The sequence below is a fragment of the Scleropages formosus genome, chromosome 18, assembly GCF_900964775.1.
Source record: "Scleropages formosus chromosome 18, fSclFor1.1, whole genome shotgun sequence".
Classification (NCBI taxonomy): Eukaryota; Metazoa; Chordata; class Actinopteri; order Osteoglossiformes; family Osteoglossidae; genus Scleropages; species Scleropages formosus.
In genome coordinates, this window is record NC_041823.1 from 1,008,061 (window position 1) to 1,150,232 (window position 142,172).

At 51.3% G+C, this 142,172-nt stretch overlaps 5 protein-coding genes across 11 annotated transcripts; 1 reads left to right on the plus strand and 4 right to left on the minus strand.

Moving 5' to 3' along the window:
- Positions 1-35,449: 35,449 nt before the first annotated feature.
- Positions 35,450-71,592, minus strand: nek11 (NIMA-related kinase 11). Its single transcript, XM_018734552.2, has 17 exons — positions 71,424-71,592; positions 70,188-70,408; positions 58,406-58,571; positions 53,250-53,368; positions 52,558-52,622; positions 52,244-52,370; positions 50,785-50,934; positions 49,528-49,606; positions 49,069-49,143; positions 48,356-48,471; positions 47,833-47,926; positions 47,427-47,556; positions 45,254-45,295; positions 45,120-45,187; positions 42,327-42,387; positions 41,844-41,940; positions 35,450-36,309 (listed from the first exon to the last, which is right to left on the minus strand). The coding sequence occupies exons 2-17, from the start codon at positions 70,343-70,345 to the stop codon at positions 36,108-36,110; spliced, it is 1,749 nt and encodes a 582-aa protein (XP_018590068.1). The 5' UTR covers positions 70,346-70,408; positions 71,424-71,592; the 3' UTR covers positions 35,450-36,107.
- A 357-nt stretch (positions 71,593-71,949) lies between these two features.
- On the plus strand, positions 71,950-88,181 carry ptpn23a (protein tyrosine phosphatase, non-receptor type 23, a). The gene is given in 26 exon segments (XM_029260013.1): positions 71,950-72,261; positions 75,181-75,255; positions 75,346-75,473; positions 76,331-76,407; positions 76,511-76,560; positions 76,648-76,779; positions 76,872-76,952; positions 77,301-77,432; positions 78,119-78,166; positions 78,274-78,330; positions 78,755-78,813; positions 79,023-79,102; positions 79,192-79,306; positions 79,529-79,594; positions 79,683-79,828; positions 79,960-80,259; positions 80,415-80,569; positions 80,676-80,827; positions 81,383-81,562; positions 81,743-83,969; positions 84,054-84,235; positions 85,800-85,904; positions 86,618-86,756; positions 86,825-86,938; positions 87,049-87,263; positions 87,265-88,181. Coding segments are annotated over 26 exon segments (5,427 nt in total). The 5' UTR covers positions 71,950-72,177; the 3' UTR covers positions 87,593-88,181.
- A 2,109-nt stretch (positions 88,182-90,290) lies between these two features.
- On the minus strand, positions 90,291-106,670 carry scap (SREBF chaperone). The gene is given in 24 exon segments (XM_029245906.1): positions 90,291-90,798; positions 90,885-91,091; positions 91,207-91,287; positions 91,372-91,538; positions 91,653-91,735; positions 92,090-92,175; positions 92,329-92,785; positions 93,414-93,529; positions 93,667-93,868; positions 97,273-97,443; positions 97,547-97,666; positions 97,668-97,912; positions 98,004-98,216; positions 98,362-98,460; positions 98,559-98,653; positions 98,748-98,860; positions 99,691-99,817; positions 100,070-100,242; positions 100,885-100,990; positions 101,109-101,329; positions 101,476-101,633; positions 101,750-101,870; positions 102,483-102,676; positions 106,517-106,670. Coding segments are annotated over 23 exon segments (3,729 nt in total). The 5' UTR covers positions 102,605-102,676; positions 106,517-106,670; the 3' UTR covers positions 90,291-90,552.
- A 418-nt stretch (positions 106,671-107,088) lies between these two features.
- Positions 107,089-110,101, minus strand: elp6 (elongator acetyltransferase complex subunit 6). Its single transcript, XM_018734568.2, has 7 exons — positions 109,603-110,101; positions 109,441-109,519; positions 109,248-109,318; positions 108,796-108,920; positions 108,499-108,685; positions 107,906-108,055; positions 107,089-107,775 (listed from the first exon to the last, which is right to left on the minus strand). The coding sequence occupies exons 1-7, from the start codon at positions 109,654-109,656 to the stop codon at positions 107,644-107,646; spliced, it is 798 nt and encodes a 265-aa protein (XP_018590084.1). The 5' UTR covers positions 109,657-110,101; the 3' UTR covers positions 107,089-107,643.
- Positions 110,102-120,500: 10,399 nt separating this feature from the next.
- Positions 120,501-137,950, minus strand: LOC108923638 (chondroitin sulfate proteoglycan 5-like). Of its 7 annotated transcripts, none has more exons than XM_029246052.1 (6): positions 137,492-137,950; positions 130,331-131,255; positions 127,330-127,518; positions 125,644-125,725; positions 123,296-123,352; positions 120,501-121,243 (listed from the first exon to the last, which is right to left on the minus strand). In XM_029246052.1, exons 1-6 carry the CDS (start codon positions 137,592-137,594, stop codon positions 121,073-121,075), a joined length of 1,527 nt encoding a protein of 508 aa, XP_029101885.1. In that variant the 5' UTR covers positions 137,595-137,950; the 3' UTR covers positions 120,501-121,072. The 7 variants fall into 7 exon arrangements, with proteins under 7 accessions (XP_029101885.1, XP_018590048.2, XP_029101887.1 ...); XM_018734532.2 differs by having other exon boundaries at positions 125,644-125,728; XM_029246054.1 differs by lacking the exon at positions 123,296-123,352.
- Between the last annotated feature and the right edge of the window lie 4,222 nt (positions 137,951-142,172).

A 142,172-nucleotide genomic window follows, 5' to 3' on the forward strand; every position in this document is an offset into this window, starting at 1 on the left:
ATCATTTATTGTTTAGATGTTAAGACATTGGGATGACACTCTGGTGACCTGGTATGTGAAAAACCAATATTTGGTTGTGAATTGAATGAATTGTCGACCGTGTTTTCATTTCAGATTCAAACCAGCTCTCAGTTTCTCTGTGGTCTGGTTTTGTCGAAATTCGACCACGGAGTTGGATAGATTTCACAAAGGAATCCACCCAGCTGAGATACTTCATCTCATTTGAGAATCACCACGTGGAGGGAATGTCTATATCATTTACCTCTTTAAGATCCTCAGAACTGCCTCATAGAAACTTATTTCATTTTTAATGCATTTTCATGGATTTTACTAAAAGCACCAAGGAATGTAGCTTTCAGTCTTAAGGACAGACCCGCACACCTCGGTAATTCGATCATTTGGCAATTAATTTACTAGTTACCTAAAGAGTCAGTCAGTTGCTTAGTTAACTGGTTAATTAATCAGCAAATGATTTAATATGTCAAATATAATTAATTTGAGGTCCTGGTCCCTTAAGCACTCTCCTGGCCAGTACCAGCTTCTGCTGCAGAACCTGTTCCTTCCAGCCAAACTCCATTTACACATGTGGCTCAGGCTCTGGGGTGTGCGTTTCCCGCAGCCTGTGCTGAGCTGGCAGCGTGGGCGGATGGTGAGGAAGGCAGACAGAGGGGCAGGGAAGAGCGGAGAAAATAATGCAGCTTACCGCGGCGCTCGGCAACAGAGCACGGCGGCCGCTCGGCCGAGCTCCTCGTTCTCCATCGGATGCCTTTTGACAGCTGGACACTCAGGGTTGGACGCATCTGGCAGACCGGTGGGGATAACAGCCCAACAACATGCAAACGTCTTTCCAGCAGAATTGTGCAGTTCTGCATTTACTTTATGAGGTGACAGTTTGCTTACGATTATGCTGATGGCGCATTAAAGAAATAATGTAGTGCTGTCTGAAAATTTCCAGCTAAGTATGAGGCATGGCAATAAATTATGGGATGGCAAGTGATGCAGTGTGCAGCCACTACCTTTTGGTTCCAATCCCACCGAGTTCTGTAGTACTCTTGAGCAAAGCACTTACCCTGGATTTATACCTAAATTATCCACCTGTGTAAATGGGTAAATCGGTATAATTACCATAGCACTTAGTTCCTCTGAAAAGTGTCAGATAATAGATGTAAAACATAAATGGTTTAACTCTCTACATTACGCACTTACAAACTCTCCATCAGATGCACAGTCTTAACTGCCAAGGCACCTGCTGTTGAACCATGACATTAGTTATTCCTTTAGCTGACGTCAAAGCGACTGACATGTAGACGTACTCATCTGCAGACGCTTTACTTTAATGCGATGTACATCTTGCAGAAGAAGACAACGTGTGCTTTACATCTACAGGGAGAGAGACATGGATGCAGATGCATGATTCTAAGCACAGTCAGTTCTCTGCATTCTACAATGTGAGGTTTGTTCAATTGGCTACATTACTTACACAGTTTTACCCATTTGAACAGCTTTTCACTCTATAAATTCAACTCAGGCACCTTGAAGAAGGTTGGGACAGCAGGGATTCAAACCTGAACGCACCTCACTGCATAGGAGCCTGGAGCCAAACTCCTGAGTGGAGCTTTATGTTCTACCATGATGAGCAGGTGGAACTTGTCGCAAACCCAACCCAGGAGAGTCGTCTGCCACTGGGGGGAACCTGTCGGGGTGCTTCGGAACAAGGGAGTCTTTCTTGACAGGGCTACACTTTTCCAATGAAATGCTGCAGCTCCTTCTCCACAATCTGGTGTGTAAGTCCTCGAGGGCCACATAACATGCTGCTTGCAGGTGATTCCCTGTCCAAATAATGACTGAATGGAATTGTAAATTAGATCGCTCAAGGCAGGGTGGGACGGGGGTCCCGCTGCTCTCTCGGCCGGGGGCTCCCAGCTGTTGGCTTTACTCATAAGAAGCTCCGCCCACGTGAGCCGTCGGGGTTTATGCGCTCGACTCCGTTTCGGGAGGTCTTCATTCGGGGAGATCCCGTTTGCGTTCGTCTCCTATATCACAGGGAACGGGATGTTACCGACCCAGTGGAGGTGAAGCACACGGCTCGTTGATGTCATTTCCCAAAGCGTCCTTGTATGAGTAACCGCCGGGGCGGCAGTTGGTGTCCTGGTCATGTCCTTGTGTGCGTCAAAGGTTGTCGGCTCAGATCCCAAGGAACGCTCCGCTGTTTCACTCTTGAGGAAAGCAAGGGATCAGCAAAAACTCCTTCGGTAAAAATATCCAGCAACTACACTCCTTGTGTTACATACAACTTTTTTTGAAGATATGAATAATTACACATTATTTATTTACCGTTATCTTCACTCATTTTTTTTTTCTTAGAACTTCTGTCTAGTGGTGTGATGCCTGGACTCGGCTTGTTAAAGGGGTAACGAGCACCAGGTGAGGCCAACCAGCTAATGAAAGGCCATAAAGGAGTGGACCTCACACTCATCTGTGTTTAGGGTAGCTGCTTCAGAAAAGTTTATGGAGAGTTTGGATTTGCGAACGGAGAAATTTGAATTGGTGTCAAGTGTTTGAGGGCGAAGAGCACAATAGACTGGAGTCACTGCGCACTGGTGGGCCTCGCTCTTAAGTACTTATTTATTTATTTTTTTTCTCCTCCTCCCTTCCCTTGTGGGTCTGAAAAACCAATTCCCTTCTGTTCTGGTTCAGTTGGTTGGTTTTCTTTTTGGGTTTTGTAAATAAGGATAAGATGAGTGCAGTTTATGGGGGGTAAAGCTGATGCCCGGACACCCCGATTTCTTACTCTGCGCTATTAAACAGGGTCTTTGTGTTTGCTGATGCAGTGATGTGAGGCTGAGCTGGAACGGGACGGTTTGGTTCGGTTCTCCTCCTAGTCTTTGTATTGGCCGGATCTCGTGGACCGCGGCACTGAGATGTTTCCCACTTCCTGCCACACGTCTAGGGTTCGAAGTTCAGCTGCAGCTGTTTTAATTGCTCTCCCCTTTATTTTGTCTACACGTGTTACTGGTGTTCCGCTTTCAGTCGTCATCCTCTTTGTGGGACAGACAGACGGAGACACGTTTGCTGACATGTCCCTCTCCCAGTGGTCCAAACGTTCGCCGATGGACTAATAGCGTGGTGGTGGAGCAGCAGCGAGTTGTTTGATTTGTGCTCCTGCACTCTCTGTGGGCCTCGCTGTTGCTCCCTGAGGCCTTTCAGAACAATGTAAATGGGGTTAGAATCACTCTCCAAAGTCCATGGTCCAACAGAAGATGCTGATTAAGCTCAGGGATGGAAGGACACGTAAAGATCACACTGCTGGCTGTGCTCTCGCATGTCTGCTACCATGTGGGGTGGGGTGGGGGCTCCCCTAGCAGTGCTCAGTGCTCCAGCGTCAGTGCCGGGCTTCAGTGGGATCATCCAGGGTTCCGAAGCGCTCATTAAAATGACGACCGGCTCAGCTTCACACTTGACGTGGCTCATTCATCACTAGCTTGCATTCTTAAAAATATCAAACTGTCTTCTTCCTTTAAACCTTTTCCCTAATTTGGTTTGGAATATTCAAGAAAACCCCATGGGGTATTTAAATAAATTTGCATTTTTTTTAGGCTAGCGAGACCAAAATTCCCATAAACGAGGTCTTTGTTGTCATTAGCAGCTGCTGTCGGCATGGCAACGGCACTGTTGCTCATTAAGAATCGGTAACTGGGCATCCTCTGGTGGACCTTTGAAGTTCCTCTTTTACCGCGGTCTTGGGACACACTGGAAGTGGTGCTGGAATGACGATGGGATTCGGGCGTGTAGAGTTTACACAGGATAAAAGATAAATATCACAGCGGGACGAAGTGCGTCGGTGCTCATTAAATGAAACTATGCACAAGTTAATGAATTAGACACAGAAAATATGCATATTTGTTCGTGTCACAGTATAATTTCTCTTCTTTCATCCCACAAGAAATTCACTGGACAGCATCACAGGAGGCTTTGCTTAACTCAGATTTCTGTTATTATTTCACTGTTTGGCTGGTGCCCCTGACTCCTTTAAGAACGAAGTTTACACCGCTGTTAAACGCTGCGCTCCCACCGCCGTCCTTTCAATGTGCTCCGACTGCAAGTTGGCAGGTCAGAAAGCATGAAGCCCCAGTCCTCTGGGACCCGATGCGTTTCTGTTCGGAAGTTCTCAACCTTCTCGTGAGGACAATGTGGAGGGGGGGAACATAAGCGATCGAGTATTTAGCAGTTGGCGCTGGGTTGGCTTACGGTAAACGTGGTAAACTCAACTCGGACAAACCAGCAGGTCTAAGAGCGCTCCTGTCTTTACACCAGGAGCCACTGACCACATAGAAGCCTGCAGATCTGACAACTTGTGGGCTCCAGAGCTCCAGCAGGGTGTGTGTGGTGTGTTTCAGCCAATTTACTGTCAGCTGGAAGTACATTGATACAAAATATTTGATATATTGAGTGATATGTTTTTATTCATAAATTTGTGACACTTTCTCCAGAGAAACTTCAGATGTCAAGTTACTTATTTACCCATTTATACAGCTGGTTGACTTTTACTGGAGCAGTTTAGGATAAGTACCTTGCTCAAGGGTACAGCTGCTGTTTTGTACTGCAACAGTAGTAAGAGTTTGAACTGAGGCCCTGCACACTGCAAGGTGATGCTCCAACCGCTACACCACCTACGAGGGTTGTTCTGGTCTCGTTCTTTCTTCTCCTTGGACCGGCACCGTTGAGTTCAACAGCTGTTCCCCTGCTAAGGCTCCACTCTCGCCATCGCACGACCCGCCCTGTTCGATGACATGCTGATCCTCTACTCGGCTCCTGCCTGTGGTCTGTGCCGTATGTACTGCGGTATGGGGTTGGACACGCTGGCTCTCGCTGCCATGCTGTCAGAGGGACTTTGAACCTCTTCCTGGATTTTTGAGGTTTCCCTGTCCGTTCAGCTTTCGGCTGCTCTGTTGGCGCAGGTGGTTCTGCTCTTGGTAAGGAGTGCAGGTGAGCAGCCTGAAGCCTGTGGGCTTAAGTTCCCTGGTGAAACTGCTCTAAGGGATTGAATCTAGTAAAAATGGATCCAGTCCCTTAGTTTTTATTTATTATTAGTGTCCTTTTTTCGCATAAGGATGCGAGAGATGTCATGGCAACATATGGGATTGTGTGGTTTGGAAACACCTCAATTCTCTGGGCCTTTTCCACATAAGAGGAACAGGAAGCACAGCTCGCTGAACCCTGGAGCTCTGGGGATTCAATACATTTTTCTTCCTAAGTCACGTAGGCAAGAACTTATGATGAATGCTCCTTTTTGTGATGCTTCGCCCCAGAGGAGCTGTGTGATTCCGCCTCTGGACTTCACCCGACACCCGTGAGCTTGTCTGCCTTTGGCTTTCAGTGTGGAAAAGGTTCAGGAGAGATGTGAACCCACAGGCATCTGATATATTTACCTCTGAGCAAATGTCAAACCTTGACACCCTTGCTGTTTTCTACACCTCTCTCTCTCTTTGCCCTTGTTCTGAAGTTGGACCTGTGGAGCCGCCACACTTCCTTTCCTGCTCCTAGTCTCCGGTTTTAAACTCTATATTTCGGAATAAATTCTGAAGTATTTAAACTGAATGCCTGACAAAGGTTATTTTTAATGTGCTAAAGTGTTCCCATGTATCTTCTCTCTCTCTCTCTCTCTCTCTCTCTCTCTCTCTCTCTCTCTCTCTCTCTCTCTCTCTCTCTCTCTCTCTCTCTCTCTCTCTCTCTCTCCCCATTAGCTGCCGGTATCAAGTTCAACGCTCTGCTTACAGGGTCGTCAAAGGATCTGTACCCTGATACCTACAGGCGCTGATCGCTTCCTATAGCCCAGCAGTAGCACTGGGCTCCTCCACCTCTGGGTGCATGATGGTCCCACTGTCAGAGGTTCAAAAGCCATAGTCTGACGGTGTTTAATTTTGATTCTCATATGGCAGAATGAGCTCCCTGTGTCCCTCAGAGCTGCTGAATCCCTTCCATACTGAAGAAGGCTCTCCAACCCATCTCTTTAAGAGCCCCTTCTTTCCTGCCCTCATCACAGCTACACAAATGAGTCCAACACAATCTGCAACGATTATGTATTTGTTATTTGAAAGTCACTTCTATAGGAGCTATTGGAGAGATGTGAACCAGCAACATGGTGATGTCTCTCACACACACAAGTGGTCTCCATGGTCCTGTGCGTGTGGTAAGCTCCTTGTCTCCTTTTTTGTTTCCTCATCTGACGAACGCAATTGAGATCACCTCTACTTATTCACGTCAGCAGTTCAACTCGTTAGAGCTCAGAACTGAGTAGTTGTGGAGCAGCGGCTCCGGTGGCCACTGTGGAGAAGGAATGAGGTGAACACCAGGAACTAAATACATCCTGGTAACCTGACATGGGTAACATGAGGGACTTGCTGCTGATGCTACATTATGTGGCATGGTGTTCTTGGTGTGTGTCTACTTTCTGGGAGTTACCTGCACCGTGTCTGTCCCCACAGCTGGTTGGACAGGAGAGAGAACTTGTCCACCGATAATGTTCTTTGTTCGGAAGACCCTGTTGGGCTCCGGTCCAATTCCCAGACAAGGGCAGGAGTCTGGGGCTCGGGGGGGGGGGGGGGGGGATTTAGCTCAGAGAAGATTCTGCCTTTGTTTGGTTGTCGGTTGTGCCTTTGTTCTGTCCTCCCAGCAGTCTCTCTCTGCTATTTGTGGCTCTGTTTTGCATTTAAAAAAAAAAAAAAAAAAACCCTCTATGAGGCAGGAGAGCAGCTCCTCTATGCCACTGAGCCCTCGGAGGCTTTTCATCAGCAGAGAGGACAAGCAGAGCAGCAACTGCAAAAGGGTTTGAACTTCTCCAACCACGGAGCCGTCCAGCACGTGCCACCCCGGCGCCAACGTGGACATGAGGTGGCTAAATGGCTAAGGAACCAGCCTTAGTATTCAGATGGCGCTGAGCTCAAATGGGAGGTGAACTTCTGCTGTATCCCAGCAATAAGGAGAGAATCGCATCTTCTCAGGCCGTATCCAAAGTACAACAAGCTGTCTTGTCATTCTCATTTGAGTTGGTCCACATCCATCTGTTTCCCTACCAGTCCATAGTGTCCTCAAAGTGTCCCCCAGCACCACAGTGTAAAGTCCATGTCTCTCCTGTTCTCCTCCTTCAACGTCCGGCTTTCACATTGATGCAGTGCTCCAGAAAATGCTGTGGAGAGAACAGTTCAAGAGGATCATTTTGAGACCTTTCTGTGAGGCTCTAGCGAAGTGCCAGGCTTCAGCGTTTCTCCTGACTGCCTTTTGATTTGTGTCTCCAAGAGACAGGAGGTGTCAACGGCGTCTCCTCCTTCACCATCACCAGGGTGGTTGAGGAAGTAGCCGGACCATCCAGATGGGTGTGAGCTCAAACGGGATGCAAACTTCTGTTGTATGTCAATGTGAGGAAGAAATGATAAAACACAATGACATTTGATTCTTTTAAACTTGAGCTCATTTTAAAAAATAAATAAAAATACACCACCATAATTGGTGCGTGGCTCTGCTAGGGACAGGCGCTAACAATGCGAGGCAAGCGGCTCCGGACCCAGGAGGTGGCCCATCTTTACATGGCTTGTCTTTTGAAAACCCCCCACCCCGATTCAGCCTGCTTCTACACAGGTGCCCACATGCTTGGATCTCTCCTCCTTTAAGCGCAGGGATGGAAATTAGTGATGAGAAATCGCTTTTCCTGCACTGTGCGACACCACCAGCAGTGTGTGGAGTGAGAGCGGCGCATCTCGGCGGACGAGGACGTCACACAGGCTTATTTCACCCATTTTGCCGTGTTAGCAGATGAGGGCAGTTAGCTTCACAGCTTCTTTCCTTTCACCTTCTCTCTAACACCCTGGTGATTTTCCCACCTCCGTCCAGGAGGACTGAGAAGAGCTCTGGTTTGGTCATGCTGATCCCAGGAAAGTGCAAAGCACCTTTACTAAGACGTTCAGTGTTAATTGTGTTTCTTCCTAATGGCAGTAAGGAGTGTCGCGGTACTGTACCGTACAACACCCGTTACATCTCTTCATTAAGGTCCTTAGCAGACACCTTTCTTTCAACCTCTTGCCACACTTTTGACTTTTGCACCTTGATCCATTTGTACAGCTGGGGCAAAATTTTCTTTGTGCTACAGGTGTGACCTCAGTCAGGCGTCCACTTTCTTAACTGCTGCTCCACCTACTGGCTGTTTGGAAGACAGGGAACTTGAACCCATATGAACTTGACATCTTGCAGTCTCAGCTCCTCAAAGCTGTGTTAGGAAAAAGGAATATTGTAACACAATCAACCACTCGAGTTGCAGAAGACTTCATTTATTCATGCGCGTACGGGTGAGCCTCATGGGGAGGGTCACACCGAGGCAGGCAAGCAGGCAGATGTTTATACACGCAGGGGTGGGGTTGTTACGTCCACCCCAAGCTTGTCTCATAGGCGTAGACACAAAAAACGTTCTTGATCACAACATACCAGTTACGTTCAGTTGCGTACGTCGGTCCTCATCTCAGACACTCTAACCCTATTTTAAGCACACGTGCCCTTAACCAAAAACCGTTGCGATCTCACCGTTAGGGTGTGCTCGTACAACCACATGCTTCCTTATCTTAGGGGAACAGACTTCATACACACAACGGTTCAAACCATGTACAAAGTTCACATGATTACTGCACAACAACTTTATGTATTATAGAATAGAATAAGCAAACAAAATTTCATTCCACAACCACTAGCTGGTTCTTAAGTACAGACTCTTGTTAATATACATAGTCCTTCCAGAAAGTGCTGTCCTCCACTTGTCTCCTTAGTGCTAAAAGGGCTGTGTCCTCTGTTACTGTGATAGAGTCCATCCATCATCGTCTTAATCTGCATCCTTCAGCTTTCCCACAAATTAAACTTTTTCAAGGGACTCCAATCTTCTCATGATGTGTCCGAAGCGTGATAACTTCAGTCTCATTATAGGTGCTTCTAATGGGAGTTTGGACTGGACTTGACCCAGCATCCATCCTTTTGTTTCCCAAAGAAGTCCATGCTTTTCCTGCCCTGGTTTAAGTCCAACTTTCACATCAGTACCAGTGACTCAAGAAGTGATCTTTGTTCTCGTGGAAACATCAACACATCTGAGGACCTTCTCCAGAACTTTCACTAGAGCATTACCAAGTGCTTGATTTGGCATATCTCCTGACTGCTAGTCCATTCTTGATTCCAAGAGATGGTCAATGACTTGGTCCTTCCAAGTCCTCACTGTCAACATTACAGTTGCCAGCTGTTCTGGGGTTTATCACTGTAGTTTTTTTTTCTACAAGGACCTCTAGCACATTAGGCACCACAGAGTGCCACTGTTACTGGATGGTGACCAGGCTCCTGGGGACGTTTACTGAGGGTTTGCTTTTCAGTGCACATGTCTCGTATGTTGGGCGGCAAGATAGTACAGCTCTATAATTTGAGGAAAAGGCCTCCTGTAGAAAATCACTGTACTGTTCCTTGTTTACCTCGCTTGTCAGAAGCACCTTTATTGAACGTTTGCTGTTTGTCCCAGAAGCTGAGTGCCCCTTGGCCCTCGGCTGCCATCACGACCGTTAAAGGGGGGGATGCTCTGTCGGGATGCGTGGCAGATAGGAGATTGCTGTCAGACAAGGTGTCCGTCAGAGAAATTGTGTTTCTGCTCACCTGAGAGACAGAAATCCTCTTTTATCAGGAGAGCAGTGTACAAAGTGCCGAAATACCACTGCTGTCATGAGGAACTACCAGGAGGGGAGCGCTGTGTTTAGCTTTATTTACATTAACAATGTGATTAAAACTCACCAGAGGGATCCATGTCCCCCCGGGGGGCCCGTGAAGCCTAGGGTAAGTGGTTTTACTGGAGTACCGTATTTTTGGGCCCCTGTGGAGGAAAATGAGCACTGGGAGAGAACGAGGCGTCTCCTGTTGACCCTGTTGACCCCACCGGCCCCAGGAACGAGACTGTAGCCTCTTAACTGGGCTCTTCAAAACGCTCCGACCTTCGCTGGGTCGTCGATGGACAATTAACATACAGGTTCAATAGAAACGTCCACAATGACCACTCTCCCTGTGCAGCTGGGCAGGACGGTGGAGTCTGGGAAGAATAGCCGCCACTCTGTCCCCCCGTCCCCCGGAGCGGCAAAGAAAAGAGGTTTTGTGCGTGACCCGACTCTCGCTCCCCCTGCTCCTTCGGACGCCTCCGCGCCTCCAGGTGGCCTCGCTGCACTCCCCGGCGCTCAGAGGTCAGGCAATTAGAGGTGCGCTCCAGCGGCTGCACAAGAACCCCAGGCAGACCGGAGTAGGTCAGCTCTCAGGGGGCGCGGGTGTCTCCGCCGTGCCATTTTAAAGAGCCTGAACAGAAAGGAGCGCTTTGTGCACAGACAATTATTATTTCATAAGTGCTGAGGATCGCCGCTCGGCCGCTCTCTCTGCGCGTTTACCGAGCGAAAAAGCAGGGCTCCGCATCACCTCTGAGCAGCCAGAACAGCGAAGCATGATGGGAAGGGCCGAGCTCAGCTACGCCCTACCTGTGTGTTCCCACCAGGCCTCGAGGTGCACCTGAAAGGCGTATGACCTCCATCAGTGTGAGCGGAAAGGGAGGGAGAGAGGAACAGGAGTGCTCAGCGCTCCCAGGGGCCATTAACAGAGACTGGCTCTTTGTGTTACAAATGGCTGAGTTACGTGTTTTAAAGTTACATTTTATTGTCTTTATTTACTTCCAACTGCATTTTCGAAAATTTCTGCCCTTTGAGGAGTGAACGTGTGCCGTGTTTGTACTCCGAGCCGACAGCTGGCAGTAAAGAGCAACGACGAAGAGCAAGAGCACAAAACCACATTAGTTTAATTCGTTCCCACAGTGTTTACAGGTTGTGTCTGGTGTTCCTGAGCATCGGCGATCAGTGGTAATACGAGAAGACCGTGAACCAGTCAATAAGTGGAATCAAATAAAAGTGTGGAGATGATACTTTCTGGTCGTTTTAAGGTAGTTTTAATTTTACCTGCGGAAGTGCAGCGGTTAGGACTCCTGCTGCTGCAGCTCATAACTTTGACTTCCACCTCCTGCTGCAGAGCCCTTCGGAAGGTACTAACCTGCAGTTGCACTAAAATGAAATTTTTGTTGCTTCTCCTTCCCGACACCTACCCACAGAGCATGACACCATATGTCGCCCCAAAATTCCAGATCGTCTTCCCAGTCTGGGCTAGCTGTGTGTGTGTGTGTGTGTGTGTGTGTGTGTGTGTGTGTGTGTGTGCGCGCGCGCGCACGTGCACGCACCTTTCTGCGACCTGAGGCATTACACTGGTCTCCATCAAGATGAGATTATCCTTATACATGAGACCTTAGGCCTGAGGGAACTCACGAGTGCCAGATTCCATCTCAGACAAGAGGGCTGTTCCCATGACAACGGCTTCTGCTACCGGCTCCTCGCTCACCTTCTCCACGACTTTTTTGAAACTTTGTGTGTCTGCAGATGCTGCTTAAACCACAGTCACACAAACTATTAACATTTCTAGTTCTTCATGTGTTTTTTCTCATTAAAAAAAAAAACTTTGCCACTGGACTGAGATGAAGAGCGATCTGCTCTTTACCCTTTGTTTTTTCCCAGACCTCGAACCCTGTTCCCAGGCCAAGCAGAAGCTGTTTTCCTGATGAACGTCACCTTTTTTAACTCACTTTACCTTTTTTACTTCTGTCCTTGTCCAAGGCAACAATTCCTTGAGCTCCTGGCTGTGAACCTGCACTTCTCCCAGGGTTTATTTTATCTGAGAGCTGGAAGATCCTTGAGTGTTTGTTATGTGAAAAGCACACGTGTCCAGCAACATATCAACAGCAGCTCCGCTCCAGAAAGGCTGTCAGTTGTCATTGTCTGTCTCCTGGGAGCTGCGTCTTAAGGTCAGCTTTGTTCAGGGCTAAACCCCGTGTTCCCACTAACTTGGGCTCGAATCACACTGGACTGTGAGCACCTTCACTAATGTACTAAGTGGCATCACTTGGAGTAGTTAAGGAACTGAAGGCACAGTTCCTCTGGTGCTCCATGGGTAATCAGGGTGGTTAGGGAACTGAAGGATACCTCAGGTGTTCACGTCCTTTGAAAGAGTGTGAGTTATAAGAGTAGTTAATGAACTGGGATGGGCATTGATGTCTGTGAGGTATCTCAGTAGTCAAAGAATTAAGGAATTGGTTTCTGTGGAGGTACCTGTGCTATGGGGGGAGTTAACAGGCAGCACGGTGGCACAGCGAGTAGCGCTGCTGTCTCACAGCGCTGGGAAGGTGTGAGAGCATGTGGGTTCAATCCCTGCTAAGTTTCTATAGAGTTATGTTCCCCCAGGTGCTCTGGTTTCCTCCCACACTCCAAAGACATGCTGTTCAAGTTCACCCATAGTGTGTGAGTGATAGAGAGAGCATGTGTGTTCCACTGATGTATGGGTGAGTGACCCAGTGTAAATAGTGTATCTAGCAGTGTAAGTCACCGCAGTGAATAAGGTGTGTGGGCTCATAACACTACACAGAGTTCATTGGAAATTGCTTTGGAGAAAAGCGTCTAAAAAATAACTGTGAATGTAGTGGGTCAGGGAACCATTTCTCTTCTGAGTCCAGTCAGTGTGCACATTGTTCTGCTCATCATCACACCCTGCTAACTGAGCCTCCTGGGAAAAGAACTCATTCTTAAAGCACCAGATGCCATTTGACCTGAGCTCATCAAGTGTGGTTAAAAAGACACTGCAGAGCTGTGTGGTCGCGGTGGTCTGGCTGTGGGGAAATGGAGAAGAGAGACGTCTGATGGGAAAGGAGCCTCTGTCATATGCAGCTGGGAAACAGATTAAATTACAGCGGCCATGAAATCAACAGTTCATGGTGTGCAATTAATTAAAGTATTTTCCATGTTGGTGTGTGTGTGCTGTGTGTAGGCATGTTTGGGCACACGGTAGCGCTCATCTGTCCTCATTAAACACCTTCTTCGGGTGAGTTCCCCACGGAGGACCTAGGTCACTGTAGGTGTCAGAAGAACGGGGGTCAGATCAGACTCCCCCTTCGCTCCACCTCTTGAATTGGGGATCTCTAGATGCCCCAAACGGGTTCAGTGGGATGGGACCCAATCACATGGTGGTACACACAGCTGTCTCCTTTCTTATCTCCCGACCTCAAACATCTACAAAGCTCCAATGGTGCTGGGGGGGAATGCAAATAAGAGTGAGTTTGGGGTGGGATGGACACACAGGGAGGGAGGCTGTGTGTGAGTATGAAAATATGTGTGTGTGCACTGCGACCCGGTGATGGTGCTCATGCTACAAAACATACATGTTATTATCTTCCATGACCAACTAATGCAATGACAGTTCATTTTTACAGGACCAGACTAGTGGGGGAAGGTGGTCTGGTCATGTTACAATTAATCATGTACTTGATTCTTTTAAGAATGAATATATACGTATAATATTGTAGCGCTCAGGGTTCGGATGGGTCGAAGAGTAAGACACAGACAGCGTTCATTATGAACGTTTATTGGAACGGCGGCACTGGTGGAAATGAGGCTCTCGGGCCGAAAAGAAGAGCTCTTTTCCTCCAGGCTACACTTTGATCTTAGCCGACAGGCCGAGAAGCAACAGAGTCTTAGTTCTTTTTCTCAAGGCTGCGTAGCTCTTCTCAAGATCTTCTCTTTCTGTGCCCCTCCAGCTCTGTCCAACAGACACTCACCCCCCTCATAATCCCTATGAGTGCGCACAGCGGTTGAACAACTATTTCACGTTTTACCCACAATTCTCAACTATTTACCTTAAACATCCTTTTCTGCTCAAACATGACGTCCTTTGGTCACGTGGGTTGCTACAAATAAATAAAATAGAAAATCTCATGTTTTATTATATACAAGTATTATATACCGATTTTTGTATCAGTTTGTCTTTTGTTTCTTCTTAGTTTTGCAGATTAACGAATCACTCCAGAGAAATTCCTTCTGTCCACAGCGTAGCATTCAGGACCCTTTCATAAAATTGCATTCAATAAAACATTAATGTTACAATGAAAACATTTTCTGCAAGTAAATGCCTGAGCATTTTAAAAAAAAATGATTTTTTTTTACCCTTTTTTTCCCCCACTTTATTTTTTTCATTCTGGAAAACATATTCAAATGTTTAATTGTTTTGCCGCTGCACTGGACGGCGCGGTTGTTCCGGCCTGCGGTCAGCAGAGCTCCGGTCGCGCAACATGAGGGGTGACATCAGCAGAGCTGCTGCGAAGTTGCCGAAATGACTCCTTTCCCCAATTAAACACAATTGAGAAATGAGGGATATGAAAATGACATTTACTTTGGAGCGAAAGATCAAACACTCGTCACGCACGACACGAGCCCGTAGCGCGGCTCACATGAAAGGAGCCGCTGGCGATACACCGGCGCAGGGGATGCTGGGAAACGACCGACTCGAGCACCGTGCAGTTTCTCTTTCCCAGAGAGAAAAGAGCTCATTAAGGCTCCTCTCCTCTCCTCTCATGTCGATCCGTGTCGCTGGACTTGACGCATCTCTCTGGAAGCAGAGCCCTGCGTGCATACATCGGGGGGGAGTCCCCATGGCACCTCCCCCCATTGGGTGAATCCTCATGGGCATCCAGATGTGACAGCAGGGGAGGATGAAGGTAAAGAGGCAGGCCGGTGGCCGCACATTACTGCGGGTCCTGTAGAGACAGCCACTGAGAAAGGAGCTCAGGGTTCATGACACTGGAACCCAAGACCTTCCTGTGGAGCTCATTATGAAAGGCGATGGAATTCATGTGGAACGTGGCGCTTTAACAAATCAGCAGGTGCCCTTCATGTTCATCGCAGTCCCTCCTCAAGCAGCTCCTCCAAGGCGCCTCACACGCCAGTCACGGGCTGCTGGAGAAGCTCTGTCCCTGAAGCGGAGGAGAGGAGGTGGAGAGAAGCCGAACCATGATGTTCACTCATCTGCTCCCAGTTTTGACAGGAGCCTCATAAATGGAACACAGGGAGGTAAAAAGAGGGAAATTACTCGAGTTCCTTGTGTCCCGCGACTGCTGTGTGTTCGGCTCTTCCTTGCTGGCCGTCATGAGCAAAGGGTACGAGGGGGGCCCTCCGAGAAGATCAGAGACAGAATAGTTTATTTGTCATTTACACAGGTACACTGGGTACACTGGGCATTAAAATGTTTGTGATGAGGCTCAGAGGCTCAGATTCAGGCACTGAGATGCTGATGTGCTGGTGTCAGGCTATTCTCTATCAGGTGAACTGGGGGTCTGCCACTCTCCAAGTATCTTTGAAAGGACACCTTTGGGCTCTCAGGTGAAAGCAGGACAAATGATTAAGAGTGGGTTAAATATGCAGAAATGGCCACGTAATTACATCATTTAAAGCCATAAATGGGTTTACCACAGGTGAGGATTTTGTTACAGTTAGAGTTGGACTTAGGGTTAGGATTTTTTCTTTTTGTTTTTTGTTTCAAAGATAAAAAAAGCAGAGGTCAAACTATAAAGGATAAAAACATGTCTTCTGGCAAAGTGGTGATCAACAAAGAAGTTGACAGTGATTCCAGTCTGACTGCCCCAGTGGTTCTAGTCCGATTCCCTCAGTGATTCCGGTCCGATTGCCCCAGTGATTCCAGTCCAATTGCCCCAGTGATTCCAGTCCGATTCTCCCAGTGATTCCGGTTTGATTCTCTCAGTGATTCCACTCAAATTGCCCCAGTGATTCCGGTCCGATTGCCCCACTGCTTCCAGTCCGATTCCCTCAGTGATTCCGGTCCGATTACCCAAGTGATTCCGGTACGATTCTTCTAGTGATTCCGGTCCAATTGCCCCAGTGATTCCGGTCTGATTGCCCCAGTGATTCCGGTCCGATTCTCCCAGTGATTCCGATCGGATTCCCTCAGTGATTCCACTCCGATTGCCCCAGTGATTCTGGTCCAATTGCCCCAGTGGTTCCCGTCCGATTGCCCCAGTGATTCCAGTCCGATTCTCCCAGTGATTCCGGTTTGATTCTCTCAGTGATTCCACTCCAATTGCCCCAGTGATTCCGGTCCGATTGCTCCACTGGTCCCAGTCCAATTCCCTCAGTGATTCCGGTCCGATTACCCAAGTGATTCCGGTACGATTCTCCTAGTGATTCCGGTCCGATTCTACCAGTGATTCCACTCCGATTCCCTCAGTGATTCCGGTCCGATTGCCCCAGTGATTCCGATCGGATTCCCTCAGTGATTCCACTCCGATTGCCCCAGTGATTCTGGTCCAATTGCCCCAGTGGTTCCGGTCCAATTGCCCCAGTGATTCCGGTCTGATTTTCCCAGTGATTCTGGTCCAATTCCCCAAGTGATTCCAGTCTGATTCTCCCAGTGATTGCAATCTGATTGCCCCAGTTCTGCAAGTTCTGCACCAGATTCCATGTTTTTTTTACACAAAATTGGTCTTTTTTATTTATGATATTTTTCGGTTCCTTGCATTTATATGTGACGCATGATATGGTAAAACCATGTTGTGGAGCCTGCGATGGAGTGGCATCCCGTCCACAGTGTAACCCCCCAGTGATTGCAGGACAGAGTCCTGGTCGCTGTGATCCTCACCAGGATAAGCAATTGGGTAAATTTAATGAGTGAAGTGTTCTGGGTAATGGTTTCGAACCCTTCGTTGTATTTGGTGATTACTTGTCTTTGCTGCTGGGATTTCAATAAAGTTCTTTGCAGCGATAAGAGAGTATTTAATTTGTTTGCATTTCATTAATTTTTTTTTTTTTTTACTTTTTTCTATTCATCAAGCACCTTGCTATGAACTATACTGAATAATTTAGTGACATTTTATGCAGACTTGAAAGTGCTCTGTAATTTATTCAGAATTGAAGTTCGTTGTTAATAAAGTTGGGCTGGGGGACTCTTTAAGACCTGCAATCCCGGCCGGCCTGCAGCCCGCTTCTGAATAATCTATCGCTTGAGTTCCAGCTTGAACCCCATGTGAGGTCACCTCATGATTCAACGTGGATGTTGTGTAAGAACCGAGATGCCCTGCACTAGACGGTCCAAAATGGTCAAGGTTTATTCTAACCTGGGATTTGTCTTCTTGGGTACTTTGGTCATGTTATTCCGTGGAATTTCACACCAGTGGTAAATGTCACCAACTACAGTGGCTCCATGTCTCCTGCACACCTATCAGCAATTGTGCAGTCAGGGATGCCTTTAGAGGGAAGTGGCTCCCTGCTGAACCTCATCTGCTGCTGCTTGTCAAGTCCAGGGGATCTGTTCTCCGTGTGATTGTCTCACTGGTGACCTGCAGACCTGGTGCTGCGTTGCATTTTTCTGAGGAATTCACCTTTTGGAAGCTGGCACCTGTTTGTAAGTAAAAACTCCACACTTGAGTTCACCTCACCTGACCGCATCATTAGAGGAGGTTACAGCAGGGGTCCAGCAGGGTGGCGGCAGGTTGGAAATCGAAATAAAAGAAGAGATGAGCAAATGCATGAAGAAATGTGTATGATCTCTTCCTAACCATATCATGTTAATGTGGAGGAACCTCTAAAAATGCAATATTTCAGCATAAGGTTCGGTACTGAAGATTCATCCTATGCATCAGGCTTGAGACAAATGGTTGGAGTTGTGCCTTTGCACATGATGGACCTGGGTTTGAATCCCATCTCCTGCTGCACTGCCTGTGATCAAGGGAGTTACCCTGAACTGATGGAGCAAAAATGGGTAAATCTCTATAAGCAGCTCAGTGTATAGATCTAACTGTAAGTGGCCTTTCTCAAAAGCAGTGCATAAACAGCGATATTCCTGTGATGTTGCTGCAAAGAGAGGGACCCCGTTCCACTGTACCTGTGATAAAGGACCCTTGCAGGACTATCGATTTCTCCTCTGAGTCGCGCTGCTCTCACAGTTTCACGGCACTAACTACTGCACCTTTGCTGCATCATCAGTTTAGCATGCAAAGAGATACGTGGTCCTGTTTAATGCTGCTGCCAGGAAGTGGTTTCTTTTGTGAACACTTTTCATTGCCTGCAGCCAGAGGTTCCCCACACAGGGACTCAATGCTTCCTTCTTTACTGGGATGTGCTGCTGAAGGAAGAGCATGATCATCAAGCTCCATTCAGACTAAGAAGAAGCCAGATTTGCTCCAGTCCAGCAGTTCTGTGCTTCTGTGAATCTCACGGTGTTACTGTGGTGATCCTAGCCCCCCACCCCCACCCCAATGAATGAAGAAGGAATGCAGGAGTGATGTTAACACTGGTTTTGCTGGCTTTTTGATATACCTTTTTTTAATAAGATTTGACCTGATAGTCATTTTCTCTTTTGTGAAATTCTTCTTTGAATAAATATGGGAAAGAAATGAAGTAACATACATAACTCTCCACCTCCCCTCCCCATTGCTGCTTCACACCTGGTCACTTCCCCTGTGTACCACACTTATGAAGACAGAAGCTAAAGTAGTCTGATAAATGTGTGGTGTTGTGCTGACTCTGCCATGTCTGCAGCTGGAAGCAAGGTCCCCTGGTACTCCTCAAGGTCACTCCTTAGTTCTTTACATATCATGTTAAAGTAACTGCAGACAAATTCTATCAGACTCTTCCAACTTTCCAGTCTGCTGTAGTCATACAGCTGGACCCTCCACCAAATGAACTTTGGGTCATGACCTGACTTGAAAGTGCAGCAAAAGGTTCCTCTGCTGCAACTGAGTCCAGTACCTTGGCCACAGTTCCGCCTGGCACCTGCAGTGATGTTCACACCCACCCTGCTGTCTGGCCATGTGGAGTAGAGGGCAGAGGTCAGGAATGGCTGTGGGTCCCAAGTTCGGGTACCTGAGACAGGTGTGTCCACTTTGAGGTTGATCGACATTCATATAAACCAGTGTCCGGTGAAAAACGTGCCAAAAACACACTGGATGGGCCTGAACCCCCCCCCCCAAAGGAGCATCTCTTGAGCCCCCAGCCCAATGTGAAAACTGCACAGCAAACTGCTGCTTAAGGCAAAATGTATCTCTGCACTTTATTTTCTCCTCTATTAAATTCCCAGAGATTTTCAGGGTCATGGGTTTCCTGGGCTTTTCCAATTTTCTGCTCCTGGATCCTGGTTTATTTCTGTCCATTCAGAGCCGTTCAGCAGCGTTATTAGAAAGGCGCTCTAACAAATGGAGTGTGATTGAAAGAGAAGGACACCTTTACTTGGACTGAGCGTGTCCAGGCAGGTGAGAACATCTGGTGGAATCGTGGTGCAAAGAACGATTAGAAAGCCCCCCATCGGTGTTTCAGTATCGCCTTCTTGCTCCTCGCCCGCTGACCCGATGGTGTTGATGTCAAGACTGAAACACCAGGGTTGAGTCCTTGGACCATGTTCAACATGGGAAGTATCAGCCAAGGCAATGAATAAATCACACACTACTGTGATGTGTGGAAGTCAGATCAGGGGCCCAGTAGGTGGCACACTGCGGTTCTGGTGAAACGCCAAACAAAAGCTCTCCCCACCCCCCACACTGCGCCCATGAATACTTACTTTCTTTCTTCTTCTTGGAAGCGGAGTGGGGGACTCAGTCAGCACAGAACAGCTGGACAGTGTGGAACACCAGGAACCTGCAGCCTGGGCCATTTGAACAGGCCACCGAGCTTCTCTTTCTCTCCCCCATGGGTGAGTGGAGGGAATTCATCACTGTCATCCTTCCAAAGTCCTCATGACTTTGGTCACAAGCACATTCGCACTACTTATCGGCACATCTCCATTACTGTCGATCGCCGGTGTTTTCGGCGCCGCTGTCTGAAGGTACGTTAATGTTGCCATCGGTTGTGAGCGGTTATCAGCCCACACCTGTCATCACCTGGGGCGAGTTTGTAGGAGGCTGTGCGGTGGGCTGCCGAGTGTTGTGTGGGTCTGGTTCCGCCCGTCTCAGGCAGCCAGTGGGGGAAGAACGCCATCTGTGGTGAACAGGAGGAAGGCAAGCGATGAACATAGGGGCTGAGCAAGGGGCTTCGGCAGATGAGAGGATCTCTGCCAGCAGCGTCTCAAAGGTTCCTATCAAAGACGTCATCAGAATAAGAAAAATAAAAACTTGGCACGATAAACCGTTTCCATCTCAGTTCAGTTTCAATTAAGAATCTGCTGAGTGAAGTTTATGTTGACGACCATGAAGTTCATTATCAAAGGCCTTGTGAACTGAGAACATGTGTGATGGTTCAACGGAAGCTTCTACAAGTTAATTGGTCTGCTGAGACATGTGTGTTTACACCAGTCAAGGTTCTTGCGGGAAACATTATGAGCTCAAGGCCTCGCTGCTAATAAGACTGAACTCGATTGCTTTGTAACTCAGTTAAAGGGTCATATTTGCTCGCTTTAGGAAGTACAAATTTCCCTGGTCTTGGCGGAGGCAACAAGACCGATCGCCTGCTCCCTTCTAATGTTGTTGTCATGTTAATTTAATGTTCCCCTAATACATTTATTTTGCCCGTCTCAGATGGATTGCCGTCTTTGCCGGGTTACGCGACGGTGAAGATGTTAGGGAAATATTGCGGTGTTCTCGCCAGTTTCTTCGCTTCCTTAGACGAGATGCACGCGTTGGCCGCGCTGAAGCCGAAATGTTATTAGGACTTTATTGAAATATCGTTCCTGCAATTCTTCACTCGTGTGGCAAAGGCTTCTAATCTCATTACGCCGTTATTGTATTGTATCGTGTTCTGCCGTTTCCATGGCTCCCAGATGGGCGTGGAACAGAGTCTTCCCAAGAGACCCTGGGAATGAAGACGTGCTCCTTGTTGCAACAGTGAGATGGATCACCTGTCTCGAGTTTTCCTGAAGGTTCCACTACTGGACACAGGCTTAGTTTCCTTCTTGGTCACCATGGTAACCCTGTACGGTGAGCTCCCAGGTTTGTCCGAAGGACTCCGACCTCTTCGGGGAGGAATGTCCCTCTTCGCATCCACCTCATTCTCACGTTCGAGAACAGGGGAGAACATACAAACCGTGATGTAGGTAGTGCACCACAGAAGAAACCCTGCTGTACATGTGGGTTACTCTCTACAGTGAGAGTACAGTGACACGGGCCATGGCTCTCGAGTTTGCCGGAAGGTTCCAGTTATGAAAAGGCGGATGGGGTGTCCTTTATCTACCTCTTCTGGTCCTTGAGGTGGGCTGAAGAATGGCGGTTGTAGGGTACGCATGTTGGGGTGGAAGCTGGTGTTTGGGGACAACTGTCTCTTGGGTTAGCAAAGGTTATCAAGACGTCTCCAAGGATGGAGTCCAAAGCACCGTGAATCCCGCTCTGGCCTCTGACCTTTCACCTCAGCTCAGATGTGAACTCGGCGAGACTTATTTAGCATCTTGCTGTCTGCTGCTCGATTTATCCCATCAGATAAGCTGATCGCAGTCATTTGCACCCGAGCTTCTTTTACGCAAATGTGTCAACGTGGAGAATCATGCTTCCGCTTCGGCGATGAGTCACAGGGCTCACTGACTGCTGACAGCTGCGAGAAGGACTGATGGTTTAAAAAAAGCCTTTTACATCAAGTGGCTCTCAGATCTGCAACACAGTGATGTTTCCAGTGCTCCCAGCAAGAAAGCAGTTAATGTTGGACACGTCCTCCTGCTGGGACACTCGGCAGCACCGCAAAAGGTCAAATGTACACATAAAGGAGCAGCGGACCTTTTTCACAGCTGGAGCAGTTAAAGTGGGGTATTGTCATATTTCTACATGAAAGATGTTTTTTTTTGTTTTTTAATTTATCCTCATTTTCCCTTTGCATTCTTAAATCAGCCTTGTCACACAATGACTCCAGTTTCAGTCACTGATGGGTTTCTCACAGTTATTTGTCTACTTGGGGCTCCTTTACTGGTCTAGATTTCACACGTGTGACCCATAAGTAAAAAATACACGTTTTGTAAATGACCAAATCATGACTTGCATCCTCACATAAGAAAACATAATTATTAAAATCTGGGGGGTTTGTCTGTGCGACATTAACGGATTCAAAAAATAAAACCCATTGCAGCTGGACGATGACTTTGCATTGTGGTCCTGTGTCACAAAAAGTGCGGACCCACTCTGACCCATATTGACGTTCTGGTGTGTCGCTTTTACGCGGCAAAAGGCGAAACAGACTCACTGGAGCCGTTTGTGTCTATTTTACATCGTCCCTGTGGTACGAACTGCACTTGGACACAGTCGGCAGGAGGAGCGGCGGTCGGCGCTGGGTTTCCGAGTCCAAGCGAGCTGTAAGTCTCCTCTCGCCACGATTTACCCTCAGCTGCCACTTGACCCACCACTGATCGCGAAACACTCATGGCTACGGAAAGAACCCCGCACTTTCCTCGTAGCGCGGCCCTGCGGTCACTCTGTAACCGTGTTTTACCCTCCCGGCTCCTCTGTTGCTGCGACCACTAATCCTCCCTGAAACGCAGCCAGTCTAGCGCACGGCGCTTCATTCTGCTTTCGGCAAAAACCCTCATTCTGCTCCGCACCGTCATGGGGCTGATTACATAAGAGTCACGGGTGGAAGTCGCTTTTTAACTTTTGTCTTTTTGTCTGTGCTGAGTTAGCAGCTCACAGACAGCTTTTGTGTTTCTGAAGTTTGGGTTTCGTGCCGTGTGCCGTGCGGCACAGTACAGAATGCACCGCGTACGGGGCCGACCGAAACCCAGGGGGCGCTGAAGAGAACAAAATATAGTTCTGTCACACCAGAGCTGGAAAATAGCTGTGAACGGACTGGAACAGCACTCTGTTCTCAATCGATGTGAGAAAAAACCTGGTTTTGTCCACACAAACAAGGTAGGGACACGTAGAGTCATCCTTGACTAGACGGAAACCTTAACCCCGCCTCAATAAAATGAGATTTGCAGTAACCTGCGATGAACTGGTGTCCTGTCCAGGTGTACCCCCCCCCCCCCCCCCCCAGCCTTGCACCCAGCGCTTCCAGGAGAGGCTCTGGACCACCGTGACCCCGCTGCGGACCAGCAGTTATTGAAACTGGATAGACAGATTAGCAATGAAACTCCTATGAAAGGTCAGAGAGAAACAATAGTAAGAGGAGTTGCGCAAGTCTGACCTTGAGATCAGCGTAGCCTCGGTCTGGGAGCGGGCAGCTTGTGGGACGAACGGCTCCTTTTGGCGGAGGAACAAAGAGAGCAGTGAAAATGGGAAACGTAATGAGCGAAATTGTGTAATTGTCTTTATGACACACGCCATTAGTGTCCACCTACCAATTTGAGCAGGAGGAATTTAATCAGGGCCTCCGTTCAGCAGAGAAGCGCCTCATCCAGCGCAGGGCGCCGTCTCAGAAAGGCCCGTTATTGGATGTGACGTAAGGAGGGGTCATACGCTTCCTGCAGGAATTTCAATATTCGCACTCTTGGCGGATCCAGGTGTGAGCGTAAGTGTGAAGCGCGGTGTCAGGGCCCTGAAAACTGGATCCAGGTAAAGGGGGATTGTTGGAAGTCACTGGAAAGGAACTGTTTCGTTGATGAAACTCATGCTGAACTCCTAATCATGAACCGGAGGCAGTGTTTCGGACAGCAGGTGGCGTGGTGGTTAGAGCCGCCGCCTTTATGTTCAGGGTCCCAGCTTTGCACTCCGTCTTTCCGCAGTGCTCTTGGTCAGGGTACTCAGCCTAAACTGATACAGTAAAAATTACCCTGCTGCATGAAGGGGTAAATCAGTGTAAGTAGCTTAACACCATAAATTGCTTTGGAGAAGAGTGTCAGATAAATGTGGAATGTCTGTCGCTGGGGTTTGATTTGTTCTCGTTTTCTCCTTAGATGTGACAGAGATCTATTCTGTTTTGTTTTTTGTTGGTGTATATTTCATCCCATTATTTTGTTTATGCACAGGACAGCAGCTTTATAATCCTCGGGATTATATACTAATCCGATTGGCACAAGGGGGCTGTTGCTAATTCCCTTAAGCCTGACTCAGAGCGAGTATATCAGCATAAAATAATGGACGCCGGGGGAAAAAGTGCCAGAAGTCAGCAGAAAGAGGACAGCACTGAGGGACGGGACCCTCTGGGTGCAGCAGCACTCAAATTGTCTACGTTGAGCCACTTACTTCAGTGGAGTCGTTCACTTTCTGTCATCGCTCTGTTTAACGGTGCCGATGGAACAACCTGGTGGGCTGCGCTCCTTTCACACGTTACCCTGGTTTTCCCATGTTTTACATATTGCCATCATGTGATACTGGAACATTGATTCTGGGATACAGAGTGACCCACACAAGCTGTGCAAATGGAAGTGCGTGTGTGTGTGTGTGTGTCTATGTAACACAGTTCTGCTGAGAGTCTCAGCGATGCGCAGTTGTGCTCCTGAGGGTAAAGGTGAGGTTTACCTGCCTCACAGGATTGATAATGCGTTTACGCTGTGGTGTGTTTTGCATTCAGCAAAATGTCCTGCTCACATTTACTAAAAACGCTGTGGGGGGTCTTCATCAGCTCTCTGATCGCTCACATAAATACATCCGTTGTGTGGCAACGGATATAGGGAAAATTACCCTGCTATACAAATGGGTAAATCACTGTAAGTCATTAGTGTGAAACCTCACTTGCGTGAAAAATGCCAGAGAGAAGTAAGTGTATGCTGGGAGTGCGTATCTCCAGGGCCAACGGGGCCGACGCTCTCCTTCCTCACACTCCTCACCTGAAGGGGCCAGGGGACCTTCCTGCACGCTTCGGTGCGCTGCCTGTCTAACGCTCGGTCGCCTCGGCGACGGACAGCAAACAAGTCCCTCCTGCACAGTGGAGGTCACGGCTCTGGTTCGTCCGGTACGTGAGCAGGGTCCGCTCAGGCTGCCATCCCTGCCCATCAAACACTCACGGAAGCGGCGCTCTCGAAAGGGATCACACATCCATAGCGAAATCCTGAGTGCTGCTTTCAATCGACGTTTTCATGTTTGGATAGCGAGTGCGGTAATCAGCAGATGGCTGTGTGTTTTATGGGGATGTGTGGGGTGGGGGGTGTAAACAGGGGGGACGTGTCTGAGTTCCTCACATCGTAATGAGTCTTGGAGGATTGCGTTTCTCAGCCACCCACGCTGTCAGCGAGGCGCCCAGCACGGCTCCCCTGGGCTGCAGCGCAGGCCGGGCTGGAATCGCTGGCAGCGAGAGACACGGACGCCGCTGAGAGGGAGGGGAGATGCCATCTGCACCCTTGCAGACACCTCCGAGAGCGAGACTGCTATCTATCGCCCTGAGCCCTAAGCGCTGTCTGCACAGAAACTACACGGTGACATTTATTTAGCTGGTGCTTTTCTGCAGAGCAGCTTACAGCGATTTACCCATTTGTACCGCAGGGCACGTTTTACTGGAGAAATTCAGGGTAAGCACTTTGATAAAGGGAACCACTTCAGAAGGTGTGATTTGAACTGGGGTCCTTCGAGGGCAAGGTGGCAGCTCCAACCACTACGCCACCTGCTGGCCCGGATTTACAGCAATCCGGGTGAAAACTGTTCCGTCCCTCTTGTAGCGCTTGTGTGTCTTTCATTTCCCTCCGTATGTCACATTACATTCATTTTTATTGTCTCCTCATCTGGTGCTTTAGAGTAAAACAAGCAGCGCTCATCAGCACAGGTGCCATACAGTAAAGCATCATACATCTGACACTATTAATGCCCAGATACAGGAACACATTTACTGAGCAGTGGAGAAAAGCAGCTCAACTGATCAAAAACTTTATTTGCACCACAAGTAGCGTAGTGACTAAAGACACATACTCGGCAGTTGAATTTCTCCACAGCAGGGCCTCCTGTTACTATTTTAATACTCGTCGCTGTGTTGGGCTGTTGGCTGGAAAGCAAGTCTGTGTTTAAAAAAAACTCCATAATGTATCATTATTGTTTGTATCTTTATTTATGAGCTATTCACATTGGACTTTTTGTTTAACTGGGACTGTGCTTCGCTCTTAGGCACATCTCCATATTATGTACATATAGATTTCATTTGTCAGTACAGCTTTTTGAAAGCATATATCCACATCTGGAATTTGTTCCTCTACCTTTATGTGTACTGACCTTTTTTTTTTCAAAAAGAAAATGATAGCAATCAAGTGATTCTCATTAATCTTCGGTCTCACTGACGGGCTGAAGGCCTCGGCGAAGGCAATTATGTTCTCACCGAAAATGACCTTTCTCTGAGCTCAGCAAGAGCACACTGTGTAAGTACATCTCACTTTTCCTCTTTCAGCCTCATCTCTATTAAGACTTCATGTATTTGGGTAATGAAGAGGTGTATTTCGACTTCTGACGCAACGTCTCCCGTGAGTGTTATGGCTCATTTTCCCAGAAAGCAGTGGGGCCGTGTGTTTACTAGCCCTGTTGATTGTGCCGTTGCTGTCATGCATGATCCATCAGAAGGGCAAAAACTGAGCTTATTTCTAAAACCCATTGAGTGCGGCCTTGGAGAATAACGCCTGATATGTTATGCACCCGCAGCCAGTGAGTCTTTTTCATCCCCGTACCCAACTGACCTCACGACTCAGTGAGAACATTCCGGAATGTCAGAGCTGCAGACGATCTTCTTGGTGATTAATCGGAGGGAAACCCAGTCAGATGCGACTCCTTGATAGGGCCACACCTGTTCATATTCATGCTGGAATCGCATTAAGAACTCAGCGGAGTTCGTTGCCCGGACACAGTTTTCTGGCTTCCCGCACCTTAGAGATGTTTGTTAATTCCAGCTCCTGCCTGGTGAAACATCTGGGTCTCGAAAGGGGTCGTCTGTCACTTCATGTGTTACAGAGATGGATTTAAGGTATCAGCAGGCCACACCTGCAGGGGTCATGAGTCACTCTCATTGCAGAACATCCGTGAGACCCACCTTCAGCTGAAGAACCTGGAAAGGGAGAGTGGGGATGGTCCTTGTGTGATGTTCCTTGTCCTTGGCAGCACAGCTGATGCCGAGTCCCCTGGGTTTTTCATCGTCCTCTCTCCAGCACATTGTGCCAAAATGTGTTTGAAAGCTTCTTTCTTGTTTAATAATCATCATCCGCTGTTGACGTCTGAAGGCGTGCATCAGATATTCACAAGGAGTTGAGCAGTAAATCCCCAGAGCCCAGAATTCCCAGGGATCCCTAGGAAAATGCAAGGAGAAAGAGCTGAGTAGAAAGTTTAATGCTGTTGCTGTTCCTCTTGGCAGAAGCTCTTCACACAAGCAGCCCAAATACAGTGAAGGTCGGATGATGGGAAGTCAAATCGATGCCCTGTCCATTCTGTCAATGTGTGGATTCTCCAGGGAGATCCCTGGAAAAACCCCCAGTAAAAAATAATGGGCCAAATACAATCTGGAGGAGATTAATGAGCGAATCATCTTGTCTTTGCCGCTGCTTTCTGAGGGACGTGTCCTCGATGATTTCGAGCGTGCCCTGGACTTGCATCTATTCCGGAGAATTATGGAAAGTAATTGTGCAGGTTGAGCACAGATGGCGAAGGAAATTGCATCCACTGGCCACTGACACCGTCCTTGTATCGCGCACAATGGAGAATGTGGGTCGACGTATCGGGCGCGCATTACGTAACCACAGTTAAATATTACATTAGCATATTTGAATTTGACTAAACATTCATTAATGATAATGTGTTTTGTTCTGCCCTCAGCACTTACAGGGGAAAATAATGGAAATGCTGAACGAAAAAGGACTCAAACTGTCAACGATGTAAAACACAATTACAATAGCAGCCACACAGTTGACTCATTAAGTTCAACTAAAGATCTCATGAATTTTCCTTTACAGTTTTCCTAAGTTACATGAGTATGTATTTGTCAAGTGCCCAACTGTCCGGCTGTGAAGCACAGGGGAGGATCTGTGATGGGGTGGATATCCACCCCATGGACAACATTGGATTCGGTAATTTTAAGTGAGAAGGTGAACCCTATGGCGTAAACTGTGCTCCGTCATAATTTTGATGTTCCAGCAATAATAACCTCCCCATGAATACTGCTAAACGAGTTCCAGAGATGCTTTCATAAACACCAAGATGAAGTAAAGACCCTTCCTTAGCCTCTCCAGTTACCAGATCTAAATGCTATTGAATCTTCATGGGATGTTCTGCAGATTTGAACAGTCATCCATCAAGAAACTGGAGGCTGTTGTTATGGAAGAACAGTCCAGTGTATCACACAGTACAGAAGGCGATGTGTCCCATTATTTGTTTCAGCTATCCTGCGGCATTCGCCGTCCGGTGGATCCTTTGTCTTTTGCTCTGTATGCCGGTGACATGAGGCTATAGACCAGTGGGGGGGTCACTCCCAGAGTTCATGCTTTTCACTGTGTTTCTCACATCACTTCCTCTCTGTGCTGCTCTTTTATTTGTATGTGGAAGTCACCGTCACGGTTTTACTTTGAAACGTATCGCATCTCAGGACCAAGTCAGCGAACTGAAAAGTGGGCCAACCCGTGTGGGAGTTCTCCCAACCTCTTATCCTTCTAATGCCGATGAGCTCAGCGGTGCGGCCGCTCCGGCCCCGGGTTCAACTGGCGGCGTTTGGCTGCCGGTGCCGTTCCCGGGGGCTCAGTGCAGAGAGTCTGCAGGTACTGGGATCACGGGCCAAGACTTGTTACCCAAACCTGATTGATTTAGCTACGGTGTTTGCGTCTGACAGATGTTATCCTCCAGAAAGACTCAGTTCTACTGTGTCTTTGCGTCAGTGGTGGATTTGATAAAAAGGGAGGGAAACGATTCCAGTGCTTGTTCTTTGATCCAGTGAAGATCTGCTCACTTTGCCGTCATTTCGCTCCTGTTCTTTTTTTCCTCGAGTGTCTCGAGTGCACATTGCTAGTTCCGTCTTCGTATGTAAAACACACCACTGGCAAAACAAGTAGTGCAAATACAACGCAGAATTTCTGAACGAACAACAACACAAGTGTTCCGCCTATGAGGAGCTGTGAAAAGAAAGTCGAAAAACAAATACAGCAAATTCACAAAAGCACTTGAGCGTCTCTCCAGGTTTCACAGCTTTGCGTTTCCGGGAACAGAAGCTACTCCCTTCATGAAAGCAAAATCGGCGGCTCCGGTCCGGTGTCAGTGAAGGCGCCTCTTTACCGGTAATGTCTGCTCACATTTGGAAACGCACGTATGTTCCCGTTTTCCAGTAATTTACTCAAATCGCTCATTTGTTCCGTCTCGCAGCACGGAGCCTCTTCTGTATCCTGTCGCCACCACTGTTCTCTGAGTTCTGTGAAACTTTCCATTGGAAACTTCTGGAAATTCACCATGTATCACAATTCACACTTGTTTTAGCGACCACACATCGGGAGAAGATAATTTAGCCAGTTATTTTCTGAAATCCTTTCATTTACTACTCTCTCCATCACAACAACTTCAGTTCTACTTTACGATCCAGTGTTGTTCCTCTTAACAGCTTCTTTACATTTTCTTCTGTTTTTGCTTAGTTCTCGTCATGACTGCAACTCTTGGCTATTCAGGTTTACTTCATTAATTCATTACTGAGAAGCCCTTCGTAAGTCGAATTAGTGTAGCTTTAGTTTCGCTGGTAAACATTTGTATGTTGCCTTCATCACTGAAACATTAAGACAAAGGGAAGAAAAAGAGGAGGAAATGAAACGTTTTCCATCATCATTGTATCGTGTAGCTTTACGCAGGATTCTCACCAGTGCTCATCTTCAGTGAATATTGTTATTGTGTGTAATATTTCTCACACGGTGTGGGACAAACAAAAGGAAAAGGAGTAAAGCAGTGCAATTATTGTCAGCGCTGCAGGCTGGATCAATAATGAGGTGCTGCTGTAATACATCATGTCTCGGACCGCGGTCCCCTAGGAGCCGCCTTCTCTAATTCGCCAACCCCTGTGCATTTCCTCCAAACCGCTCCCCGCTGCTACCCTCCCCATCACACTCTTTTCGCACCGTGGCTCGGAGGAGCACGGCGAAGCGCCAAGGCCGATAGTTATCGGAGTCTGTAATTATGTCGCACGCGTCCAGGGGGCGACGCCGTGTCATGTGGCTTCGCGGAGCGTTGACTGCGCTGATTACAGTAATTGGGCCGTCCAGCAGCCGCCGACGCTGCTATTATCCCACAGAGCTCTGGGCGAGAGCGTCGCGCGGCCCTCTCTGCTCGGGGTCGGGAGGTCACCCGCACCCCGGAGATCAGAGTGCGGCAACTCCGGGAAGATGTTCCAGAATGTTCTGAAATGATTCGCAAACCTTCCACAAAGTTTCAGTCTGTTTCCGTGTCCCGAGTTCCTCGTAGTCCTGTTTTCTGGGACTCACGATGCTCCTGCTGAGAGATCTCACTCTGACATGTAGGAAGAAACATGCAGAAGGTTGTTTGTGTTAAACTCTCGTCTCGGCAGTGGAACGCAAACTGAACCGGGGTGACGGGAGGAATGGAATCGGTGCCCAGAACGCAGAACGTGAGAGAGATAAATCAGACTGTGAGCTTTCTTCACATTTCATTGAGGGTTTCTACTTTGCATTTTCGATTTTGCATTTGCAGCCTCACGGTGTAATAGGTACTACGGTACTACTTACCGTATTTATTGGACATTTTCGTGAGGCCGGGTTTATCCGCAAAGCTTCTTATTTTACAAACTTATACAGCTGGGTAACTTTTACTGTGCCATTTCAGAGTGAGTACCGTGTTCAAGGCTACTACAGCAGGAGCAGAGGTTTGAATTCCAGCCCTTTGTTTAGGAATGCATGACTGACTGCTGCGCCACCTACTGCCCCAGTACAGTAAATTTATAATTCAGACGCTGAGTCTGAAGCTGTGATTCATGGACACCTGTATTTCACTGGTCCTGTTACCAGCCTCTCTGTGAAGTTTCACTTAAAGCAAAAACACCGGAACCCTAACCCTCTGTCCGATTTCGCGACCTTTAGACGTTGAGCGGACGACAGAAACAGGAGCCCTTTTCTCAAATATTGATTCTCTGAAACTGCAGAGCCAGTTAACTTATGATCAAATCCTTTTTCATTTTATCACACAGCATTATGTGTTTCCAGCTTTTTATTATAGCAAAGCGCAACAAATAATCTTCTAATATGTGGCCAATATACACTTTAATTAAAGTCACGATGCTCCGGCAGCATCAATATTTCATGACAATATGCTTGGCATTTTGCCGCACATAATATGGCTGTGGGTCTCCTTCACTGGAGCATTTAAATGAGGAGGCAAATTTAATCAGGTCTGGTGCTGAGCAGGAATTTCATTTATACACTTTACTAGCAAAATACTTCTCTGGGTCTTGACCTCTAAGCTTCTTCTTTTGAATGTGTTCAGACGCACCGGTGCTCAGCAGGACCAGTAGGGATCCGTTGTGTTTCCTCACGTTTGTTAATGCTGTCAGGTGTTTCGTAAAGGGCACATTGGAGGAATGATTTTCCCAGCAGATACAGTGCTGGTAAAAAGTATTCATCCCCTTGGACTTTCTCATGTTTACTAAACACTGATATGAAGGGGTGAATACTTATGCACTCGGTTATTTTGTGTTTTATAATTAATTCAGAACTGATTTGTGGAAATCTGTTTTCATTTTGAAATTGAAGAGTATTCTTCTTTGGATCAGTGTCAAGAAGGTCTAATTTACATTTATCTGAAGCTTTTCTCCAACATGACTTGCAGCGTTAAGCTACTGACCCATCTCCACAAATGGGTAAATAATAGTAATTTTACTGAGTAATTTAAGGTAAGTACCTTGCTCCGAGGTCAACACCTCTAACCACTGCACTACTTGTTTGATCCATTGTGATTCATTGTTGCAAAAGAGTAAAACATGAACCGGGGGGTGAATACTTTTGCAGGGTTGTACAAAAGAGCCTTCATTTCTACATAAATCTGCTCTCATTTCTCATTCTGAGAGATGGCAAACATCTTCAAAGCAGTGCAGCAGCACCGCCGTATTTTCCCAGAAAGCCAGGCCATCCTTGGCTCAGAGCCCAGCGGAAGGTTCGCATGGAGCCTGTTGCTCAGCAGCCCGGGTTCCAGCCCCCGAACCCTGAACCGCAACTTCCATCTTCCTTTTAGCGATGGGCGCCACGGCAACGAGAATCGTCTTCTGTCTCCAGTGAGGTGTTTTTCACACGGCATGTGATGAATATGAAAGCCCGGAGTCTGCTTGTTATTATTGCTTACTTCACACACACACACACAAACACACACACACACACACACACACACACACACACACACACACACACACACACACCCCTCTGCTGCTGATGGGAGCCTTCATTCAGCAGCTCTGCGTCTTGCAGCCCCATATGTGTGGATTCATTCTTCCGCCAGCAAACAATAACTTGTGCTGGGCCCACGGTACGAAAGAGACACTCAGCGAGACAAAAGATGCGATATTAGTGCTGCTGTAATTGTGGGCATCATGCAGCACTCCATGGCAGCAGAGTCCAGCCGCTGTGTGGGAGAGAGCATCTCCAACTGGAGTGTGCTGTCCAGTGACCTCCTCTCTCTTTCTGGCTTCCTCATGAACACACACGGTGCGCACGGTGTGTACTGAGGAGCCCATAACAACACAAGGTTTGGGCTACCATGACCCAGTACCACACAGGTGTGGTCCATCAAAGGTATCAGTGGTCTCCTCATCTTCTCACTGGTTCCCTCAGTGATCTTCTCACCACTCACTTGGAGATCATGCGTCCACAGTCGTCAGGTGTCATGGAGCCGATGTTGACTCTTGTTGACCCCATACGCCGAGTTCCTCCAGAAGGTCCTCTTCTCTACTTGTGTCCTTTCTGTTGAACCCGGTGTGTCCAGCGTCTTTGTGACAGAGTCCATCCATGTGGCTGCTGCTCATCCTCTTCTTCTCCACCCAGAACAGTCTTTTAGAGGAACACCAGTCTTCTCATGATGTGTCCAAGCATGGCGACCTGATATGGTGAAGTATTTGGCGCATTCTTACTGTGACAAGAAGAAACTTCCACTTCTCTCTGAGGCTATTTACACTGATTTACCCATTCATAAAGCAAGGGGTGTACCCTACCTCAGATGCTAATAAGCTCCATACCACTGTAAGCCTGCATTGGACATAATGGATGATGGATGTTCAGCTGTACTAATACAGGTAACTGCTGAGTGGGTTAAGTGTAAATCCACCCCCCCAACACATGACTCGTCAAAGCATCACATGGTCACACAGCTACTACTTTTATTTCTCAGATGATTTCTGGAATTCAAACAGAGAAAAGCTGAGCAAAGTACTTCCTGCAGCGTGCGGCAATGTGTGTGTATTTGCTGGAGCCTTCGGCGGGTGGCACTTCTCAGCCCCCTGAGCTATTTCTGTGACTTTGCCGCAAATTGACTCGAAGGAAACAAATTCACGTGGTTTAAAAACAAACAAAAACAATGTATCTCAAATATTAGGAGGCTCTCGGTACATTTTGTAGAGAAGTAAGCCGGAGGGGTCGTGCTGGGGGGTGGGGTTCGTGCTGGGAGGGGCACCACAGCTCATTCCTCCAATCAGGGAGCAGAGATGAACCTGGACAAACCTGGTGTCCTTCTCGTTTACCTTCCCTCACGCTGCTTTTACCCTTTATCTGACACTTTACTCCATGGCAACTTTCACCGTTAAGCTCTTTACAAAGATTTACCTATTCATACGGTCGTGTAATTTTTCTCTATTAGTTCAGGGTAAAAAGCTTCATTGAGGAAGCAACAGCAGCACGTGGGAACTGAACCCACGTCCATCAAGTGCCAGGAGACAGCGTTAACCACTGCTCCACCTGCTGACCGTTTCTGCCTGTCCGCCAGGTGTGTGTTGGTTCTCTTTCGCCATGCAGTGGGACGCCAAGCCTGGAGGGACCCTGCAGTCCTACGGCCTCTCAGAGACATGAAATAATGAACCCCGCGGGGCTTCAGGTTCGCACTTCAGCAGGTGTGACGAGTTGAATCGATACCAGTTTATTAAAACCATCATTTGGGAAAAGAAAACAGAACGGAAGAGAGAGCAGCACTGCGGTCACTCCAACTGGTCTCTCTCTCTCCCTGCATCTATTTGTTCAGCTCACGCTTTTCTCCAAAGTCACTTACACTTATTTACCCTTTTATACAGTCTGGTAAATTTACTGGAGCAATGTAGGGTAAGTACCTTGTTCAGGGGTACTGCAGCTGGAGATGGGATTCGAACCTGTAACCTTTGGGTCCAAAAGGAGAAGATCTACACTACCAGCTATCCCTGATTTCTGTCTTGGTGTCTCTATGTCTCTCTATCATGCCTGACTTCCCACAATGCACTTCAGGGGTGGGGGGTGTTTTCCCTGTAACTCCTACAAACACTGTTTGTTTACAGTTCACCCCGGAGACATGAGACGCTCAGCGGCCCCGCTGCGCTCCTGCGTCGCTAATGCTCGGGTTCGACTGAGCGCCCGTGTCGCTGACCTGTGATTAAGTGGGCGGAGACAGAGGGACGACTGGGGACATTCGCTGCGGGAGACGCCCCCCCAACGGCAGCAGCCCCCGCGCTCTCTAAGTACATGTGTGTAATTGTGCAGTTCCACGTGTGAGGAGGAGGAGGAAGATGATCATGCTGAGGAGAAGGAGGAGGATGAGGAGGATGATGATGGTGATGAGGAGGAGAAGGAGGAAGATGATCACGCTGAGGACGAGTCCCTGCAGAGTCTCTCATCCCGGGGTTCGAGGGCTCAACTCTTCTTCTCTCGTCTCCAGGGCTCCGTTCCACTCGTGGTCCTTCACCCAGGTGGCTCTCGCAACACGTGTGAAACACTGTAAAAACAGCCACTCTGAGTGTGTGAATTGCAGTGTGTGTCACAGGTCCTGGGTGTGTGTCACTGCGGTCCGTCGCCTGCTGTGGTGAAGCACACTCTTTCCTACCGTGTTTTACCACTGCAGTTTGGACAACTCAGCTAAACTGCACACAACGTCGTCCCCACAAGCAGTGTCCCATCATGCAGTGCGTCTGATCGCCCCAAGCAGCTCCACCACTTTGTATTACTGCTACAAGCAGCACATGGGGAGCGGAACCAGTGACTGAAAGCAGAGGGATGTCGAAACGGTACTTTTTCTGTTTCCGTGAAGAGGACCAAAGAGGAAGGCCATCGATGGCTCCTGACATCTCGTCCACCTGGAGCTCAGTGAGGAACATCTTAGCAACACCTGAGTCGCCCTGCAGCGTCACCAGATCCTCGTCGCACGACGTCATCGGTCTGTGTTCCTTCTCGCCATGATGTTATTGATGAGGTTCTTCTTTCTCACCACAGGACCGCAGAGAACCAGAGGGCCGTGGGTCTCCCCGACAGGTCAGTACTGCACGCGTGCACGCGCACACACACGCGCACACACACACACAGACACACTGTATGTACTGTACACACATACAGTATCATCAGATTCAGATGTAGTGGTTGATAAACAGGGGTAGTTGAGAAAAGCAAAGTGACCTCCCCCCCACCAAAAAGAAAAGGCCATTTCAATCACAGCTGTTACAGCGGTTCTGACTTTATTGAACTGCTCCATGATACACCCCACCCCACCCCACCCCACCCCACCCCACACTTTGGGCATTTCTAACTGTACTGAGAGGTACAGTTACTGCAGTGAGGAGGGTACAGTGGGGTTTGAACCGTGGATCAACACACTACATTTACATTCATTTATTTATCAGACGCTTTTTTCCAAAGCGACTTCCAACGAACTCTACGTAGTGTTACCAGCCCACACACCTCATTCACTGCGGTGACTTACACTGCTAGATACACTACTTACACTGGGTCACTCATCCATACATCAGTGGAACACACACACTGTCTCTCTCTGTCACTCACACGCTATAATTACCAGTACTACCAGTGTTACCGCATGAAGAGTCTGTGTCTGTTGTGCTCATCAAGTTATTCATGAAGGAAAAATCTACATCCATGAGTGCTGCTTTCCTACATTCTGTTACTTTACTGTTACTTTACTACATTACTTTACTATATCACTACGTTACTTTATTACGTTGCTTTACTATGTTGCTAATGGCTTTTAGCAGTGGAGGTGGGGTGGCTGTAGGGAGTCTGTTCACCGCGGTAATCGCATCAGTCGGCATCAGTGCTCCCCGCTCTTCCACAGCTGTGTGCGTGCGTGTGCGTGTGATTGTGCGCATAAATACAGGCGTGTATCGCCGTGTTTGCGTGCGACTCGCCATGTACACGTTACACACGTGTGCCCACGTCTGCCGTCACGCGTGTGGGCCGCACGCCCCCCCCAGCTGCTCCTCGTAGTACAGCAGCTGGTCCACGTGGAAGCAGTCGCCGGGTCTCTCCACCAGGCCGCCCAGGACGACCCACACCTGCGCCTCGCTCTCCTGCCGCCTCCTGGCTTCCTTCAGGTAGTCGTAGGCCCTCTGGAAGACCTCGGCTCCCAGCTTCTCCCGCACAAACCTCAGAGGGGGAGAGAGGAGGCGCCGTCAGCGTGTCCGGGGGCGCCGCGCTCCGCCTTGGGCACCTCTCTCCTTGGGGTCAAAGCCGGTACCAGAAGGACACGCGTCACGTGTCTCTGCAGGATAAACAGGGCTCCGAATGCACGCGTGTGAGATTTTGTCAAGGCAACTCAACGAATATTAATTACTTTTTGATTAATGCGCATATTAAGTAGGTGCAGCGAGAGTGTCGATGAAGCAAAGTGTGGTCTGAGCGCTCGGGGATTTCAGCACTTCCACTAAATATCCATGAACTTAATTTTGAGACCAGAGACGGTCGTTATTTTTTAAAATGCTGTAAATAAAACCCCGTTTTTAACTGTTGGATGGGGAAAGGCGTCGCCCACACGTGCTATTTAAAGGTGGTGTGTCCGTGTGGCCGTGTAAAGCGTGTGGAGGTGTGTGGACTCATGACATGTGTACAGCGCGAACACAGAGGCCCCTGGGAGTCGGGCAGCACGTTGTCCTAGAGACGGACGGCGAAATACCCGTGACGGGTGTCGAGTTCGTGAGAGACGCCAGCCGCTCAAACCCCCCATCCGGAGTTACAGAGGCATCTTGGCAGCCGCGACTTCTCAGCCGTTTCTGCAGAGAAGCAGCTGTCAAGGTGACGGTTCCACCATAACCAGGTCATGAGGCTCCGCACAGGAGGGCGGTTAAGGGACGCTGCTCTCCTCTTAGGTGCCACTTTGCCGGACTCAGTGGAGCTCATCCACCTGCCGCCATCTAAGCATCTCGTCAAATGTCAGTGTTTGGAGTTGTTGCTTTGGCCTCGAAAGGCCTGGGTTCAAAATCCCACCTCCTGCTGCAGTAACCTTCATCAGGGCACTTACCTTGAACTGTTGCAGTTATCTTGCTGTACGAAATGCTAAACGTAGTGTAAATGTATACATTTGCACCCCCTGTGTGCTGGACGGACCCTGGGGTCATCACCTGCCGATGGACGAGATGCTCTGACACATCTCACACTCCAGCCTCCAGAATGGGATCTCTGCTCTCTATCAGGGTATAAATGCAGTAAAAAGCTGATTTGGCAGTGAAATTTCTACCGGTTATTGTAGATTACTGTAAATCAAGAGAAAAAGTTGCAGTTTTAAATAGTGGTTTAGCAAACAGCCACACAGAGTCCTGCAGTCTGGGGCCAATAAACTGCCCTCCTTGTGTTTGTGTGTGTGTGTGTGTGTGTGTGTGTGTGTGCGTGTGCGTGTGTTTGTTTTGGGGGCTGCAAAGCACCGGAAACAAGTCAGGGACACACCCCTTGAATGGATATATGATGCATGCACATATAGTTGTGTTTATTGTGTGTGTGTGTGTTGCTTGGATACCAAAGCCATGCTCCGTATGTCATCTATCCCAATTTTTAGTGCCGACTTTTTCACTTTCCACCAAATTCTTTGTTTTCTTGCAAACGCGACCGTGTCACGTATCGCTATGGGACTTGCCCTGGCCATCCAGTCATTTGCCGAGGCACTATAAAGATTTATGGCTCTAATTTTGTAAGGTTGCTGAAAATGGACATTTCGGATATAAAAAGAACGCTTCTCCACAAAGTGAATCATTTCAGAATGTGAGATTGGTTTCGCCAAAGAGCCACAGCTTCTGAAACATTCATGGAAGAGACGCAATAACTTGAGAGCTGATTATTTCTGCACCGATGTTTTAGAAATTGGTTTCTGGGTCGGAGTTCTGGTCAATGACAGTGGACACCTGGGACCAGGAGGCCTTGAGACGCTACCTGTCTTTTGAGAACTAACAAATATGTGAGGACCAGCCATTTACCAATACGAGGTCTCCAGTCGCTCAGCTCCCTGATTTTAGGACTCATCTTGCGGTTTCCAAGTTCTCCTCACCTTAGGATTCAACTTGTGGGCTCTACAAGTTCACCTTCTTGATCTTAGGTCTCAACGTGTGGTCTGCAGTCGCTTACCTTCTGTCTGGACCCAACTTGTGGTCTTCAGTTACTCACCTGCACATGTGCAAACCATCACCTTCTTGAACTCAGGACAAAACTTGTGGTTTCCAAACGCCACTTTCCAAATCTTAGGAGCAAACTTCTGCTCTTCGGACCTCTCACATTCCTGAACTGAGGACCCATCTTGTGCTTTCCAGGTGCTCACTATAGTGACCGTAAGGCCTAATTTGTAGTCTATAAATGTTCCTGATCTTACGTGTCCACTTGTGGTCTTCAGCTGCTGACCTTCCTGACTTTAGGACCCAACTCGTGGTCTCCAAGTTCTCACCTTCTTGAGCTCGGGAATCAGCACCAGAACTTGAACCTCTAACCTTCCTTGTTGAGGTCCCCAACAATTACAGTTCCAAATCAGTGCCTCTGAATGCAGGAACATTTCTCTCTGACCCTTGAAAGTACTTCTCCACATCCTCAAGTCAAGTGTGGAGAGAAGTGCTCGGATCTGCAGATGGAGTTCCACTCCGGCAGTCTGGAGCGCTGCAATATTTTACCGTTTTGTCATTCGTTGAAAGTGGCCTTAAACATTCCAGTCTGGTCAGTGGTTCCCATGCTCTACCCACGATGCCTCTGTCCTGTCTTCGCTTAATGAAGCGTTCAGGCAGCTCGACAGCCTCCTCAAGACAGCTCCAGTGAACCGGCCAATGGGAGCCTGGTGACATTCCAGTGTACCGTACCATTGACATACCAGTGTATCGTACCACTGACATTACAGTGTACCGTACCACTGAAATTCCAGTGTACCACACCACATCCCTGCTCACTTACATGACTTCTTACTACATCCCTGTTCAGTCTGATTATTGTTTCCTCTTGCACCACAATTGCACAGCTATTGCAGCACTGCTCTCTGGGGTGGGTTGGGGGGTGGGGTGGTGGGGGCTCCATCACTCACTGGCACGGTAATGGTGATGAATTGGACCCAGTCAGTGAAGCAGCGCAGAGGGAAAGCGTCTCGGGAAAAGGGTTGGCGAATGGCCCCCATCGCAGTGCGGCTCCCTGGAAAACAGCTCCCAGACGTGTCGGATTCCGCCTGCCACAACGGGGAGAGACGGCGCGATGTCTGGATGGGTCATTAGTGCGGTACTGATGGTACTGGTACCGTTGCTGCAGCCTTGCATGTATTTACTGTGTTACGGTGTAAATTGATTAAGCATCTCATCTAGGTGTAGACTGATAAAAAGAAGTGATGACGTGGTGTTTAACTGCCCCCCATGTGTTCACAGTGGAGCCACAGGGCCACACCTGGAACTTTGAGCTGCAGCGTCTCAGCAGCCTGTTGCAGAAGCTCAGGCTCGGCGGAGGCTCATTACCGTGTTGAGTGTTGCATGGGCTCCCGGAGCGTGTGACGGGCTTATCACTGAGCCGCTGCGGGAATAAGAATCGTACGCAAAGGCAGCGATGAGATCGAAGCCCAATCCCCCCGCCCCCCCGCTGAGGCGCCGACTCGAGGCACATAATCAGGCTTGTGCAATCAGTGGGCTTTTTCACGCTGCCCCGCACTCGACCCCCAATCAGCCAAGGCTCCTCGTTGGCCTCCCCACCCCCCCCGCCAAGGGGACACTCCGAAATAATTGGAAGGCCGCGTCCCCCAGGCTCTCATGTGTCTCCCGCTCCTCTCCAGAAGCTCCCCATCACCGCATCTAATGATACACCAGGCAGGAGCTCCTCTGATGGACGGGGAGGGGGGTCGAACATTGCCCACGGGACCCGAGAGCGACTTTCTCCGAGTTAGCGCCCGATTTACGCCTCGTACACCTTTCTGAGCGAGAACTGGCACAGCCTGCAGGTGGCTAACAGCGTCCAGAAGGCCACAGGTCACAGAGCAGAGCAGAGGGAGGGGACAGTAGGTGGCTTAGTGGTTAGAATTGTCAGGAGCTACTGTATCTGTCTGTCTGTCCATCTGTCTGTCCTTCTGCCTGTCCATCTAGCCATAAATCGATATGCATTTCTCTAAAACATTCACAGTATTAATCGATAATCACGAGATGACGGGGCACCGTATGTCCTCACAGCTGTCCTCCACTGCGCTGTGAGTGCTGACAGGCAAAAATCTCTCCTCTGTCTCCCATTTCCTCTCCAGGGCCCATCCTGCTGGTCCTCGTCCTCCTCGTCCTGCGGCTGTACAGCATGGATCCTCCCCCTGTCCAGGTTGCGCTGGGTCCACGCGACAGCGAAAGGCGATCCAGGAGCGTCCGCTGGGGACACTGTTGCGTGGCAACAAACACGTGTGGACACTGCATGTCCACTGCAGCTCCCAGTCACAGGGAGAACCCCGAAAGGAGACCCGCAGGGAGACCAGAACGCAGAAGGAGGAGCCAAGGACTCGGGGGCATGTCCGCTGACTGCAGGTCCGCATTAAAGAGGTGGGGGATAAAATAGTTAAAACTCAGAACCTGGGCGAAGCAACACGGAGCATGACACTGCAGACACTTTGGTTATCTCCTCCACGATGGATCACACGCACTCGACCGTAATGCGAGCAAAATGATCTCATTTCCCCCTGTGAAACTGAGTGTGGGGGGGGGGGGGGGGTTGCGGGTAGAGCAGTCGAGGTCCCGCAGCCCCAGGCCTCAAGGGCCACGTTGCTGTGGATTTATGTAATGGAGTGGGTGTTGGGTGGCGATGCCCTCACAGACACACCAAGTCAATTAGTGCGATCATCTGCCCCCCGGGTCTGGCACCGCTGGGGGACACGGTGACTCGCCTCTCAAACCATCGGGCCAATTGGCTCTGGGTCAGGGGGCTCCAGAGGTGGGGGGGCAAGCTTTACTGAGAGCATGTCTGCTGAGCTCCCCACACCTGAACCCTCCAGCAGGCCAGGCTGGACGGTGCTCTTGGGTTCGGTCCGCTAAGAGGACATCCTGGGGCGTCGTGATCCAACCTCAAAACCAAAAGTGACACTCGGCACTGTGTTTACACAGCCATTTCTCTGACACTTTTCTCCAAAGCAATATACACTGATCTTACACTGATTTTACCCATTTATACAGCAGGGTTATTTTTACTGTATCAGTTCAGGGCAAGTACCTTGATCAAAGGCACTACAGCAGGCGGTGGGATTTGAACCTGCAGCCTGGGGGTACAAAGGCTGGAGGCAGAATCCCCGTGCTATCTTTTCCCCAGCTACTTGAAATTCTTTGCTCTCAATTTCTCAGCTCCGACACCTGGACCAAAGGTGGGTGTGGGGGGGGTGTCCAAGGGGAGTGTGGGTGGGGGGGTGTGTTTCCCGGGGCAACCAGCCCTCAGCTTTGACATTCCTGCGGAGACTCGCTGATGGGATGGGAGCGCTGTGTGCCTGACACCAGCTGACAGAGAGCGAACCCAACCCCCCCCCCCCCCCCCCCGCTCATAGACAACACACAGCCGGGACACACACCGTTTCCTTCACGCACACAGCAGCACAGTGTGATTTTCCACGTCCGTTTCACAGGTGTTGCTGAGACAGTGAGGTACACTTCCAGAGGCGAGATGCCATAAGGGTCCTGGATGTCAGAGCGCAAGGGTCAAGGTGGAGGAGCCATACTCACTGCCTCATGCGCTCCACTCTGGTCTCCACCATGGTGTAGTTCACTGTTGGGGGCCCAAGTGGCCCTTGGAGGTTTGATTCCAGCACCATCCTGCATCCTGGATCAAACATGTAACACAGAACATAGAGGTGATGTGGACGGTGTTGTGGACAGTGATGTGGACCCATGTTCTGTCTCCTCACTGACCTTCTTCACACTTCAGAGCAGCTGGAACAGCACAGAGACATGTCTACAAGTTGTCCACCACCCTGGGGGCTTTTGACATAGCGCTCCAGCTCCAACTCCCAACTGGCCTAGCTCTGTGTGTGTGTGTGTGTGTGTGTGTGTGTGTGTGTGTGTGTGTGTGTGTGTGTGTGTGTGAGAGAGAGAGAAAGAGAGAGAGAGTACAGGTGTGTACACACATTTATGTATAACAACTGTAACTGTGCTTCACATGAAGCTCCACCTGGACTCACCACCTCCCATCATGGATGTAATACTCACCACTGCTGGTGTTCTCTAGAATGTTCTCCATGTACTTCATCATGGCCTCCACATCACTGTCCTGAGGGAGACAAGGGTACAGGAGGGTCATAGAGCACAGGATCTCTTGAGCCACAGGGGATGCTGTGCAATGCATTGTGGGAGCGCCTTGGGTACAGTTTCACTTTGCGAACACAAACAGAACAGTTTTTAGTGAAAAAGAGCCTTTTCTGTAACCTGTACGGTTCTGTAACGGTTCAGCACGACAGGCAGCGCGGACAAGAAGACTACGAACGCTTGCAGCACCTCAAGAGACAGTGCAACCGAGAGTCGCGTGGAGGAGAAGCCCGTCGAACCGACAGCTGCCATCTGGTTCCCTGAGCTGCTGCATCTCCACTCCTACAGCAGGTGTCCGGTCCGCTCCGTCACAGGCTGACGTTGGCTTGGCCACGCCCACATCGACCATCCCTCCCGTACTTCCTGCCTCCCCCGCCTCCAGCCATACTGCTGAGCCTCGCAGAATCGCAACACAGGAGGACTTGGATGCCACAGGCCACCAGAACCCCTTGAGGTCCCTCAGTAAAACGTTTCTTCCTTAAATGCGATTCAGAAAGCATCCTTTGATCACCGAGAATGCACTGGGGCACCTCCCCCAACCCCAAACCCCAGCTCAAACTGGGGTGTATTATCACATACAAGGTGGGGCATAATGTTGGAAATGGGCCAGAGCAAAGGATATCTTTACAAATGGGAAAGGGTCTACTATTGGAAATGGGGGCCTCAGCAGCCGACCATCTAGGGGACGGACCCAAACGAGTCCTCCTGTCGCGTTCAACCAAGCAAGGAAACTGCGCCTAAACGAAATGAGCTCTATTCCTGCCCGAGTTCTAACCTCGAGCTCCTTCTTCCAACAGCAGCAAGGACCGTCTGACATATGAACAACCAGACATATGAACAGCGAGACGTATGAACAGCTCCACTGTAAACCTGCAATCCCAGTCAGCTGAACTGGATAGATGTGTCTGTGAAGATACTCAATAATCTGAATAAAAATAACGTTTTCAATAAATGTCAACGTGAGCCGGTGCTTCAACCCCCCCGGTATACACACAGCACACCAGATTAACAGGACGGGGGAAATTAATTTAAAGCGCTGCGCTCCGAAAGCCAGTTATCTCGTGCGGTCCAAATGGGAAGGAGCCCCAGCGCCAAAGCCCTCCTGGCAGGTCGCTCCCTCCACCGTATCTTTGGCTTCCACACCGTTTCTTTTTGTCCGTTTTTTTACATTTTAATATGTTCTGCTTGCCTGACTTGAGTGCCATTCTACAGGAGTCCTGGCAAGGAAGCGGAGCCTCGCAGAGCCGCCAATCACTCTTCCCGGGAAACGATTATTCACAACGCAGAGGACAAAGCGGCGAGTGTGAGGGAGCGTCACACAGCGGAGCAGATGATATGCAATTGAGGTGAGACGACGAAGACGATGAAGATGATGAAGACGGCGGCATGTGTCACACACAAAGTTGCTTCTTTTTTCTTCCTGCCACATTCTTCATTTAGCTCCGTTGACTTTGGCCAATTATCCCCTTGGCTCGTTTCCAGCGCCGAGCAGATTCTCCACTTTGGTTAGTGGTTCTGGAGAACTGGTGCTCCAAGAGAGCTGACAAGTGCACATTCCATGACTTGTAACTTTTAACTTCAGATGTGTCTCAAGCAGCCCTTCTTCCCTGAGCCTATCGAACCCCTTCAGCCTCTCCGATTCCCTCCATCCCGCTCCTCCTCCCTGTGCCGGTTCAACCCGGTCATCTGCTCTCATCCCATCTATCCTGTTCTTCTCTGAGGCTATCAAACCAGTTTGCCCCTTCGTTCCCAAAGAAACATTCCATCTTCTCCCAAAGTGGACCGGCTTTTTTACTCAATCCATACGAAGACGCAGAGGGAAGAACGATCGAGGTCCACAAACATAATTCCGACAAAAATAAATTCAACTGTTTTAAGACTCAATGAGTAACATGTTATGGCAAAGCTCTAGAAATGGATGTCAGACCATCGTGAGAAAACTCTTACAAGTCGGTCCTCTTCTTCCCTCGTGTTGGTGTCTTTGGCTTTGTTCAAACTTGGTCGTCCATTAAAATTCCATTTTTACTATAATTTTGAGATTTAAGCTGAAATTAACCGACTGATCGCAGCAAAACCACTTCACTCACGACCGTGCGCCATGTTGAAAACACCAATACACCAATCACTGGATTCTTACCCTCCGGACTCTCATCGTTCTTTCATCCTGGGCTGTGTTTACACTGCTTGCTCAGTGCACAGACATTCTACTTTCCTGTAAAAGGCGCCAATTTCAACATTTTTCCAAAAAGTGGACACTGATCGTTTCTCCCTCTGCGTCTTCACATCTAGCGAAGTAAGAAGAGGCCAGACTGGCAGGAGGACCTTCTGCTCTGCTCGCCAGCTGCTTATCCAGCACACACATTGACCAGTGGTGTAACGACACAGCTCCAGTGAGCCTGAGAGGGTCGGGTCTGCTGCACCTGGGGCTTCTGATGCTGATGGGGGTTGGGGGGTGGGGGGCTTAGGAACCGTGATGTTGAGACACATGGAGGAAGTCGGGCCACTCGGGGTGGTTAAGAGAGATTCGCCCATTTTGCTAACAGCTTCAGCCAAGAATTCTTACATTATTTACTGTCTTAACAGAAGGTTTTGAAGCTGCGAAGCTGCAGAAGCAACATTTTCACCTTAATTCCAGTCGTCCGGCTGAAGATTCCGGAAAGAACACATCCTTAACCCTTACAGATCCTGTGGACCCACCTGTCCACTGGCACCACAGAGGGTGTCTGAGGGCTCCTCATCTGCAAGGCTTCCCTCCTCCTCCTCCTCTTCCTCCTCCTCCTCCTCCTCCTCCTCCGTTTGTTCCTCATCGGAGCAGGACTCGAACCCCTCACCGTTGTAATAGGCCTCAGCCGTCTGGGCATCCTCTGGAATCCCTGTTTAGCAGAATTGAAGTAGGATCAGCTCTGGCACTGCGCGCCATTTCGAGGCTCCGGTCACCGTGTGTAAAAGGAAAGAAAGAAACTAACTGTACTTAGGAGTCACATGTCTGCATCTAAGTGTCTCTTTCTCCTGCTGTAATGAACACATTGTATTTTCTATGAGATGTTCGTCACTTTGGAGAAAAGCGTCTGATAATGAATAAATGTAAATGTAAATGTAATGTATGAGGTCAAGAATTGTTATTGGTGGTACAAAGAATACTGTACAACACCGTTGACACAATTTACCAACTGCAGTCCGGCAGCAGTGGAAACGGAAGTGTAACGCTAACCCTAACGGACAGAAAGCAAATCCATGGAGGTCCTCGGAGGAATGGTCTTCGTGACGATTCTCATCGCCGCTCGTCTCTGTGACACCATGAGGCCAGACCGTTCAATACCACAGTACACGCTGTCGGTCCAGCTCAGCGCGGGGCACAGACGCTGTAGCTCCTGCGTGTCCTGTGGGTGTGTGTCTGTCACTGTGCGCCTGAGTGTGTGTCTCCAAGTGTGTAAGTGTGTGTGTCTGATTTCCAGGACAACCCCCCCCTCACCCAGGAGGAAATTGGAAAGCCCCCCCACCCATCAGGAAAGAGTGCCCGTCAGTGCGGAGACAATCAGGAATAAACAAACACCATCAACAACCACAGAAAGTCCTTCCGGTGACTCCGTCAACAGTCCACTTTCAATGAGCGGCGCATGAAAAATGCATCGTCTCCGTGCATCATTTATTATCATATCGCACACAATGAAATATGCATTTCTAAACAACCTGAGAGCCCAAGACTGGAAAATTGATTTTCGGCAAGGAAACGGGGGATTATAATATTGGGAATATGAGTTGATCCTGAGAGCACAGGATTATTTATATGTTAATGTATCATTGTGATGTAAGATTTTGATATTATGGAGCTGCTGCGCTTCCTGCGCCCAAGACGACTCACGGAGGGACCCCACCAAGGGCCAACAATGTGGACGTGACCCGTTGGCTTTGGCGGCGAAGACCCTGAAACGGCTTTGTCTCCTACGACTGCCTGGCCGTTTCTTGTTAGATCTCGAACAGACCCTGGTGTGTCGGTGTCCATCTGCACCCACCGAAGCAAAACCGCATGTGCAGCACCAGGAGAAGGAGCTCGGAGACTGTTTCTCAAGATCGATAACCAAGAGCGAGGGATGTAGCAGTTCGGAGACGTCCGGCTGCGATGACACATCTGGGAAAGAGCATCAACAGTGCCAATGAGTCCTCAACCAGGAAGACAAGAACTGTCCTTCAGCGGCATCCTCTATGACACCATATGGATGTGGAAGGTGGACACTGAAGAAGCAGGACAGGAGAAACGTGGACTCCTTTGATCTGTGGTTTTAAGGACTTTTAAGGGGAACATGAACAGGCAGGAAAACAAACACATGGATACTGATCAACTGTGGGACATCATCAGACTTGGGACACATCACGAGAAGATCAGATTCCCTTGAAAAAGATGGTGATGGTTGGAAAAGTTGGATAAAAGAGATGAAGAAGGGGGCAAACCCTAACCCTAAACCCTATCAAGATGGATGGACTCAGCCGTAATGACGGTGGACACGGTCCCTGCAACACTAAGGACGCCAGTGGGGGACAGAACTCTCTGGAAGGACTTTGTCTGTACATGTGGTCGACAATCAACTGAAAGGCGCCAAACAACATCGACATGGAAATGAAGCTGATTCCAGAAGGAGTGAGAAACCGGGTCCTGGTCCATTTGTGTGAAAACTCATATTTCACTTTATTAACTTTACTAAGTACGACTGCAAATCTTTCCAAGAGGCGATGACATCATCTCTTAGGACCATATTCATATTAAATCACACTTGTCGTTTCCAGCGTTTCCGCAGCTCTCAGTTATCAATATACAGATTTTTACAGTCCCACACACAGATGGGTCCACTTGTCTTACATGACTTCCATGTCCTCAAGATCATTTTGTGTGATCTGGCCAACCTTGTGAAGACCACGATTTGCGTGGGCCACTTTGGCCCTCTTTGGCCCACTTCGGCCCTCTTCTGACCATTCCGAACATGTTTCTGCAGCAGCGGCACCACTTACTGCTGTCTGTGAGCTCGGACACACTCGGCCGCTCCGGTTCCTGTCCGTCGAGCAACTCCGGTCGTCCCAGAGACGGGCTGTCCTGCGCTGCGATTGGCCGAGTCCGGGGAGCCGCCGTCTCGGCATTTCCCTGAGAGGGAGCAAGCAAAACGTGAACCTCACGTGAGCCCAAAACAACGTTTTTCCAGCAGGTGCCCCAGCACAAGGTGAGTGACGTGTCGGAAATGAGTTCACTGACGCCGTGATACATTTACCAACAGGCCGGGGAATATTTCCCTTTAACTCTTTAACTTGTTATTCCACGGCCGTCAGTCGTGGTTTTGCGTTCTTACACAATCGGTCACATTGCGTATGAATGCATTTCTGTGTGTGTGTGTGTGCGCGCATGTGTGTCTGTGTGTCTTACGCTGAGCAAATCCACACTGAGCCTCTGGAAGTGCTGCCACCTGAGCTCCCGCGTTCGCCGGCAGTTTTCCGCGTATTTCTCTTCGGCGAGACATCTGTTGAGTTGCGGAAAGAAACACAAACATAATATTTGTTTAGAACGAAAATCAATGACGCTGCCAGCGCGGTTAACGATTCCTGCCTCCCGTCTGCAGATAAACAAATCCTGTTAGAGCCGTTTCAATAATCTCCACGATGGAGGGGAATGTTTAACCGCTGCGTTCGAACCCCTAAAGAGTGGGTGCGCGTTCAGGATGGTTGAGTTTGTCCATCAGCCTCGAGCGACTCCACAGCTCAGAGCTCAGTCATCAACCATCACTCTCTATTTTATGCTCATTTTTGACTGAGGAAGATGAGTAAAAACGCCGTGGTCTTTGGGATCTCGACCCACTGAAATATGACTACAGACAAGCCGATGGGGCTCCAGTACTGTGTACATTTTTGCATATGTTGCCTAGCAACCTTAGCAACACCCCGGGCCATACTTGAGCTCGCGGGCATTGTCGTCAGCGGCCTGCAGCTTCCTCAGCCTCATGCGCTCCCTGGGACTCATCTTCTGGACCTCGGACCTCTGGCGGAGGGTCTCCAGGTGGACCTTCTTCTGTTCGATGGGTTTGGCACGAGGAATCAGAGGAACGATATGAAAGCATCCTAACCCTAACCCCTAACCCCTAACCACTAACCCCTAACCTAACCCTAACCCTAACCCTAATCCCTAACCCTTAACTCAAACCACTAAACCCTAATCCCAAACACTAACCACTAACCCTTAACTCTAACCACTAACCCCTAACTGTAACCCCTGACCCCTGACATCACTCAGCAGCTGTGCAGAACTAACACAGATCCCAGTTTGCTGTAACAATTTCATGTTTATTTTTTCCATCAGGCAGCACTTTAATTCATGTGACAGCAGTGCGGCTGTGTGTGAGACTTTGTCTACAGATCAGAGAGTGTGTGTGTGTGTATATGTGTGTGGCTGTCGTGGAGTGATGGCAAGTGCGTGATGCGTTAATTAGTAACCGGCGAGTGTTAGCTGCTGTCTGATTAACACATTCTTGAAGCGGCGCTCAAGCATATGGCCCCGCCGTCGCGTGACGTGCCAGATGATAGCAGAGGTTGTTTATGTGTGTGTGTGTGTGTGTGTGTGTGTGTGTGTGTGTGTGTGTGTGTTGAGGGGGGCATACAGGACACTCACGATCTGGGCTGCATGCCTCTCGCTCATCACTGTCTCCTCTTTCACTGCACCATCACACAACTTGAGCCTCATGTCCTGCAGCGAAGACACAAAAAGAGAGAGACAGAGAGAGAGAGAGAGAGAGAGAGAGAGACCACAGGGAAGAGGAGCCAAAGTAAGACCTCAGCACAGAGTAAAGGCGAGACCAGTTGGAGGCCGGCCTGCTATTCAAAGTCGTCTTACAGGGAGACAAAATGCCTCAAACGGCAGGAAGTGCCGACCGACATAATTGCTGAAATATGACTGCGACTGCAGGGGAGACCCTCACCGAGGACCACCCTGCTGGTGGGGGAAGGAAACAGAAGGAAACAGGAGCGCCCTCATTAGCATACAGTGCTTGGGGAGGCACTGGTGGTTACATCAGGCTGTGAGATGCAGGTGTGGAGACGGCAAGGGAAACATCACACACAAGGGACGCACCTGCATCTTGTCCTGTAGGAAGCGCACCTTGAGCAGCTCCTCAGCGGACGGTCGACTCGTTGGGTCCTTGCTGAGCATCCTGGGTGCAAACGGGGGTTGTGGGGGAGGTCAGTGTCAGTCACCCTGCAGCCCACAGTTCTCCTTTGATGTCTCACGGTATAAATCATGTATCACACACTTCCACACATACACTGTGTTTTACTTGTGTTTCCTTTCTTTTCCCCTCATTGTTTGTTCTGTTATTATCTGTATCAAACTCTCTGTTTTACTTTCTTGTTTAATTTTGCTGATGTTTTATTGGTGTAATTTTTGCAATCCAGTTAGGACATGGTAGGATACCACACACATACACACACACACACACACACACACACTGTCTGAACTGCTTGCCCCATATGGGGTCAGGGGGAGCCGGAGCCTAACCCGGCAACACAGAGCATAAGGCTGGAGGGGGGAGGGGACACACCCAGGACGGGACACCAGTCCATCACAAGGCATCCCAAGCGGGACTCAAACCCCAGACCAACCAGAGAGCAGGACCTGGGCCAACCCACTGCGCCACTGCGCCACTGTGCCACCGCACCCCCCGGTAGACTACCACGGTACTTTAGTACTTCATTAATCCCTGCATGGGAATTCACAGTGGCAGAAGTTCAACAGAAGAGGTGTAACCACAAGGTGCACAGTTATAGCCCCAAAATAAGCAAATAACAAATAATAAATACTAACAAATAAGTAAAAAATGTTTTAATTCTTTTTTCCTACAGATCAGAATGGATTAGCAGCCCACCAAAAGTGTCTGGTTTCACACACTGCAACTCGACAGGCAAAAATTTCTCCACTCATCATTTCTGATGATTAAAATATTTATTAAATAGATAAATCCTAAAAACGGTCCTGCCAATGATAAAATCAAAAATAAAACAAATAAAATCAATAAAACCTGCTAATATGAAAACTGCATGACAGGAACTGAAGGCTGAAAGCTGGAAGGGTGAAAACCATAAATAATTAAAATGAACTTAAATAAGTAACAAAATAAATTAAAAAATCAACATTAACCAGTTGCTGTTTCGCTGGAGAATAAAACAAGCGCGACGGTTCTAAGGTCAAAGGCATTTCCCTCCTTCTCTGCGCAGAACTCATTGCATTGGCTCGAAAACTCATTACATTTCATACTGAATGAGTTATTTTGTCCAGCAGGATCTGTCCAATCAGAGAAGACCCTGACGCCTGCTAATGAGCTCGAGTTCTTACCGCTGCACAACGGAGCAGAGCTCCTGGGCGAACGGCTGTGGCAGCGACGGGGTCGGGCCCTCTACGATGCTCGTCACCACCGACAGGAAGCTGCGTCCACCGAAGGCGCGCTCCAGGCAGCACATCTCGTACAGGATGCAGCCCAGGGACCTGCGGCGGGGGGGGAGGGTTGCGTCGCTGAGCCTGAGAGGCGCGAGCCGAGAGCGCCCCCTGTGCGCCACGTGCGACGTCGGCCTGCGTCTCCGAGCTCACGCACTCATCACACCTGTTTCATTCGCTGGGGCGACATCCACACGCTCTTTGGCCTTTTGGGCCAGCAGGTGGCGTAGTGGTTAAACCAGTGGACGTGGGATCGAATCCCCACTCCTGGACAGGTACGGTACGCATCCTGAACTCGGAACTGACATGGATCTGAACAACCTGTAAATCAGTGTAAGTAGCTTAGTTTACAAATCTAACACAGCACGTTGCTTTGGACAAAGGCATCGCATAACCGGGGCAAACGGTGGTGTAGCATCTACAGCGTCTGTCTTTAGAGCCACAGGTTGCAGGTTTGAATCCCACCTCCATCTGAAGAATCCTTGAGCAAGGTACTTACCCTAAATTGCTCCAATAAAATTACCTGGCTGTGTAAAAGGGTCAGTAACTGTAAGTCACTTTGGTGAAAAGTCCACTAGTCCACAATAGTTGAGGTCCACATCAGAAGTCCTCCGGTGGACATGTTTACTGTCCAGCTGTAGTACAGGACACACTGGCACTGTGTATGTTGCTTTGCGTAAAACCTTCTAATAAAAGTGTGTGTGTGTGTGTGTGTGTTGGGGGGGGAAAGGTTCCCCAAGCAAAGCTGGTCCTCAGAGCCTTGAGGAGGGGTTCGAACCCGATCCCCAGCTCATAGCTGTATCACAGCACACCTTTTTGTTGCCGTGATACCAAAAGGACAGACAGGTGCTGGCAGTACAGATGAGGGTCATGAGACGGATGAGTCTGACGGCTGAGCGATGAGGCTGAAAGAGGACGTCCCGTTTACCGAACGCGTCCTCATCGCCTATGTGCTCCTGTCTCCTGTCCCTACGTGCGGACATCGGTCTGAAAAGGCTGAGCGTGGAAGGAGCCGGGATGTGAAGAGAGGAGCACGTGTGGACACACGCACGCACGCACGTCTGAGAGTCTCCTTTTTACAGAATCGGTACCGAATGCCGAACCCGAGTTCACCTTGAGTTTGTCGGGTCATCAGGCGTTAAGACAACAGTGACAGCGACACTCGACACATATCGGGGACGGTTCATATCAGGGTGAAAACCTCTTATCCTCGGCCTTTTCTGTACTGCTCTCGCACACACTAAGCCCCTACCCCACACACTCTTGGAAGCGTTCGGTCACGTGTCCAACGCGAGCAAAGGCCTGAAGCAGCAGTTTACGGGCGCTGGGTGGTGAAGCCACATCTCACAGCGTCACTCACCAGATGTCGCACTTGGTGTCGTAGCCCTGTTGGGTGAGCACCTCCGGGCTCATGTAGTGCGGCGTCCCGATGAAGGTGGTGGCCAGGTCACACGACCCCACGAGGAGACGGGACACGCCGAAGTCCCCTGAGCAGGACGGGGGGTGGGGGTCAGAGATTCACTCTGCATCTCATAGCGAGCTCGTGTAGTCAGGACTGCGATCAGCGCGCAGCGAGTGTCAGTGCGGTATTTGATGTGAAAACAAAGTAAATTAATAAATAGGTCCGGGTGGGGCCACGTGGGGGAGCGAAGGGCGACGGAGGCGACACCTCACCTATTTTCAGAACGCTCTTCTTCACGAAAACGTTTTTGGCCTTCAGGTCCCTGTGGAGGATCCTCCTGGAAGAGTGGCAGGTCGGCGGTGAGCTCACGAGCGCCGTTTCGTTGTTTCTACTCTGCCAAATACGCTTCTTTAAAATTCACGGATGAAAAAAACAGCAGCTTTAAAAATAACCCCCCCACCCCCGAAAAGCCGGGTTGTTATTCATTTTTTAAAAAGCGTCGTTTACAAAATGGGTCATTTGTTTAAAGCTGTAGCTCTTTCATGGGGGCCCTGCGTTCAGGCCGCGTTCAGGCTGCGTTTAGGCCACGTTCGGACCGCGTTCGGGCTTTGTCGGAGCCTCTGCTTTCGTTACCGGGGGTGGGGGGGCAGCGTATAACGCGGTAATTACATCACAAATCGCACGCGTCCATCGGCGAGGCCCAGATGCTCTCTCCTAATTGGTTTCGCCCGTACAGTGTGAGTCCGACACAGTTTGTTTGCGGCCCGTGCTTCCTGGACCCCCCTGTGGAGGCGGGACAAAGGAAATAGGAGCAGCAGCTTGCAGGTCCCTCTAGGACATGCAGCGCAAAGTGCGGCACTTACAAACCCAGCCTGGCATTGCTGTTGGCCCCACTGTAAACTCCACCAGCAGAAACCTGGTTGAGGTATTGATGGGCGGAGCCCCACCTATTAGCCCCGCCCACCTCTCATGCATGTAGTGCACGCCCAGCAGCAGCTGGATGAACCACTCGACGACCTGGCTCTCCGGTAGTGTTCTCCCTGCTTGGCGCAGCTCCTCTATCTTACAGTCCAGGTCCCCATCCTGCAGCACACAGAAAGACACACCACAAGATTGTGTACTCATTAATTATTATTATTACTATTATTATTATTATTGTGCTAGTTCAGCCGCTGGAAACTACATACAAAGAACAGTGGGGTGCCAGTGCCCGAGCGACTTCTGGGCTGCCCTCTACACTCGTTTGAAACAGTTTAACGAGTGAGAAAAACCTTAAAAATTGTGGGCAATAAAAATGATTATTAAAAGAAAGCCAGTTATTGCATGATTTCAATGAGCCTCTAGTGAAAACAAGTCACTCTGAGGGCAGCGCAGTCGCTGTGCAGCTTTCAAGCTGTCAGGCAAAAGAAGCTGGATAAAAGCACAGTTAGCACAGTAAAAGTATTTAAAAGTAGGTAAAAGTATCTCTCAGTACTTCTGTGTAATGGGGTCTGTGCAGTGCTGTTGTTTATGGCTGCAGTAACACGGACCCCCCGGTTTAAAATGAGTGACAGGGTTTAGGGTTTAAAACCCAGACAAAACACACACTGCGGCGTCAGGTGGCTTTGTAGTCGAAACAGAGACTCAGCGCTGAAGCACTTGTTCGGATGAGAACCGCACAGTTTAAAACACATGTTGTCCAGGAACAGGGTAAAATAACACCTGCAACCAAAGTGCAATAACATGTAAATATGACAGAAAAGAGACGTGAAAAAGCATCGCTTTCCTCTGCTGTCAGTACAGCGTTTCCCTCACTGGCATTCAAACCATATTGAAAAATCATACATTCCACACACATACAGTATATAAGGTACGAACATAATATTGACAGATGAGCCAGAAATATTTTCTCTTTTGCCATTTCGAGTAATTTCAGACCTTCGGAACCACTGTGCAAGTTGCCCCGGTCACAGCACTGGACTCTCCCAAGTGGGCAGGTGGGCGCTGCTCCGGGGTTGTGCCTGGACCGCACGCTGTACCGAGGGGAAGGGCCTGGACCACACACTGTACCCAGGCGGTGGCGCCGGTGGTCCGGGTTCACTGACCATCGTGGCCAGAACGGCCATGGAGCAGAGCAGGCCACCCGAGGACACCTGTCAGACCATTATGCAGAGACGGTGAACTAATTAGCACTGCAGGCCGGCGCATGTGCCCCCTGTGTATTCACTCCTCTGTTTACCGCAGTATTTTCGCAGTAAGAGCTGTTAGAGCCTGAGCTGGTCCTGCACTGCGGCCCTTTAACATGGATTTTCTCATCAGCTCCAGCTCATTAATGGACTCCACTGCGATGCTGTCGGTTCCCATAAGGAGGGACATGGCCATCGCTGAGGTTCCGCAGCAGCAGCAGCCACTGGCTAATGCGATAGAAAGAACAAACGGTGCATCTGTGGCGCGGCACTACTGCAGCGCGAGGCGTGTCCTTGCGCTGAGGGAGGAGCCGGACGGACGAGGGACGGCCCGGTCCGAGTGAAATCACACGGCCGCCCGCGCAGGGCTGGTCTTCCACCCGGTGCTGGCAGTAAGGGGACATCGATGCACTTTTTGAGCTGTTGTTCCCGCAATCACTGTTTCTCACTATGGACTGTAGCTTCACGCCGATTTAAAACGCTGCAAAGCTGCTCGTAATTACTGACACAAGGTAATTTTTATTGTGTCCACACAGGGTAAGTACCTTCCTCAGGAGTAGTACAGCAGGGGGTGGGATTCAAACCCGGGTCCTTTAAGTAGATGCTGGCAGCTCTAACCTCTAACCACTTCGCCCCCTGGTGCCCCAGCAATGAGCAGCGTTCAAACCTCTGCTGGTTGTCCAGATAAAAGTGTGATTGTAAATTCTTTTGAAGACAGATTCTTTTTGAAGAAAAGCAACGAGAATTCAGCATAAATAAATATTTCATGACAATAAGTATCACGCTGACACAGAAACACATGAGGCTGTAGCTCAATAAAATTTAATTGCTCTAATGAAACCCCAGTGTAACTGTCAGCCCAACTCAAATGTTGGAACTAATCATTACAACTTCAATAAATCATGGCTGCTGCAAAGTTTCCCGAATAAACGGCAATTTATGATTAAGGGATGGGGGGGGTAGATCACCTGTAACTTTAATTTTATTAGAGGATTGATTGGCAAATAAAGCATGGAAAAGGGAAGGTCCAATAAAACAAACAGTACGACTCGGTGCGAAGAAACGAGAGACGGAGTCGGGTACGAGTGAAGCCGCTGACTCCACCCCAGCTGCACGGTCGGCCACTTTATCGAGTTTCCCTCAACCATCAGCGCCAGGTGACAGGAACTGCTGACCCAACAGGGTCCCAGAGGGAATGCAGTTCCTCGCACCCGAGCCCCAGCGGGTGGCGTTGGGCCTTCGGGCGACTCAGCTGCGGTCAGTAAACTGACCAAACAGAGTTAACGTGTCGCTGCAGTGAAGGTCCAACTGCATGCCCCTTTTCATTATTTACTCAAATATTCAACTTAGTGAAGTTTCCACACAGTAACTTACACGCATTTACCCAGTTTTACTGCAGGGTGGTTTTTACCATATCACTTCAGGGTACTCTGCTCAAGGGTACTGCAGCCAGGATTCAAACCCAACTTCTTCCAGCACAGAGCGATGACTCACACCACCATGCCACACGCCAGCACTAACAGTCCATCTTGTGAGGGTCTAATGAAGACTGCAAAGGGTGGTGGAGGAGCAGCGTTCCGGAAGGTTCCAGAATTTCCACAGCAGCACGAGCAGAATCCGCCGCGTCTGGTGGTGCGACATACCGGTAACTCCTTCATTGAGGTCCTCCTCATGGTCCCGGGGGGGTTGGAGCGTCTCAGCAAGGTACTTTACCTGAGCTGCACGGCCCCCCTGGGTGCTCATTATGTATGAATGTGAGCTTGTTTATGGACCACAGGCTCAATTAAGAGTGAAGATGTTATAAAAAAAAAAAAAAAAAGTTCCAACAACAAGTATTTCCAAAAATAATTACCGGAAAACTAAAGTCGAACGGAATGTATCAGCAGGGGGCATAGTGTTTAGCGCTTCCATCTTTGCACCCGAAGGTTCAAATCCCACCTCCTGCTGTAGGAACCTGGGTCTAGGTACTGTACTTAGCTGCACTGATAAAGTAAAAATTACTATGAAATGAAAATATGACAATAAGTACATGGTGAGCAGGACGTGTACACAGGCCTTCAGACGTCACCACATAGCTCCCGCTGAAAAGTCCCGATCGGCGGAAACGGACCTTCGCGTGACCGGCCGGCTCCGCCGCCGTGAAGCAAGGAGCCCTGCGAGGCGCTCGGCCCCGAGGCCGACCGCTACATCACTGTCGTTTAAATCATTAGCGAAGGGCCACGTAGCGGCAGAGCGCAGCGAGGTTATGGGATGCGGGGCATCGGAGTCCCTCCCTAAAGTGCGTCACTGAAAGATGACTCCGGGGACGCTGATGAATGTCCTCCGATCCATATTGCCTTGCGGGCTAAGTGCCATCGAAAGGCCTGAGCGCTCGCCATCGGTCGCTGCGCTCGGCGCAAAGCGGCACAACGCAACGCTCAGACGGCTCTACGGCAGCTCCTCGTCTTATTAATGGCCGAGTCACACTTTCTTTCGAAAACAGTCATGTTTTGATGTATTTCTTTATTTTTTTCACTTACATCATTTTCTGAAATGTCGCTCCTAAAGTTCCAGACCCTCTTCTCACTCCTTCCTCACCACCAGCGCTACGGCATTCAGAGGCGCCAACGCCATAGCCCGTGCTCCACGGTGACATACAACTCGGAGTAAGCAAAGGGCATCATCAGCCGACAAAGAGCTTTACACACAAACACAGGATTATGGACACACAACTTGTGTGTCTGACACCACCATGTTGTCGGCTCACATCCCACCAGCAGATCCTATAGAAGTGACATTCAAATAGCAAATACATAAATAATCATAGCAGATGGTGTTGGACTCATTGATGGAGCTGTCAGGAGATGGGAGAGAAGTTGCTCTCAAAAAGATGGGTTCAAGACCCTTCTTCAATGTGGGAGGGATTCAGCAGCTCTGAGGGACACAGGGAGCTCATTCAATCAGGGACAAGATGTGGTGAGAGAAGATCCTTAAGAGAAGCACCTCAGAATTCCAGAGCCTGTAATGTTCAAAGTGATCCAGAGCCTATCCCAGATAGATAGAGTATGAGGCAGGGTACCACACACGTACGCACGCACACACACACACACACACACACACACACACCAAAAGCCATTTAGTAAGTCAGCCCTAATTAAGAACGTCCAGCTACATAAATGATGTAGAAACTGCTTTGTGGATTCGGTAAGAATGAGGACTGGTGAGATCAGAGCAACTCGGGGGTCGAAAAGAAGAACCTGCAGAACCTCCTTGCAACAAGACCAAGTTCTGACACAGGGGGCAGCACGGTGGCACAGCAAGTAGCGCTGCTGTCTCACAGCACCCGGGTGGTGCGAGCGGACATGGGTTTGATCCCCACTCAGTCTGTGTGGAGTTTGCATGTTCTCCCCAAGTCTGTGTGGGTTTCCTCCCACAGTCAAAAGACATGCTGTTCAGGTTCACCTGTAGTGTGTGAGTAACAGAGAGTGTGCATGTTCTACTGATGTATGGATTAGTGACCCAGTGTAAGTAGTGTATCCAGCAGCGTAAGTCACTGCGGTGAATAAGGTGTGTGGGCTGGTAACACTACACAGAGTTCGTTGGAAGCTGCTTTGGAGAAAAGTGTCTGATAAATAAATGTAAATTACCCTCAGTAAAAAGGCGCTGTGAGCTCAGTCATCCGGTGTCACCGTGGATGAACACAATCAAGGACGTTCCCCTTCTGCAGCAGCCATCCCCAGTTAGAGGAACCAAAGTGTCACCTCGACTCCAGGGGGGGCGGAGCTTATGCTGCCTTCACTGCACCCCCACAGCTTAGAAATGAACCCATTGACAGAGGTGGATGTTTTACCAAAGCCTTCCTGCTTATGCAACTTCCTTAAAGGACGACACACCAGCAGCTCGGTTATCTCCTCCAGCCATGTGGGATTACCTCTCAGGTGCAGCACGCTGACCGCGGAGGGACCCTGCGTCTCACCTCGCAGTACTCGGTGATGATGCAAAAGGCGTCCCTCTCCAAGAAGCTCGTGTGAAACCTGAGGATCGCAGGGTGCCGGAGCTGCGCCAGCAGCTGGGCCTCCACGGTGGCCGGAACCGTCTCGTCGGGCTTCAGGTCGCCCACCGGGATCTCCTTGAGCACCTTCCTGCCGGGAAGGGGGGGGTCATAGGGCAGGGTCAGAACCATCACTTTGTACCAGGGTAAAAAAACCAAGAGGTCCTGAGAGCCCTCAGGGGTAAAGCAAAGAGAGGTTCATTCCTGCGAGCAGCTCAGGACGTTCAGCAGTCAGTCGTCATTTATTCAGTTTTGCAGAAATCAAGATTGTTGTTTATTAATTTATCTGGAGCTTCTGCTCGAAGCAACTTGCAGCGTGAAGCCGCTTACTCTGATTTACCCACTTACACAGCAGGGTCCTTTTTACTCTATCCATTCAGGGTAAGTACCTTGATCAAGAAAACTGCAGCAGGAGGAGGGATTCGAACCCAACTCCTTCAAGTGCAGCAGGGAGGAGATTCTAACCACTGCGCCACTTGCTGCCCTAAGAAAGTTTCCGTTTCTGTCCATTTTGCTGATTTGCATAAAAAGCTCAATTTGAGTTGTTTCACAAATGAATCCATTCACTGGAGTTCTTAAAGAAAGGTGTGTGTGCGTGCGTGCGTGCGTGCATGTGAGGTTCTTCATCAAGCGTTTCGGGAATGGCTGCATGTCTGCTGTTCTCCTCCGTCACCATTAATGATGATAAAACACTTGCTGTGTTTCTCTCCTGTCGACTCGTCCAATCGTGTCCCGTTTCTCGCGACGTGTCTCACTACGGTACGGACGCCCATTGCAGTCAGGAAGCGCAATCAATAATTCAATCACTTACAGAAAAAAACCTTCTCATGAATCTCGAAAGAGCCAGAAAAGCAGTCAGAGACTCTACAGGTTTACACCGTGGTGTGTTCAGCAAACCAGAGAGCTTCAGGTTCCAAACCCAAATGGACACGTGGTGTGACATCATTTATAAGTGATATTAATGTTCTCTTACTAATGGGGGAGTATGATAACATGGATTTCCTAAAAGTGTGTGTGTGTGTGTGTGTGTGTGTGTGTGTGTGTGTGTGTGTAGCTCAGCTAATCATTTGGCCGTGACAGGCGAGTGCGCTGCGCCTGGGTCTCATTTACGGAGCACGGGGCACAAATTGCTTTTTCTGACCTTTCCATCAGGTGGGGTGGGTGGGGACTGCCGGGGGGTGGGGTGGTCAGCAGCAGGACCCTCCCCCACGTGCAGTCTGGCGTCGCTGCTCTAAAGCTGCTCCACTTGTAACAATTAGAGTGACTGAGCAGATGATGAAGGAAGGACGGAGACCAGGATTTATGGACATTTTTGGACGGAGACACATTTCCAGACAAAATTCCCTGGAATGAAGAGACGAGGAAGAAACGCGAGAGAATCCAGAAGTGTCTGCGGGAGACCGTGTCACTGCGTGGCGCCTCGGAGCGTATTCCACACGGCTGTTTCACTGTGCGGGGGGGCACGGGGGGACGGGGGGGGCCTGGCACGTATTCCAGTGGTCAAGAGTCCCAGAGGGTGAATTACCGCAGTACCGTAATCGGCTCTTTGGACGGTAAAATGGAAGAAAATGGAAAGGAATCATAAATGGAAAATCATAGAGACAAGTTCAGTTTCTTCTCTGTCAAAATGCACATATAGAAACACACATGTAAATTAGGAACACTTTTAAGTCCAAGAGAAAGACATTTTATCTCACTTCAATTAACTCGCGTACTTTTGATTTTGAATTACACACATACATTTTCTGAAGCGCTTGTCCCAAATGGGGTCGCGGGGAGCCGGAACCTACCCGGCAACACAGGGCGTAAGGCCGGAGAGGGAGGGGACACACCCAGGACGGGACGCCAGTCCGTCACAAGGCACCCCAAGCGGGACTCGAACCCCAGACCCACTGGAGAGCAAGACCTGGTCCAACCCACTGCGCCACCGCACCCCCTGATTTTGCATTACAATTAAAACTAATTTAAAATGTTTGAAAGAAGTAAAAATGCATCGTCTCCACAAAGTGCTGTTCAGCGATGACTCTCGTTCATCCCTAAACGTGCAGCGCTGAGCGTCTCTTTACTGAGGAGCGAACAGCAGCTATGAACACTAGGGGAGCGAGTTGGACGAAGTGGCCCCACACACACACACACACACACACACACACACGCACCTCCCACGTTTCTGCCACTTGCCCTGTTTTGAGCCTCTTTAGCGCCCCCTACAGGTGGGGCAGGTGAACACAGGTCACATTTCATCCACTTCATACAGCAATTAATAGACACGCGGCGTCAGAGCTGCAGTGTTTGCGCCGCTGGAAACAGACGAATAGTGAATAGAGCGTAGTTAAAAATAAGTTAAAAACCGGAAGAGGCTTTTTTCCCAGCCGTGGGATCAGCGTCCTGTTCTCTCGCGCTGTGTGTCAGCGGCCGCCCTCAACACACCCACCGCTAAAGGGATACGACACACACGGCTGCGCTGCTAATGGGCTCTTTTCTGCACCGAGACACATGCTGATACGGGCTTTGCACAAATTCCCGTCCAAATCCACGGTTTTCGTTGTCGCACGCCGAGCTGTTTTGGCTCTGCGGGAGAAAGGAAACAGAAACGAATGAATCGCAGAACACAAAGGCAATTTAAAAAAACCAAACGGGTCTCGGTTCCGTTCTTCTCGGCTTCGGGGAGCTCATCGGGGCCTAATGACGGAAATGAGCTCCTTCTCGCCGTATTTAGGGCTCTGCTCAGATTTATAATTGGTCTCCGGGGTAACGAGTGAAGCTGAACACTTATTAGGGCTTTACCGTCCCCCCGTGGAGCCCAGCCGCGTCTCACCATGCAGCCCCCTCCCCCACCCCCCCCGCGCCGACGCCACGATGGATGTCGAGAGCGGCTCTGCTCCTCTTAGCAACGGCGCTCGGTTACACGAGTGAAGGTGATGGCTGAAACTCCTTTCACCAATTCACATTCGGGTGGAAAAACCATCTTCGACCAACTGGCGACGCCGAGTCCCGACTCGCTGCCGTGTTCCTTGTGGGTCCGGCACCGTGGCCGGAATCGCCGGCCTGTACCACGCTGCTCCTGGAGAAAGGGCTGCCGAGGAGCAGCAGAGGAAGCTGCAGGACACACTGTCCCTCTCGGCGTCCCCCCCCGGCTGCTCCTCTGCGTGCGCTCGCTATTAGGGGGGAGCTGTGGTCATCGCGGATGCGGTCAAGGTCAGAGCTGAAGAGCGGCGAGGGTCGGGTTTTCGGTCGGCTCGGCAAACCCAGCACAACCCCAGCGTGATTCTGCATTTTATCGGCTCGTTAGAGAAACTCAGAAGCATCCAGAAGGACAAAGGAGACAGAACGACACCAGCACGCATCCCTTACGCTGTTTAGTGTTCGCGTCCCACTACATCGCAGACACCGGTGTGTCTCAGCGTCTTTGAGCGGAACCCTCTTACCGCCCAATAAGAGCGCATAGCAGTCCCACTCTTATGGGTCCAAGTACAAAAAGTTCACAGCTTGTCCCCACTGTGGTGGAATGAGCTCCCTGTGTCCCTCAGAGCTGCTGAATCCCTCCCACTTGGAAGAAGGGTCTTGAACCCATGTCTTTGAGAGCCACTTCTTTCCTGATCTCCATACAGCTCCAGAAATGAGTTCAGCAGCTTGTGTCCCCATCACCTCCGTACTTCCCGTCAGTTGTACAGGCAGCTCCTGCGTGACATGCTGTTGGACACAGCGACTGAACTCGGACTGTCCTGCGTCTCTGTCCAAACGTCTCTGTGTGCTGTCGCTGCGCTTCTGTCTAAGGAGCGTGTTTCTTTGAGCAACACCTCTGCTAAAAGAATGAATGAATGAATGAATGAATGTGGACAGCAGCGTTTCACCCCTGGAGGGTACATTCTGTCCCGCAGTACTTGTGTTTCACTGGAGCTCCATTTTGTCCACTTCGTCAAACATGTGATTAGGCGACGGACTGGAAATCAGACCAAGTTCCAGTGGCCAGACGTCTCTCCTGTTTGCTTTGCTTTCTTTTGGCAGAAAAAAAAAACGCGGCTTCGGACCAGCAGCCTTCCGATTAGACACGTCAACGTCTACACTGCTAGACCACAAACTCCTCGTGTGTCCAACGATTGACGACACAGTCTGGCAGACAGGTCTTTGTCCAAGTGTCCAGGTGCGATGAGTCCAGCGGGACCCCTCTCCCCCCATCAGCGTGTGTGAGACGCCGGCCTGCCGCACTTGCCAATTACAGCCAGGAAGCTACATGGCGCTTCGGTCGCGTCCCGGAGCCGAACGGGACCCTCCTGCCTGACGCAACCTGTGCTCGACGTGAGGACACGGTGAGTGGACACAGCCAGCGCAGGAACAGCACAGATGGGCGGAGACACTCAGAGGTTCCCAGCCATCGATGTCAACATGATGCCCTGACACACTCCTTTCTGTCTCTCTGTACATCTGTCTCTCTGTGTATGTTTCCATTGGTCCATCTATTTCTCCATCTGTCTGTCCATCTGTCTCCCTGTCTATCTGTATTTCTGTCTCTGTCCATCTGTTTATGTGGCCACCTGTCTGTCTGTCTTTCTGTAGTGAAAGAATTACTCTGCTGTTCGTGTTTTTTGTACATTGCTGCTAGAAGAGGCAGGTAGAATTAGCACAAATGTAAAGTAAAACAAAGTAAAGTAAGTAACGTGGAGATGCTTCAGTTTGGCATTAGTTTCTCCACCAGTTTCTCACAAAGGAGAAGGGAGGCAGAGCTCCTGCAGCTTGGGCACCAGGTGCTTCTATACCGCGTTAAATCACTTTAAATGTCCGATGGGGAGGGGGCCATTAGTACACAGCAGTGTGCGGCTCCACCTAACTTCTCGCATTCGGAAAAGATCTTTCTGGATCACTGCGCAAGGTGTCTATTGTTCTGTGAGGACAAAAAAAAGAAAAGAAAAAAGGAAGGAAGAAAGAAGGAAAAAAGTATTTGGATCATAATTGTTTGATATTCGAAACACATCTCATCCAACTTCCCTGAGTCTCACTGGCAGAATTAAAGAAGCGCCGGTTTTTTCCATTATCTGGTGTGATCTTCAAAGTCGGGGGGCAGAGAGACACAAAACGTAATGTCCAGCAAATTGCTGTGTCCCTTTTCATTTTCCCCCTGGAGAGAAACCAAGCCGCTCTTGTGGGGAGAAAGGAGGGCCGAGGACTTTGTTCACGCAGCAACAATCAGCTCGAGTCGTAAGCAAAAAAATCTCATCAATCACGCAAAGATCCACGGCATCAATAATTGACCGGGAACGGCCACAGTCCACAACCATAATGGTACCATCCGGGAATAGCTGCACCAAGAGCTGGCGCTACATGGGGCCCACGTGCTGGACCAGAGCTACCAGAGCCTGTGGGCCCCGGTGTGCCACCCAGCATGCACCTCTCCACACAGGTGAATTAGCATACATGAATATTAATGTTTTGTGCAACCGTGAGTGACCTCACCAGGAACCTGGATCTGCACTTACAGCCTGACTCTCAGGGCTATGTAAGCCATTCGTCCAGCTTTTCTTGCTGTTACTGCAATCGAGATCTGAACCCCCTCCAGTCAAGATCTTCTCACACCACCGCAGCGCCAATTCCACGTTTCCTCATTTGTTGGGAAACACCACAGCACCGCTCCAGCTGTGCAACATCCTACCGGTTGCCCCCTAAAGCCAACCCTGGTCTTCCCCCAAACCCCAGTCGACAAATCGAAGGCTCCAGAGGCGGAAAGCCGTCCTCGTGGCTTCCGACTTCGTGTCGACTTTCTGCTGGAGGCAGCAGAGGCAGCAATTAGCAGCAAGGAGGAAAGTCCCAGATATGTTAGAATCGAGGACGCGAGGAGCCCAGGGGAGCGCCAGGGGGTTGAGGGGTGAGAGGAGCGTGATGGAGGAGGGGTAAAAATAACCTCTGCGGGCTCCGTTCCGGTGCACAGGAGGGAGGAGCAGGTTGGTGGGGGGTCAGCGTTAATAGTCAAAGGGGGTTAGGAGCTGCGGCGACGCAGGTAAGACGGATGATGGACGGCACCGAGGCTGAAAGGGCCCGATTACAGTTCACTGTTAGTCCTGTGAGTTAAGGATCCATCTGTTATCCAGGGTGGCAGCACCGCGGTGAAGCTCTTCTTTCCACTTTTTGGCTCCTTACTGTTTCCAGGCGTCTTCCCTCTACCCGTTTAACACGAGTCTGGTCATTCTGGAGAGAGAATGTGCAGGTTCCCTCTCTCCTGTCCTGCAGAACTGCCCTAGGACAGAGTTCTTGCACCGCGTCGCAGAGCTTCTCCTCGGCGCTCGCTGCGCTCTCATGCGGGACGACAGGGGGCGCTCTCGCGCTCGGGGGCAGCCCACCACTGCTCTCATTGACCGCATTTTTGGGGAACTTGGGTTCCCATCTTTCAAAATTTGTACGAGCGTACAGGAGCGCCTCTCGAGTGCAAGGAGGACATCTGAAGGCTCGGTGCCGTCGCCGCCGCCACGTGCATAGTAATGTCCCCATGAAGTGCCGTAAATACACTGCAAGCTGTTTGTGTCGCCAGACGTGAGGAGTCAGTCGGTATCTCCATCACCAGCCGGGCTCCAAGATGATGACCTCATACGGGTAATGGACCAAACCACTTCTTTTACCATAACAACGGATCTTCTGCTACGTATATTGCGTGACCCTTACACACTGGGAACTCCTACAGAGGCTAAGCAGCTGGTTGTTGGTTCAAGTCCCATACAGAGAACTTAGAGCTTAAAGAAAACTGGTGGCTCAGATTGTTTGACAGTCAGTCTTGGTATTTTGGCTAAAAAAGTTTTGTTACCATTTGAGGTAAAACGGCATGAGGGTGTTTGACCCTGATCTGCAGACGGTCATAGTTGGTTGGTCGGTTCACGATTAGCCTCGACCCTTCGCTGCTATATTCAGCCCAAGCAGCCGAGGCCCCGCTTGTGGCGAGAGCTTCCGGACGAGTGACTGGCGGGCTCTCTCTCTCTCTCTCTCTCACACACACCGCGGTGCACTAATAGTAATATTGAAATAACAGCCTGTCCCTGTGCGGACGGCAGGACCAGAGACATTTTTCAGTCCACTTCTGCACGCCGGTGGCTGCCTTTGATGCGGGACGCCGGTGCCTCCATCAAAACTGAAAACGGTAATGGCCTCCTCATTAGCAGGTGATTGCTTCCCCCGTTGCCGCGCCAACGCCTCCCCCCTGTTTACCGGCACTGGGATCTGAAGTGGTTCTGAACTCCAGAGGACAATTTGTGGGACATTACGGTGCGCGCGTGCGATCCGACGGGTCTGGGGAAAATTCCCGACACTAAACAACACGCGGCGTCTGACCGCCGACTACCAAGAAGCGGTTCCCGAGTGGGACGTTATTGTTACCCAGAATGCCAAGCACACCCTGCCCCGTCGAGTTGCACTTACATCTCGTTCACAGTGATCTATACGGCGAGTCGTTTTCCAGTCACTTTCGGCGGTGAGGGCAGCGTTTCAACACAGTGACCGACGCGAATCTCTGTTTCGTCATTGTCTGCGTTTCGGCCCCTTTGGGTTCGTATCCCAGCCGTGGCGGCGCAGGGCTGCGTCCCACCGCTCAGCTCTTCACTTATACCTCTGCAGTATCTGCTACTTATTTATCTGCTTACACCGATTTCCCCATTTGTACAGCGTGGTCATTTTTACTGCACTTCAGGGTAATTACCGTGATCAGGTGCCCTGCAGTCAAGGCGATGGCTTTCATTGCGGCGCCACCTGCTGTCCTGCTGTCCAGCTGTCCAGCTGCTGGGGATATTTAAGAGCTACGACTCAACGTGGGAATGCAGGACTGTGAACTCAGCGTTCAGGGTCACTCCCTTTCACTTCCGTTATGGTGTGACTGCATAAGCCCACCCCCCACCCCACCGTGGACCGCTGCGGTAGCAGTGAGCACCCGGGCGTTCGATGTCCTGCTCCACACACACACACACACACACACACACACACACATACACACACACACACACAGCGCGCCAGGTGCTCCGACACCCTGCAGACACACACCGAGGCCCGAAGCAGAGCTCCAAACTGCCCTCGACCGGGACGCAGAGTCATAGGAACCTTTGTGGACCGCAGCTGCACTGTCTCAGGAGCTCAGAGAAGCTACCGGTGTCTCCCGTTCCTCCTTCAGCCCCGAAGCCCCGGAGCAGCTGCCGCGTCTCTCTCCGGACCAGTGCAAGAACAGAGGGGTTGGGGATGAGTGGGCACGAGGGCGAGAGTGGACGGTCAGCGGACGAGTGGCGGAGGAACTGGACAGTAAGCACATGGCTCCCACCCCCTGAGCACTGGGACCCCCACGCCCTCGAACCCCTCGGCCCTCCCTGGGCTTCAGGGTGCGGTCTCTGCGTCTGCGTGCACCACGTGAGGTGGCGTTCAGGGCCGTCTGTGGTCGGTCACAAGCATGAGGACGAGTGCTGCCTGGGGTGGGGGGGGGGCTCTGCTCCCGAGCTCCTGCCGCCCCCTGCATCCACGCTCGCCGCGGAGGTCTCATGCGCCACGGCTCACGCCAGTCTTTCAGCCCCCCCGGCTGAGGCTGCACCGAGAATGTTAACGGGGGCCGAGCGGCACCGACGTCCCTCCGGTGAACGGCGCTGATTCTCACTGCGCTGCGACAGCCTCTCCTCACACACTCCTTACACCCATTTCACCAGTTTCACTCTGGCACCGTGTGTGTCCTCTCTGGGAAACGGCTCACTGGAGAGGAGGCAGCTTTCCTCCAATACAACTTCCTGATAATAATAATAATAATAAGAAGGAGAAGAAGAAGAAGAAGAATCTGTCCAAGCTTTCCAAAATTCCACTTTACACAAATAACAGGGTATTAAAATTCCAACTACGCATCATAGAGCTCCGCTGCCATCTAGTGGTCGATATTATTTAATTTATTTCAGTTATTAATTATTAATTCAGTAATTATTCGTTTTACTTTATTTATTAATTCAGTTTATTTCAGGCTGATATTAAGGCCAGCGTGTCTCTCACTCAGTGATACACTTTTGCCCAAACACCTCCAGTCTTTTGTACATTTCAGATCAGCACCAGGGATCACTATGTTACCTGGCAAAAGTAAGAAAACACAGTAACAGGCTTTACGTGTATCAGTAATATGGGTGTGTGTGTGTGTGTGTGTGTGTGTGTGTGTGTGTATGTTTGTGTGTGTGTGTGTGTGTCCGAGTGCTGACCTTTCACCCGTAATGCAGGTCCGGTGCCGTGACTCTCGCATCCTTTAATTGTCACACTGGTCACTACGCAGGCAAAAGTACTGTGCAGGGCGACCATGTAGAAGTACACAGTTATTACCGCAGTCCATGGGACGTCTCCCTTTCCTGTCGCTTGATCCACAGGAACACGTTGTGTTTTGAGCACCCGGAAAAAATTACCGCGCCGGACGGGGCAGCATCTTCAAGAGCCGGATGCAGCAGGGCATCGTGGGCCGCGCTCTCGAACCCTTGCGCTGTCGGACGAGTGACACGGCGAAGAAACTAATCCAGTCGCTCCTCCAGATGACTCTGCGAATATCTAATGAGTGAGGCGGTAACCATGGAAACCGGGCCACCGGACTGACCCCCGCTGGCTCCCCATTCTCGCACCCTCGATGAGGGGAACTGCACGATGTCACTGTTACCCCACTTACACCCCCTCCCCCTGTCGTCCAACTCAGTCCTCCGGAGGGATGAGTGTGATGATGAAGATCTTCATTCCAAACTTCCCTTGACTCGATCGGCCCAAATTAGCAGCTCATTATCCGTGCCCCTGATAAGGAGAGTCTCCCAGGCGGAGTTCACACTGTTTTTCCCGCTTCACCATTAAAATGTGTCAAACAATAATAAGGTAATGACATAGTAAACAAAGTAGGCTGGCAAACTCAGCTCTGAGTGCTGCAGCTTTGTAGGTGAGCTGGTGCAGGTGGGTGTGGTCAAGAAGGGTGATTTGTGTGGGTGTGGCTTTCATTACAAGTGGCACCGGGTGGGTGTGGTCTGCTGTGGGCGTGGCTTTCCCCGTGTGCTCGGCTGTGTGGGCTGCAGGTGGGCGTAACTGGTGCGAAATGTGGTTTGCGGTGGGCGTGGGCGTGGCCATGTGAGCTGCGGTGGGGGATGTGGGTGTGGCAAGATGAGCGTTTTCTTTGCATGGCCCCGCCCCCAAGCCCACCAACCCCAGTACAGTAGTCAAAGCCCTTATGTGCCTCACGTGCTCCATGTTTAATGTTTCACTGCAGAGCACGAGGCACTGAACAAGGTAACTAAGCTAAACAAGGTAAGGTACCTCTGGGTGACCGCTCAGCAGAGGGCGGTCCGCAGGTTCGAGCCACCCCACCCCCAGGGTCCAAGAAGGGACGAGGACGTGCTGAACTCCTCAGCAGTGCTCTTCATCGCTGAAATGACCATCACGCGGTACAGCCAATGCTGCGACGCCGCATCATTTGCATACGAAGCGGGATGTCGTCGCCCAACGGGCCGTTTGCACGGTGACCTCCCAGCTGGGCTGCTGCTTGTGTCCCGTTGACAGCGCTGCGCCCCGCTGAAGGCGAGCGGCGCTAATTGGGTCGCGCTGCACACACCCCCGCTCCCCCATCCCCCCTGCCATCAATGCCGAGGTTGACGGCCGCGTGACATTTGAAGGGAGCCGCAGCGTACCGGGGAGGGGGTGCATCCTCGCACCGCCCTTTTAGAGAGAGGAGGGAGGGGTCACTGGACAGGAGCCTCCCGGCGAGTAAATAACACATCGGTAATGAGAACAAACACTGCAACAGGCGTCGCGTCTCTCAGTATTCATCACTGTCTCAGGGAGGCCAAGCGCAGCTCCCAGTTCACGCCAAACTGCAGGACAACTCGATACGAATTTCCAGACGCAAACATTTTCCCTTTTGCTCACTTTTTACTGATTACTGCCTGCCTTTCATTGCATTTTTCCCACCCGTCCAGCGCGGACGAGCGCGACCTGCAGTAAAGAGAAGTGCGGTGTTGGGCCGCCTGCATTCACCTCACTCCCACAGTGTTTACAGCTCATGTTCTGAGCTCCTGAGCGTCACTGATGAGTGACAAAGACGAGGAGCGACGCTCATGTTCATGGGAGGAATCGGGGCTGAACAGGAGTCTGCGGAGACGATGTATTTTAAATTAGTTTTCATGTGGCTCAAATTTAATGCAAATGTTAAAAGTCTATTTCTTTTTTGCAGACTTTTGCAGAACCCACCAAGCGAAGAAACTGAGGTGCATCTCTCACGTGAGCCGTTTATCGAGCGCACAGTTAATACAACAGACTGAAAGCGGCTGGATTCTGACAAATGTCGAGCGGGTCGGTCAACGTCATCAAAGATAAGTCATAAAAGTCCCGCAACGGACTGTCGCCCCATCCTCTGTGTGCCGAGTCTCACGCCCCGAGTGTCCAGGATAGGCTCTGGGACACAGTGACCCTCTTTAGGATGAGCGGTTCAGGAAAACAGAATAAACTGATTATTTATTAGGGTAATTTAAATAACAGGTTAATAAATACCTGTCAATGAAATGAGTGGCGTCTGTATCATTAAGCTTTTACTGATTTTAACACAGTGGTTTAATTTATGAACAACAGGATCAGATTTCCGCTCCCAGTTATGTTCATGAGCTGAGGACCCCCGGCGGCTGTGTGTGCACATAAAATCAAAGGGACGCAGACAGGGTGCCGTCGCCGAGGGCGTCCAGCACAACGCCGTCTTACTCACAGGGGCTCCCCGTCCCTGGCTTTGGTGTCCCGCACCAGGAACACGGTGCCGAAACCGCCCCGACCGAGCTTCCGCCGCAAGATGTAGCGCTTGGCTAGGAGGCGGCCGGGGTCAGAGGTCACACGAGGGGCTGCTGCCAGCTCCTCGAACCTGGGCATCTCCTCCTAGATCAGGCTGGAGTGGAGGATCTCGGTCTGGCGAGACAGCAACAGAGACGACGGCTGCAGAAGACACAGAAATGCCTTTCGGTGTCATTTAAAGCCTCTCTAGATGTATTCTTAGTAATATCGGTCTTCTTCTTCTCCTTATTATTATTATTTTTATTATAACAGGGGGGCGCGGTGGCGCAGTGGGTTGGACCACGGTCCTGCTCTCTGGGGTTCGAGTCCCGCTTGGGGTGCCTTGCGACAGACTGGCGTCCCGTCCTGGGTGTGTCCCCTCCCCCTTCGGCCTTACGCCCTGTGTTAGCGGGTAGGCTCCGGTTCCCCGTGACCCCGTATGGGACAAGCGGTTCTGAAAATGTGTGTGTGTGTGTGTGTGTGTGTGTGTATTATTATTATTATTAGTACTATTATCACTATTATTGGTCTGACTCACAATGAACAGGAAGTCATGAGCACGAACTCAGGCCGTGTCCCGACAGGTCCCGTCTCACAGTAGTGTGTGTAATGCGATTACAGCTATGTGGGATGAGTCACAGGATGATGCTTCCAGCAGAAATAATGAACATTTACATTATGATGTACGCAGTTATGGAACGGGGTACAGAGCGGAGGCCACAGAGCAACCGAGGAGCCGCAGAATCTCAGGAGTCAGGAGTACAATTCTTCTTTAAGATCAGCAACCTGGCATTTCACTCTTAACTTTATTGCAGGCGCGCACACACACACACACACACACACACACACACACACACACACACACACACACACACAGCTGCTGTCATATTTAGTGTGAAGTTGCTGTACCAGCAGTAACTTCTGCCACAGGAATAACCACTGTGACGTATGTGTGCAGGTCCACAAAGATAATCGGGGGGAAAAACCGTTCATATCAGCAAATGAATGATAAATTAGCATCAGTTTTGGGAAAAACCTCCCCAGGAGGAATGAGACGCGGTCAAAATCCACGGATCCACCGAATCGAGTTATTTTATAACAACTCTTTTAAAGTGTACAGCTGAACGAATGAAATATCTACATTTTAAAAAAATACACGAATATAAGCGCCACTGACCTGTGATGTTTGTTTACTTCACTCCCGCACGTGACGCTGACTCCATGTGTACGCTTGTTGCCATGGATACCGACAGGGCCCATTCACGTGAACACGATAAATCCTTCGGTGTCCCGAATGTGACAGCGGTGCGCAGAGCAGATTCCACTCCACACATATAGAGCACACATGGTCGTATGAAGTGAGTTCATTTTCACTGGTAAACTTATATAAATGTTATTAAACTCCTCTCCGTTCCGTGTAAAATCGCTGTTGGCGTGAAATTCCGTAAACGGCCGCCAGAGGGCGCCACATTTCTGTAGTGTCGCTGGGTGTGTGCGGGCCAGCCGTTCTCCGGGCATGATCTTATAGAGCGATATCCAGTGATGCGGATATTAATTTGATATCGATTATGCACATAAACTTCACTTCAGGTACAACTTCATCTTTTTTTCTATTTTCGATGTAATTTAATGTAGGTAAGGAACGCCCGAGTGTAATAGGACTACGAATCCCATGAGACACAGCCAACAGGAAGTTTATATACGTCATCACGCCCATCCCGTGATTTCCGGAAAGAGCGCGACTGGGATATGACACAGGGCGAATGGAAGACTGACGAAAACAACCGGAACTGTTGAGGAAAAATCTGGACGGGCTGCGAGGAGCGACACGAATAGTTTCAACATTTTGCACAGCGAACAAGTGCAAAAGTTACAGTGAAAACATCGCGGCGTAGATTCACTGGACACGGAGGAAGCGAAGAAGAGGCGCCATGGAAGCGGTGCCGCGGATGCCCATGATCTGGCTGGATCTGAAAGAGGCCGGAGAGTTCCAGTTCGGGGCCTCGGTGAGGCAGGTGGGGCACAGAAACGCGCGCGCACACACACACAGGCTGCGCGCGGTTTTGTTTCTACTTGAGCAGTTGAGCCCTGTAACATCTCTCTTTTTTTTTTTTTTTTTTTTTACTTTTTTCATGTACACGTATTTATTTTTTATAACAAACTTGTTCTTCAGCCATTCATTGCTTGTGCAGTCCAAGTGCAGTCTGTCTGTCTGTCTGTCTGTCTGTCTGTGTGTGTGTGTGTGTGTGTGTGTGTGTGTGTGCGCGCGCGCGCGTGAGGCCAGAAGAGCACTAACTAGAGAGACACTGAACAGGTGACGGGAGAGAGGAGGGATGGAGACTGAGACACACACACACACACAGGTCACACTGGGTGGACAGAGACACTCCACAGATCATGGACAGAGAGACGGGGGGGGGGGGGGTCAGATGGTCCTTGTCAGCAGTGTGGACTTTATTATCGTTTGTGTAAGTTGCGACAACGTGAGCAGACTAAAAGGGGCGGTCCCTCCCTGGTGGGCGTGGCCAGCTCCTTCGCCACTGCGGCGCGGCTCATCGTGACCCCTCCACCTCCCGCATTGAGCAGTCTGCGCACTCCTCAAACGACTGGTCTCTTCCCTTCACATGACCTCCTTCACAACAGCGAGGCCGTGACGCCGGCACCGGGACGGGCCCTGCTCTCGTACCTGAGTGTGGAAGGAAGATTCATCTCACAGCATCACCTGAGTGGCAAGCAGTGACCTAATCGTATGTGTGGACCTGTTTCGGTCGAGAACGGACTGTATTCCGCACTGTAGGAGAGACCAGACAGGCACTTGGGGGGAGGTTAAAGACCACACAGTCTGTCCAGTCTGCTCACGGTCAGTGACGTTTCCAGACATGTGCTGTGTGTGGTGCCCTTTGACTCAGGGATGTGTGTGTGTGTGTGTGTGTGTGTGTGTGTGTGTGTGTGTGTGTGTGGGGTCAATGGCAGCACAGGAGGGGCCCCATCATTCAATGGGCAGAGTCATTGTCTCTTAGGAGACAGGACCAGTGAGGGGGATGCAGGCAGCTAACCCTGGTTTCCTGTTTGTTTACTAAACACTACGAGTGTTTACATGAAGTCCATAGTTGTGTATGATATCTGTAAGCAGTCAGTTCTCCTGTTTCTTGATTTTGTGTGTGTGTGTGTGTGTGTGAGAGAGAGAGAGAGAGATGTACTCGTTCCAGTCAGACCAGGTGAGCAGCATGCTAGTGCCCTGAGAGGTCTTCAAAACTCTTCTGGAATGTTCTGTTTCTTGGTTTCTGACACTGCCAGCTGGTAGTGTAGTGATTAGAGCTGCTGCTGTTGCCCTCAGAGGTTCCAGGTTCGAGTTTTGCTTCCAGGCACAGTGCTCCCGAGCAAGTACTTACCCTGAATTGCTCCAGTAAAAAGTTATGCAGCTGTATAAAGGGGTAAATAAAGTAGATTAACGTTCTAAGTCACTTTACATTTATTTATCAGACGCTTTTGTCCAAGCAACTTCCAATGAACTTATGTAGTGTTACCAGCCCACACACCTTATTCACTGCGGTAACTTACAGTGGTAGATACACTACTTACAATGGGTCACTTACCCATATGTCAGGGGAACACACACACACTGTCTCTCTCGCTCACACACTACTGGTGGACCTGAACAGCATGTCTTTGGACTGTGGGAGGAAACACACACAGACACAGAGAGGACACACAAACTCCACCCAGAGCGGGGATCGAACTCATGTCCTCGCACACCACCCGGGCGCTGTAAGACAGTAGCGCTACTCGCTGTGCCACCATGCCGCCCACTTGGATAAACATGTCAGATAAATGTAGAAAGTGTAACATTTCACTTTTTCCATCTCCAGTGTGATTCCCTGTGATACCCGCTGACCCCTCACCTCATCCTCCCCTTTTTTCCTCTATGCATTCAACTGTGGGGGGGGGCATCCATCCCCCTTCTGTGTGTGTGTGTGTGTGTGTGTGTGTGTGTGTGTGTTGAGTGCTCCCAATGCCATCAGCATCCTGATTTGACAGTGAAATCCTCCTGTGAGAGCCGAATGGCCACGCCCACCTCCAGCATTTCAATAAAAGGGCCTTGATGTGTATTTATACTGTGAGCTGTCACTCCTTCCTGTGTCTCTGGTGAACTATGTTTAGTGTGTGTGGGGGGAAAAAAAATGTCCCCGGGGGCTACCTGTACCCCTTCGTCCCCCCCATGGGGGTCTTGGGAGTTATGCTGGTGCTTGTGCTGACACTGGGAGGCAGTGTTTGTCTTGAAGCTATTGTCTGGTGACCCTCTTGTTGTTGTTTTTCTGGCAACGTCAGGCGCTGGAATCCTGTGGAGTCGCAATGCAGAACAGAAATAGTCTGGTGTCGATGTCCCGAAAAGTTCCCAATGCTGTCATTCAGCAATATGACTCTTTTGGACCGTAATTCCCTCATTCCTCAGTGTCACATGAACTTCAGTTGGACCTTTTGTACAGGACTCTGAGTTTGCTAATCACGCACATGGCAAGTTTCACATTCTCTGCTAATAGCTGTGTGTGTGTGTGTTTCCCCCTCTCAGCACTTTTCAACCGTTTCTGACCCCCCCCGCCCCAAAACAGGTCTGCTGATATAATCACCCTCAGTGGGGTTGGACTGCTCAGGTGACATCATTGTCACATGTCCTGAACCTGTATGGATAGACAGATCAGGGGTTTAGAGGCCGAGGAGACATTTCCACAGTTTCCTGCCTGTATTCTGACATGTCTGTCCTGACTGACTGCTCTGTGTTTGCCCGTGAACCGTGTAAATAAAGAGCATGCAGTAAACACACAAACAGAGTGAGCACTGCCTGTCTTATTGGAGCAGAATGACATTTGCAGGCCATTATGGGATTGTAGGGGGATCAAGGAGTGGGCATCACGCCTCTGTCTTCTCTTCCCCAGTTCATCCTGAAGAACTACGGCGAAAACCCAGACAACTACAACGAGCAGCTGAAGAAGCTGGAGCAGCTGCGCCAGGCAGGTGGTGGGAGAGTGACGGGGTGTTGTGTCACACAGGGGGCTTCCCTGTCCAGATCTCCAGCTGACTGCACGTGTGTGTTTCTGCAGAGTGCGGTTAACGTCACCCGGGACTTTGAGGGCTGCAGTACGCTCAGGAAGTACTTTGGACAACTGCACTACCTGCAGAGCCGTGTCCCATTGGGTGCTGGTCAAGAAGCTGCTGTTCCCATCTCCTGGTAAGAGCTCCACCCACCACATCTGTACCCCAGAGCTCCTTCCTGAACTACGAGTACCCAGGGTTACTTTGACAGAAGTGACTGCTTTTTATTAGCCGACGTTACAGGGAAAATACTACATTGGTTCCTCAAGGTACGACAATGACTGGGACAAGACGGCTATTTGTTGTGTCTTGTTTTGTTCGTAGTCACTTTTACCACCAAGTCCCAGTCAGTAAAAGCTTAATAGATGTGCTTGAATTTGTTTATGCTTTAATTCTGTAAAAGTTTAAGTTGTGACTAGAATTAGTAAAAATGCTTTGTAAGTCTTTTTGCTGTAATTTTTGTATTAACTTCAAGCTATATTAAATCAGTTTAAAATGACTGAAAATTAAATAGTCATTTCCACAAACCGCTATTGCTTGAAGGTTTGACCGATTTATCCTGTGAAGTTATTCTGCATTCCTCACCTTGTTCAGGATCACTGACACTCAGGAACACCAGACACAAGCTGTGAGCACAGTGGGAGTGAGTTGAATTAAGGCTATCCCACACTGCTGTTATGTTTGGCTACTCATTACTGCCATCTGTTGGCCTGGAGGGTAAACGTGGGTCACGTTCGCTTTCTTGCAAACTGAATTTTTACAAAAAATAAGACAAGTGGGGGAAAAAAATGGTTTAATCCTCTCCAGGCAGATGTTGCAAGTTAGCATCAGCTGGTATAGATGTTTCCTACTGCCAGCGTCCCTAAAATTCATAATTCAGCTCTGAACATGGGGAGTCAGTGAGTAACCTGTGTGTGTGAGTAAACTCTCCCACTTGCACTACTCCCGCTCTCTTCCTCCTTCATCTCTGTCCACCCATCCCACCCCACCCAGGACGGAGATATTTTCTGGAAAGACGGTGACCCACGATGACATCTGCTACGAACAGGCCTGCATCCTCTACAATCTGGGTGAGAGGCGAGCAGTCACTATGCCGGCAGAGCACTCTGTGACTCAGCTCATCACTCCTTGTGGTCAGTGTGATCATTTCCCATCATTCTCTGCTCTCCCCAGGGGCTCTGCACTCAATGCTAGGGGCCATGGACAACAGGGTATCGGAGGAGGTGAGCTCAATGGCCTACAACCCTGTGTGTGCGCGCATCCCTGCCCCCATGTGATGCAGTAACCCTCCTCCTTGTGTCCGCGCCCAGGGTATGAAGGTGTCCTGCACCCACTTCCAGTGCTCAGCTGGCGCCTTCTCCTACCTGAGGGACCACTTCAACCACAACTACAGCGTGGACATGAGCCACCAGATCCTCAATCTCAACATCAACCTCATGCTGGTGAGAGAGTGTGTGCACGCACGCACGCACGCACATATGTATATATACGTACGTGGTGGTCGTCACAGCTGCAGCTGCCTCCTCTCCTCCAGGGCCAGGCTCAGGAGTGTTTGCTGGAGAAGTCCATGCTGGACAACAGGAAGAGCTTCCTGGTGGCTCGCATCAGTGCCCAGGTAGGCTGAGGCTCCTCTTGGGTCAAACCCTGAGCCTGAGGGTCCTTAGCTACACACCCCCACCCCTCGAGGGCCTCCAAAGCCACGCTGTAGTATGTCCAGCGTTGTGTGTGCTGGGCTATACTGTGTACAGAAACACGGTACAGCTGTTGGGGTGGTAGTTAAGGACCTCGACTGAGCTGTGGGTCCAGGGTTCACTTCTTCTTCCACTTACCTGCAGTTCAGCAAGTATTTAGCACCTAATGACACAGCTGAATGTAGTACAGTCACGCCGCTATATACGGACTCATGAGAGTGTCCCTCGAGGGTGCCGGTCAGCGGGTTGCACCTCTCTGTCGCCCCCTACAGGTGGTGGATTACTACAAGGAGGCGTGCCGGGCACTGGAGAACTCAGAAACGGCTTCGCTACTGGGAAAAATCCAGAAGGACTGGAAGAAGCTGGTGCAGATGAAGATCTACTACTTTGCTGCCATCGCCCATGTAAGTGTGTTTGGGGACATTGTATCTGGTGGTGTTTTGCATCAAAGCGATAAATGATGGGAAAGATGCGCTGGACAGGGTGCAGCGAGGGGACTCCATCAGCAAGGGACTCCTTAACAGGCATCTATGGTCCTGGTCACAGTCCTCAGCCCTGCCTGCAGTTTTGTTCCATGCAATTTAACTCGTATACAACAGGAAGTGTTAATTTGCTGTTGACTTTTAACTGCAAACTGAAGTAGCATCGTGTAATAAGTCATATGAAGAAAATACTGATTAAAGCTGTTTATGTATCAGTTTGTTTTTGTCCCTAAAATGTAACTTTTTTCCGATTGACAAATGAATAGTTGACTTTGCACATTCACCCCTAACAGCCGATAATGCAGTCCAAGCACTTTGTCACAGTAGTCTGTCTCATGGTATGGACATGCAATACATATTATAAGTGTGTATATTTTAGTCTAACTTGTATTCATTTTCTTTTTTGTTCTTGCTGCTGCTGGTTTGTGAGGGTTGCCACACAAATTTCACCTTTAAGCTGTGTTGGTTTCTTCTCTGATGTGAAAGTAAGAGGAACATACTTTATTGACAAAGCGGTTTGTCAAGGTTGCTTTGGTCGAAGACAACTGAAAAAGAAGTTGTTGGTTATCTTGACACGAGACTTACTGTGTGTGTTGCCCTTTCCACAGCTGCATATGGGGAAGCAGGCGGAGGAGCAGCAGAAGTACGGAGAGAGGGTGTGTGACACTGCACAACAACTGAGCGGGAATTGATATTGGTGATTGTGGTAACTGTGTGTGTGTGTGTGTGTGTGTGTTTTACATCATGTTGTTTCTCCACACAGCTGGCCTACCTGCAGAGCTCCTTAGACAAGCTGAATGAGGCGATGAAGCTTGCCAAGGTATCTGAACCCACAGCCTCTGCTGCTGCCCTATATTGCTAAGAAAAGGCAATGTGACACTGCTCTCTCTCTCTCTCTCTCTCTCTCTCACACACACACACACACGAACAGTACTGCAGTGTGTTGTAATGCAAACAATGCCTTGTTATACGCATTTTTTTAGTTTGTTGATTTTTAGTGGCATTTCCTACACATATATTAAAGTAAAGTTTGATACAATGTGACCTGTTTTACCTGCCTAGACGCATCTCTACTTGTGATTCACGGGACGTTTCTCTGTTACTGAGCTGTTAATGATTGTTCTTTTGTGGTAAAAGTAAATTTGGTGTTAGTACTGAAAAGAGCTTTGGTGTGTGTGTGCGTGCGTGCGCGCTCACTTAAGTGGAGGAGACAGTAACGGTGACTTTTCCTTCGCTGTGTCCAGGGCCAACCAGACAGCGTCCAAGAGGCACTGCGCTTCACGATGGACGTCATCGGGGGAAAGTAAGGCTCCTCATTCCTGCTCTTTGGTTTGTGCTCCTTTGGCTGTGTGTAGGTTGAGCGCCTGCGGTGGGCCACGCCCTGGTGTGTGTCTGGACCACACTGTGGGCCGCTACACACCGACTTCCTAAAGTAACCTGTCGGCACTCAGTGGAGCTGAGCGGGAGTCTGACAGTCTTTCTCACCATGTCCGTTGCTCTCCGCTCTTGCAGGTTCAACTCGGCCAAGAAAGACAACGACTTCATCTACCACGAGCCTGTCCCCGCGCTAGATACCCTGCCTTCTGTCAAAGGTACAGCATCCTCAGCGAGGTGGATGGCCCTTCTGCTCCACTGTGCCTCTCCCCGCTGAGGCAGGGTGTCCCGTTTGCTGTCCCTGCAGGTGCCCCGCTAGTGAAGGGCCTGCCGGTGAACCCCACGGACCCAAGCGTCACAGGGCCGGACATATTCTCCAAGCTGGTACCCATGGCTGCCCATGAGGCGTCCTCGCTCTACAGGTGTGGAGAGCACTTTAACCACGTGAACATGAGCACTGTGCAGCACACCTTTGCACCTCTTCGGGACACTGAAGAACACTGTTGATACATTTGTTTGAGCTGAAAACACACGTCTTAGATGTGACAAGTGATGGTATTCATGTACACGGACTTTCCTGAAAAGTACAGATGTTTTTTGCCTTGTTTATCAATGGCATTTCTCATAATATTCTGGTCCTATAGCGAGGAGAAGGCCAAGCTGCTGCGGGACGTTATGGCCAAGATCGAAAGCAAGAACGAGACCCTCAAGTGAGTTTAGCAACACGTTCAGAAAGAGAGCAAGAGAAAGTGTGTGTGTAAGCATTGAAGGAGCTAGGAGTAATTGTGTGTGTTGCAGTCAGTTCATGGACTCGCTATGCTTGGACTCGGACTCAGTGGACAACCTGGACATGTACAGTCACATTCCTGCCGTACTCATGGAGAAGTGCGCTGCCCTCAGTGTGAGGCCCGACACTGTAAAGAGCCTCACGCAGTCCATGCAAGGTGAATCATGATCTCTGTCTCTCTCTGTCTCGCACGCACATTTACACACTCGCACTCTCCATTTTATCTCGCTGTCCCTGACCACACCCTGCTTCTCTGTACAAACGTCCTCCTCTGTGGCATCCCCGCAGCCCTGTCGGGTGTGTTCACGGATGTGGAGGCCTCGCTGCGGGAGATCGGCGATGTTCTCAATGAGGACGAATCGGGTGAGCGGAGCCTGGAGGCAACCGGGGCGAAGGTGCCCCCGCGTCCTGCTACTCTCGCCGAGCTGCGCCGGGACCTGGACAAGTACCTGGAGGCCCACGAGAAGGCGAGCTTCACCAACACGGAGCTGCACCGCGCCATGAACCTGCATGTGCCCAACCTGCGGCTGCTAGGCGGCCCCCTCGACGCCCTCCGGGAGGCGCTTCCCCGGCCCCAGCTCAGTGAGGGTGAGGAGGGGCAAGGCACCTGCGGGGGGGGGGGCTCTTGTCGACCCTCATAGACACCTTGGGTCAGGTGTGCAGTTGTAGAGCATCCTCTGGGTCTGAGCTAAGGTGGCAAGTGTGGATTCTTGACTCTGCTCCTGTCTGCCCCTGGTGGCCAGAGGAGGTAGCAGCCGTGCAGTGCATGAAGCGCATCTTGGGGAAGGTTCAGGAGATGCGTGACCAGCGGAGCTCCCTGGAGAAGCAGCTGCGTGAGCTCATCCAGCAGGATGACATCACTGCCGCCTTGGTCACCACGGATCGCACTGACATGAAGGTGGCTGGACTCTTCTGTACACACATTTGTGGTGAACTTTGACTTTTTGTGCCACATGTAAGCAAATGCTCGTCTTCTGCCCCCCACCACCTCCTCCTCTCTTCAGAGATTGTTTGAGGAGCAGCTCAAGAAGTACGAGCAAGTAAAGATCTACATCGACCAGAACCTGTCTGCCCAGGAGAACATCCTGAAGGCCCTGACGGAAGCTAATGTGCAGTACGCCCTGGTGCGCAAAGGCCTCGTCGAGACAGAACACAAGTGAGTGTGGCCTCGCTGATGGGTGTGTGAGCGTAGTGGCCATTAAAGTGTGTGTGTCACAGTGGAGAAACGCACGCCTGGATCTGATTTATACACACCTTTATCCAAGGTGACTTGCGGTGTTCAATACACTGCAGCAAACTCCCAATTCACTCATCTCTGCAGCAGAGCCATGTAGTTCTCTCACACACACACACACACACACACACACACACACACACATATATATACAGAGCATGGGCCATTTAGAGTCACTGGTTCACCTGAAACACATGTCTTTGGGCTGTGGGAGGGATCCCACACTTTGTGAGATGTTCATTGTGTAATACCGAGGAAAGAGCTGAAGGAATTCAGGTACAGACACACAGTATGTAGAGCAACAGTCATAGAATAATTAGTCATCTGTAACCATTCATAAAACGCCCTGTATGAGTTCCTGGTTAGTGACATGCACTGAAACTAGTGTTTCTATAAGATGCTCGTGCGTGTGTGCGTGTGTGCGTGTGTGCGTGTGTGCGTGCGTGCGTGTGCGTGTGCGTGTGCGCGCGCACACAGGTGGAACAGCACGGTGCAGATGCTGGTGGCCTCCTACGAGGCCTACGAGGACCTGATGAAGAAGTCGCAGGAGGGCAGGGAGTTCTACGAGGACCTGGAGGGCAAGGCGTCACGGCTGCTGGAGCGCGCGCACACCCTCTGCAAGACGCGGGAAGAGGAGCGCCAAGTCCTGCTGGAGCGGTGAGGAGGACTGTACCTCGAACCGAAGGCCCTCGGACGGCCCCTCTATATGCAGGCCGCCATGGTCTCTGATCTTCCGCTCTCCCTGTTGTCTCTCGCTTTCTGTGCGGCTCTTCTGCTGTCTTCCTTTTTCCTTCTTCCTTTGTTTTTCCACTTCCTTCATCCATCTTTCTTGTCCAGGGAGCTGCAGAAGAAGGCCCCCCCGCGGCCCACAGCTCCCAAGCCGGCCCTGCAGAAAAAAGCATCGGACATGGATGTGTCCTGCGGCCTGGAGGACCCAGAACTGGCCCAGATCAATGCCGCCATTCTCAGCCTGGGCGGGGATCTCCCCGAAGAGCTGCGCAGCCTCCCCCCCGAGTTGCCTTTCCCGGGGACAGGAGCAGCACCTGTGCCTTCACTTCATTGGCCAGGGGTCCCGGCAGGGGTACCGGCCACAATATATGCTCCACCTCGACTTCCCGCCCACTTGGCCCAGCTTCCGCACCATCCCTCCCAACAGGTTGCAGGCTACCCCCCAGCTGGCCTCCCCCGCGGCGGTGCACCCCACATCCAATCCCATTTTCCCCAGGTTCCTGCCCCCCAGCTCTCCTCCGTCTCTAGCATCAGCCCACAGGCGCAGCCCTGCCCTCCAGGGGCTGCTATGGCCCTGCGACCCTCCACTACCACGGTGGACTGCGTGCAGACGCCCATCCCCAGCTACTCCCCGGCACCCGGGCTGCACATAGCTCAACGCCCGCTGCCCCCAGTGGTCTCCAGCGGGTATGGAGTGCCTGCTCAGATGGGTCACTTTCCTCAGTACCCCCCCCAGGCAGGCATTCCCATGCAGCAGCAGCAGCCCCCCAAGGGAAGCCTTCCTATGCAGCAGCAGCCCCCCCAGGCAGGTGTTCCCATGCAGCAGCCCCCCCAGGGCAGCCTACCTATGCAGCAGCAGCCTCCCCAGGGCAGTATTCCCATACAGCAGCCGCAGCCCCCCCAGACAGGCCTTCCCATGCAGCAGCAGCCCTGCCAGCCTCACTCCCAGTACCAATCAGGCCCAGCTCAGCTCCCCTTGCACGTGCAACCCCAATACCCCCAGTATGTGCCCCCGGCCCAACAGCCTGTCCCTCCCCGCTTCCAGCAACCTGCCTTCCCCTCAAGACAGCTCCCTCCTCACTTACACCCCGGCATCCCCCACCAGCCCTCCCAACCAGGCTACCCCCCGCAGGCTGTGCCTAGACCCCTCCACATGATGCCCGGTGCTCCCTCTCCCCCATCCTCCCAGACACCGCTTCTCCCTCATGCTGCCCACCCACAGATACCACCCAGCTCCCAAGCTGTACTGCCCAGAGCCCCCCCTCCTGCGCAGCCACAAATACCTCCGGCCGTGCCCCTCTCGCAGCCCCCGGTGCTTCCAGGTATTGTGCCCCACCCCACACAGGTCCCCCCTGTCTCAGGACCTTCCCTCCCTCTTCCTGGAACACTGCCCCCTCAGCAGCCTGGCCCTGGATGCTACCCTGGGGGAGCTCCAATGATGCCTCCACAGCCAACATCTCAAGCCTCTTGTGCTACTTACTCTGCCCCTCCCCCCAGGGGTCCCCTTCAGCATCTTGCTTCCATGGGGCCGCAGCCCCTCCCACAGCACATGATCCCGCCTTCCACAGGGCCGTCGGTCACCCAGCAGCCCGGCGCGATGCTGCCTTCCGCTGCCTTGTCCCCATCTCCGGCTCCTTCTCCGGGGCCCTCGTCTTTGGGCCTGGTGCCTCAGAGGCCCCCCCCGTCACCCTCCCTGACTCCTGTGGGCGGAGCGGAGTCCTCCTCGCCCCCGCCCCCTCCGACCAGCTCCTCCAGTTCCCTCTTCCAGCGCTCTAGCTCCAGCACGGATGACCTGCTGTCCTCCAGCCCCGAGGGCCAACACGGGGGCCCCAAAGCAGCCGCCAACGTGCTACTGCCTACGAAAGCGGACCCCCAGGATGGGCAGCGGCGGCGCGAGCCAGCCGGCGTGCGCCTCATCGAGGGCGATCCGTACGGCACGCTGGAGCGTACGCTGCGGCTGCAGGCGGAGCTGGAGCATTTTGCGGCAACGGTGCAGGCGCTGGAGCGGGTGGCAGAGCTGGACGCCCTTTGGAGGGAGCTGCAGGAACTGCAGGAGCGCGACGTGCGCCAACTCTCCATCGCTGTGGCACGCTGCTACAGTATGAAGAACCGGCGCCAGGATGTCATGCCCTACGACTGCAACCGTGTGCTGCTGCGCTCCGGCAAGGACGACTACATCAACGCCAGCTCCGTTGAGGAGCTGTCGCCCTACTGCCCCCGCTTCATCGCCACGCAGGCACCGCTGCCCGGCACCGCTGCCGACTTCTGGCTTATGGTGTACGAGCAGAAGGTGTCCCTCGTGGTCATGTTGGTGTCTGAGCAGGAGCTGGAGAAGGTGAGCAGGGTGGAGCCACACGAGCTGGCGAAGGTCAGCGTGAGGTCGACCTGGGATGTGATCTGACTTTGTGCTCCTTGACAGAAGGTGCCTTGGTATTTCCCGTCGGAGCGCGGTCAGCAGCTGTCGCAGGGGCCCATCACCTTGACGCTGACCACGCAGAAGACCACACCCACACACGTTGAGCGCATGATCAGTATGCAGTACCGCGACCAGAGCCTCAAGCGCACCGTCATCCACCTACAGTTCACGTCCTGGCCAGAACTGTAAGTGCGGCGCCCATCTTTACTGTAAAACTAGGAGGTAGTAGTCAGTTGTTACATGAAAAATTGTTTCCAAAAATGTCAATACTTGGTAGACAGAATTAGTCCTTAATGATGTGCTTCGTTGTCAAGAGAACGTGACATAAAAGCAGGTAATTCACCACAATGAAATATCCTAAAAGTACTGTATTTGTTCATCGTTACTCATTTGTAAGAATAAGAGTAATTATATTAAAATAAGAGTAATTAGAATATTTATACATTAAAAATGAACATTGTTTGAGACTTTCGTTTCTGCAGCTGTCTCTCCTCTTAATGTAATGTATAATTTGTACTTTTGCTGAGATGTACGTCGTTTTGGACAAAAGCGTCTGTTAAATGAATAAATGTAAATAAATGTAAATGAACATCCTTGTAGAACTACAAATACCTCGACAGTTATTGGTTGAATTGTTTTAATTTGAATACTTTGCCTTTACACTAGTAAAGTACCACTTATCGCATCCTGTCTCTAAAGTGAGAGTGACTTACTGAGAGACACAAGCTATCATTTATATTTATACAAACTTGTAAAGTTCAGCTCTCCCAATATTGTTAAAAAGAAATTGATACATTATTTACATTTATTCATTTGTCTGATGCTTTTCTCCAAAGTGACTTACAATGTTAGTTACAGTTATTTACCCATTTATACAACTGTGTAATTTTACTGGAGCAATTTAGGGTCAATACCTTGTTTAAGGGTATAGCAGCAGGACGGTAGGAATCAAACCTGCGACCTTTCGATCCAAAGGCATCAGCTCTAACCGCTGCCCCAACAGTTGTCCTAGTTTGTCCATATTAATTTGATAAGTATAGCTGCTTGTCCAGTGTTGAGTTGTAACTGTTTTAAACACGTTTTCTTTTCTTCCGTCACTCTTCCTCAATGTGAATGAACGAACTGGGTTGTCAGTCAAGGTGGGGAAAAACTCTGCAGTTGAGCTCTGATTGGACAATAATAGCCAATGAAATCCACAGAAGATGACAGCTGACGGTGATGAAGTATTACCAGTTTTCACAGTACATGCGATGTGCTTGGTTCCAAAGAGAGAAAAGTGAAACGTTAGATGGTGGTCGGCTGGTAGTGTGGTGGTTACAGCTGCTGCCTTTGGACACAAAGGTCGTGGGGTTTGAATCCCACTTCTAACTGTAGTACCCCTGAGCAAGGTACTTCCCATAAATTGCTTCAGAAAAATTACCTAGCCCTATAAATGGTAATTGTAGCTTAACATTGTACGTGGATTTGGAGAAAAGCGTCAGGTCAATGAATAACTGTAAATGTAGATGTGGGAAAAACTCTGTGGTAACGAGAAGATGCGATTGATTATCATTTCTTCAAACAACTGTACTTGAGTTAAAAAGAATAGATGCGAAAAATGACTGTGAAGGGTACAACTCCTGTAGAAATGTACGTGAACACAAGTGATGGAGTAAATGGCACTTGTTACTACCCATGTCAGCGCAGCACCTCGCCAGCCACCACACGACCAGACCTGGTTCACACTCACCATTCCTCTGTGTCCCCCAGTGGTCTCCCAGAGAGCCAGAGCAACCTGATCAGGTTCATCCAGGAGGTCCACACACACTACCTGCACCAGCGCCCGCTCCACACACCCGTCGTGGTGCACTGCAGGTAGGGGTCCGAGGCGCGTGGGGGCGACTGGGAGTGGAGGAGGTGTGTGTCGCTGGGGGTTAAGGAGGTCATTGGGAATTGGAGTCGCATTTTATTACACATGCAGTGTACGATTTGAAAAAAATTAGATGTTTATTTTTCTTACCTGTACAATCATCTTAGGAAAAGTTCACAAATTTAAATATTTCTAAATTTTTTTTGGTTTATGATTTTATTTATCTGTTTCACAAAATGTCTCTTGCAAATGCAGCCTGAGTTCATCCACTGAGCTCATATGTGGAAGTAAAGAGAACCCAGACAGGAGTTTGGACCCATTGTCCTTCCACTCACTCCCACGGTGTTCACAGCTCCTGCCTGGTGTTCCTCAGTGTCCTGATCAATACCAGTATTGGGAAATGTTGCACGGGATTTTGGGATGAATCATTTGTCATTTAACACAAACAGGTGGTTGAGGAGATGATGTATTTTTATTTTGTCACTTTAAATTGTGAACCAAAGCTAATGGGGAAATATCATTTTACAAAGTATTGATGGCAACTGATTTTTAGACAGACCCTGATCTATGAGTAGAAGTGTTGATAATCATTTGTTGATTGTGCACATAGTGGAGATACAAACATGACCTCTGGTTCACAAGTTGGAGTTGGAGTACAAAGAAATGGTCAAACACCGATAAGATGGGTATGACACTGACCCCCCTCCTCCTCCACCAGCTCCGGGGTGGGTCGCACCGGCGCTTTCTGCCTGCTGTACGCGGCGCTGCAGGAGCTGGAGGCCGGGAACGGCATCGCCGACCTGCCGCTACTCGTGAGGAAGATGAGGCAGCAGAGAAAGAACATGCTGCAGGAGAAGGTGAGCAGCATCATTCGTGCAGACCTGTGTGTGTGTGTGTGTGGGGAACTCATCCTGCCCTCTTGTAGCTGCACCTGAAGTTCTGCTACGAGGCCGTCCTCAAGCATGCTGAGCAGGTCCTTCAGCGCCACGGCATTGGCGCCACCTCCTTGAGCAAGACCCCCGGCAGCACAGCAGTAAAGGTGAGTCCCCCCTGCTGCTCCTTCCTGGTGTCCCCCCCCAGTGTCACAGCATCACAGCACAGCACAGCATAGGGAGGGCATTGTCTCATAATGACCCCCCCCCCCCACAGACTTACTCCCGCCAGGAGTCACAGGACCTCGTCCTCGGGGGGGACATGCCCATCAGCTCCATCCAGGCCACCATCGCCAAGCTCAGCATCCGGCCCCCCAGTGCCCAAGATCAAGGCCCCGTCCCCGAGCCTATCCTCGAACCAGAACTGAGCAGCACCCCCATACAGGAGCCCCCAGCCCCTTCGCTGAGCCCCCCTCCCTCCTTGTCCCCTCCCCCCCCCAGCGAAGCCACAGTCCCCGCTGCTCCAACAAGGGCAGGGTAATGGTTTGGATGGCCCTGAGCCCACCCCCTCTGCTGCCAATCACCACCCTGGGCCCACCTTGGCTGCACCCCTTGCCCTGGGTTCCGCCTCCTCTTCCCTGGAGCTGCTGGCCTCCTTGACGCCCGAGGCGTTCACCCTGGACAGCAGCTGTCGCGGGAAGTCTCGCATCAGCAAGCAGAGCTTCCTACACCCACATGAGGGCCAAGGTCTGCAGGGGGCGCCGTCGAGCGATGACCCGCTGAGCACCCTGGATCCACTGTGGTCCCTCAACAAGAGCTGAGTCCACTGAGCGCCTCCGTCCCTCTGCGTCCTTCCTCCTTCATGCTCCCCATCACTGTGTGTGTGTTAACCCTTCCTGCCCCGCCCCTGCTCCACTGAGTGGCCAATCCTGATCCTGGAGAGGGACCGAAGGCGGGGCCACATTCCCCCTCCATGAGCTCACTAGTCTAGTCTCGCACTACATGGGTGTGTGTCCATCTGTTCTTCAGTCGAACGAATGTGTGTCTGCAGGGTCACCGTGTGGATGGAACACAAACAGCAAATGAGCAGAAATTGTAACAAATCTTTTTAACGCTCTTCTCTTTTTTTTTTTTCTTTCTGTAACTCTGTAAATATGAGTGGAATAAAGACGTTGCACCGTCTCCTCAGTGGTTCCGCATCAGCTGTTCACCTCTTTCACCCGTGTGGAGTTCTTTCTTGATTTGAACTGGAGCTCCAAAGTTGCACTCAGTAAGAACTTTTAAAAAAAAAAAAAAAAGTTTGGGGTGTGAAAATCTGAAAAATTGCTAAACGTGTGTATTGTTCATGTTATTGATCAAGACGGCGGAGCGTCTGGCTGCAGCTGTAAATACTGTGGAAGCAAATTGGATTCAGCTGTACCTAATTGGTTTGGATGCTTTACTGCCACCTGTGGGCTCAGAGGGTAAAAACAGGACAATGAAATGACAGCAAGAGGCGATAGTGTTTGTAAACACAAACGGGAGCAATTATCAAAGCCTTTTATTTGCAAATTAGTACAAAGTTCGCTTTGTTTAGAAAAGGGTTCGAAGCGTTAGTCACCTGCTTTACAGTCCTCAGTCACCCTCTATACACAACATTGAATCCAAACATCTGCATAACAGGAGGACAGAGACCATTTACCGTCATCAAAAAAAGGAGGCTGTAGCACTCAGAGGAGCAAACAGGAACTGGTTCCTCAGGGCACAGCAGTGGAAACTTGCAATGAAAACATACCACTAAGTCTGGAAAAATAAAGTAAAAAAATCCAATTCATCCATCTAATAAAAAGTTCCTCTATTGAGAATATTCTCTAAAGCTGCTGAACCTAATATTTACATCCAAAATGCAAACTAATAAATTATAACCGTTACATTAGACATGTGTCAATGGCTGCAGGTGGAGCAGAGTGTACAGTGTGCCAGACAGTTGGTCCACACTAATAGGTGTGTGTGAGCAAGAGATGACTCAAACACCCCCTGCTGCTGAGGCCAGTGCCTGCAGTAGTACATTCAGCCAGTGAGAAGGCGACGCAGCGTATCCAACACTCAGTCACTTTGCTCATAAGTGGACTGGATGTTCCGTGATTTCGGTGCTCCTTATGGGCATGTGAGCAGAGAACAAAAGTGATCAGTGAAAAGCAGATGTTAAAGGAACAAAGCAGAGCACTGCCTCCAAAGGCCACACCCACATTTCTGTTCAAACTACTGTACCATACACCGGCTCCTCACACACACGAGTACCAGTCCACTCGTAACTCCAGAGTCCTTTAACCCAGCCAGCACTCAGTCATCCTTGGGCTCAGAAGGTAAACAGGTGGCTCTGCATTAAACTAACATTAAGGAAAAGTGAAGAAAATAGATAAATGACAAAATCAAATAGTTTGTAACCTGAGGAGCCGGTAAGGTCATGTTGCTTGAACAGAAACATCAGCTTCGTTTCTGCCAATAGTAGTAATAAGAACAATAACAACAAAGACATGAAGGGGGAGAGACACTGAAAAGGGGCCACAGCTCCACCATTGACCCACTGATCAGAGAGACATGTGAACAAGGGTCCACTGGACCCCCCCCCCCCCCCGCCATGCTACAGGGTTGCCCTCTTCTACATTCGGCTGCTCCGTTTGAACCGCGGAAACAGACGGAGCAAAGGTGCTGCCTGCTGGACCAGGTTGTGACCCCAGGCCTCCTCAGTGTGCCTCAAGGCTCCATCTTCAGCACCAACGGAACTGGGGCTCCCCCAGCGCACACGGACGGCGGGTGTTGAACCTCTCGGCCCCCCGAAGACAAGTCATCTCACCGACTCAATATTTCATATCAGTGAGCTGCAGCAATAATAGTAAACACTAAATAATAAAATACATTTACATTTGTTACTTCGTTTAGCAGACACTTTTCTCCAAAGCAACTATCAGTCCATACATCTTATTCACCACGGTGACTTACACTGCTAGATACACTACTTACAATGGGTCACTCATCCATACATCAGTCGAACACACACAGTGTCACTCACCCACTATGGCTGAACCTGAAAAGCATGTCTTTGGACTGTGGGAAGAAACCAGAGCACCCAGAGGAAACCCACGCAGACAGGGGGAGAACATGCAAACTCCACACGGACTGAACGGGGATCAAACCCATGTCCATTCACACCACCCAGCTGCTGTGAGACAGCAGCGCTACTCGCTGTTAATATGGTGGGCACCTGGTGGCATAATGATTCATTCATTACATCTACTGGTGATAAGAATTTTCTGAACATCCTGGGAGGGGTCTTTCGGGGGGGGGGGCATGGAAACAGGGTTCAGGTTCCTCTGCTCCGCAGTGTGACCCTCCCCCTCATCCCCACAGAAGTCCTGAATAACAGAAATTAGAGAAATCTTTAAAAATACTACCCTGCCCCATGGTACTACACTCACGTTCTTCTTGTGCCCCCCCCCCACCCACCCACACCCACACACACACACACACACACACACACACACACACTCCATCACTCCAAGCCCATGTGGGCCTCGTTGATACCAGAGCGACCGATGGCAGTACTTGAACCCACAACCCAAATGCTCCACCATCATCACAGCAGCTAGGACTTCCTGCTTCAAGTCGGTTTTTTCCGTAAACAGGAAGTGGGCGACGGATACCAGTGAACTGCGTGGTGATGCCGAGGCTCCGCCCCAGGTCCGCTCCCCGGCACAGGACAGCGTGCGGCACAAGAGGAATCGGCAGAGGTTCGAGGCCCTCAGTCAAGCTTCTCCAGCACGGAGGGCACGTACACGAGGCTGAGCTCACTGCCGAAATCACACACGATGGCGGCGTTGTCAAGGACGACGAGCTGACGCACCCCCTGCCCTTCGCTGCTCGCACCCAGGTACACGGTCTGCAGGAGGTCCCCGAAGTTCAGGTCCCAGAAGGAGACGCAGCCCTGGCCACCTGTCACCAGCAGGCTATCCGAGATGACGCCGAAGCTGGCGCCGCAGCCTACTTCCTGGGGTGGGGAGGAACAGCGCTCACGATGAGCATCATCACGACTGGACCTCTGGCACTGGCACAGACACACACCCACACACACACCTGCTGGATGGAGTAGAGCTTGATGCCCGTGCTGCGGTCCCAGATACAGATGAGGTCATCCAGGCCGCTGCTGATCACGCAGGACGTCGTGCACACAAGCGAGGTCACGTCGCCACGGTGACCGTACACATGGCTCACCCGGCTGCCTGTCAGCACGTCCCACAGGCAAATGGCGCCGTCCTGTCCCCCGCTGGCCAGCACCATGGTCTGAAAGGCAGAATCACGACCAGTCAGAGTGCAGCAATAAGGCCCTTCCAATTTGTGATTCTGGCAGGAGTGGGACCAGTTAGTGCCCCCTTGTGGGGACAGAATGTGCACCAACCTGGTCGATGTAGATGGCGGTGATGCCCCCTGAGTGACCCTGCAGGGTGAAGAGGCAGCAGGAGTCCTCGAGGCGATAAACCTGAGAGAGATCCAGAGCGGGGGTCAAGCTGAGCACCTCTCTGCTAGTATATGTGTGTGTGTGTGTGTCTGCAAATACACTCACCCTGACCGTGTGGTCCTGGCTGCCAGTGACGACCCGACCGGCAGCCGCCCGCAGTACAGTGATGGGTTTCTGGTGGGCACACTGTACAGAGCGTGTCAGCTGGCAGCTGATCACATCGTCACTGCTGTAGCAGGGGGAGGGTGGCATGCTGCCCCGCCCAGGGCCCCCTGTGAATACACACACACAGTGAGAGCACACACCTAGGCACAGACACTAATCTGATACATGCGAACCCTCTCAGGAATGTTTCATCTAAAGAGGATGCAGGAAAGAGAAGATACCGCGGTACTGTAGCAGGCCCAGCGGCTTGTTGATGTCCACCGTAAAGAAGTCTAGCGAGCCGTTGAGCCGCGCCGCCACGATTCTGGGACACATATTGACAACATCCATTGGAGGGGGCAGGAGACACAGTGAGCAAGCTAAGGAGAGTAAAGTAAGTCTGTGCTACTGTGCTATGTTGCCAGGACATTTAAGGAACATGGATCCTGTCAGTTATGTGAATTTTGCTGTTTCTGAGTTTTCATTTACATTTACTGTTTTCTTCTGCTCTGGTACAACTTCCTTTGTTTCCTTCGTACTCAAAGTTTGTTACGGATGTGTGTTTGGTGGTGACGACAGCATCTTACATTTTGTGTCACGTAATTTCAAGGGCCTTTTAAAAGCGTTTGGATGCTTTGTGTGTGTGTGTTACAGTCGCGTGAACAGAGAACAAAGTTACCGGTTGTTGAGAAAGGCCAGAGCTGTGATCCCAGACACACCATCCTCATTGCTGCAGCGCAGACTGCCCTCGACGGCATCCCACAGCTGCGAAGAATGGAGAACACACACCATCAGTATTAACACACAGGGTACCGACACACACCATCACCATTCACACGCACAGTCACCGCTGACATGCGCCATCAGCACATGAAACACAGCATCAACACCGACACACGCACGCATGCGCACACACACCTCGAGCTTGCCGCTGCTCCTGCCCGCCGCAATCAGGTTGCCCCTCAGCTCCAGAGCCCACACGGCACTGTCCCAGTCGGTGGGGGCCATCGGCTGGTCCCCCAGGCTGCGGCGGCGCTGGACAGGCTGCGGGGGCGGGGCCGAGAACACGGGGCTGACCGAGGGCTCGTGCTCCAGGTAGGCGCGCTCCACCAGCCCCCCGAAGTCGAACCCCGAGGAGGCGGACGGGGCCTGGGACGGGGGCTGCTGGCCGAAACTCGTGTCGATGAGCGCCGTGAGGTCGGGCTGGTCCCCGAACAGCGTCGGTCTCGAGGGCGCCGCCCGCCTGCGCACGGGGTACCCTGCCCCGCCCGCATCCTGCCCCTCAGCTCCGCCCAGGGTCTCCAGATCAGTCACAGCGCCTGCATCCCAGCCGTCTCGGTGCTCCCAGCCCCCACTGCTGCTGCACCTGCGTAGACTGGGGATGGGGGGGGGGGGAGAGAGAGAGAGAGAAGAATCGTTGTCATTGTGATGAATACATAAGAGCAGCAGCACTTGTGACAAATTAACCATTTAAGCAAAACCAGACGGGCAGAACCGCACACAGGAGCCAGGAGGTTATGTGGCCTCTTTACTCCTGGGGCGGGGGGGGGGGCAGGGCAGGTGTACCTCTAGGGGGTGTGGGGGTTTATTTCTTAGTTGACTGCTTTTCCCTTGGTTCCTCCTTCGCCCCTCCGAAAGGGTGTGGTGTAGAAATGGGACACTCCTGGGTGGGGGGGCGCGTACCAGGTAAGAGGTGGGATATGCTGAATGGACAGCTCCCAGTGATTCCCCCCCCAACTCAACAATCATGCAATCATGGCAGCTGAGGACACTTAAGGGCCATCATAGGGACCACGGGGGGGGGGGCAGCTGGTCTGGGTGGGTGGGTGTTTGGAGGGTGTCGTCGGTTTTGTTGCCTAAAGGGTTATTTTAGGTTCTTTTGTTCAAAACAAAACGTCTATTAATGGAAAACCTGGTGTCTGGATCATGTGACCACATCTGCTGCACAACTCTGAGCCATAACTCCACAGAAAAGCCCGTGTGCGCGTGCGCGCATGTGTTACCCATGGTTGGGGATGACGGTCAGGCAGTCTCCGGTCTGTGCGTCCCACACTCGGATCTGTCCTGCCAGGCAGCAGCTGGCCAATAGCATCCCATCGCTGGCCAGACACTCGATATCCTGGGGGGGGTGAGACGGACAGACGGAGAGGAGGTCACACAGCGCCACACACCTTGTCTTACATACACCCCACACGTGCGGAGGGGTACCTGTGTTCGGTGCGTTCCAGTGTATGGGCGTCTGTGTGTGTGTCATACCATGTTGTGGCCACGCAGCAGCAGCGGCGAGATCTCGCTCACGGGGGGAGAGTAACCGTAGTCATCGCAGGGGAGGTCTCCGCGCCGCCGGCGCCCGTGTTGCACCCCGTTCTGCCCGTAGTTGCGTGGGCAGAGCAGGCGATAGAGGCAGAAGAGCAGAAGAACGAGGAGAACCCCAGCAGCGAGGCCTAGAGCCGCCACCCTGGGGGAGAGGGAGGGGAGCAAAAGTGGGATCAGAGCAGAGAGACACGAGCGGGCAGCTCCTACATACAGCTAAAGTCACACGAGTTCTGCTCACAGATCCTCAGTTACTTCATCCCCTGCAAATTCGTAGTGTAACAGTCCAACCCAAAAGTGTCAAAACTCCACCTAGTGATCATTTAGTGTTGCTCACCTGAGCGAATAAGTGTGGTGCGCGCGCACGCGCACACACACACACACACACAAGACCTATCCACTGCACCTACTGAACGAGAGCAGGTCTATTACCCCCCCCACCGGTCAGTACATTATTGTCAGGGTTCAGCGATGTTCTCCTGTGGATTCTCCACAGAGACTTTTCTTTGGAATCATCGTCAATTTGCACCTTTTCAGCCCTGAGTTAAAATGCCACAATGCAGTGGCACAGCAGGTAGCACTGGTGCCTCACAGCTCCTGGGTGTTGAGTTTGGACATGGATGTAGCGGTAGACAGTAGTAACTGTCACAAAGATGTCAAACAGGGAAACAGACCTACAGAATCGACCTGGAACCCAGAACCTGCATGCACTTTGTGGGCGATAAACCCAGGACACAAAGATCAATCTTGGACATAAAGAAGGTATTTTCCTCACTAATGATTAACTGGGGAATCCAGTTATGAGGTGTTTCATTTCACAAACCGGCACCTCTCCCATGGAAACGTGAGCAGCAAGTGTGAGAGAAGAGTTTCGGGAAAGAACCGCAGCAACATGCAGAAACACTACGGCATCAGGGTCCCCGTTTCCAGCTATTAAATCCATTCATTTATGGATCCATCATCACCAACTAGGAACAGAAAGGTCACCTAAATGCCATTATAAACATTATATGAACGTGAAGACACTGTGTGACACTGACCTTTCCGGAAGAGCTCTTTGTCACGTGAGACATTAGGGGTTCCACACAAAACAGTCCTCGGTCCACTGGCCAAAGTGCTTATATTATTTCTACAACAGGCAGAGAGCACTCAACTGCACATCTCACCGTTGCTGAACTGTGGCAATATTATCAGTCTCCTCAGATATCTATATGGCACCACAATAATCTGAAACGTAATAAACCTCCTCCGTAAGAGATAATCAATGGATCGAAAGGTTCATTGGAGCTGAAAGTGAGCTGACAGTCATTAAGAAAAACACCTGCATTCAGCTGAAAGAAGCAAAAATAAATTCCTCCGTCATTCAAACGGCAGCTGATTAACATAATTTTTCCATCATCACAGTACAAATGTACGAGCACAAGAGGGGACACCACTTACTCATCCACACACAAAGGTTCACGATACATTTGTTTCAGAAATACTTTGATCTATTAAAGCAGGAAACACTTTGTCACCTGAAAATCTCAAACACCCCATGAGACAAAGTGAACGACTCTTCATCGCGGTACAGAGACGCTTGCGGCCCCTCAAATCTGACCTCCACCGAACAGCTGTCTTTTCAAATGTTCTTCATCACTCTTCATCACCCTCCTGTGGCAGCATTTTGGAACTGCACACACACCCTTTGCACAGCTGACCCCGGAGCGGAAGGGGTTCGGCTCTCCGGCAAACCTGCCGCGCAAGCGAAACGGGTCCCTCCTGAACGGTCACATTTTCACCAGGCGATGGCTCCTAGTTACTTTGGGACTCAACGTCAAAGACGGACGCACCTACGGAGCGGAAGACTCCACGTTCAAAATGTTGACCCATCAGCCACTGAGACACACGGCACTTGTAACAGTTTTCATTGCTCTTAATACCCGTAGTGTTCCCCCCCACCCCCATCTCACATCTGTGCTTTTAAACTGGGAAAAATTAACCTTTGACAAGTTTGAGAAAAACTGCACTTTGAAGGAAGTAAACTTTCAACCACTGACCCACTGATAAAACGATGGACCTACGGACATCTTACGAGTCGGCCGACAGCCAATCGGCTCCAGGCAGGGAAGCACAGCGAGCCGGAGAGTCGATGTGTCACGTGGCGCACAACAGAGAGAGTGCGATAAGACTCCCGCTTTCCCTCTCAGATAACCCTGAGGCCGACCGCAGGGCGCGCTGCCCCCGTTCACCTCCGACAGGTGTGAGGGTTCTCTCATCGACGGCTCCACCGCCGGACCGCACCGGAGACGAGCGCACCGCCGGGGCCTAAAATGGCACCGCAAACAACGTTCGCCGGAGAACTTTGAGGTCGCTGTAAAAACACGTTCGGCTCACAGACACACACAGTAACTCACTTTGGTCACAAATCCAACGTCACGCCGACACCAGCAGAGGGCCGACGACACAGACGTCCCTCAAACGGTTTGTCACTTAGGTTCTGCACAAAGACTTCCTTAAGCTGTATTAAATAAAAATAATTTTTACGGCTTCAACATGTCTACTGACTTCCAGCTACATTAGCAGCCAGTGTTACTGATCACTCACACCCTAGAACAGGAGATACAAGCTGTAAACACTGTGGAAGTGATTTGAATTAAGGCGGCATCACACCTTACTCTGCTTCATAGCTCTTTACCATCATCTGTTGCCTTGGAGACTAAAGAGGTCACGTATCAACTCTGTATATGTACTCAACAAGACTTTGCGGTTAAAAACAAGGTAAATGAGTGCTTTGCACATGGTTTCTCAGGGAGAGCAAGAGCTAGGGGACTGAGCCAGAGCGCCACAGGCTCACGGGGGGACGGTTCAATCTCCTCTACTCATTTCTCTGCACTGGCTTCCTGTAGCCGCCCGGATCAAATTCAAGACCCTGGTTATTGGCTACAAATGCATCAGTAAAACTGCTCCCAGATATTTACAAGACTTGAGCAACCGCTACACCCCAACCAGACCCCTTCGGTCGTCTACTTCTGCTCGATTGGTGGTCCCGCACACGAAAAGTAAAGCGTTGAGGTTCTCGGTTGTGACTCTCTTGTGGTGGAACGACCTCTCCCTCTCACTCAGAACTGCTGAATCTCCGTCCACATTAAAAAAAAAGGGTCTGAAAACTCACCTCTTCCAGACTCACTTTGCTCATCATCTCTTAAGGTCACGTAAGGTGTAAATGTTCATGCACCGTAACTTTACGATCATGCCTGAATAAGCCTTTACACAGCCGCTACTCCTGTACTGTACGTAAATCTTTTAAAAATAAAAAAAAAAAATAATGTAGGAAGATGAGCGGGATTCGTCTATTCTGAGTTTTATGCAGCTACTTGTGTGATGAACATTGGTGCATATAGTGGAAAGAAACAAAGCAGGTTTACTTAATCACATCTCCAGCTATGTCTCTTTCTCCTAATGTAATTAAGAAATTGTATCCTCTGAGATGTACGTCGCTTTGGAGCAAAGCATCTGCTAAACGTAATAATAAATGTAAATGTAAATAAGTAAAACAGCGGGACTGACTTGTAGAGCGTGAGGTCCGTCTGCACAGGGGCCCCGTGGGGGAGGGCGTTAGGGGAGGGATCTGTCTGCAGGGGTGGAGCATGGCGTGTGTCCTGAGGGTGACGTGTCTCCAGGGCCTCCCGAGGGGTCACGTGAAAAGTGACGGGAATGACGGGCAGGATGCTGATGTACCTGCGGCACAGAACATGCGACTCACAATGCAGAACACGGAGCTGAGAAGAGGAGACTCCCGCAGAGGACCTCTCGGGGTCGGGCGCGGGGGGGACACGCCCACCTCTTGGCCAACGTGATGTTGTAGTAGCTGAAGAACGATGGCCAGTGGCGGTAGGACAGGCGCCTCCAGCCCTCCTCGTCCTCGGGACCCCAGCTGATCTGCGGGATGGGGGGGGGCATGGGGTCCAGCTCCGGGGGGGGCGTGGCCTTGCGACAAGTTTTCGGACAGCGCCGGGGTGGGGTCGGCCTGTGGCAGAACGTTCAGAGTGCCGGTGGGGTCGCCGCCAGGGAAGACGGGGGCCACTGCCAGGTGGGGCAGTCCCGCCCCCCCGAGAGGACTCTGTTCGGACACCTGGGCGGCCAGGTAGGTGCGCAGGCCTGCCGGGTCCGTGTAGAGCAGGATCCCGATCCAGATGACGGTGCCGGCCTACGGACACACCGGAGTGAGCACACCCGATACAATGCGGACGGCGGTCCCGGCTGGCCCGTTACCATGGCAACATATTATTAAACCTCACCATGATGATTCGCTGCGCGAGCCGCGTGCGAGCCAGAAAGTAAACCACTCTCAGCCTCTTGGGCAGCCTCAGGTTCCGGAAGGCAGGCGTCTGCAGGGTGATCGTGTGGGGGGAGGGGCGCGGAGGGGGAGGGGTTTCCCGGGGGCGGAGCGGGCCCGGCTTCGCAGGGGGCATTCCCGCCTCAGCAGGCAGGCGACGGTTCAAGTCCGCGAGCTGAGGGAGGGGCAGAGAGCATTGAGCAACAATCACACAAAGGGGGAGACTGAACCAGGGCACGGATTCCAGCCCCCAGAGGGATCCGACCCATTCCCAAGCTGCAAAGCTCAGCCGCACCCAGACACTGCGGTGAATCACTCACCTCCATGCGGCGGATGTCGATGGACAGAACTGTGGTGAAGAAGAGCATCTGGAGGAAGAAGTCGGAGACCAAACCCACTACAGCAAACAGGCAGAACTCCTGCAAGAGACAGAAGGTTCAATGAGGAGCCCGGTGCGTGTGTGCATGCGCACACACACACGCGCACGCACACACAACTGTGACAGCTCGGGTGCTACCTGGATGGCAGGAACTAAGGTGAAGTAGCCAATAAGGATGATGCACAGCTCAGTGGCCATGTTCTTCATGATGGACCAGCTCTCATTGCTCAGCCCTGCAGCAAGGAGGCAGCAAAGAGGGGGTGAGATCAAACACTGCTCTGTGTGTCTGTGTCCGCAGCGGATTCCTCACACGCGCATTGCACTCACCCTGGGCGATGCGCAATTTCACCTCCAGGTCCACAGGGGTCGACACCACCGACTTGGTGAGGACGAGCACATTCTCGAGGCCGATCACCACCACCAGGTAGGGGAAGATCTCCCTGAACAGGGGCAGGTGTGGGTCAGGTGTGTGCCCTACTTGTTTATGTTTCCTCTGCCTCTGGTTCATGGCAGAATCAGTACCTTAAGCTGCATATATCTAAATATGGGTGGAATAACAGTCTTGATTAAACTTATTTATTTTCAAACATTTCAGCCTCTTTATTTCACAGACAGTCAGTTTTACACCCATTAAGATCTAATAATTGGTGACAACTCAGAAAAACTAATTCGTTTACATTTATTCGCTTAGCAGATGCTTTTCTCCAAACGACTTACAACGGATACTATGGAGTGTACTAGCCCACACCCCTTATTCACCAAGGTGACTTACACTGCTAGAGACACTACTTACACTGGGTCACTCATCCATACACCAGTGAAACACGCTCTCTCTGTGACACTCACACACTAAGGGGAACCTGAACAGCACGTGTTTGGACTGGGGGGGGGAAACCGGAGCACCCGGAGGAAACCCACGCAGACACGGAGAGAACACGCAAACTCCACACAGACTGAGCGGGTATCGAACCCATGTTCTCACACACCACCCAGGCGCTGTGAGACAGCAGCGCTACTCGCTGTGCCACCGTGCTGCCCCATAATTACTCAATTACTCAAAAAGAACACAAAAAAATGTTGATATCTCAATACCAAAATAAAAATCATATTTCAACTCTCACATATAGTTCATTATATTCTTTTACTGCATCTGTGGAATACTGGTTGTATACAGACAGCACCTCATATTCAGCTATTAAACAGCCAATGACAGCTGGCAGCCCTGTGGCATGGGGCGGGCACAGTGAGAGGGGGCAGGTCCAAGTCTTACCCCCCGTTGAGTGTGGGTGTGAGGCCGAAGAGCGTGCACAGGCCCACGGACATGAGGAGCGAACTGAGCACCGTCACCACAGCGGCCAGAGCCAGACCCCACTTGGACTTCACCATGTCGATCTTCCCTGTGGGGAGAGAGAGGAGCAGCAGGTCACATGCTCGCGTGCGCACGCATACACACACACACACCACAGGCACAGATTCATTCTTCCCTGGCTCCGGTTCAGCCCAGACTGCCATGGTCCATTAATGGTGGTCTCCACCCATCTGGCAGCCTGCAGCTACAATCCAGTGGACTGATGGGGGTGTGAATGGTGAGGAGCATCGGCAGAAGAGAGAGACGAGCGAACAAAGAGGCCCACAGAGGCCCTCCTTACGTGTCGAGAAGTAGATGTAGGCGAAGAGGATGATGTAGGTGGTGACGAGGGGGATGAGCTCCGCGACGCCGATCTCCTCCTTGAAGTGCACGTGCACCATGTGCTCCTCCCGCAGGCTGCAGTTGGCTGAGGGATGCAGCTGCTTGAGGCGCGAGCGCAGGCTGCCCAGGAACCTGGGGCCGGAAAACAGAACACAGCAGCTCCTCAGGGTCGCATCCCAAGTCTCTCCGTTCCTCGCTTAGTAACTGAGTGTCTCTCGAGTTAACACAGAGGCTCCATTTACTCTCTAACAAGTACTTGTTACAGCTACACCTAAAAGTAAACAAACAGCTGCAGATAAAAATCTGCCGTCTCCACAAAGTCCTGTTCAACGCTCATTGACGACCGATCCATCCCATAAACACGATCGACGTTCCTCGTCTTTTTACCAGTCAGAGACACTCAGGAACACCGGACAGGAGCTGTAAACACTGTATGAGTGAGAAATTAAGGCGGTCCTACACAGCTCCTCTCGCTGTCAGCTCTTTACTGCACCTGCTGGCTCGCAGAGTAAAAAATGTCACATTCCCTGCTGGAGAGAAACTTCAGAAACAAGCTCAGGGGAGAAAGAAAAAAACAGGAGCTGCAACATTCAGTTTAATTATTTATCTCTGAAAATTCGCACCCTCACAGTTTGGAAGAAGAAGGAGCCAATGTACAACATTAGACTGAAAATCAGCAAATAGTGTTTCAGAACCAATGGAGGAGAAGCAACAGCACTGGGCGCAGGAGCTACGGCCAACGGCAGTCAGTGTGTGAGCGACTCGTGCACCGACCTGACGTCATAGTGGCGCAGCGCCATGGTGATGGTGTAGGTGACCACGCGGTTCCTGCTGTTCAGGCTGACTCCCGTTTGTTTGCCATGAACGCCAAACAGCAGGTCTGCAGAGAGCAACCAACAGGTGAGCCGGGATGCACACACACACACACACACACACACACACACACACACACACACACACGCACGCGCACATACATGGGCACACACCCCGATCCATACCTTTCAGCGTGGCAGACGTGTGCAGCCCCTTAGGCTCGTACTGCTGAACGGTCCTCAGCAGGTCCGGGTCCGAGTCAAACAGCTCTCGCTGGTTCTGCCAGTAGTTGCCAGGGGAGACCAGCAGGCAGCCGTGCTCAGGGAGAAGGGCCTGCATGCGCCGTAACCCCGGCAACAAGTCCGTCACTTGCAAACACAGCGCCTCCAGGCTTCGAACCCCAGAACTGCAGAGTAGGGGAGATGAGACAGCGAGCGAGAGCCAGTTTAGCCAGCGAACGAGAGGGTTCCGTGTCCCTCGTGCGCACAGCGTGTGGGACACGTGTGTCATGTGAGCTGCTTCTCACGCACAGAGGAGCGGAGGCGGAGCTACCTGTCTGAGTGCACATGGTTGCGGATCTCGTCGAGTAGAGAGAAGACACGACCCAGTGGAGAGCGGAAGGCGTCCACAGGTACGAGCCTGTTATCCCAGGGCGACACGGCGGCCTTTACCAGGACCTGCTGGATGTAGGCTACCGGGGGGCCCCGGTACTGCAGGGCAGAAACAAGGGGGGTTAGGGGGGCAACAGGCAGCTGCATGGGAGCACTAGGTGGGTGCGTGTGTGTGTGTGTGTGTGTGTATGTGCCCACTGTCGCAATATTCGCACCCAGTCAGGACGCTCTCCTGGGTCTCCGCTGGGCTCCTGGGGGGGCACCATGTAGTCTCGCACCCCTGTGGTGAACTCGACAGGCCCCGTTCCAGGAAGGGGCAGCTTCAGCAGGGGGTAGCTGGGGGCATAGCAGGAGGGGGAGAGAGACAGTGCGCGTGCGCGTGCGCGTTTGTGTGTGAGAGAGTGAGAGAGACTGAGTGCACGCATGTGTGTACACACACACAAACACACACAGGTGTCACGCAGCCATGTCCATCACTGAGAGATGTGTAAAACTGACAGGATTCGAACCCGGGCCACAACCCTGCAGCCTCAAGAGCCGCAATGAGCAGTTGGGGCTTCGAGGGAGGCGGGGAGTGACCGTTGCCATGGAAACAAAGGTAAACGCGGCGCGCGTGAGCCGAGTGACTGCCGGATCTCTGGGGTCACCTGCCTCACCAAGGAACGACCCGAGGGCCACAACCCAGCCACCCTGTTCTCACTGCCTTTGTTACACAGGCCGCTGCTGCTGGTGCCACCACATCTGCTATATTGATTACTACTCATTTATCTGAAGCTTTCCTTCAGTGGTTTGTACCCCGATTTACCCTTTTACACAGCAGGGTCCATTGTACTGTATCAATTCAAACGTGAACCTGGGTCCTTGGAGCAGAGTGAGAGCTCTACCCAGCACGCCACCTACTGGCCCTGGCTGTGTTTCTTCTCCACACCCTCTCTCTCGTGAACTCACCAGCAGGTCAGAATACACACGGCGGTGAAGAGGATGATGGGAACCGGGTAGGAGGCGCACAGCAGGCCGTGCCAGTAGAAGCCGGCCGAGATCTTCTGCCGCAGCTTCTCTCTCACCGTCATCCTGGGGTCGGGGGGTCAGCTGGCGGCCATGGGCAGGGGAATGCGCGGGGCCGAGGGCGTCCGGCGGCCTGCCTGGGGAAGAGGAGCGATCATTCGAGGAATCCGCGGGCGAGGAAGTACGGAAAAAACAAACACACCGCTACACATCACACATCGACATCCTCACATCACAATCGTTTCAACGTTCGTTCATCGATTTTGTCGCATTCTTCACTCGTCTACGCTCACGGGCAGCTCTCGGCAAAGAGCAGCCAGACAGGAGTGCGGCACCGCCTTCCTTCAACTTACACCCACAGTGTTCACAGCTGTTCCTGTGCGCTTCCAGTGGCCCTGAACACCAGTTTTTAGTTTCTTTCACCGACGTTTAGAAAACGTTTAACGACGCCTTACAAAGTGTAATGAGTTTCTAAAAAATTAAAAGCACAAATCGTAAGTGCAGCAGAGTGTCCATTCCAGCACCCCAGAGCCCACGGCAGCGACAGGGCACACGCTGCCGTTTGGCTGCAGCCCCGGATGGGGGAACGCATGATATGTGCGTGTGCGCGCGTGCGCGCGCCAGCCAGACGGCAGAGAAAGACCGCATGACCTAACTCACTGAGGTCCAGGAGGCATCAGGATGGCTGAACCGAGCAGGACCAGGTGCAGAGGTGTGGGCAAACACACAAACACACACACACACGCTAAGTGGTATATTTACCACCTGCGGTCTTAAAAGAATAAGTAAATTACTTTTCAGTTGATGTTCACAAGATGAGCCACCTTTACACCCTTCCTACCTTCTCTAAACATGGTAAAACAGTTGTAGGGTCAGCATGCCACCTGCTGCCCAGTGTGTGTGTGTGTGTGTGTTTGTGTGCGTATGTGTGTGTGTCCCTCAAGGTCCTGGGATTTAGCAAGGCCCCTGTGACAGTGTCACCAAGCTAATCTGGGATTGTGCTCATTGGTACAGTACACAACCCCCCTCTCCAATCCCCGCCCCCCAGCGGACCGGACCCCAACGACAAGACCGCACCCAGATGACACTCAGCTCCAATGAGTCCACACCAGGTTATGAGAGGACACCGAGGCCCGGTCCGCCGCGGGTGCGAGACACGAGTCTGCGCCCGTGCCACTCAAACGCCGCACGGTGTTCCGCACCGGGAGCGGCTCAGCTCTGGGCCCTCGTCCAGCGGGGGGACAAAGCGGGCCTCGAGCCCTGCTCCCCGTGGAGCCGGCGAGCTCTCGAGTGCCGCAGGGTTGTGCCTGGGTTCAGCTGCGTGCACCAAAGAACGGCGAGAGCCCACAGCTCCACCGGCGACACGTCCAAATCACGCGGCTCAGGAACCAAACTCGTTTCCACGGCGTTCGCGGCCGAGCGTCAGTGGTCAAGAGCAAGGTGAGGAACATCATGTCGGGCTGAACCGGTCAACAGTCGGTGCTGAACAGGAGTTTATCGACATGATGCCTGTATTTTGTTCATTTAAAATTTGTTTTTATTTATATTTCTCTCACGCTTTCTCCAAAGTGACGGTTACAATTATTTACCCAGTTACACAGCAGGGTAATATTACTGGAGCAATTTTGGGGAAAGTACCGTGCTCAAGGGTACTACAGCTGGAGGTGGGACTCAAACCTGGAACCCTTGGGTCCAAAGGCAGCAGCTCTACACACTACGCTACCAGTTGCTCTAACATGTATTCGTTAAAAGAGTGCGTCTCACACTGTGTCGCACAACACAACCGCACATTAACTGCACTTTCTCTACTATTAACCTGTCACTCTGGGGTTCTGAACCAAACGACTTCTGGCTCCAGGCTTGTTTCTACGCTCAGAAGACAGTCGCACAGATACACGAGCGCACCTGAGCACAAGGACAAGGGCGCGGGTTCGAGACCCCGTCGTTCAGCCCCGAAAACACGGAGCGTGCGCTCAAGGCACCGCTGCGGCGATAACAGAGCGCTCCGCTGTTCGGATTCCTAGATAAGGGCCGGTCACGGTAAACAACCCTCCGCACCGCGGTATGTGGGCCTGTTCTGCAAAAGAGGCGGCTCTAAAAGGTACAGTGAGGACCAGGGCCAGTCGAGACCTTCAGAACACCGGGCCGAAAAGGCGGCGAAAGCGGTTGTTCGCAGCACCGACCACACGAAGGGGTGGCTACGGTCCGAACCTTAACCGAATCTCAGCGTCTCGGCGAACAACCACAAACGGTGACGAAACCCGTGTTCGACCGCGTTTGATCAACAACGAACCCTGTGAGTCACTGGGGGTGGAACCGAGAGACCAAGTGGGGCACAGACTTTTTTTTTCCTGTCTATTTAAAGGTGGCAACACGGTGCTAACTACGTGCGCACTCCCCCGCACGCACACTTTACTCCTGACATTGAGGTACACCGTTTCTGGAAGTTAATAGAATTGACTTTCATTAAATTTCATTCCTCAAAGCGGCGAGAAGTACTGCCTGCTCCTCACGGGTCGAGTCCCAAGCTCCACCCGTACCTCTCCAGTCGTACGGTTGCGTGGTCCAAACCGCCCTCCCCACGCCCCTGGGTTCGAAGCGCATCCCTCCCGCACAGCACATATATTTCAGCTGTTGTTCAGCTGGATGAGCTCTGCAGGTTTCCGAGCAAACGGCCGGTAGGAAATGGACGAAAGCGTCGCTCGATCCTCCAGAAGGAGGAGGAGGAGGAGAACGAACGAACACACACACAGAGAGAGAGACTCAGCATGGCACACTCTCAGCTCGGAAACGCAGCCTCAGGAAAGCGGCCCCCCCACCCCCACGGAGCCATGGCAACAGCGTGTGCCGGTGATGCAACACTCATGTAACACCGATCACCTGCTGCACCGTTTAACAGCTCAAATACTTTCAAATACAAATTCAAATAATTAAAGTTCGTTTAAGGCTCCTCATTTTTGCGCTGAGCGAAACACATCTATAAATAACACCCCCTTGTCTTGTATGAAAACCACTGCAGGGGAAACAAATGTAACATTTTAGGCTGTGCTCGTCTCGCTGCGCTGCAACTACTCACTGTAAGAAACCGAGAGCCGCACTGTCGCCGTTACTGTACGGCCCAGCGGTGCTCTTGACTTCTTGTGTTATTTATAATACGTTATGAAGTTATGTTGTAGCTCTGCTGTGTAACTGTGTCTGTAGCGTAATGCAACAAACAGGGACAGCTGCTACTGTAGCGGTTAGAGCTGCCTGCTGTCTGTCTTGGATCCAAAGGTCACAGGTTCGAATCCCACCTCCGCTCCAGCAGCTGTAGTACCTGAACAAGCCAAGCCAAGGTCAATTGCTCCAGTAAAAATGACCCAATAGTCTGGTAAATAATCATGGTAAGACGATTAACACCGGCGTAAGTCGCTTTGGAGAAACTAAGTGTGAGAAAAATGTGACCGTCGTCGTGATTAGTAACAGTCACAGGTTTATCATACGAACTTGTTATTAAATAATAAATAATATGAATCAAGGTTCGTATCCGGAAACTCACTTCTTCTTCTTGTCAGTTAACCACTAATTATAACACGTTAGGACGAACTGGCACGAGTGGAAACAAAACTCTCACTCACTGACTGTGTGTGTAACTAATTCCTGGCAGCCAGTAGACTAGAAGTTTAACTTTATAAAAAGTTTATTCATCATTCATTGTTTATTCACTGAACACACACTTTTTTTTGTGACTTCCTCCCTCCTAAAAGCGACCTTCAGTCAACAAACACAGTACAATCGAGTTCTCACACGTGATACACAGACAGACAAGAGTGTAAGAACGCGCCGTTCCTCCATCCATCACATCACACCACACCCGGCGGCGGCGGCGGAGCGGGAAGGAGGAGCTGCTGGAACCCGACCCGGACCCAGCGAACCCGAACCCTGGCCGATCCGAACCCGAACCCCGGAGTCACTGGCTGGGTCACTGACGAACTCACCTATCGCGGCATCTCCACCGCGCAGGGAGCAGCGATCCGGCCTCCGAGCGCCGCTTCGTGGGTCTATTTTTATATCAGCGCTTCAGCCGAGCGCGACATGCGTCCCTTCCCTCCACCATAACATGTCAGAGGCGTTTACACTCACAGCCGGAAACACCTCTATTGCGACCCGGAAGCACATGGACGCCACTAACTGGAAGTGATTTGCTGCTATACTTTTAATTTACTCTTGGCGCCCCCTGCTGGAGGGTTGCCACAGCGCACTTTTTGGAAGAGAGAGAAAGAAATGCATTTAGGAAAAATAAACCAGAGCGAACGGAGCTGGTGCAAATTGTAACTGTACGGACACGGTACAGAGCAGCTCAGGATGCCAGAGGTGATCCGTCTTCACGGCGTTACACCAACGTGTCCATTCAGGAGATGTCGGCGTGCTGGAATTTCAGATGCTCGTCAACTGTAACGTCAGAGTCCAACAGTTTCTTAGAGCAGCAAAAGAGGGCCTCGCTGATGAGACACCGGCTCAAAGCGATGAAGCGCTCAGAATGTGCACGTGTCACCTTCTCCCACACCTGTGCTTTCAGAGCCTGTACTCGGGGGCATCGCCAGAGACGCACACACCGAAAAGAGCACAACTTGCCAACAACTTTTATTATCAGCTGTAACACACCTGTATATTCACTGAAGTGTTTCGGCTGAAGCACTTTTTCCAAAATGAACCTGAACACGGCCAACTCCTTGGTCACTCCGCCCCCTATCCTCACCTAACGGTATACATCCAAGGCACACAAAGGCTGCAGTTTTTAAACTGGACATCAACATGCCTTTTTATTGTTTCCAAATATAAAAGTTATATTAAATCAAATTTATGTCATAAGAAAGATGAAACAAGGTCCTGAAAACAGCTGTCATTCCAAACCGTGCTGTAAAAATGTGAGTTTGATGCAGGAAGTGCTCAGTGCTCCCAGTAGCAGAGTGCAACTCGGCAAAGATCAGTCACCCGCAGTCCCTGTCCGAATGGCCTCCCTGCAGTCGAATGGCCGGCTGCTGACAGTCTGCCACCTTCGCTCACACCCTCGGCCCCCCCCAATGGGCCTCGGGTTCAACATTCCGCACACAACGGGCTGCACTCAGAGGATGGCGCTGGAGGTGCCGCGGGCAAAGAAGGTCGCACCCTTGTCGTGGACTTTGTACTGGAAGAGCTTCTTCTGTTGCTGGAACCCGGCTGTAGGGGCTGCACCCCCCCTCCAGCACACCTCCACCTGCAAGACGGAGCAGGGTACGGCACAAAAAGAACATAGTGTTCACTCCTGACACCTGCCATTCCACTCCATTCCAGTCTAACCGCTGTAGTCAACCGCTAACTGGTTCACACAGCGCACGGACACACACCTGGCCATGGATGTCCTTGCAGTAGCCTGTGGACAGACCCTGCACATGGAGAGCCAGACTGCACTGATGGCTAAGAGCCTTGAGCAGCAGCTCAGAGCTTTGCTCCTCCTCCTCATCCTCCTCAACACGAACCAGCATCACCATGTTGCCCTAGAGAAGAGCCAGGCAGCCAGCAGTTACAATTTCATTATGAGAAACTACGTGTGCTTCTCTAACTACACTGTTTTCTACAATATCTGTCTACTGCTGCTGTCATCTTGTTTACTGTAGCAAAATAACTACCAATTTTAGAATAAATAAAGTGTGTGGTTATGGGTGTGGCCATGTAAATGTGGGTGTGGTTATGAGTATGGCAACGTAAGTAGAGGTGTGGCCTGCACAGATGGGTATGGCTACTGGGTGTGGCCGTATAAATATGGGTGTGGTTATTGGGCAACTCATGTTGATACGGGTGTGACTATGAATACTGCCATGTCTGCGTGTGGTTATGGGTTAGGGAAAAATGTGGATCTGTCAGTATGGTTATGGGCAGTGCAATCTGGCTGTGGGTGTGGTTATGGGCAAGGCAATGTGACTGTGGGTGTGACGGAGACCTTCAGCTCACGGCACAGCGCTGCCTTGCAGTAGTGGCTGAAGTCCTGCAATGCCCCCACAGTGACTCCCAGGCTCAGCAGCACGCTCACATCATCCACCAGCAGCACAGGGGGGCCCCACTCCACCCCCTTGCTCACCGAACGCCGCACAAATGCAAAGAGGGACCGCAGGTCCGACTGGGGACACCTGGCAGGAGAGAAGAGAACCAAAGGAGGGTAGATGCAGAGGAGGGAAGAGGCCAAATCCAACACCGGACCTGCAGGTTGGACGGACGGACACGCACAGAGTCATGGTACCTGAGGAAGTCCAGGGGGCCCTCTCCAGGTCCCACATCCTCCAGGAGCAGCTCCCCCAGGGACTCCTTGAGCCCCTCCAAGAAAACCAACTGCCCTCGCTCTCGTGCCTGGGGGAGACTGATGCCCTGAAACACACACACACACAATAGTACTTAAATGTTCAAGAGCATGCGTGAACACACAATCACATTTATTCATTTGTCTGACACTGTTCTTCAAAGCAACTTACAGTATTAACATTCTTAGAAATATTTACCCATTTATACAACTATGTCATTTTACTGGAGCAATGCAGGATAAGTACCTTGCTCAGGTGTACGACAGCTAGAGGTGGGATTCCAACCTGCAATCTTTAAACTCAAATGCAGCAGCAGCAGCTCTAACCACTACGCTACCAGATCTGCACGCACACATACACACTCGCAGCAATAGGGTGCAGGTGACACACTTACGAGTCTCTGGGCGATGGCGCTGTAGTGGCTAAAGGACTGCACCAGACCCAGGAAACACACCTTGCAGCCAGCTGGACAGTCATGAGAGGCACAGACATGAACGTCTCACTCGTATCAACGTGCGTGATTCATAAAGGTGTGTGTTACTCCCTTTACACTGTCTGCCACAAGGTCTCCTCTAACACACACCCACCTCGCAGGTACAGGGACAGGAAGTGATGAATGAGGAAGGAGGCGTCGCCACTGCGGTCTGACAGCACAACGAACTGGCCCTGAGTGAAAGGACAGACCATAGGTGAGGAAACAGGCCCAAGTGAAGGGCTCCACCCCCCACCCCAGTTGAAGGCAGTTCTACCTGGGGAATGTTCTCTGGGCTGATGCTCAGGATGCTGTTCAGCTCTGGAAACATCCTTCAGTCGAGGGTCAAACTCCTGACCTGTGTGTTGTAGGACTGGACGGACAGACTGACCACAAAACTTGGCGAATCAGAGATCATGATCATGCCATGTTACACTTGCAGTTCACCATTTACATGGCGCGCTTCTCCGAAGTGACGAACGCTGTTAAATTACTATTTTTTTAAGCTTCTGTTAAAATACAGTGTAACCACTGCGCCACCTGCTGCCCCACTTTTTTAAAACTTAGCTCTCTTCGAAACGTCAACGTGACTATAGAGCGTCGAGTCCCGCCCAACGGCCAAAATCGTATACTGAACACCAGAATAATCTTCTCAAACCCTAAAACGGGGTTAGTTCTTTTGAAAAAAAAAGTAAATTCAAACCTATAACTCAGTTTCTCACAAGCGCTAAATCACGCCTCTGTCCCAAATACCCACAATGCCTCGACGCAGGAAGCGGAACCGTGACGAGTTCTACGGAGTCCGCAGCGGGACAAAATAGACGAGCGCCTGTCGTTTTAAAAGTTCCCACAAGACCTCACTTGAGAAAGCGGAACATTAAGCTCTATGGTGGCCGAGGAGGGACAAACCACACTGGAGGCTTTTAGTTCCCTGAAACTGGTGAAGTTTATTTCTCAATTGGCTTTACTAGTTCTGTTTTACCTGTTTTGATTTTCAGAATGAAAACAAATCGCAGATCATACATTGTTAAATTTCTTTTCAAGTTATTAAAACCATGCAGCTTTGTGGATAAAAGAAAATGAAAAGATATTAACTTAATTAAGAGGCCCCTCACATCTCTCAAGCAGTCCTTCACTGACTGACACAAATAACTTCATAAAGTAATACAAACTACCAGTTTAAGTTGGGTGGCACAGCGAGTAGCACTGCTGTGTCACAGCACCTGGCTGGTGTGAGAGGAAGTGGGTTTGATCCCCACTCAGTCTGTGTGGAGTTTGCATGTTCTCCCCATGTCTGTGTGGGTCTCCTCTGGGTACTCTGGTTTCCTCCCACAGTTCAAAGACATACTGGTGAGGTTCACCCATTGTGTGTGTGTGTGTTTCACTGATGTATGCATGAGTGACCCAGTGTAAGTAGTGTATCTAGCAAAGTCACCGCAGTGAATAAGGTGTGTGGGCTGATAGTCACTTTGGAGTGAAGTGTCTGCTAAGAAAAAAAATATAATGTAAGTTGATAAACAGCCATTAAAAGGGTAAAAGTCACATGTGATGAACATTTGTTTGTAGGAGTGCAGGGGAGTCTACCGCAGTCCCCGTGTGTGTGTGTGTGTGTGTGTGTTGTTGTGAGATTATACTGCCTTCATTAAAGTGCGACCCCTGAGGCGCCGCTTCCGGAGGTTCGCACCGGAGCACTGAGGCCCTCTCCTCCATCTGTGAAGCAGACCCGTCTCCGCAGCGGCCATTCCTGCGAGCGTGGCCGCGTCGTCGGGCGAGCGGGAAGAAAAGGGCCGAGAGCAGGGCGGGGGGGCACAAAGACGCCTCTGTTAGTATGGATTGGGGGCCTAGTAGGGGCCGTGGAAAGGAAACGCCTCGGGTCCATGCACTCGATTACCTCTCCCCCAGTTCCTCCCAGCCCGCATGCAAATGAGCTGCCCGTTTCCTTTGTTGAGGGGAAGGAGAAGCGTCCAGAGCACCAGGGAGAAAGTGTCAGAGCACAGTACGGTACTGTCTCCGTAAGGCCTCTCGCTCTCTCCCTCACACACGTTAGAAGACAACACGCACACACAGAGCTTACTGATCTTTGGCCCCACTGACACATATCCAAACTGATACAGTAATGGCACATACACACACACACACACACACACACACACACACACACACGGACGCGCTCACTTCATTCAATGGGACCGGGGAGAGGAATCAGTGCTCTGAAATAATAACGAGTCAGGGGAAGATCAGTTTCCATAGGAACGCGGTGAACACGTCTCCCCGAGATGCTTCTCAGCCCATTAATCGGCGGCGACTCATTCAAGCGGTGCCAGCAGCGCCCCGGCGCTCTGAACATTTCTTCCTCCGGCTTCACACCTACTGACACAGCGTGTGTGGTCACACCGTTTTGCCCTTTCCTCACTGGTGACACCTCATTTTCGTGACACCCAGAACGCGTACGTTATCTAATGTGATGGCGCACCCCGGGATTCTGTTACAAGGCAGCGTCTGAACACGCGTACACCCCGGACGAGCCGCAGTTGCCGTCCCGCTCGTTCCCATGGAGAAACAGTTCGCCGTGTGGCCAGTAGGGGGCGCCCGTCAGTCCTCCCTTCTGCCCCTTGGCATCTGTCACACATCATCTCTCTGTTTATCACCATCTTTGAGAGAGAAAGGTTTGCTCACACTGCTGGAGTCATTTGGTCTGCGTAAACGGGGTGTGTGCTCCACGGAGCGCCTGCGTGGGTCCTACGGCAGGGGCTTCGTGGGAACGTCCCGAGGGAGGGAACTCCGCGGTGAGGCGGGAGGGGCGCTATCCCTGATCGGCATCCGGGCCCGGCTCCGTGTCCTTCGGCTCCGCGCCGCGCGTGTTTGTATCTAAGAGCAGCTAATGGAGCGTGGTAATCTAATCCTTGTGGTACAAAGGGCCCTCCTTTCAGCGCGGCGGGGCCGCAGCCCACGTGTCACCATTCATACAGACGGAACAGGAACGGGAGGATGGGGGTGGGGGGCTCGGCAGAGGGGCCAAACCGTGTGCGTGAGTGTGTTACGCTGTTCTGTTGTACAGCTGTGCGAGTGGCTGTAGGGAGTTCAGTGCAGCGTATCGATCGCTGTTACACACCTTGGATGAACACTAGTTCATAATAACGATGAAGTCGAGTGATGGGAGATGAGTATCTTAAAGAGACACATTGCACATTGTTTTGTGCAGTCGGTAAATATATCAATAAATTCTGTATATCATAAACACGTTGTCGATAATAGAGTGGATAACATCCAGGTTGTACCCACCCAGCCGCCACAACCTTGACCAAGACAAACAGCAAAGGTGAATGAGTGAGTGATAAATAATATGCCATAATAAAAATGTAAAATAATGTTGAAATACAGCACAAAACACAGCAAAGCACACACGCACACACAGAGGCCTACTGCCCTTATTCCAGTGCCATTCTAATTGACTGAGTTTGGCAGCCAGGATGCTCTGTGTGTGTGCACGCGCGTTCCCTGCCTCCTCATGGCCAGCTGAGAAGCAGAGACAGTGCAGATATACATGAGGAGCTGACAGCACCCTCCCCACCTTGCCCCCTTCCCACAATGCTCTGCTGCTAGGTGTGCGGGCAGCCCGGTGAGACCCAGCTACGCTGAGCTCGGCGCGAACTCGGCCCCCTCCCTCCGCGGTCCAGTCCGTCTCTCTCGAACCCAAGCCTCTTTGTCTTGCTGCGTGACGTGTACGGCTCCGTTCCCCCGCCGCGGCCCACGGGCCCCAGTGGTGTCGTGAACGCTGACATTAAGGAGTGTTTCGCTCACACTGTTAAGGTTCATATTATTGGTGTAAATCACATTTAGAAAATGATGAACTGGCGTTTATGTCCTTAGCTCGTTTTATCTGTGTTGCCGGCTTTGCCAACTCGCTAACTTGCCCGGTTCTACCATATGAACCAGGACCGGTCCTCGGGTCGCCAAGAGGAGATCCGCAGCTGACGCTGTTGTCTGAGGGCCGCCGAGCAGCCGGAAGCAGGACTCCTCGACAACCCCGGAGAAAAACAACGACTGGAAAGAACTTCTCTTCCCACTAATGAAGAACACTTTTTTAAAACTGTGCTAATATACACCGAAAGGACAATGTGGTTTAGCGGTAGGAGCTCTTCCCGGACGCGCCCCTTTAAAAAGATACGTAGCCTTGCTTGTTTCATTAAAAATGGACTTATAAATATGGACGAAAATGTTAAAGTAAGAAATTGGCTGGCTGGATAAAAATATCTTCTTAGCAAATAAATAATGAATAACATGCTGAGCCTCTCTCAGACTTTACAGCGTCATTACGCAGCGGCAAGTAGCGGCCTTAGAATGAACTTCTTTTCAGTCTCCTAACAGAAGTGAGAGGGCGACCTGCTGATCTCCAGGGTCAGATTAAGGTTACTGTTCATCCCATGGCCCCGTCTTTCCATTGCTCTGTTTTCATCCCACGGAGACACCTAGTTCACCCGAAACCCCGTGACCACACCCACTTCTTCTTGTGGGAGGGGAGGAGTCAGGTTTGGGGTGGGTGGACACATCCACAAATTACAAGCAGTTGTCACAATTTATCTTGATCATCGAGAACTTTGTACAACGACTGGATTCCATTCTCAGTGAGGCTAGCAGATCTTCACTCAGGATGTCTCAGATGTGCCTTCATCTCACAGCCAACGTGGCATACACGTCAGGCTATTTGCATATTAATATGCAACAACTAATGGTTACTGTACAGCAGTGCAGCAGTCATATGCTCCATGTCCATCGGCACCTCGGTCAGTTTGACACCAGACAAGATGTTAGTGCTTCAGTGTTAAGTATGACCTTCTATAAGAACAATTCGTGCCACTGTAATCGGCACAGTGTAACATACCAACGTGGTATAACACGGATGGTGTAAATCATTTCCGTCCGTAGGCCCAGGATCACAGCTATCTGACCAGCCCCGAGCTGGTCTACCCCATCTCCCCAGACCCGTAATCCCCTCCTTTTCTCGGCTCAGTTTCAGCCAGCCTTACCTCCATCCCAGGACCCATCCTCATAAAGGAAACAAGCCATTGCTCTTGACCATCCTCCCTCCTCTTGCCCCCTCTTTTATTCTTCATTAGGGGGAATATCAAAACATGTTGATGTAGTTAGTCCTCACCTTTTCTAGTATTTCAGATATTCAAGGTTTGAACTCTTTAGTATCAGTGATAAATTGTACACGGTAAACTGAAACTTAGAAAATGATGAGGAGGGAACTCAATTACTTGCTCTCCAAGACCGATAGGAAAGTTGTACTTGGTAATACCATATCGATCAGTCATGCCACTCACAAGCCCCATTATTGACCCGTGATCTGATACAAGTCCCATTAGTGGCCTGTACGGAGTACTCAGAATGCCAGAAGGTAGATTCACCAGCCATTTCATGCGCACCGTTACATTCCCTGGCAATAATCGAGGTTTGCTTTGATTGTGAGGGAAAGGCCATATTTGAAACACTAGAGCTGAGGACATCAGTTTGTGCCAGTAAGTGTGGACTGTGTGTCCCAATACCCAGAAATATTGCTGCTGCAAGCATCTTTAGAAGAATTATCACTAACACAAAAGTACATAGTCAAGTAGTTTGACACATACTCAATGCCCCAAGTGGATGAGCTCTTGGACTGTTGTAGTACCACTCACTTTCATTAAACAGTGGATTTAGCCAAGGGCTGCTGGTAGATTCCCTTGTCCTAATGTTTGTGGAGACCTCTTTTTGGATTACACCATTATATCACAATTCCATTTGGATTTCTTGCTGCCCCCACCCTTTCAGTGGCTTATGGGCATAATCTCACTGCATTCTGCCTATGTTTCCACATACTTAGATGATATAATTATCTATAGCATAGACCTAAGGTGGTGTTTGGTACCCCTCAGGGCTGTCCTCAAGTTGCTGAGGTGGGCTTCACTCACAGAAAACCCAGTGAAGAATGTGACTGGGAGGAGGGAGATGCCATCTCTGCCTGTCCAATACCCACGACCAAAAAGCAATGAAGTCCATTCTTCTAGCAGATGCTTTAAACATATGGTTCATTTGGATTTTTGACTCGTACACCCCTCTCTGACCTTGCCTGAAAAGGGAACCCTGATCTGGTTGTTTTGGTGGTGCAGTAAGAAACTGTTAAAGAAACCCTCTGCACTTGGCCTGTCCTGCCCTGATTTTTTCTCCTCTTTGTGCTGAGGATGAATGCTATTAGGATTTGAGGTCCTCTCTTTCCCGGTTTTTGGAGAAAAACACAGTATTTTGTAGAGCAGCAAACCTTTGCCACAAAGGTTTTACAGTACATTGAGAAGGCGGAGGGGGGCGCGGTGGTGCAGTGGGTTGGACCGGGTCCTGCTCTCCCGTGGGTCTGGGGTTCGAGTCCCGCTTGGGGTGCCTTGCGACGGACTGGCGTCCCATCCTGGGTGTGTCCCCTCCCCCTCCGGTCTTACGCCCTGAGTTGCCGGCTTAGGCTCCGGTTCCCCGCGACCCCGTATGGGACAAGAGGTTCAGAAAGTATGTGTGTGTGTGTGTGTGTGTGTGTGTGTGTGTGTGAGAAGCCAGAACCTCCAGTATCCCCAGCTGGTACATGGCACTGCAGCCCTTTAAGTTTCAGGTAGTCTGTTGGTTGGGGGCTATGCTGGTCATACCTAATGCCCCATTTGGGAGGTTGAATCAGGTTTTGCAGCGTAATCTTAGCTGGGTTCTAAAGGCGGACGAGTGCAGAAGGCAAGGGGGATGGAACACACCAAGGTCTGCTCCTAGTTGCCATGACACCCAGACACACCTCTGCTTATAGTTACTGTACACAAGCATCTGAGCTATGCACCTCAGTCTAGGTGTCTAGCTGTCATGCCTTCTGATGCCTATATAAACCCTGGTCACAGTGAGAAATGACATGTAGAGAAATAGAACAATCAAAGTCTGAGTCTCTACTGCCTTTATTCTGCCTTTTACCTGGACCACGGTCTGCTCCTGTATTCTTACAAAGAAACACACAGTTTATTTGTCACAGTTCAACAGCCCCGAGTCCAAGGGTCATCCAGGGTGAAGAAACAGGGGAATGTCACAATTACACTGTGTCAGTGTGTTGCGCTTAGTCAATCGGTTACATTGTGTCAATATGTTACACTGTTGTTACACTGTGTCAGAGTTCAGGTCAGGGGGTACACGTGCGGCCCACTCGCGTTCGATGTCTCCTCGAGGGTTCAGGGGGCAACGAGCGGGTGCTGACAGGGCTGTACCCTGAGCGTAGTGACACAGGGGAGTGGCCTTGCACCCCCGATGCGCTCACTGTTCCCATGCTCCTCTGGGGCCTGTCCCGCTCTGGTGACTTGGGCACCTTGAAGAGGTAGATGTTGTAGTAGTAGGGCTGCCCGCTGGGGGTCTTCATGCTGACATGTTTGGGGACATGAAGTTCCACATCAATGGTAACCGCATCCTGTGGAAACACACACACACGCACACACACGCACACACGCACACACACACACACACACACACACACACACACACACACACACACACACACACAAATACTTTGTTCAGCTGTCCCCACTGCCACCCCCACAACTTTAATGGGTCCAAATGGGAGAGTGAGGATTTTTTTTTACTCTTAACAAACCAATTTCTATGAAAATGTTATGTAAAACATGGTGAATGTTTAATTGTCAGCATTCTTTAGACATTTATTCACTGCTGTCTCTTCAGTTAGGCCAATTACAACCTCCCCCGCCCTCACTGTCTTCCTCAGCCATGGTTTCCAAGGCTACTAGTGTGACAGCACCACATGTGTGTATGTGAGTGTATGTATGTGTGCGTGCGCGTGCACAGAACTTTCCTCTGCCGGCCAATCGCATGGCTCTATTTATAATCCAAGTGCCATCGTTCCACCGCATGAACAGCCAATGACAGCGTGCGACTCAGGGTGCCACACGGCGATGATGTCACTTTCCCGCCCGACTGTTCGCCCTCCCTCGCTCTCACTCCTCCATGTGCCAGCTGAGTGCAGCTCTGGCTCCCTTACCAGCGCATTACCCCTCGTTACCCCGATTCCTCGTTAAGGACACGTATGCACATTATTGACATGATTATTACATGATTACATAAATATCACATGATTTTACATGATTGAAGTGCATTACTGTACATATGGCCCTCAGATGCCCGGCCCCAGTCCCCGTGGCATTAATGTGAACACTGTCCAACGGTCACATATGTTCACGCTGCAAAAGACTGTCGGCGTGTTGCAGGAGAAACGGGGTGGGGGGGTTGATAAGGAGCTGGGGTGTGACAGAGTGCGGGCGAGAGAGAGAGAGAGGGAGAGAGAGAGAGAGAGAGTGGCTATAGACCCGTCTCTCCACAGAGGCTGTGAACATGCAAACTGGGTACCCGCTTCCAAAGAACACGCTGAAGATGAGATCACAGTGCCATGTTTTTGGGAGCCTCAAACCAGGCCTGGGGGGTCCAGCATCAGCTCTCTGTAGCATCACATGTAGAACCTGTGGTCAAGGTAAAGACCTCAACCACTCATTAATGATCAAAATGATAACTGCACCACATGGCCCAGCTAACACCCAAATGTCTCCTGTGAAGAGCTCACCCCCCACACAGGCGCACAGAAGAAAATGACATCATTCCTACATGATCCGACTCAGAGGGACGCCGTGTGCTGGATGCCATGTGTGGATGACACAGTGATGACAGAGAGATGGACTCGCACCCCTAACCAGAGGGAGTGAGAGACACCTCATCTCCCTGGCTACAATCTGCAGTGGCAGCAAGGAGTGTTGCTATGGCAACCGCCTTGTACCAGAGTGGGAGGCAGGGATAGGGAGGGATGGGTAGCGAAAGGGATCGAGAAAAGGGGTGGAGGTGCTAAGCAACACGGCGGCGCCACTTCTCGGTGACACGCCCCCTCCGCCCCTCAGTCACCGCTTATGTGGGGGGTGTGAGGTGGAGCCAGGTGGGGGTGGGGAAATGTGTTGAGTTTTACTGCAGAAGTGCAAAAAACACGTAAAGCTTACAAAGAACGTCCCGACGGTTCAGGTGTCTGAGAAACGCAGGGGGGCAGAGCCACTGCAGATCTTTACTGTGTGTGAAAATTTGAAAGTAACGCAGTGTTTGAATAGCGGTGTGTGAACAGCACCATACAGGTGTGTGTCGAAAGGTGCGTCTTCTACAATGATGGATCCCTGTGAACACAGAAGGGGGTCGCTGGAGGGTGTTGGAGGATGGTGGGGGTGGGGGGTAGGGGTGGGAGGTCGATCGCGCTCCAGGGGGTTCTGGCTGCGGTCCTTGGTACGGTTCCTGTTCCGGGTTTTCCACCAAATCCACTAAGACATATAATACAGAATGCCTTTAGCGAGCGGTGTCCTCACACTGCTCATGTCACAGACACACACACACACAAACCCAGACCGGCAGCACATGCCAAAACACGCTGACTTAAGTCCTCTCTCAGTTCCGCTTACTACGGTGTTGGGGAAAAGGGCGTGGGACAAGAAGGAGAACAAGTGCACTTTTACCGTGTCGTGTTCAGCACCACATTTACCTTTATTCTTTACTCTGATGCTTTATTCTGAGGCAGCTTACACTGATTTAGCTGTGTATGCAGCAGGGTAATTTTTACTGTATCAGTTCAAGGTGAGCAGCTTGATCAAGGCTGCTACAGTAGGAGGTGGGATTGGAACCTGGGACCTAAAAGGGTAAGGCAGCAGATCAGAGCAGAGCACCACCGGAATCCGGTGCAGAAGAGGTGGCTCCTCTGTTTGGAGCGACACTTCGTCCACCGCTGACCTTCACGGGAGGGAGGAGTCGGGTGCGAAGAACAGGCCTACAGCGATTCCTTCCTGCGTTCACCACGAGCATTTTATCTCGAGTTCTGTCGGCTCCGTGCTTCAAAATCACTTCAGAAATTTAAAGTAAGTGATTTTTTATACAATTTGGGTTTCAATTAGCCAGTTCAGCAAAGCGCTGACCAGGAAAAGGACTAATGACCACGAAGCCACGTTGGATCACGGCGCCACGTTCGGGAGAGCTCCTAACCAAATCTGAATTCATAATGAAGTATTTATCCCATCAAAGTAAATCACTTCAAATATTAAAATAAAGTGATTCTTTAAGAATTACATTGAACTTGTTTGTGCTTTTGTTTGTTTATTCAGCTGTGCAGGCACTAGAAGGACACGGTAAGGAGCGGCGGTGTAACCGGTGTTCCTGCGTGTGTCCGGCATGTTCCCAACGCTGAAAGGTGCGATCGTTCACCGTCCTCCTCCCAAAGAGCCCGGTGACGATGACGACGTGTGTGAGCGTCCGACAGCCGGAGAGACGGCTGGGGACACGTCTCTCCTCCTTCACGTCTCCTGCCGAGCGTCACGTGGTGTTGGAGCAAGAGTTACCATGGCAGCCAGTCGTGGCTTCTGAGCGCACTGGCTTCTCGTGCCGCGAAAGGTCGTGTTATGAATTTTTGAAAGCAGGAGCATTTTCCATTTTATCTATTTATTTTTAATCGCATTTCCTTCACAGCTCGTTTCTCTAATTTCTGTCTGTAGCGGAGCAAATGCGCCGCCTTCAACGTTTGCGCCGATACCTGGCGGTAAAGAGTAGCCGGACAGAACAGGAGTGGAGACCCGCCTTCGTTCAACTCACTTCCATGGTGCTTACGGCTCGTCTCTAGTGCTCCGGAGCGTCGGCGACCAGTAACAAGATGACAAACGCTGCATGCATTTCTGAGATGAGCCAGTCAACAGTAGGGGCTCAACAGGAGTTTGCGGAGACAGCCCATATTTTAGTTTCTGAAATTTATAATTAACTTTTAATTTTAAAGAGCATCCCAGATGATGAAAATGTTAAAATAATTCTAAAAAGTATCTCTGTATTTTGGCTGCATTGAAATTTTTTCAGAATGTAAGCAGTGCAAAAAAATCAAGGGAGGTTTGCATTATTAACCTTTTATTAATTGTAAATTAGTGGGAAGAGTGACTTCGGAGTTACGAACAAAACGAGTTACAAACAAACTTTGCTTCCAGTTTGTGTCCATAAGGTGCTGGTGTATGTGGGGGTGCAGGGAGACAGGAAAGGACACAGTCTCGACCGCGTGAACAAGGTGGAGTGAACGTGTCCAGGGAAGGTAGGACCGTGCATGGTCAACAGGAACGCAGAGTGCGGGGGGGAAAGGGGGGGTCAGCGTCAACAGGAACACACAGGGTCCGTGTCTTTAATGTTAAAAAGTTTTATTTCAACAACTGTCAGATTTTGTTTCTGTTTGTCATCTGTATACCCAAAAAGTACAAAAAAAATCCAAATACAGCAAAGGATTAGAAATCACATCAATGAAAACGGAGACACATCATAAACTTTTTTCCATATCGATCCGAGCATTTTTCAATATTTATACAGACTCACTGAATTAGTCGACAAACATCAAAAACCTCTCAGTAGCTTTTTTGTGGCTGTAACATATTTTTTTCATAAATCTTTTTCTTTTTTACAAAGTACACCAACGCATGCCATTTCTCGGGACGGCGGGGGCAACGGGTGAGGGCTAGACTACAGGGGGCGGAGCAACAACTTGGGGGCGGGGCGTGAGCGGGCGCAGGGGGAGGGGCTGTCGGGAGTTTCTGTCGTGGCGTGGAGGTGGCGTCGGCGATGGCGGCGGTGACGAGGGGCGGTGGCGGTCGTGGCGGGGGGGGGGGGGTGCTGGCGCCGGCGTGTGGCCGTCTGTGGCACTACATCATATTGTTCTGCAGCGAGTTTACCTCCGAGGAGTTGTCGTCGGCGCCCACCTTGTTGTTCTCGTGCTTGGGGGTGAGCGAGTTCTGGATGTTGAGGGCCTCGTCCTCCTTGGGCGCCGGGGGCTTCACGGGCTCCTCCAGCTTGTTCTGGGCGTTAGGATCGTCCTGCGGAGGAACAGCCCTGCTGTCAGGCGCCCCGCGTGTGAACGCACGCACGCACGCACGCACGCACACGCTGGCACACAGTGGCCCTGCTCGTTCTTCGCCTCTTACGTGCTCTGTCCCCTGACCTTTGACCTATGTGTTGGGTGCACAGTGGAGGGCAGATGGCTGTATGAGGCTCCCAGTTGAAATGCATGCATACATACATGCAAAGCTGCCCCCCGGTTCCCACTGAGTCCGGTACAGCCACTGCCATCCAGCTGGTCCCCGTCCCCCCAGCGGGCAGCAGGTGTCCAGTCGTCTGTCTGTCTCTCTGCCTGTCTGTATTAAAATTTCATAAAGATGTTGAAGTCATGCAGTTATTCCAGCTTCCTTCAAGTCCTGTTCTCAGGGCTGCGACACCTGTGTGTGAAGCCCACCTGTCTCCTGACTCCGCCCCCACCCTGCTGGAGCTCCTCCCCCGCACACTGGTATGACTGATTGCCTTGCAGGACTCTGACCATCCGGTGCCACGGTCATCTCTTCTTGGACTCATGGTCACGGGCGGCACGGTCTGGTGCCGTTTGCTCCGTTCTGGACCCATAAAACGACGCGGTTCTCTTATTGAACTATAAAGCATTTTCAGCCTTTTCCTGAAAAGAATTTGCGTCTCGGCAGGAGGAGCCCAGCGAAGCCACCAAATCGAGGTTGCTGGGAAGGAGAGATGGACAGGGGTGGGTAGAGGTGCCACTGAGGTGGGATGTGTTTATTCACTGAAGTGACGACCTTCTCCAAAGTGTCTGCTTACCTACTATTTACCTACTTAAACGACAGGGTCATTTTCAGTGTAAGTACCTTGATCAAGGGCACCGCAGCAGGATGTGGGACTCCAACCTGGGACCACCCCCCCCCAGCGACTCTCTAACCACTGCACCGCCTGCCGCCTGCTGGCTTCAGGACCACCATCAAAACCATCCGGCTCGTCTGCTTCTTTACTGAAGTCACATTTGTTTTGTATTAAACGGTGTACGTGCCCCCCCCCCCCCCCACATATGGCTGCAGGGAGAAGGGTGTGGTGGATGGGTGCCCATTGTAGGGCGCTCATTAGTAACAGTACCCTGCGGTGCTAAGGACACTCCGTCCTCTCATCCTGGGAACTCGTGAGCTCATCTGGGGGGAGGGGCTGGGGTATCGGACAACCCTGAGCGAGGGGGACCGACCTGCCGTTGGCTCATCTCCCTCCCTCCCTCCGTCCTACCGTCCCCAGCGCAGCGCCGTATCGATCAGCATCCTGACTGTGGAGGGAGCGTGAAGGTCATGGGGAGCTCAGGGGATTGTGGGTAGACAGCTAATTGAGCCGGGCCCTTCCGTGGCCCCCAGCGGAGCGATGGCCCAGTAGCGCAGGGAGGAGGGATACGGAAGTGTCCGGTTTCACTGGAGCCGGTAGGACGGTCCATATCGGACAGAGTCCCACCAAACAGGATGTGGGGTGGGGGGAGGCACTTGAGGGGGAGTTCACTGGGGACGGGGACCTCGTGTCTCCCCTCAAACCCTCTTCTTCGGGAGCCACCGCCCTTCGCGAGAGGCCCCTGGTGTCTCACATTTATATTTACGCTTATTTTTTAGCCCAGTGCTTTCTGCAAAGTGACTTACACTGATATACCCATTTGTACAGCAGGGTCATTTTTACTGTCTCAGTTCTGGGTAAGTTCTCTCACTACGGATGTGGCAGCAGGAGGTGGGATCTGAACCCGGGTCCTTTGAGTGCAAAGCGGTGGCTCTAACCACTGCGCCACCTGCTGGCCCCATGTAACTCTTGCATTCAGCGCTATTAGAAATTTGCTGCTCTATTACATATTGATGCCGTTTCCTGCAGCGTCGTCACGTTTCCATACAGAAGAGACCAGATTTTATCAAAAGTGGCCACAAGAAACTGCCATGTATTCGTCACTGAGGATTATTTCCTGTCACGAGGGCTGAACCGGGTCAGGGCACCACCGCGGGAGGGTCTTATCCCATTGCTTAGGACACAGGGCAGCGGGGCGGGGTGGAGGGGGCTCTCAGTGCTTTGCTTACCTCGCCATGGGGCTCCTCTTTGCTCTTACACTGCCAGGTGTATCTGCTCATGGTTTTCTGAGGGTCGGGGGGAGGGGACACGGTTACAGGCCTCACAAGTCAAACATCATGTCCTTATTGAGAGACAGTTAGAGAGAGACGGGAGGGAAGAGGGGCTGTGCTGGAGTGCTGTGACTGCAGACCCACGGGAGGGTGGGGCCGCAGCAGGTGGACCCACCCCCCGCAAGGCCGCACCCACTTTCAGTTCACACCGGGAAGAAGCAGACAGCGGTGGCATCCATGCTGCATTGGTGGGGTTCCGGTTACTATGGTGACCGGCGTGTCGTGGACCAGTCGTTGTGCTTTGACCTGTGACCCAAGTCAAGTGGCGGCAATGAAGTTGCTTTCAATGAAGTTCATGACAGAGTTAGTATCTGAACCCAGGTTTGAGACATGTCATCACCAGCCGCATCGACTGTGGACGTGAAGAGCGCATGGCCTGAATGCTGCAAACTCGATGGCGTCCGCTAGTGGACGACATCCCACTGTCTCTCTGTCTGTCTGTCTGTCTGCCTGCAGCAGGCGGGTGTTGCATCTCAGGTGTTTATCCTGTGGCCAGCTGGTCTTCTCCTCACCCTTTCCAAGGGACACACCTAATGAGCCCCCATAGGCCCACCCCCCACCCCCCCGCCACCCTGCCCCACATCCGCCTGCAAACCAGGAACAGGATTAACATGCTAAACAGGTGGACACAGAGAGGTGCGGTGCGACAGACAAGCTGCAGTGCCTCTCATGACGCCGCAGGGGGCGCATGTGAGCGCTCCAAACATGCCATGAGCAGATGATGCAGAGGTGATCAAACAGGGGAGGAGTGAAGGGGAAGGGGAAGGGGAAGGGGAAGGGGGGGTTCTCTCTGCAGACAGCCTGGGATCCTGCCAGCGCCATCCTGAGGCTCATGAAACTACAACCACGTGGTCTGAGTCGGTTCGGGGCGGTGCTGTCTCCTGCTATCGGAACGCTGAGCTTCAGCCTCCGAGATGCTCATGTGCTGCTCGTGTGGAAATGGGGCGGAGTTTCCCATAATGCAACAGGCATCACCAATGGGGCTGCAGGTAGTGGGGCAACTTGAGTGACTGAGTAACGCGGCGTGAGAGCAATGGTTTGTGGGGTCGAATCCCTGAGTTGCCTTTTAGAGAGGTGTTAAAGTAAAATTACCGTAGTAACCATGTTTCGATGAACAAAGAAATTAAGGATTATCCTTTTGTAGGAAACTACAGTTGATCCTCAACAAACGAATGGAGCTGCGAGCGGAAGTTCGTTCATTCGTCTTTTCGTAAATCGAGCCACAGCATGGCGATCGATAGACGTCTCTCAAGCTCCGCACGCGCCCTGTTCAGCGAAAACTTCGAATTAATTAAATATTGGCTATATAACCGTTACATTACATTTATTCGCTGAGCAGATGCTTTTCTCCAAAGCAACTTACAATTATTTAGCCATTTATTCAGCAGGGTAATTTTACTAGAGTAATTTAGGGTAAGTACCTTGCTCAAGGGCACTACAGCCAGAGGTGGGGATCAAACCTGCAACCTTTGGCTCTAGAGGCAGTAGCTCTGAACACTGGGAGCCGCCAGACCATCACAGCACTTTTCTTTTCTTCTATTTGCTCTGCATTCAGTAAAAGAGATCTACATTGATTTGGTGAAAGTTAGGTGAAAGTCCTGGATACAGCTACAATAAATGGACATTTTAAACTGCTTTAAAATGCCTGAAAAGACAAATGTTTTGTCTCCGCAAAGCTCCGGTCAGTGCTGATTGTTGACTGATTCATCCCACGAACATAAACAACCTTCCACATCCTGTTGCTGATCAGCGACACTCAGGAACTCCAGACAAGAGCTGTAAACACCGTGGAAGTGAGTTGAATGAAGGTGGTGCCGCACGGCCAGGTAACGGCAGGTGTTGACGTTCACTCTGCCAGAAACATTTGAAAACAGAGCAGCTTGTGACCCACACGTGGGGGGTGCGAGCTGAGCGCGACCGCATCACCGACTGCTCTGCTCGCGTCCGTACGAGTGCCTCCGCCGCACGCTTCTGCGCCCGGATGGGCTCTCCGGTGCTGTTACCATGGCAACAGTGCGGCCGCTGAGGTTCGCTAGCGTTTCTGCGGAGAGAACCCCCCCCGCCCCCACAGGGTGCTAGGCAGGCACGTGCGGGCAGGGGAGGAGGGAGAGGGGGAGGAGAGCGAGCGGGCGGGCGAGCGAGAGAGCGAGAGAGAGGAAGGACGTTACCTGACAGATAATGTTATCATAGTAAGCCAAAGCGTGGGCATGAGGAGGGTGGGGGGGCGTGCCGCACAGTGTCCTTACGTTTGGGTGCGAGCCCTCAGCGATGGTGGACAGCGAGAAATTGTCATTGGGCTGCTCCGCCGATGAGGGACGGTACTTACTGCTGCTGGGGGGCGCGCAGGGATGAGGGAGGGGCCAGCGTGGGGTGGGGGGTCGTGGCAGAGGGAGGAGAGAACAAGCGAGAGGGACGGACAGACAGACAGACAGACAGACAGAGAGACAGAGAGAGAGAAGCATTAGTGTGGAACTGGGATAGACAGTGAGAAGAGAGAAGACAGACAGACAGACGGAGGGAAATGAACGAACGGACAGACAGAGAGATGGTGAGACATGCACGGGGAAGACAGATGGACAGAGAGACAGAAAGTGGAGCAGGAGTGATGACACGTGGAATGGACACAGAGACAGGGAGACAAACACACACACACACACACACACACACACACACACACACACACGCGCGCGCGCGCAACCCGAGAAGCTGGCAGACAAAAAAGAACGAGACACAGCGGGAAAGAAACAAACGGCAGGTGAACTGATATGACGAGAAGCAAAAAGTCACACAAACATCCAAACACAAAAAGAGGAAACAAAGAAAGATGCAGAACAAAACAAGTTAAACAAACAAGAGTAACAGGCAAAACAGGAGGACAGAGAGACGGACGGACGGACGGACGGGAGGACAGACAGACAGGTGAGGAAGCACAGACCTCTGCGATGCAACAATCGAGGAAAATATTAACGACTGTAATAAAACACAAACAGGGTACGAAGAGAGTACGCAATCACAAGAAAACGACGAAAGTGCACAGCAGTTCATGTCGTCACACTCAGGTGCTGCGTCTTTCAACTGTCCAACGGTGCACAGGTACAGGTACGAAGGTCCTCTACAGGGACACATTCAGTCATCGCATTCACTCATCATAGTTCCTTATTCACTCTCTCTAGTCATCATTCATGAGCCAAGGGTCATGTCTCCACCACCATGAGATGTGTCACTCACTCACTCACTCACTCACTCACTCACACACACACACACACCCTCCCCGGCTTACATGGTCTTTATTTCCTGTGCAGTTTCCTGCTCTCATTGGCCCTCTGACCCCTCGTTTGTCAGAACACACTTGACATTCGACACACCGATCATCCCAACATTTGTTCAGCAGGGATCGTAACCATGGTTTCCCTCACTGTGTGTGTGAGACAGCCCCCCCCCCCCTCCCCAAAACACACAGTAAGAGAGCAGCCCATGTGTTTCCACTTTGCAGTGTGTGTTCTGGTCCAGGAAAATGCAGCTGGAGGAGCTTCTCTCTCTCTCTCTCTCTCTCTCTCTCTCTCTCTCTCTCTGTCTCTCTCATCAGCAGAGCTTGCAGACATTGCCCCCCAACACACACACACACACACACGCGCTCCCCCAGGCAGCACAGCTGTGTGTATGTAGGTCAGCTCCGCCCCACACGCTGGCCCACTTCCACATGGAGAGGATGACATCACAGCTGTGAGGGATGCGCCCCGTGGGCTCCCTGGGTTACCGTGGAGAGTGGGGTGTGTTCTGTTGGTGGACGTTGCTCGAGCGCGCGCACACACACACACACGCGCACACACAGCTGTCACTTTCAGCCTTTGCACCGTCTCTCCTTCCTCCTCACACACTTCCTCTGCTGTTTGACTCCACTCCCCCCCCCCCCCTCCCCGGGGACCACTCACCTGCGCTTGCGCAGTTTGCGGTTCTCCGTCTTGAGCAGGTGCAGCTTCTTGGCGAAACACACGGTGACCATGAAGAGCAGCAGCACCATGAGCGCGGCGGCGCCCACCGCGATACACATGACCTGGAACTCGGTGATGACCGACTCGCACCGGGAACCTTTGTGCCAGATGTAGTCCTGTACGCTACACCTGGGGGGGCAGAGCAGCACATCAGCAGCTCGTCTCACAGAGGACATGAGGACATGGAAATTGGACACATGCACAAAAACGGTCCGTCAGCTCCGTCACACACGCCCTCTCCGTCTCTCTCCCTGCTCTCTGTGAGCTTTACCACGGTCTCTCTCGTACACACACACACACACATTACCGTCTATCAGCTCCGTCACATACACTGCTGTCAGCCAATAAACCTGGTTAAGGTCGAGTCAGTGCCGAGACCCATGGAGTCCCAGTGCAGACAGCAGCACTATGACAACTGGACTGGGCTGCACTGAGACTCTCTGTCCGTTTGTCTGTCTGTCTGTCTGTCTGTCGGTGAAAGTGAGACAACAAGAATGGAGTCTGCTAATGAAACACTCTGGCGAATGATGCGGCTCTACACCCCCACAAGCTGAGTTCCTTATGAAGAACCCCATCAAATTAGAGACCCACACACACATTTATGAGTCTGTCTTGTGTGTGTGTGGACACATTTTAACTGATCAATTCACTCTATTACACATTCATTTATCTGACACTTTTCTCCCGGGTGACTAACACTGGGACAACTGTGTGCTGCACCAGCTCGGTGCAGTGATTTTTACTGTGTCAGTTTTGGGTACTACGGCAGGAGGTGGGATTCGAACCCAGACCCTTCTGACTGCAACAGTTTCGAGGATGATTATCATTAGTAGTAGTAGTACTGTTATTGAAGAAAAAGAGCAACAGAACCGTGGTACTGGGTCGCGGTGACTGGTAACCCCACCCTCATAACCGGTGCTGTTACTGCACTGCATCCAGCGTTAAAAAATAGCAATAATTATTATAATGATGGAAAAGCCTAAAGCCCAACGCTGGCGCCACCTACACTGAGTCTCACTGATCACTGACACCCAACACCTGGTGGGATGTGACACACAGGTTGTTCGTAGGGCTGCAGGTCAGGGCACAAGGTCCAAGGTCAAAGGTTAGGTGTCAGTCTCCAGGGTTCACCCCCCCCTCCCCCCGGACACACTGAGGCTGCTGGACGGAGAGGGGTTTACGCTCTCGAGTGTGTCCGACTGCAACCTGAAGCGTGTGATAAATACCACTGCGTTTATGTGGAGCAGTGTGTGTACCGCTGCTGCAAGACAGGAGGTTGCTATGGCAACCCGAGTTAGCAACAGCGCCATTGGACGGTCCTGATGCGATGCTGGCCGCGCGGTTAAGGAACCCGCCAGAGCCAGACTGAGCCGAGCCTGTTTTAATTACAACAAGCTGCTGGTGAAGTGTGTGTGCGTGTGTGTGCGTGTGTGTGTGTGTGTGTGTGTGTGTGTGTGCTCTCCATCTCACAGCCACACAAATACAAAAACACACAGACACAAATTTGCACAAATGGATAGACATACAGACAAACATAATCATAAACTTATATAGAAATACTATGAAATATGTGCGTACGCACGCACGCACACACACACACACGGACAATAGGAAAAGCAGCCCTTTCCATGCTGGCAGACACACTGAGCTGTGAGTCACCCTCATACTGTTTCCTTTCATTTTTGTTTTTCCACACACACACACACACACACACACCGCACTTCCTCCAGTTCACAAAAACACTTTGATTCTTGTTCTCCATCGATCGGCCTTCAAACCGACGAGACACGACTAACAGCATGAACGGGACACACAGGACACACGGGACATGTGGGACACACAGCACAGTCATCGTGGACAGACAGTATGAGGCACATGCGGCGCCGGACCACTGATGGCTTACAGAAGTGTAGGGACACGGTCCAAATGGAACATAAAGGGATGTCAGCAGTGACACACACACACACACACACACACACACACACACACACACGCACCAGCTGTACGTCTCTTTCTGCTGTCGACGCCGATTTGCCCTTTAAGCAAAGTGGACCTGAGACCTGAAGGAGAGCAGCAGTCTGGTGTCAAGCAGCTGAGTCCCGTGTGAACGTGTTTGACCAAAACGTGCACTTTACTCGGTCATCTGCGAAAGCGCAGTAAGAGCGCGGTAAAAGCTTCAGATGCAACGCAAACCGACATCAGCAGGGGGTCTCCAGGAACAGCGCTGAAAACCACCACACCTACTTCTTGTGACACCAGGACTGTGCTCTGGAGGTCATGATTCACCTGGACCATGCTCCCAGAAGGTCATGGGGTCAGAGGTCAGGTAGCTCTAACTGCTGCACCACCTGCTGACCTATTAAAACAGAAGACGAGACTGCAGGGTGAAGACTGACTGCTAACAGGGGTCCAAAATCAATAGTTCTTTGCTTTTCAGCTTTGGCCTCAATGTGCTGGAATGAGCTGCCTGTGTCCCTCAGAGCTGCTGAATCTCTCCCATATCCAAGAAGGGTCTCAGATCCATCTCTTTGAGAGCCACTTCTTTCCTAATCTCCAACACCATCTGCTGTGATTATCTATGTCTTTGCTGTTTGAATGTTACTTCTACAGGAGCTACTGGAGGGATGTGAACCAGCAACATGGTGTTACACACACAAGCTTTGTCCACAGCCAGTGTGTGTGTGTGCGTGTTTGTGTCTAAAGCTTTTTGTCTCACTTTGGAGAAAGGTGTCTGAAAAAGTAGCAAATGAAGAAGTAAATCAGTGTATATGAGGTGCAGGCGCTGCTGCCGTATCCTCCCAGACAAGGGGAACCGAGCGAGTCTCCTACTTTCAGAGAGGCCAGCAGGGGGTGCGGTGGTTGGAAACCTTCCGCTAAACAGCGCAGCCGCGAAGGCCTGCCCCACACATAGATGTGCTCTCGAGAAGTGGGCGTGGCCTACCTGCAGAAGACCCCCGTCCCCTCGACCAGGTAGCACTGCCCCCCGTTGAAGCAGTAGCTGGGGAAGAAGTCGCAGAGGGACCTGCAGCTCGTGTTGTGGCGCACGTATCCCGGGCGGCAGTCCGAGCCGTTGGAGGCGTCCACCACTCCCGGGGCCGGGGGCGGCTCCTCGTCTTCATCTTCCCCGCCCAGCAGGGTGGTGCCCAGGGTGCGGGGGTCAAAAGGCCGGGAGGGCGGGGTCGTGGTCAGCCGCATGACGTCCTGGTCCTCGGCGGTGGGGGCCGGGCTGCTCTCCTCCTCCGTGTACGTTTCCGTGGCGACGCTGCCCCCGAAAGGCGTGAGGTAGTCGTACGCGTCGGGCACCACCCAGGCCGTGGGGTTGGCGGCCTGCAGCTCGTTGGCCGTGGGTTCCAGGGAGGTCAGCTTCAGGTCGTGGCGCCGGAAGTCCACGGTGACGACGTCGGGCTCGGCGGGCAACTGCGCGGGGGTCGGGGTGGGCGGCTCCACGTCCATGTCGAACACGACCTCCCACAGGCCGGGCAGGGTGGGGCGCCACGGGGGGTGCGTTCGCGACGGCTTCTGCGGCTCCTCGTCATCTCTGAAGTCCAGGAGGACCTGGGCTCCGCCTCCGGCGCGTGGCGGGGGAAGCGTCGGCAGGTTGGCCGCCGTCACCTCCAGCAGGTCGTCCTTCTCCGCCGAGTCCTGGCTGATGGCTGTGCTCGTCTCCACCCCGCGGTCCCCGGGGGACGAGGACACATCCACGCCCTCTCCCAGCATGCCGCTGCCCAGCTCCTCGCTGCCCCGGGGCAGGGGGACCGAGCGTGTGGCGTTGAGCACCGGGTGACCCTGTCCCCCATCGCCAGCAAGGCCTGAGGACGAGTTCAGACCACGGTCCACTTCGGTCACGTTGTCCCGCACGACGCTTCCTACGATGAGACATGCAGGTAAGAAGAGTCATGTCTGTTGTCCTGGCAACCGCCAACCGAGAAGAACTGAGCCGCATACTAAACATACAGTTTGTTGAAATGTTAACTGTAATAATAATAGTAATAGCAGTAATACAAATTCAGTGCAATATCTAATAATAATAATAATAATAATAATAATATAAACAGCATATAAATATTTATATGCTGCGGCAAAGGGATACAGGAAATGTGTCTGTTTATCACTTCTCTGGAGCTTTCCAAAGGTGAGATGTGACACACTGGGGTCACCGTGACCCCCCACCGGTGGGTTTTTGAAATCGGAAAGCTAGTGATGTAGGGGTTACGGCTACTGCCCTTGTACCCAAAGGTAGCAGGTTTGTATCCCCCCCCCCCGTGGCCGTAATACCCTCGAGCAAGGTAATTACTCTGAAGCGATACAATAAAAATTACCCTGTTGGACAAAGAAGTTGGAGCCCTGGGGCGAATGGTCAGGTACATGGACAGACCCCAACGAAGGTGTCACCTGAGACGACTGTGACTCAGTAATGTCTGACCATAACTGTTCGTATAGAGGGCAACATGACACAAGGTAAAAAATGTGATTTTTTGAAAAGGAAAAATCATAATCATACACAGATGGGCTAATCCAGGCATTGCTCTAAAATTCATCATCCGCACTGCTCCGCTCCTGCCCGCCGAACCAGACCGCGAACGCACGTCAACTCGCCGGCCAAGCTGGATCATAGATACACATCGGCACACACTGACGAGGCTCCGCCCCCCAGTGTCGCTCCCAGGCCTCTCTGTGTAGGGCGGCGGTAACCAACAACGCAACCATGACTCAGAGTGTTTAAGTTGTTTTCAGGGTGAAGAGACCGAACGCTTGCGGTTTTCCGGTCCCTCTCCTTGGCTTAGCGGCCTGTGGGATCCATTCCCACTGTCCCACTCTTTCTGGGAAGAATTCTCACCTAAAAATATTGCAGCTACTGGTCTCACCATCAGCCAGTATAAGGCTGACTGACTGACTGACTGATTCTCTCACTCACACACACACACACACACACACACACACACACACACACACACACACACACACACACACAGCCTGTGTAAATAATGAAGGTCGAGTGAAACACTGTTATGGGGATGTGGCCACGCCCACCTATTTATCCTCCGCCTCCTCCGATTGGCTGATGAGGGCCAGGTGCAGCCCCAGTATGTAAATAAGCTGGGGGGACCAGGAGGGGCTCAGACTGCTGTGGATGCAGATGCTGCCTGATGACTGTTGATGGTCTGGGGTTTTTTTTTTTTTTTTTTGCGCGCTGTACTTGCTCTCTGTTTTTATTAAAAACACTTTATAAGGGCACTTTGTAGTGCCTCATACCCTGTCGCTCCACCCACTTGTGTGTCCGAACAGGGGACGGGAAACTTTTCAGTGTGTATTTTCACCTGTTTCTCTCTGTGTCACACACACACACACACACACACACACACACACACACACACACACACTGCAGAGGCGCAGAGGGGAGTCTAACCAGGTCCTGCGGTTGTGGCCTTCAGCAACGTTTCTCATCCACACTTGGTGACTTTATCAGGACAAGAACTGCCATCTGAGCTGCTCTGGACACAAGGAGACATATCCAAGTCCCGCAGTGACAAAAAGGGCCTGAGGAGCCCTGACCTGGGTTTACCTGCCCGGCCAACAGCTGGCAGTAAAGAGGCCTCAAATGCAACAGGAGTGGGGCTCCGCTTTGGTTCAACTCACTTCCCCAGTGTTTACAGATCCTGTCTGATCGGTAAGAATTTGACAAATGCTGCACATGTTTATGGGATCAATCTGTCAACAATCAGCACTGAACAAATTGACATTTTTATTTCCAGTCTTTTTAATTTAGTTCTAATTTTAATGTGTCTCACTGCAGCCTGGAGCTGATAAAAGTCTGGAATTTGTCCCTGATGATACTGTCGGTGATACTTTTATAGAAGCAAACCGAGCCACCCATCCATACATACATACATACATACATCCATTGAGAGACGTCTGTATTAATACATCCTTTTTCACACTTCACCTCCCAAGTGGGTTCGTACCCTGAGTGCAGTGCGCTGCAGCGCTGCCTGTCTTCTGGGGGGCGCTGTCCCGGCTACAGGGGGCCCTGTGTCCCATCGCCAGGTTGGCAGGGAAATGAGGCGGAGTTTGGGAAACTCTTTCAGATACAACTGAACGCTTTGTGTGAGCCGCGATGCGACACCAGTAAGAACTCATTCGCCGGGCGCCGCTGTGTGGAAACCATGGCGACGCATACAAACAGCACGGTGAAGCCCTGCACTGCACTGCGCTGGAGAAGAGCAGCCACCTCATTACGCATTACGAGGTTCCACAGTCCCCACATAGCCGAACGACGACCCAGCAGCGGAGTCACAGAGTCTGACGAGGCATCGGGCCACTGGGAGGGGGAGGGGCCTGGAGCCGGGTTCGAGACAGGCTGCATGGGACTAGAGGGGTTTGCTGTGCCGTGGGTAGAACTGGGACGCCCCTTATGCAACAGAGTCTGCAGTTGAGGCCGGGACCCGTCCTGGGTGGGGGTGGGGGTGGTTTGACCGGTGTGGGAGACGACTGCTGCCAAGCGCCTTCCCACAGGGACCCTCTGTGGGTAATGAGGGAGGTCTGGCGGTGCCAACATCGTTCCTGCACCCCCACAGTGCTGGCGAGGGTGCGATCGACCTGGGGGAGCAGCCGCAACGAGCCCCCCCGATCAATTATTCTCACAGAATGAAACAGTGGGAGGTAGGGGGGAGGGGTGTCTGGGTCTGGGGGCCCCCAGTTACACAGGCGACACTGAGAGTCTTCTGTCGAGGACCGAGGTTCGAGTTTCAGCTCGTGCTGCAGTACCGACCCTGAACTGATACAGTAAAAATTACCCTGCCGTATAGACCAAAGAACAGGTGAAAGGGGTAGAAAGTGGACAGGAAGAGCGGGACAGGAGGAGACCCTCAGCGAGACCCCCAAGACGGCACGACGATGAAAGGCTGAATGGACAAAAACCTCATTAATATTCAGGACTCATCAAAGTCACTGTATGAAAAGGCAAAGACCTGAAATGAGACGAGTCGATGAATAAACTCATTGAAAATTATTAAATCGATAAAAGGGCACAACTTAATGCACACAGAGGACTTAACGGGGAGACGGGAAAACAAAAACTTTTACTGGGAACTCCAAGATATACATATATTTACATCTATAAAAACACTGTATACATATATACGCATGATGTATGTACAGTACACATATACACACCAAACAGAAAGGACACTTCATTGTTTCCAGGCCGTGAAGACGGGCAACATCCATTTCTGTATGAACTCAGAGTAAGCGCTTTGATCGAGGGAACTGCAGCAGGAGGTGGAATTCGAACCTGTGACCATGGAAGGCAGGAGCGCATCTCTGACCACCGCGCCACCAACTGTCTCGGAGTAACGAGTGCAGCCTGCCAGTGTCTCCATTGCAGCTCGTGTCCCCAGTGAAACAGTAGCAGTGCAGAGAGGGCTGAGAACACAGTGAGAAGGTGGACAATGTCCTCTTAGAGTAAACTGTCCAACGAGGAGTAACACACAACAAAGGTTCATTGCAGTGTGAACAGTCACACACACAGAGCCCCTATTTTACTTTTTTTTAAATAAATATGATGTTACATAAACATCTACACCCGGTCCAACAGCGAAAAACATCACATGTTCTGTATTCATAATTCATACTGGGATTCTGCATTCGGATTTATTCAGATGCCGCTGCACTGACTTGCAGGCGACGCGACTCCTCTCTGTCTCTAAGGCTCTTCAGTTCTGCGCGCAACAGGTGGTGGGATGGGGGTGGGATGCGTTGCCATGGGAACAGGTAACCTCTCACTGTGTAGGTACCAGCGCAGCGTCGCAGCCTTGGGCAGCCGCACCTTTCCTTCGTCGACCGCAGAGCCAGAACGGGACGCGGAGTGGCGCTTCATCCACTAGGGGGCGTAGCGGCTGACTGTCATTTTATCACATAACGTTGAGTCCTTTACCATAACATTTACATGTTTCACTCGCCAGACGCTTTTCTCCACAGTGACTCACGCTGTATGGAACTCGCAGTCCGAACGACGACGTCCCTCTCGAAGCTCCGCCCAACTCGCAACCACGCCTTCATTACAGCCCCACCCTTTCTAAGGCTCCGCCCCATTCAAGACCCCCTCCCGCTGCGGCCCCCTCTGGGTTCGCGCGTTTCGCTGCGCCGCAAGTTTGCGTCCGATTCTCTAACCGCTGCGCGGAGCTGAAAGACGGCACCGCGAGACGCCTCTCAGAGTCGCTCTATTCGAACCCATCCGTGTGGAAGAGGGACGGCGGGGACCAGACAGCCTCTCTTGTCCCGGACCCAATGTCCCCCAGAGGCCCTAATTGCTGTAAATTGCGATGGCGATGAATGGCTGAGAAGATGCCAACTCCCCGCTGGCGCAGTCGCGCACGCTTCACATTGCGGAGCAACTTCTTTGACCGGTGGGCCGTACGCTTTTTACTTTAATTGCTTATTAAAAACAAAGATAATAACTATTCCGCAATTTCACGCCTGGCCAGAGGTGCAGGGTTACGGTTTGGGTTCAGCATCTCAGGAGCACAACGGCAGTAGGGCTGATGAGACTCGGCTCTCCACGATGATGGACGGAGCAGAAATGCAGCTGGAGACCTGACCGGAAGCTTTGGAGATCGAATCCAGGTCCAGCAGGCAATGTGGGTGACAATCAAGATGGTCATCATGAAGGACACACAAAGGGGACCGTGGTCCATCCTCATCACCAGCGCCCAATCGCCTGCTCCACTTCATCTCAGATCTCAAGCCTGTGTTTGTAGACACAAAGACACCTCCTGCACGTCCAGCTCTCTCACATCTGTGGCCCTGTTGCTGTACAGGGAATCGGATCGGATCGGAGCTCCCCGACCTGGTCCCATGCTGCTCTCTTCGGTGGCAGCGGGTTTTGAAAAGGACTGGATGTGCCTGTCCTGTCCTCTAATGTTCAGTGGTTTGTACCCCCTAAATCATGGAGAAATCAACCAATACAATAGTACCCAGTACAATCTCCAAATCACCTGCAAACAATCTGCATGCCCCCCCATGAACAGTGACGCTCCTCAGCGTGAGGAACTGTCCCTGTTTTGGTTTCCATTCATACATTCATTTTATTTATTTACAAATTGGTGTTTAGTTCACATACTGAAGCAGAACATGAACAATAAAAGACGATCTGTGCCAGAGGCGTTCCTCATCACAGGTGCCCGCAGTCTGCAATAAGAGGGACAAAATGACGAGGACTCGATGAGAGATGGGAGTGCGAGTGGTCAACCTGCTCCAGGTGTAACCCCGCAGACAGCGGAGGGAACGCACCAGAACCAGGCGTTGTGTGGCTCTCGGGATCCACAGAGGATCTCAAACCTTGTGTGCGAGCGGTAGCGTGGAGTCACATCATTAGTGTGGTCCATTACCCCAGTGAGCACCAGCGCCACCACGGTCCCCTTTGTGTGTCCTTCCCGTCCTTCCCGAGCACAAGGCGGGGGGCCGAAGACCACTGTGTAGGTAGGGGCAGGTGACAGAGCCACGGAGCGCCCCACCCGAGCCTGCCTCTTTCCCCGGTACAGCGGAGTAAAAATAGAAATACCCTGTTTGGAGGCAAGAGGTCGCAGAAAGAGCGGCGTTCAAAGCGACACCAGCCCTGAATATTATAATTATTCACACTTATTCATGTGACACCTTTTGCGAGAGGGAGGGGTTCGTCCACTCAGCGACTGACACCAATTTACCCATTGACTGACACGGATTTACCCATTGATTGACACAGCAGGGTCATTTTCACTCTGCTCATTCAGCTCAAGGGAACTGAAGGCAGTGGGATTCGAACCCGGCTCCTTCCGTCAGCAGGCGACGGTGTGAACAGATTTGGAGCCGCCTTCCCGCAGACAGCCAGTAACGAACGGGAGCTGACCGACGATGACCGACGACGCGAAACCCTCATCGGAGCATCACAGTCTCTAGAGACGGCAGCGGTCCGCGAGCGCGGCGCGTGGCGCCTCCGTCCGCCGCCTGCGGGTGTCACCGCGCGCCGCGAGCCACATTCCTGCAGACGATGACCGGTCCCAGCAGCACATGATGACTGAACCTCCTCCGCTCCGTAGGTGAGAAGCGACCCCCCAACCCCCCTTACCGTGCGCAGCCAGGGGCGCGCTGTACATCAGCAGCATCCCGGCGGTGAGCAGCATCAGCAGTCGGAAGCATCCCGACAGGAGGCGCGTCTCCCTGGGCTCCATGGCGACCGTTCGAACCCGAGACGGTTCTCACCAAAAAAAGCCCAAAACAAAGTGAAAGGAGAAAAACCGCTTTTTACAAGTGAAGCGGGGACCGCAGAGCGAAGGAGCGCGCGGCGCTACGGGAAACACTCCGGGGGGTCCGTCTGTCCGTCCGTCCGTCCTTCTCGTGCCCGCCTTAGACGCGCTCCATGGTGGCCGGTGCGCCCCGTTTCACACTCGTCCCGACGCTTAACGGCCAGATGCCATGTCTATCTGCGCGCTGCGGCTCGGGGATGCGCACACGGACGCGCCTCCAGCAGGACCGCGGCTCCGCTGCGCGCGTCTGCTACGATCTGCTGGACTCGCGCGCCGCTCTGCCCCAGCTTCTGTCCCACCCCCCGCCCCCTTTCCCACCCGCCCTCGCACCCTCCCCCCCCCCCCCATCCCCACCCAGGGCTCTTTTTTCCCCTTTCAATAAACTGCTATTCAGCGCGCGCCGCCGGCGCCTCCATCGGAACGCACGCGCTAATCACTCTTTTTATTATGTTTTTTAAAATTGATTTTTATGTTTAAATACACGCTTTATTTTGTGTGTGTGTGTGTGTGTGTGTGTGTGTAGGGCGCCTCGCGCCACGACGGCTCGCTGTCAATCGCACGTCCTTTGAAGACTTTCGCCTAAACGCAAAAACCCTCCAACAGTGAAAATAGGAACGTTAAATTTGTGCCATAAATCAGAGCTTATACGTCACGTTCACCGCGAGCCCCCTGCGGAGCGTCGATTCTGCTCTATAGCGCCTCCCAGTGCAGCCTGTGGGATGAGTGAGGGAGGGACTGGCGGTCAGCAGGGGGCGTAGTGGTCAGAGCTCAAAACACCGGGTTTGAGTCCCACCCTCTGCCGTAATACCCTTGAGCAAAGTACTTACCCTGAACTGACGCGGTAAAAATGACCCAGCTGTATGAATGGTAAATCAGTGTAAGCAGCTTTAACACTGTAAGGAAAGTGCCAGAATTTAAAAGCAATATATGAGTCACTAATGGCCAACGGAGCCCCGCCAACGAGGGACTGAGCAGCAGCGGACGAAGAGGACAGACGGAGAGCTCGTCTCCGAGCTCCACCGGGTCGCTGAGTTCACGCCAAACATTCTGGAACCCGAGTCCAGCCAGTTCACGTTGAATGAAGGAGCTGAGCAAATGGCCTCATGAGTCGATTTGAACCACTTTAACCTTCCTCTCGGCGAGCTTCTAGATCTTTTCCACTGCAAACCTGCTCTCCTCACACACGCCGGTCAGCGGAGCGGAACTGGACGTCCACCTTGATGGGCCGAGCGAAGCGCTTTGTCCTTTTCGCTAGCGTGCTCCAAACCAAGTGTGAAAAGGTACCGTTACGGGGACGAGTACGGCCAAAGCTCCAGGTGAACAGGGACGCAGAGGTCCACGGCTGCCCAAGGCACCCCGGCCTTACAGCTGAACTGCGGGACGGCCCTAATCCCGTCCCGCGAAAGCCTCAGATCTCAGACAGGACCAGATGGTCGACCGCAGAGACCCTTCACAGGAGGACCTGTTGAACGGCGTCCAGAAAACCCCCACTGAGAACCGAGTCTGGGAACACGTGTGTGTGTGTCCACATGTGTCTGTAAGGAGTATGAAAAAGGGGACAGGAAGCAGTAGGCCACCCCTCCCCCTCCCAGGTGTCTCCTCCAGAGTCCTTCGGTTTGTGAGCGACGACCCCTTTGTTGAGTGGCGCTCAGCTCTCAGGGGGACACTTGTCCACGGCGAGCTCACGATGGCTGCGCTCACGGCCTCGCTGCCAACGCGCGCAAACCTTCACGGTGTCCAAGGGCAAAGCGAGCGCAGGTGTCACGAGCCTCACGCTCACGAACACCAAAGAAGTCCTGCTACATTATTCATGCTGTTATTCATGTGCTTCGCACACAGTTTTGTCCAAAAGGTCTATTTTTACCTGTCTGATGCGCCCGGTATCGTGTTCCTTTTCGCTCCATGGAAACGTCTACTAGGTGCAGCGTGTTGCTGAAGGTCACAGCCACAGACATCAGTTTATGATTTAGTCGTAGTTCCAGTCCGCTATCAGTCACAGTCACTCACTGTTCCTTTAGTCGACTAAAATTGCCTGGACCCGTCTCTACGTTTAGTCGACTAAAACGGAGCTCCGTTAGACGTGCTGCAACATTTGGTTACACGTGTGCGTTTAAAGTCCATCCGACCATTATCTACAACGGCGGGTCTAAAGCACGGCTGGACAGGATCAGAAGATGAGGGACTAAAGTGGAGAAGAAGAAAGCGGAAAAGACGGAAGTAAATGTGTAAAGACGGTGCGGTGGTCACTGTCCGCAGGTTTAACCACAAAATTCCAGCAAAAAAAACGATACATTTTCTGGACTCAGGCTTCTTTCCCCAGTCTTAACTTCTCCAGAGCAAAATAAAGAGCTATTTGGTCTTCACCATCATTTCTGTGGAATATTTTCACAACCAATGTGATTTCCTGGACTAAAATGAATGCGGGGAAAAATATTCTCATCAATTTCCTTGAGAAAACTGAAGCGAGTTCTCATTGGTTGGCTGAGTCACATGGGCGGCTGGAGGCGCACTCCCATTGGCTGGAGGGAAGCGGACGTAAAACACCAGTGGGGATGTTTCAAATCTTCGTGAAAATCTTGAGCTCTTACTCAGTCCACCGCGGTTAATTCACATCCCGCCCCACATGGTGAAAGGAACACACGCATCCGAGTGTGAACTGCTGACCTCGGATGTTAAACGCCGCAATGAAACTTATGTGGAGATGTAGGAAAGTTGAAATGTGCTCAGCTGTACAGCGACAAGCCGTACGACCACATTTTTTAGGCACATGAAAGAGGAACTATGTCCTCCGTGCCCCACATGTCCGGTTTTCCGCCAACTGGGCTGGAAACACAGGACTGCGTATCGATTTCCGTTAATCGCCGCGCGGCACAGGGCCGAGTCCGCTGTGTGCGGAGACCGTTCCGGAAAGGAGCGCCGGCCGGGGAAGCGAGTCGAGAAGCGAACGTTTGAATCGGTGTCCCGTGCTGCTCGTTCGGATGACCAGACGCCCGAAAGCGCCCGTGCTGGGTGACACGGCTGTCGCCATGGTGATCTTCCCCACACTGGATGCTATACGGTAGTCTGGGCCACAGGAGAGCGGTTGCCTTGACAATGGCGGGCGGCGGCTTTTTCGTTAACATGAGCTGACGGGCTCATTTTTTTTTACTACGGCAGTGACACAGGGAGTGATCATCCGCGTAACATCTGCCAGGGCTCCTCAGGGCGGCCTGTGTGTCTGCAGCAAACCAAAGCAACACACACACACACACACACAGACTGTCCAGCTGGGTTCTGTCACCCCAGCGCCGATGTCACACACTCCTCCTTGGTCTCCTTTCATCTGAAGAAGGTTCCACAACGAAGAGCCCCGGCGGAGCGCGGCGCACCAGGAGCCCTGATGCTGGACGTGGACTGCTGTCAGTGACCTCTGATGAGGTCGCACCGAATTCCAGCTAAGGGTGTGTTTGGGGTGGAGGGGCGTGGGGGTTGGCGGGGGAAACAGTGACCCCTGGTGGAGACAGGTGACACCTCTCCTATCAATGCGGCGGCCTCTGTGTGTGCGATGCTGCTGAACACACTGACAGGTGTTTCACTGTAAGAGCACAGGTTGGTACCGTGTCGGTACCATGTTTCAGCCTTTCCTGGGTGCCGAACACGACACAAGTGCCATACTGTTGCACGGCTGACACACACAACACAGATACACACACACACGTGTTCCTCTACATCAACAGCGCCCTATAGACGCCCAAACAGACATGGAAACTTCCAGATGGCATCGCCGACAAACAAAACAAAACCAAAGCAAACAAAGCAGAGCGAAGCCACAGCTCCCAGGAAGAGAGTGTGTATGCTGTGTGTGTGCCGTGTGTGTGAAGCAAACCTGCTGTATGTTCCAGATGTGTTTAACGGCTCTTGCTGCTGCCATACAGACCCCCCCTCCCGCCCCCCCCGTGTCCATTTCACTCCCAGGACGGTGCTATTCCTGGCTGGATGAACATGGGCCAGTGTGTGCCAACCAGAGCGGAACTAAACAGTGCGTGCGTGCGCACACACACACACTCCCCCACGCACTCACACTCTTTCACCTTCTCTCTCTCTCCTTGAAGGGAACCTACGTCTCGCCCTCCTGCGTCTCTCTGCCTCCGTCCAGCTGTTTCTCCTCTTCTGCTCCTTAGAGGAAAAACCAGTCAGAACGATGTCGCTCCCGCCTCTCAGAGCATGAACACTTGGCCCATGGCTGCTAACGACAGTGACGCACACACACGCACGCACACAAACACGGACCAAATATTCACAGTAGAACACCAGCCAACACACACCAGTACTGTAGTTGCCCACACAGGGAGTGTCATCAATCACACTCACCATTCTCCACACGTGCGCCAGCACACTGCCTCTCAGCGCTCGGTGGGTCAGTTTGACCATCGCAACTGACCGACGACCCGTGGGTCACATGACCCGGAAGCAAGCGTCGGGCTCACTGACCGGCCGAAGGTGCGGAGTTCAGCAGATCTTCCA

What these genes read in the sequence shown, in the direction of transcription:
- nek11 (XM_018734552.2), bottom strand. Translation starts at nt 70,345, where the DNA reads ATGCCCAGGTTCGAGGAGCTGGCAGCAGCCCCTCGTGTGACCTCTGAC. An exon ending in GACACCAAGTGCGACATCTG is followed by an intron (nt 50,935 to 52,243) that starts GTGAGTGACGCT and finishes CCCCCGCCGCAG; the next exon opens with GTCCCTGGGCTGCATCCTGT. An exon ending in GACAATGCCCGCGAGCTCAA is followed by an intron (nt 47,927 to 48,355) that starts GTATGGCCCGGG and finishes GCAACTCAACAG; the next exon opens with ATGTCTCGCCGAAGAGAAAT.
- LOC108923638 (XM_029246050.1), bottom strand. Translation starts at nt 137,594, where the DNA reads ATGGAGCCCAGGGAGACGCGCCTCCTGTCGGGATGCTTCCGACTGCTG. An exon ending in GGGACGGGGGTCTTCTGCAG is followed by an intron (nt 127,519 to 130,330) that starts GTAGGCCACGCC and finishes CTGCCCCCCCAG; the next exon opens with GTGTAGCGTACAGGACTACA. An exon ending in CGCAAACTGCGCAAGCGCAG is followed by an intron (nt 125,729 to 127,329) that starts GTGAGTGGTCCC and finishes CGCGCCCCCCAG; the next exon opens with CAGCAGTAAGTACCGTCCCT.
- elp6 (XM_018734568.2), bottom strand. Translation starts at nt 109,656, where the DNA reads ATGTTTCCAGAGCTGAACAGCATCCTGAGCATCAGCCCAGAGAACATT. An exon ending in GCCCAGAGAACATTCCCCAG is followed by an intron (nt 109,520 to 109,602) that starts GTAGAACTGCCT and finishes CCTTTCACTCAG; the next exon opens with GGCCAGTTCGTTGTGCTGTC. An exon ending in GCGCCATCGCCCAGAGACTC is followed by an intron (nt 108,921 to 109,247) that starts GTAAGTGTGTCA and finishes TGTGTGTTTCAG; the next exon opens with GGCATCAGTCTCCCCCAGGC.